This window comes from Salvia miltiorrhiza, unplaced genomic scaffold (assembly GCF_028751815.1).
Source record: "Salvia miltiorrhiza cultivar Shanhuang (shh) unplaced genomic scaffold, IMPLAD_Smil_shh original_scaffold_478, whole genome shotgun sequence".
In the NCBI taxonomy this organism is placed as follows: Eukaryota; Viridiplantae; Streptophyta; class Magnoliopsida; order Lamiales; family Lamiaceae; genus Salvia; species Salvia miltiorrhiza.
Window position 1 is genome coordinate 109492 of NW_026651559.1, and position 141416 is coordinate 250907.

Genomic DNA, 141416 nt, shown 5'->3' on the forward strand with positions numbered 1-141416 from the left:
CAGAATCCAAGTTGCCACTGAAGTTCTGGGCGGAAGCAATTAACACTGCATGCTCCACTCAAAACTGTTTCTTCCTGACGCAAAGATATGGAAAAACTCCATATGAAATATGAAATAACAGGAAGCCATCTATCTTTTACTTTCATGCATTTGGTTCGAGGTGTTACATCCACAACAATGACAAAGAGAAGCTAAGTACTTTTTCCGGTAGAATATCAGATGTGGAAGGGTCCGAACTACTTAGCTCGTTCACTAGCCTATAAAGTAAACCATTTCGGAATCAGAGGTTTCTTCTTAGAATGCCGTCGTTCAAGCACAGGCTGACCACTGATTCAATCTTCAAACCAAAAGCCAGATCTTGCTACTAGAAAACCGAAGGAGCACACAAAGCAAACGAAGGGACTCATCAATTTCTCATTGGTGTCCTCGAGGGGCGGTACACACGAGAACCAACCGAAAAAGGGGCAAACTCATTCCATACTCGCATCGACAACCCACAACGGGAATTCCAATTCCAGGATTAGAATCCAATCAGGGTCAGACAATCCAACCTTGAGGGAAGGCACCATAGCAACATTCAACTAACATTGGGCACATTTGAAACACAGAGAAGGGACATCTTTTCCCAACTTACATCATAGATCCAATAACACTTGCAACTTACGAGGCGGGGAAATTCTAAAGGATAGCAAGGCTGACTAAGGAATCTTTCTTAGATACTCTAGAATTGAGGAATCAAGCAAAGCCTATCGCGTACTTAATTCTCGGAAGTTGACTGTGAAAGTAACACCACATGTTGTTTTTGATGAGTCACTTGATGATCACAGACAACTAAAAATCGGTGAAGGTTCCAAAACTGATGGGACAATCATCGCTGAAATGAAAGAAGCGCTGGTGTGGAGTCCAACTGATGAAGAAAATACTGAAGAACTTTAGTATCAAAAGATTAATCCAACTACTGAAAGTCCATCTACAGTTCCGACTGAAGGCAACAGTCAAGGGAGAACTCCACCAACTGAAGAACCAAAACAAGTTGAACCTGAGATTCAAAGAAAGCCCAAAACGCCAACAGTTCAGTGTTCCCCTGTTTCAACTGAAATTGAAGTTCACACCGAACTTCAGTCCACGACTGTTAGACCACTTTCACCACTTGTTCTCGATGATCCAATGCCTTCACAAGAAGAAACCAGAAGAAACAAACGGTGGTTCGAAGATCACTCACTAGAAGATATTATTCGCGAACCAACCGATCATGTGAAGACTCGAAGCTCCAGATGCAACCTCGTTTTCGACATGAATTAGAATGCAATCAATGAAACCGCAGAGTTCAGTTGTTTTCTCTCACAAACTGAACCAATGAGTGTCGAAGAAGCATTGAGATGTACTCAATGGACCATTGCTATGCAAGAGGAACTCAATGAATTCAACAGGAATTCGGTATGGGAACTGGTTAATGGGCCAGATGATGCAAAAGTCATTGGACTGAAATGAATTTTCAAGAACAAGAAGGATGAGAAAGGAAATGTAGTCAGAAATAAAGCAAGGCTCATTGCTAAGGGATATAGCCAAGAAGAAGTAAACTGATTTCATGGTTTTCAAATAAACAGACTTCAGCCGCTACTTCAACAACTAAGGCTAAATATGTTGCTTCTGGAAGCTGTTGTTCTCAACTATTATGGCTCATGCAACAACTGAAGGATTACAGAATTGAAGAATCCGAAGTACCAATCTATTGTGATAGCTCCAGTGCTATTGCAATTGCTCAAAATCCGGTGCATCACACAAGATGCAAGCATGTTGCAGTTCGAGATCACTTCATTCGAGATCACGTTGAAAAGAAGGACGTTGTCATTGAAAACATACATACAACCATTCAATGAGCGGATATCTTAACAAATGCCCTTTCTGAAGACAGATTTAACGACCTTTGCGGAAGATTGGGCCTCCAAAATCCAAAAAAATAAAGCTGATGAATAATCGTGAATTTTACTGAAAATGAATAATAGAAACTGAAGTGTCGTGGTATTTCAACTGAAGTTCATATACTAAAGCGGTGTCAACTGAAAATAAGACTTTACTGAAGATCGTTGACAATGATCAAGGGGGAAACTGATCTCATCAGTTTGAGTGAACTAGTGGTATCGACTGACTACAATGATCAGTCGACCAGTAAATGTTTCTCACCTTAAGAATTTTATTTTAGTCTTCAGTATTTCACATTTCAGTATATTGTTCAAATGTTGACTTTTGTATGTCCTACTGATTTCTTAAGTCGTGTCTTGAAATTGCATTAAAATTGCCTTATGCGCATTTGTTTTCAAAAATAGCATACTTTTCGATTTCAACTGGTATTGTTGGGAAAAACTAAAGAAATATCCTTTTACGGAAAACATTTTTCTTGATTAAAAATACTCCCTCCGTCCCTGAAATGGCTTCCTCTTTGGGGACTGCACGGGTTTTAATAAAAAGTTGTAAAGTGTATTGATAATGGAGAAAAAGTGATATAATTATTATTGAAAGTTGTGAAAAGTGTTATAATTAGTATTGGGAGTGGTGAAAAGTGAAAAGTAAGAATAAATAAAGTATTATTAGTGGTGGGGTAGGTTTCCAAAAATGGAAAGAAAGAAAGAGGAAGTTATTTGGGGGACGTCCCAAAATGGAAAAAAAGGAAGTTATTTTAGGGACGGAGGGAGTAACATATCTTCAAATTCAAAAGGGTATTTATTGCTCCCGCCTTATTTAAAGTGCGTGACTTCAGTCCGAAAAAACTTCAGTTTTCTTCCCTTCTAAGCTTTACTTATGACGTAGGCATATCATTGCTCTTCACTACTTTTTAGGGACATGTCAACCGGACATTAAATGCGGACGCAAAAATTTTATCCATTCTGCTTCAGGCGCTAATATCAAACAGCCACTGTCAAATCAAATGCCACGATCACCTCTTCATTTTCATTTGATCGAAAGTTTTCTCACTTACTATATAAAACCTTCATCTTCCACACTCAACCATTTTCCCCCAAATCTTTACCTCTCTGTTATTTGTGTTTTCTGCATCTAACGTTTCATATTCCACAGCTCCTCCTGTGAGAAAAACCCTTCACTTTTCAGATCACCATCAATAATCCTCAGTGAAAATGAAGGATCTAACCCTATGCAGTTTGAAAAATGTGTGTTATGAATCCTCTGTGTCGCTAGAGGGTTTCCACACTCAAAATGATTACACCACGGCGAAAGAACTCCTGGTAAGGCATGGATGGATCAACTTTATGATTTCCTCGCCTCTTTTTCTTCCTTGATCACTTCACCGTCAAGGAGTTCTACGACTCATTGGCCCTCGATGAAGCTTCCGGTGACTACCTCGCTAGAGTCACCACGTACACCACCGCCGACTTCACCACTACTGAGACAGTCACCATCAATGTCTCTGCGGTTGTAAGATAACTGTTTGGCCTTCCTGCCGAAGGTTCTCTCCCCAACCTTGCCGATGACATCGCCAACGACATCCTCCTGGAAGCCATTAAGGACAAGACCAAGGTCAAAGGGCAAGAAATTTTTAGGGTGGAGAGAACTCTCAAGTTGAGCACGTTCCACCCCGCCTACAAAGTCCTGGCCAAAATCATCAAAGGATGCTGGATTGGGACAACAGGCTCGCCAGATCAACTGTCGCAACCTCAGAAGATTGTTCTGGCTACCCTCATGCAAGATAGCAATTTCAACTGGAAAAATACTTTCTCCAAGTTCTTGCTGAGGAGAAGAGTCAACCACGATCCCAACAACTTCTGAGGCAAGGGAACAGTGTATCCTCCATCATCATTGCAGGCACAAAGCCTAGGAACTGCTACTAGAGGGATACTCTTCCTGTCACCGACAAAAATCGCCCTTTCAAGAGGGTCGAAAGCTCCTCGCGTGCAACCAATGCACCACCTCCAACATCAGCGGCGACTGAAGTTCCATCGTCGTCCACTGGTGCCACCCGTCGAGCACGCACTTCTAGACCCAGACATGGCTCAGGAAAATCTATAGTGCCCGTCCTCACGACGGCCACTATTTCTTTAGCTCCTACTAATGCACCTCCCTCAATTCAAGTGCCTTCGGGACTTGAATCTGAGGATCTAACCAACCAATCTACTGAACCACCTTACTTATTAAATTTAATATTATACTTATTAAGTTAATATGATTATTACTATTATTAAATACTATTTACATCAAATAATAATGTTTAAATTAACATAATTTTTTTTGTCACCAATTAATCTAACTACTAAATAATGATATCGTTGCCCGTGCATTACACGGGAGGGCATACTAATTGTTCAATTATGTGTGAGATGATATCCAGAAAAGGAAATTATTCAATTATGTGTGAAATGACGTCCAAAAATAGATAATGCATATATTTAAAAACGCCCTAAATACGTCTCGAAGGTATTGAAGGAAAGTCGTCCATCAGTGAAGACTCCTTCATGCAGTTCTTGACCAACTGCTCCATTTTGTAGCTGAGTCTCTTGGCTTCGTGTGTGGCTTTCTCGCATTCCACCATTGATTTCTTGAGTTCAGTTTTAGTCTCATTTAGTTGATACTCGAGCTTGCTCTCTTCTAACTGAAGGGTGTTGACACTTGTCTTCAGTTGGTTGTTCTCCATGATCAGTTCGTCTAGACAAGTCTCATCTGGATAGTAGAGCTTGATTGTCTCCTTCTTGGACTGATCTTTACTGATTTCCTTCTCCAATTTATGATTCTGTTGCAGGATATTCTCGAACATTGACCTTAGGAGTCTATGATCAGTCATGAGTTGATCATACTCGTCGACTTCATCGATTGTTGAGCTTTTAGACTCCGAGTTTTCTCCTGTAAACAAGAAGGAGTTATCAGTATTAAAAGTTTTAGTACGAAAGTTTACCTCAGGCTCATTCATATTATTTATATTAACGCTCGGGAACCTATGAAGCATGGGGACGGCCCCCACTCCAGCATACTTGTTCTGGGGACATCCCCGGGGACAAAACGTCAAAATACGCCCTAAATACATCCCGGGGGATGTATTTTATACGCCTGAATTTTTAATTATTTTCAAATTAAAAATACGTTGAAAATTACTGTCAAATACGTGTTACCTCTATAAAATACATTTTTTAAAAAAATTGTACCCTGGAAACCCTAGCAAAAGCGGCGCCCCCCCAGCAAATTTTCGTCCCTCTTTCTTCTCGCCTCTAGTAACCTCTCACGCCGATGACCATGGGCCCCCGCCATCGCGCCGGCATCCTGCTTCACTGCCGATTGGGTCACTGCTGTGCACTAAGTTTGCGCCGCCATCAGCCCTCTGTTTCCAGTTTACAAAGCCTAATTCTCTATATGGGAAGAAAATTAAGTGACTGGGCAGCACAATTAGGTTCACAAGCCCTAGTTCTTTATATGGGAAGTAAATTAAGTGATTGGGTAGCACAATTTGGCGTTTTAATTATTAATTTCTTAGTTTTATTTGTACGGGTAGCGTGACAATTATTGGGTATTTCGCAAGCCCTAGTTCTCTATTTGGTATTTGCTTAATTCCTTTTTTCTTAATGAACTATAGATTTTAATATATATATATATATATATATATATATATATATATAATATTAAAAAAACTAAAAACTTACTATTATTTATGTATCGTATCCTCATTTTTTTAAAATCGGCGTATTTACATCCCTGTATTGTATCGTATATATATTTCGTATTTACGGCTGCAATTCAATTTCTCATGCTAGTTATAGGAATCCAAGCCTAAAAAAGCAATTCATAATGCGCTAGCAATAATAAAAAATGCAATAACCTATTATATTTGATAAATGTTTATCGAGAAGTTTTCAGTGAAAAAGAGAACAGCCATCACCACCACCAAAAAGGGCAAATGCAGTGTAGAGATATGGACTAAAATCTGAAGTCGAGCTCTATACAAATGTCAAGAAATCTACATCAAGAAAGTAGAACATTCCCTATATCTAAACGAATCAAGTTCTATATCATTCGGATCAGCACAGGCAAAAAAAATTGACATATGCACAATAGAATTGGATTTATACAAATGTCTACTTGTTAAAGAAAAGGCTTCTCTTCTTCCTCTTCTTCTCACCAGCCTGCATTATTTGTTGGAATAATAATAATAAAGTCTCCCAGAACAAATTTAAAACATATGCTGTCGAGTTAAGTAACAATGTTCAATAATACAAGTAAACTCGTAGAGATTAACACCACGATGTTACATCAGAACCAGATGATTCTCTATATGCCAAGTTATGATAAAATGATGTGTGGTTGCAGGAAAGTTGCAACAACCGTCACATCTACGTTACAGATAAGCTATTTTATCTTTTGATAATCCTAGCAAACAAGCCTACACAAAGTCAAACAAAACCTAGCTTACAGAAAAGAATAGAACAAAATCGATTCATAGCAAAGAAGTTGATACAGACAACTACTTAAGAAAAGCAATGTAAACAGATAGATTGTAAATATAAAGTGCGATTAATCAGTAAAAAGGCAGATACTCTTCTACGAAATAATTAAATAGATTGCACATGTGAGCACACAATTTGGTGATGGGAGTTCCAAGGATTGCTGGTTATCACACAGCGTCTGATGAAAATTTGATTATGTACTTTTTACATTCAATTATCCACCCACTTGCAACACACGCCATAAATTACAAATCCTGTGCAGAAATTAAAATATTCAACCACTTCCTATCAATTTCCTAAGGCTTTGTGAAAACAAGAGCTATAATCAAATTTTGCTTACATGCAGGACATGTACAAAATCTGAAAAATATCTCATGTATGATTTATCGCAGAATTAAAAGGAATACAAAATATACCTTTAAGATGAATAACCTGAAGGTGAGAACAATAGTGTCTCTTGAGCTGAAATTTTTAAAAAGAAAAAAGAAGGATCAGGCAATGAATTGGAAGAGAATATCCGCTACTAGAGATGTAGAAAATACACTTGAAACATCTCAACAGTTAGTGCTAACAAAAGCTTCATTTGATAAGATGTAGGTTCGGATGAAAAGAAATTAGAAAATCATAGTAAGTTCCAAGTCTAGGGGATATCCACATCCCTAATCAATGTACAGAACAAAAAGAAACAAAAGGCCTTACTAACAAAGTCTTGATATATCATCCAAATGCAATTGTTTGAACTGTAGGAAGAGATTTAAAGAAAGACAAGTATTGAGAAAATATATTTTTGTCCATTATAAAAGTAAAAAGGCACCCCTATACATATGGGGAGCATAGACTAGGTTACAAATTACAATCTTATAAGGATCTACATACCATATAAAGAAACACAAATATTTAAACTCTCCAACACAATCCGAATAGATTAGGAAGCAAACTATGATGCATATGTAGTTATGTACGGAACATGTCTAAGAAAAGGCACCTGTTCAAAATCAAAGCTGCAAAGATAAATATAAATATGGACTTATAATACTCATTGAGCCACTATCCTTCCCCTAAGATCTATAAAATCCAAGCATTGTTTATGTTCTTACATATTAACTTTCCTAAAACCTTTTCAGTGGCAGAAGCCTACATATGCCAGGAAGCATTTACCAACTGGTGTGATCATGGCAAATTTGAACATTCATAATGCTAAACTATAGCTGGCAGCATTATTTCAATTTTTTTTTTCACAAATGTTAGCTTTCAGTGAACCAAAACCTAAGCACGGGAACGGAAACGAAATACGCATACAACATGATACGGGGCCGAACATTCTTTTAATATTTTATTAATAAAAAAACAAACAAAAAGAGAAGGAAAAAAAAAAAGAAAGAACTGTGTGTGTGTGTTGGCCAAGCTGTAAGGGGTTAATTTCTAAACCCAAAGGTCTTGGGTTCGAGATAGCAGAGGCCTGGGATAGCATTCCACTTGCACAAGTAATAAGAGGTTGTATGTTACTAACTCAATCTATTTTTAGAAAAGGTATTCTATTATGTTTATTAATAATTACTATGATATTATGTAAATCATATAAGCACATTCATATTAAAATAAAGCAAATAACTAGTTAATTATATAAAACTTATAAATATATAACTACATAAAGCCTATATTAACTTTATGAAGGCCACAGCCCACAATAATCTGCCTAAAATAAGCCCACAATTTAATTAGTTTAGGGTTTAAACCCTAAAGTTTAATCAGTTTAGCAGCGGCAGTTAGAGGCGCAAAAGCGAGCAGCGGCGGCATGGAGGTAAAGTGCGACGCATACGTGAAGAGCCGCTGACCCAGAAAAATGATTCCCAAACAAAAATAAATAAATAAATAAAATACATATTTTTGGTATTCGTATTTAATACGTCCCAGTATGAGAACGGCACCAATATTGGCACCCCCATGCTTCATAGACCAGAAGTAATAGCTTTTTAAGGGTTAATTGCAAACAAAATCACCATCATGGGCCCAAATTTTATTCAGAACAGCACTTTCAAAGTGTAGCAAATTCAGGATAAATTTGGGAGTGATCTCAATTGCAAAAAACTGAAAGGTTGGGTACAAATTTGCTACTTATTGAAAGTAATGTTGTAAACCAAAGCTAGGCATATGGTGGTGATTTAAATATGCAATTAACTCTTTTTTTAAAAGCTTTTCATCAAAATTTGTTCTTTCTTATTTTCCAACCTTAAAGCTGCAAAACCAGCCAGAAAACTTCAGAAGATACTCTACCTAGTACCTATTGAACACAGCAAGTTACATAGCACCAATCATAGTTTCACCACGCCAAGTACATTTTATTAAAAAAAAAACCATCCACCGAAAACTTACCCACTTATATCTGCCAAGCTACTGTCAACTCTCAAGATGCGTTCAGCACCATGAGAATCACCTATAGAGAACTCTGTTGGACTTCCATATGGAATAGAGACCTAAATTTAAGAAGAAAAAAATAACGACAATCAAGATACATGTTCATAATACAAAGCAATATCAAACATATTAATTATTAGATACTTGCAAATTAAATTAGAGTAAAGAATATGATAAAATTTCCAGGATAGATATAATCGTTGGTAACAGATATTTACTCAGTATACGTAAGCATGTGGTATTTATTACAAAACTGAAACAGGTTATTGGTGTTATACACAAACTTCGGCCGATTTTTGGTTTTGCATACGAACTTAAAAAGTGATACAGAAATACATGAACTTAACAATTGTTCTAATTTCACGATTGATATTTTCACCCAAATTGAAACTGACGTGGCAGACAGATGTCATGATTGACGTGGCACTGTTCAAATCAAAATGAAAAAATAAATCAAAATTAAATTCCTTTTTGATCGAATTTATATTGTTCCTCTCTCTTCTCTGAGTTCTCTCCACCCACCACCATCTCTCTCTCTCTCTGATCTGAAATCCTTCGTTGACCATCACCATTTAAATTCAGTCGTCTTCCACAACATCAAGCTATGGATACTCCAGCAGCATTTCAACGTTTAATCAACCACCACTTATCGGCTTTGTGTGCGCGCTATCGCCGGCCACCTCTCCTCTTCGGCACACAACCACCACAGCAACTCCGCACCACCACTTCACAAATTAAGTTTAAACCCCACCCCTGCCCCTTCGTCTCCACCTGGCTACAACATGATAGTGATTGGTGATTTTTTTTTAATTACCATTCATCTTTAATTTTTAGTTGAGATGGGTTTGATAGAAGATGAGCTGGGGTGGAGGAGTAGAGACGGGATGCAGCGACAACTTTTAGAGGAATTTTTAAGGTGGCTGGATAATATCAAAGAAAACTGATGTGTGTTCATAACACAAATTTTGTAATTACAGAGAAAAATTACTGTTCAGATGGTTAGAAGAGAGCGTGTCTGGAGAGAGGAGAGAGGTTTAAGGTTAAGAAATTAGTTATCATTTTCTGTCATTCAAAATGACTTCGTTTTAATCCGGCCAAAGTTCGTGTATTTTAGCGCCAACAACCCAAATTGACATCCAAAAGTGTATGTAAATTTGTGTTTCTACTTTCGAGATAATAAAGAACAAAAAAAAAACATATGAAGTAGAACGATTTGGTGTACATTATTATGTACAACAGGAATTTGAAGTACAAACATTTAAAGATAGAATCACGAAAGTATGTGGATGATCCATTGATTGTTGATGATATGCCTACTAATGATGAGTGGATAACAACCCAAGCCCAACTAATGAAGATGTTGAAGCAATAATGCCAATACCTGAGGTGGAAGTTCTCGTGCATAAAGAAAGAGAAAAAGAAATGAACCAAAAGGTTACTTTTATTCTTTAACAAATAAGGTTTGATCATATTCTACAAAAAAATAATATTTAAATTATACGATCATATAAGAAAAGGGTAAAGTGTCCAATCAAACTTTGCATTCATTGATGAGGAGGATGTGGAATATGATTTTGAAAGTCAGGATGAAGATGAAGATAAAGGAATGGAGTTGGAGATGGAGATGATTCAAGCTTCTTGGACATTTGAATATCTGATTATGGCTAACAATTATGACTAATAGACTTGAGTTTAAGATTTTAAAGACTTAATGACTTATAATAAGTAGTTAAGAACTTTTTTTGTGTTTTCATACATTTTCTATGCTCATGTGTTTTATTATATTAGTAATAATAATAATAATTTTATGCATTTTTATCATTTACGGCTTGACGGGCCCTAAAAAACTACCTCTAGTTTAGGCTTAAATCGCACATTGAAACCTGCGTAATAATCATGAAATACAATAAAGCAAAGGACATAGAAAATACATACAATTGTAGATGATGAAAACTTCTCAGTGACTACACCGCTGGGACCACTACATTTTATGCTGTAACCGTCCCTTTTAATCGTCAATGTAGCTGGCTCCCATATATCAAGATATCCAGTCTTGACAATGAAAGGACAAACACAAAAAGAAAACAGATCAATTAAAAGAGCCCTTCAAGATTATGTCTAACAAAATAAAAATAACAATACAATCGCAGCCAAGATAAAGGTTAACTAACATCTGTGAGGTTAAAACATTGGGTTAATTTGAGCCACGCCTCAAAGGATTTGCCTCAATAAAAGATACAACTCCAAATTTTGATACTACAAGTACTTTTTAATTTACCATATATTGCTATCACACAAGATGCATCTGAAGATAGATTAATGAACCCCATTGAGCACTCACAAGGTCACAATAATGAAAATTGTGGAAAAACCCTTGGGTCCATTTGTTTGGTACGAATTCTATCATGGGAAAGTAATGCGATCCCAAAATTTAAAATTCTTGTGTTTGGTTGAATTTTTATAAAAGAAGGAAAGTAATAAAAATCCTGATAACAAGGAAAGTAGTGCAACTTTCCAAGATTTTAAATTCCTTTTCCCCATTCCTAGGATCTTACCTATTTGCATATTTAACAATCCCTCCGTCCACAATAAGTATGGTGTGGATGGGAGGGCACGAGTTGTAAGAAAATATTGGGAGATGTGTATAAAGTGGAGAAAGGGCCCCACCAAATTGATTTGTTAGGTAATTAATACTCCGGCCGTCCCTCAAAAGTTTGCCACAAGGGGAACGGCACAAGTTTTAATAAAAGTCGGTAAAAAGTTGTTTAATGGTGGGGTCATGTACAAAAGTAGTGTTTAAAGGGTTGTACTTATAAAGTTGATGGTGTGGTCATGTACAAAAATAGAAAGTAAGAAAATTGGGGGAAACTTTTTGGGGACAGAGGGAGTAAATGTTTTGTAAGATAGGGTTTTTTTGTAAATAGTGAGAATGGGGTAAAGTGTAATGGTATATGTCCTAAAATGGAAAGGCCGCACTTATTGTGGATGGACGAAAATGCCAAAAAGACCACACTTATTGTGGACGAAGGGAGTATTATTTTTATTATTATATTAAAAAATGTAAACTATAATAATAATAATAATAATTATTATTATTATTATTATTATTATTATTATTATCAACTAACAACTTATTGCAAGAAAATCTTAGTTAAATATTTAGAACTATGAATCATACTTTGTGATGTATCTTATTCTTCTTCTTCTTCTTCTTCTTCTTCTTCTTATTATTATTATTATTAGGGAATGGGGGATTGAGATTCGTGGAGAAAATACCACTAACCTACATGGCTTGCAGATAATTAACTCAAAGAGATCAGAAAAATGACATTGTGATTCATACCGCCAGGGATAGCTTGTAAGAAGCATGACCGGTATAAAGGTTCCTCTCAATGCACCTTTGCATTTCAGTATCTGCAAGAGAGAACTTAAATTACTATATAAAAATCACAATAGTAAATCTTTATCAACTAAACAATAAGAATGCAATTCCTTAAAGACAGTCATGCAGACATAACTCATTAACCAAGTACTGAAAAATGTGTACCACAAACAGGACCTGACCAATGTCAGACACAATTTCAATGTATTTAATAACATTTCCAGAACTGAGCACTAAAATACGTATCACAAGGAAACCAAGAATTAAAAGAGCTTCGGGAAATTCCATGACAAATAAGCTTAGTGTTTAAAGCAAACACATTCAATCACCATAAAATTGAGCACTACATCATTTCAGCATGCTTACATATTTAAATCCTATTCTAGAGGCCTGGTAACAATTCTCAAGCAAAACTGCTTTATTTCCAGCTTGTCAATCCTTAGGAGAAAGTCTATTGTGGATGAGACAAGCAGAAGCTTTTCCAATTGCTTTCTTACCATGCTGGCTCAATGTAAAGTTTAAGAAATACAAATTTGTTTATAGAGTTAAGAAAGTCTGATATGCTAAACCTTCAACTAAAGGCCAAACTAAAGTTATGACTTGGTAAGAATGCATTACCACAAGTAATTTTCCTGTGCTCATTCGCAAAGACCTTCACAAGTTCACCCTGAAATACCCAAAAAAGGAAAGGGACATCAGACATTATGTGCAAGAAAATCCGTCAATATTTGTTGCCAAGCACACTGATAACTGACATAGAACTAATATTAATTTTCCCAAGGATGACTAGGCTTAGAACTTCAGCTATTCATTTTTAAGAGCATATAACTCATGGAAACCTTTCTATGGATTCATCAAGTCCATCTCCACCATTACTTGAGGCATACATATCTTACTCATTAAAAGGCTAAAACGCTTTCAGAAAACATGGGCAAATAAATACTTACAAAAGTGCAGGCTTGGCAAATTAAAACAACTAACTCTTAAATAGATACCAAAGAAATAAATCTAGCATTAATTTGACATAAAATTTACCCAGTAGTTCAACCAAAATACAACAGGTTTTTGAATTAACTATATCTTTCCAAGTAACATCATCTTCAAAACTCCAAACCTTTTCCCCACAAGATAGTAATAGGGATAACTAAGCATAATTAATGATAGATTTGACTTCTTATGTATATCCATAAACTCCAAATTATCATAGTTCCTCTTGTTCTAATACTTTGAAAGGTGACATGTTTTTATCTCAAGATGATCTCTGCACAATGATTATGTGAAAAAAACACCTAATGAGCTTGCGTAGTCCAATGTTCCAAGTATTTTTGGGTACCAGTGATCAGACCTGATCAGTGTGGAAAACAGACAGAAATCGACCTTTCAAGAAGCCCAATGAAATAGTTGTCTCACAGTTCCAGGTCTCAACTTCTGCTTCCATATATGATGCTAAGTTGCTAACTAAACTTCCAAGAGTGGAAAATATAATCTATATCAAGGAAATAAGAAAATAGATCTTGCTAATGTTGATAAAATTGTTCACTTGTGATTGGACACTTGATAAGTACATATTATATATTCCCGAAATTAGCTTCCACAGAAATTTAATGCACGTGTATTTTAGTTTCTTAGCTTCCCCTTGTAAATACAAGGCAAGGGGACAAGATCTCCAGTAATGTAGGAAAGCAACTAGTACTTGCAGTTTGATGATTGAGTATTCAATAGTTTCCAGAACTGTGTTTGAAGGAAGTTTAAAAGGAAATAGTTTCTTTGTTTCCCCTTATAAATGCAAAAAACAAGTTAATGGAACTACGTCATATTTCTCATCAAAATATTTGAAATCCAGAAATCACAAGTTTCAACAGTACACTTTGATATGTTTCCAAATGCAATGATGCAGCTACTTTCAGGGGGATAAAAGGCTTATCCAAGTTACCCAATGTCCAATCAGGATAAATAATTTCAGTATTTATGGCCACAAGTTAGTTTGCCAAATCCAAACTATCTAAAACAAAAATAAAAGACTACAGTACCTTCCGTTTTCTATCATCTAATGGCTGTACTTCAATGGCCAGACAAGTATCAACATCATCTGCAGTAACAAGATAATTCGGTTGTTTTGCTCCTGTCATGAATAATTCGCAAATTAGATGAGGAAGAGCTAAATTGAACTAAAACCTGGATAATACTAAATGAATACCGTCAACATAACGAAAAGATCCATCTTCCAAATGCCGCACCCACTGCAAATTCAGGGGAAACTTATGTGATTAGATCAGAACAGGCACAAACTACTGCAATTCAGGAAGTGGCCTACTACTATTGCAAAAAAACAAGTTTCTACAGAAACGACAGCTGAAGCACCTCAAAATTACAACTGGTTGTTCCATTAATGGAGTATCCGCATGCTTGTAGTTGCTGACCAGGAAAAGCTTCACCTGAAATCTGCAGACCATCTATTGCCGGTAGTGGATCATCATCTGCAGCTGACCATCATTTGCAATTTTTAATTTGGTGACAACTATACCATGCTCAACGCAGTAAGGAAACTGAAATCAACATGTGCAGACCCTCAGAGAATGAGGATGAGGGTTCCTCAAGAACCGGTGGTAGAAAAGGAGAAAAGGACGAGTTGGGATCATCAGTCGTAGCTGCAGTGTTGGAATTCCAATTAGCTGAGTGCTCTCTATCACTCAGCATTCCTCTATTTTCAGGTTCCTCAAACTCACTACTTCTAACAAGGTCACCAAATGTGACTTTTTTACTGACTGTAGCATCATTATTTCGAACATTTTGCAGATCCACCTGGCTGTATGCAAGCTGGGGAGGTACTTCACGGAATGCTGTGTTCCTAAAGAACATAGATGCCCTTTTTAAAACTCAGCAAGAGAATCAAGAGAATATATCACAAACTTACAAAGTTCACCGGACAACAGTGATAACTAATCTTACTACATTTTCGATAAGATAGGAGCACATGTCAGTTCATTTTTGCATGATTTAAGGAGAATGCATTACGCTGATGGTGATGAGGAGCTCACTACATGTTGATAAACTGCTCTAAACTTCTTATGGAACCACAGAACAATTGAGTAAATTTTTTCTAATATAAGATAAATGTCTCTTTCTCAGGAGAGGTTGTAAGAGTTATCCTTAAATACACAAGAAGTTGCAGAAAAACTGCTTGATGATCTCTCTGTGGTCTCCCTAAACAGAAGTAATGGATTGTAGCTACGACATCTGAGGACTGAACTTTCTGCCAGAGGCAAGATATGCATCAGAAATCGTAATCAAGTCAAATTAGCACTTATTACTTAATTAAATTTAGTCAGAAGTTGACAAATTGTCGGTAATAAGTCAATTTGCCCAGTGGTTATACTTCATCCAGAACTGCCCCCATTAATAAGCATTTTAAGAGTGAGAGATGACCATGCATTCTAACTATAAGAGATATCAATTAACAATGCCCATTGGACCTGGTGCATATATAGAACATTTAAACTTTATAAACCACATCATCAAAGCAGAGGACTGGTATTGCACAAGCATTCCAAATTGCAGTAGTTGCTATCAGTTACCAAATATGACAAACAATGTCAAAAACCATTAATGCAACCAGACCTCCAAAGAAGATTGGAATGGCATATGCAGTTTATAGTTAGAATCCAGCAAACCTGCTTCCAAGAGATAGATGCCTCCCCAACTCGTGCTCTGAATTCTTCAAGTTCTCCAGCCCACTTTGAGGAAGACCCAAAATATCTCCAACCATTGCAGACTGAGAATCTGAAGATTGCATCTTTCCATCAGAATATGTTTGTTGAGGAACCAGTTCCAATCCCTTCTTTATCTGGCAGGGGATTCAAGAGTTTGAGATATCAAATATAATAGTTTGAAAAAGGTACTTATCGAAAGAGTAACATTAAGGACTATAGATGCTTAACATCATTGAAAAGGAATGTAGGTTTCTTAATGCCTGAATGGATTCACAATTACTTAAATTATTATCAGTTAGGCACAAAAATGAGGAACCCGATCCAGGTATCCAACTACCTTTCTGTTGAGACAATTGTACACTGAAGACAATCATAACAAGAATATGGGAAGATGAAACCCTGAGTTGTCAGAGTTTTTTCCACTGTTCCAAAGTTCAGACAAATTAAGCAGATCACTAGTCTGTACATGCTACAGAAAGTATAGTTATGTCCATACATGAGAGAATCAATAACTAGAAAATGTAAAAATATATGATAAATACATAGTAATTACTATACACATATCTCCTCTACCACTTGTCCCAAACCAGTTCTCGCATGTCCCACCACTTCAACCCAACTAAGGATATTACATCATGCACCGGTCCTACCATTTAATATCTCTCATATTCAGAGCCGTCTTCACCGTCATCCCCAACTCCGTGTGCAGCAGTTCCAGTCTGGTGACAGCTGGCATGCCAGCCCATACCTATCTCCCGGATCTCCAACACTCCTATGCACTAATCCTGTACTCCATGACCCAGGCCTCATTCTCATGAAGGATACAAGGACAATGCTATTTTACTGTAGTTATATTTCTTCTGTCGAGAGCACCCTTCACTTAAATGAGAACTGCATCCAATCAGTTCAAAGTAACTAAATTTACAACCATTAAAAACTCAGGCACCAACTCAAGCGTTCCAGAAGCTCTTCAATCCAATTGCCATTAATCTAAAATGGTGCACCAAGTAGGTTTTATTAATTAAGTAAGCATACTAATGGCAACTATACCTCATTAGGATAAACAGGTGACTGAGTGAAATTGGATGAATTTATTTCAGAACGCCAAGGTGCAAGCTGATACTCCGACTCTTTCAGCTTTCCCTACATACCAATTTACCAAAAGAAGTTACCCAAGAAACATGGAGATGATGAAGAAGAATGCAAAATCAATCATTGGCATCTCGATGTACATCCCTTCTATCTAATCATTCTGACCCTTGAAAGCATACCTCAGTCACAAGAAGCTGTTCTTGTAAATGTCTAAACAAAACCTGCAAAGACAAGATTTCAATATAGTTTAATAGTAGAGAGTGAACCTCAAATTTAATATTCAGCCAAACCACTTCCATTTCATAAACATCTCTAGAATACAACAAAGTCCAATAAAAGAGTATGAAGTACTATATCTATGCTCATAAAACCCAACTATGAGCAGGTAATAGTGAAGAACATAACGGTTTAAGTACGATTCACCAAATTTTTTGCTTCCATAGAAGAAAAAAGTTAGCATGTTTTAGTCAAAGTTTAGAGGTTGGGATTTCATAGTGCAGATGTTGGATATAAAATCTATAAATCAAATAAATCCCAATCATTCATACTAGTCAGAGAATTAAATTCATGATATTACGAATTTAAATTTGTCGTTATGTTCAATTGTATTTCTTTAATCTGTATATTAACTTGATCATATCAACTTTGCTAGGATTTTCAATTCAGAGTCGAAAAAATCCTGCTTAGAAGCAAGCAGTATGGGACAAAATTTCCAAATCCATCTGGGAAAGGATATAAGTATCTTGAATGCAATTTTTGCAAACAAGAAATTAAGGGTGAAGAATGAAGGATCATCTTGCTCGCACTCATAAGAATAATAGGGCTTGTCCAAAAGTCCTGGCCAATGTAAAGCAAGAAATGTTGGACTGCCGGATAAACAAAAATGACGGGAACAATTTGATGATATGGTACTTGATTCTAGCGCACACTTTAGAGGCAGTTCGCATCCTGCTCGTGAATCTGACGGTGACAGAAGAAGCATAAGGAGAACAATGAATGAGTTTTGTGTGCATGTGGATGACGATACTACTCAGGGTCAAGAGAAGCAAGCTGCAAATCCGCCACTAGCTATGTCTCAAATGCCAAAGAAGCAAGAAGACAAGTGGTAATGGACATAGGAAGATTTTTCTTTGAAAATGAGATTTTTTTCAATTGCATTGAATCCCCTTCATTTGTGAGCATGTGTAGGTCCATTGGTTTATATGGTAAAGGTTCGAGTCCTCCTTCCGGACACGAGTTGAGTACATGGGTTTTGAAGGAAGAAGTCAAGACAATTGACGTGCTTGTTGAAGAAAAAAAAAAACTGCAAAAAATAGTTGTTTGATGGTTGGAAAGACATGAGAAAGGGAAGTTTAATCAATTTCTTGGTCAATAACCCCCACGGTATAGTTTTTCTAAAGTTTATTGGTGGTTCAGATGTTGTCAAAGATGCCAATTTGCTATTTCATCTTCTTGATGGGATTGTGCAAGTTGTGATTAATAATACTAGCAACTACAAGACTCTTTATTGGACACCATGTAAAGATCATTGTAATGATTTGATGCTCGAGAAGCTTGAAGAGCTACCACAACACAAGAATGCATTAATGAAAGCAAGGAAAGTGGACAACTTTATCTAAAACAGATTTCGTTTATGGTGCCATCGATACAACTAAGGAGAAAATTGCCAAAAATTTGGGGGCATCAGCTTGGAGATTACAAAGAAATATGTGATATCATTGATGCAAAATGGGAAAATCAATTGCATTGTGATTTACATGCTGCAGCATACTATCTAAATCCCTGGTAGTAATACTCTCAAAATTTCTCCAAACATCCTGAAATTAAGAAGGGTTTGTTGTGTTGGATGGCTAAATTGATTCCACAACAAGATCATTTACAAGATGATCTTCAAATGGATACGTTTTGATTGTGTTTACTTGGGCAAAATACAGCATTGGCAAGTCTCAAAACAAGAACCCCTGGTAAGTACTAGCTAAATTTAATTATGATGTTAGTTATGGGTATAAAATTAACTACTTGATTTGTATATGATCCACAACTGGAAATTCATGGATTCAATATGGAGATAGAACCCCCAAAGCTTCAGAGCTTTGCTGTGAAAGTATTGAGAGTTTAACATGTTCAGCTTCATAGCGTGAGCGTAATTGGAGCCTGCTCAACCATGTATTAATTTTTTATTTTGTTAAAATTTTATCAAATTTAAGTTTTTCATACTTATTAATATAAAGATAAGAAACCATTTGACTACATCCAAGCTCAATTTCTTGGGGTATATCATGTATAATTGGAGGCTGAGAGAAAAACACGTCAAATTGATAAGTATTGGGGAAAATATAGACCCCTTGAAAGTTGATCATTTGGCCTCCGACGATGAATGGTATGTTGGTAAAGGGAATAAGGTAAATGAAAGTCTTCCAACTGATAGTGCTGCAGTTGCACATATGATTGAGGGAAGTGCATCTTCATCAAGGACAAGTAAAAAGAGAAAGAAGAGCACAAATTCAATACGTAAACTTTAATTATTAACTATAAATTGAAAAAAAAAAAAAAAAACTTATTCTTCTTTCTATATTGTTTACATTTACTTACATTGTATGAAATTTAGGACAAAGTAAGAGGCATGAATTTGATCTATGAGGAAGAGACCGAATGGAAGGATGAGGATGAGGATATTAAGGAGAACAATGATAAAGATGAAGATGAGTGAGATGTTTAAAATTTTAAATATTTTTGATCATTTTATAACTTATAAACCCTTAATTTATATTTTTTTTATTGTTATTATATGTCATTTTATAATTCTTTTTACTTATATGAATTTTTTTTTGTCTTCATTATGAGGCTTACTCAATGTTGTGAAAAGCTGAAGGCAGGATTGAGGCGTTTTGCCTCGTCGAGGCGAGGCGGTAAGCCTCGAGGCGTAAGCCTCACACCGAGCACAAAAAAAAACTCGTAATCATTTTAAACAACAAATAACATCATTTAGAAATAAAAAAATATAGTATAAATTATGGGTTTAAAAATCTTAAAATAATCAAACTAAAAGCTGAAAATATATCAAAAAAACTAAATCATCCGGTTTGTAAAATATTTAAAATTTTAATCATCTCTTCTTGTTGTCTTGCGTCTGCTTTGTTTTATTTCTTTGTTTTCTTGCGTCTGCTTTGTTGAGTATTATATTTATACTATAATATATTTATTTAGGTTATGAATCTTTGTGTAACATAAGTGGCGGCTGAAAGTGGTGGCTGATGGGCTCCTTTAAGAAAAAAGTTGCGGCTGAAAGTGGGTTCTATTAAATTTAAAAATACTAATATTATCGCCTCAACATAGCCTTAATACAGCTTGAGGCGCCGCCTCAAACAAGAAAGGCGTGAAGAAGACTAAATTACATATAAGCGTAATATCGGATCCTATTATCCACCGCCTCGCCTCAAGGCGGCCGATTTTAGCGCTTTTCACAACACTGGGCTTACTGCCTCGACTTGCCAAGGCAAAACGCCTCAAGTACACCTTATGCTTTTTACAACATTAGTGTGGAGGGATGAGGAACCCAACCAAAGAAAACAATACTAGAGGACATTACTCCAATTGTAAATATTCTCCAGTTCCCTTATAACCAAAAAGAACAGCACAACTACTACACATAACACTTGCTTTCACTTATGAAACCAACAAAGTAGGACGAAAATTTGGAAGGGTCTTGTTTATCATTCACTCTTTTGCCCTGGTGTTTGCAACTTAAGACACACAACCCCAGAAACTCCAATTCGCATAAACCACTGATAATGTGACCAGATAGACTGCACTAAATGAGAAAGCTCATCTAAAGTATTAAAAATTTCTACCCAGGCAATGGCATCAAGACAAATGCAAGAATAACCTGAAGGGAATGGCAAAATCACCTTGACATTACTGACAATGGACTGTGCATCTGCAACAGGAGGCTGAAGAGAATACTCCACAAGAAGAGGCATCAGCGAAGTCACAAATGTTGATCTTTCTTGTTGTGAGGCCTGAAAGAGAAAATTGAGCCTGAATACATGTTTAGCTAACATTTGTAGAGAGGGAAGAGCACACTGGAACTGTTATTTGAACTTAACTATCAGTTATTTCTTAGGGTGCATTCACTTTGGTTGTAACCACCTTGGAGTGGAAAGGAGGAAGAAGAAAGGGTGAAATTCTTTTTTACAGAAAATGAGGGAAAAGAAATGAGGAATTTAAAGGGAGAAAAATAAATTATCCCTTCTTTTCTTGTGACAAATTTACAACCGAAGTGAACACACCCTTAATGTTATGCAGTAGGGGAACAACCAAGCAGCAATTCATCAATATGCAGCAAGTGCAGTGTAACTTAGACAAGCAACTTGAAAGATCGTGCGGTAGTGGGAAAATCACAGGAAGAAAGAAGTGGATCAAAGAAACAAATGTAAATATCAAAACAACAATGTAATAGATAATCATTGAGAGGTCTACTACAAAATGAAACAGAATTAGAAGCTTCAAAATAAAAGTCAACTTTGATGTTAATAACATATACAGTTGTACAGGTGAAAGTATAGTTTCCATACAATTTTAAGAAATTTACTGAAGTTACACTTTCAACAAAGACTGATAATAAGCCAAAAGGAACAAAATCTGCCTACTTATACACACTAGCCAGGAGTATTTAAATGATACACATACCTGTAATGCATATGTAAGACGAACATTCTCCTCCATTATGTCTTGTCTGTACGAAATTGCTTTAGAGGCAGCAAGAATGAGATCCTGCTGTTGCTGATCAAAGGCCTATGAAGAAACACAATAAAAAGTTTTCAAAAATAATCAGATTTCGAGGTGTCATAAACAGAAGCAACAAATTCCTGCTTACCAGACGCATATAAGATATACGCTTCTCCAGGGCAAATTTCTCATTGCGAATTTGTGATTCCTATTTTAAAAAAATAGATTAATGAATAATATAAAGATACAGCCAAGGTTCAATCAAAATAACACATTGAGAACTGAGAACAATCATTCTTTCCTACCTTCATTGAAAAGTCTGCGAGATGCTTTCTTAATTGTGAAATCTCCTCTCCATGTTCCTGAATCTTTACTACTATATCCTACACACACAAAATGATACCAGAGAAATGTGTGTGTATATGAACAGTATATTCTAGCTTTTCTCTCTTCTTAATTATTTCAGTAATGTAGATCCGACCTCAAACTCATTGGCTCACTGTCACCATTTTGGATTGGCAAAAGCTAGGAATAATCTGAAATTATTTTGGTAAAAAGTTACCTGCTTTGAAGAACCAGTATTATTATTAACATCAGAAACAGAAACCAAATCCCTTCCAGAATATCTTAACTCTGAATCCAGATTGCCTTCTTGCTGGTTCCTACAAAAGAAAAATACAAATTACAACCATCGACATGCAAACACATCACACATGCGTTTGAAATACCTGTTAGGGGTAGATGTCATAGATGGTGACATAATCTGAGCTACACCAGAGTTTTCTGACGCAGCATGATCACCATGAATCATGTTCAATGGTCCATTCATATTGTTATCAAATTGGTTCTCAGCGTGCATTTGCATCACGTGATCCCTATTACTTCTGCTAAGATCTGATTGAAGAACGGAATTTGGCATAACATTTCCCGAATTGATGACCACATTTCGCCCTGCCAGTTGATTTTCTAATTGTAGAACTAGTTGATCAGCTCTACTTGGCACATTAAAATGGTCGGCCGATCCACCTGACTGATAATTTTGATATTTTGCATAACCCGATTTCTACAGTAAAAGACAATTAAACAAAGAGAGTTCAATAAAGAGCCTACATAAAAGTATGCAGCATAAACTTAATATAAACCCACGTAGTACAACCCATACATATTTAAAGGTTTGGGGCTCTCAATTTGATAAAAGCTCTTAGAAAAATGTTTAAAAGCCTTCCAGTTTGGGAACATGCATCCTCCATAAACCCTCGGATTCTTCACAAATTCTCTATGTTCAATTTCTACACGAAGACTTCTAAGGAAACAAAGAATCTCAAGTACCTTGAAAGAAAATATCAGAAGATAGCTTTTACTAGATTTCCAATAAACAACGCTAGGGGAAAATGCTGAAAGTGACTACCTTCTTAAATAGAGAAAATTAGGAGAAAATGCTTCCATGAAGTTCAATCAGCAATACAGGTAAAAAAATAGGGCATTATGCATATGAGATGATAGACGTTAACTGTGCTTGTTCATTCCACAGCACATTCATGAAATGACTAACAATCGCTAATGACTTATGTATCACACTTATTTAGTTTCTTCCATAAAGCAACTACATGTAAATCTTCAAATTCTTCAAGAATGTCAAAAAAACCATATAATATGGTTATACATTGATGACTTAAACCCATTATGTTGTCTCTATTTTTGGCAAGCAAATTAAGTACAACTAATTATTCTTCTTTGTTGGAGTTGAAGACTTCAAATTATATATTCTAAGGTAGAATTACCAGTAAAGTGAATAACAAAATCAAATATATCATGTTTCTGTATGACCAAAAATCGTCATCTCAAACCAATCTGCTTGAGTAGTTGTACAGTAGTTGGATGTAAAAGTAGTAGTCTTGGTATTATAAAGAACAAAATCCGTCCAATCAATGAATCTGGATATCCAATATAAGTCTCCAATGAAAAGATTTGGTTACAGCTAAACCATTTTTTGGAACATCGCACCAAGTAAAGAGACACAATTCAAATTTTTGATTTACTCTTCAATTGGAACCGGAGGCATCAGTCCCCAAGTTTATAAGTAACTTGCATGCAATGCTGCTCAAGTATTTATGTAATATTATACCACAATCCAAAAGTGAATGGTTTGCCATGGATCCATAATTGTGAGGTAAAGAGACAATAAACTCAAAGGACTAATGATACAAATTGAAAGACAAAGGTAAAACCTAATAAAATACTAATAATTTTAGACTAAACTGATCTTGTTTACCACACAATCTTGAAAGAGCTCTTACATAGTTCTCAAGTTCGTCATTTTTTTTCTGAAGCTCAGATCTCAAACGATTATTCTCTTCCACCTGTGAATAGGAAAACATGAAATGATAATGCTTGCTTTATACTGCCACAATTAACAGGCTCATAAAAGACATATAGCAAGTAGAATAGAGTGGAGTTGTACAGGAAAAACTAATGAAACCAAGTAAAGCATAGATTTTGGAAGCTTATGTTATGACATTTCTATAGATGCACATTGAATTAATATCAATTTCAAAATTTGTTCCAATGCCAACTTAATAGTTGATGCTTAGTATTGACTTGGAAACCATAGGCATGATACTGAAAATTATAGTGGTGAAGACTCATAGGGATTCATGAGTCATCTAGGAAACAAGAAGGTTGAAAATAGTATTTATGATATAGTACTAGTATCACCTTTGTAAGCATCCAATTACTAAATCATATTTTCAGAGTTTAAGTGCTTTAAATCAAAGTTCATTTTGGTTTTCCTTGATTTCCCCATAAGAACCTTGGTCCAACCATGTTTGAAGTATTATGTTCCAAGACTACCCAATCTTTTCATGCCTATTAATCTTAGTTAGCATCAAGTAGTATCAGAGTCAATCAGTCTTGTGAACTAATGGTTGAGGAAGGCGATACTGCCGCTGCAACAAGTGGAGTCACTAGGGAAGAGTTTTAGGATCAGCAACAAAAAACAATGTTGTAAAAATTTAAGGCAGACCTGAGGCGTTTTGCCTCGTCGACGAGGCAAGGCAGTTGAGGCATAAGCCTCAAAATGAAGCCAAAAAGAAATCCATATAAAATTTTAAAAAATATATAAAACATACAGCAAACAAAAAATATAAATTAAGGGCTTATAAGTCTAAAAATCATCAAAATAAAAGCAAAAAATATTTCATTAACACCAAATTCACTAACAAATATATAAAATTTCAAATATCACATCTCCCACTCATCAACATCCTCATCCTTGTCATCATTCCCATCCAAACTTGTTGGCAATATCTCATCAATATCCTCATTCCCATCCTCCAATTCGGCCTCTTCCTCATTAATCAAATGCGACGCAAAATTGTGTGTGTGAAGCTTGAACATGCAGTTTTTTTGGTTCTAAACTTTTACTACATTAGTTTTGCAGTTGAAACATAAAAATCAGAATGGACTTGTAATTTTGATATAAAATTTTATTGGGTTCCTTATTAATTAAATATTGGACCAAAAATCAAAACCATAAACCATAAATTTTCCTAAACCGCTTCTGCTAAGCCTCGCACCGCCTTGGCAATTCAAGGCGCTCGCCTCTCACCGATGTGGCGTACGCATCTAAAACCACCACTCAGGCAGACGCCTTGGGGCAGTTTTGGACCATCTCACCCTGAAGTTCAGATATTGGTGTGTTTGGTATATAAGTTCAGATAAGGGGTGATAAATAAAACCTACATAAATAATATGGATTAAGTGAGATTATTATTATTTATAGGTGTTTGGTAAGTGAGATATAATACTAATATAACTAATATTGTTGTTTGGTAGAAAAGATACAACTATAAATTACAATTTTAACCTTGTATAAATTTAAATAAATAATAAGAAAAAAGCAATTTTTATTTAATCCCCAACCCCCACCAAATGCCCCCACCCCCCCAAAAGTTCATCTTCTTCCAATTTTGTATCTAATCCCCAAATGACACCCGCACAAGACCCCCCCCCCCCCCCCGGACAAAGATTTGTGAAAAAAGTCCAAAGCTCAAAGATTTGCAGAGCACCCCAAAAGAAACCCCAGGTCTTGCAAACTCAGAAGTCAGAACCCAAAAATTCAGAACCGAAGGGTAACTTGAGAAAGAAAAAGTTATCTTGCCCTTGTATAAATGACGGTCTGTCTATACTATTAAGATGGGGTACCAAACACCCATATAAACCATTTACTAATTTATCTTACCTTATAACCCCTACCACACACTACCTAAACATGCAGATGGATTTTCTGATGAAGATAAAAGGTGTGACCATTCCACCAAGCCAGATTTAATCGCACACGTGATCAAGAATCGGGCATCAAGATATACTTTCCCGAGATTAATTAAGAGGAACAACTACAATAAGTATTAACTGGTTAAATGAAGTTGAGGAGTTTTAGTATCTTGATTCTCAAGGTGAAGCGGACGCCAGTCGCCCGCCTCAAGGCGAGGCAGCCGCCAATCATCCCAAGCCGTCCGCCTCTATTGCTAATCCAGGCATGTACACCTCCTAAGGTGAGGTAGCTGCTCCGAGACGGAGTGAGGCAGTTCAATAATAATGCCCATTCAGATTATCTTTTGACCTAATTAAATTTATAAGATATTTTTTGACCTAATATGTATATATATAGAGAGAGAGAAAATGGGTCCAGTGAAAATGGTCAAATGTACTGAGAAATGAGAATGAATCTAAAACGTTAGATATTCAAATCCTATGGCTGATATTAATTTATTCAAATTTATCGTGTAAAAAAAGAGATAATGAATAAGTCAGCATAAATCTACAAATAAGCCCATATATTTACGAATAAGTCAGTATAAATCTACAAATAAGCCAGTATATTTAAGCCACTTGTAAGTTGTAATGCATGAATAGACGTTCAAACTTGTGTTCAAATCCTTCAAGGGGCGAAAATTTCACCATATTAGCTGAATACGATATTCGTACATTACAACCAGTTTATTCATACATTTATATTGACTTATTCATTATTCTCATTTCTATACATGCATCGCACAGACGCTATCTGCTCATATGAAGAAATTCTTACTCTCATCCTCAAACTTCGCCCAACGCCACACCGGAAATTCTCAGATACTTTATACTTTTATTTTGATGATTTGAAAACTAATAAACCCTTAATTTATATTTTTTGTTTACTATATGTTGTTTTATATTTTTTATAAATTTTATGATATTTTTGTCTTCATTTTGAAGCTTACACCTCGACTGCCTCGCCTCAGGTCATTCTTAAGTTTTTTCAGTTTTCACAACATTAGTGCTATCAGGCAGCAAATACATGACAATTCAAAATAAAATAGAATCACTTTTGGACTACCATATTCCTATTTTCATATTGAATTCAGAACTTAAGTGAGTGGTAGTTACTAACAGGCCAAACCTAAATCGACATTCCAGAACAATACAATTAAGAAAGTAATTAATACTTCGGAACTCTGTTAGCAGGTCATCAGATTTCAACATAGGCATTTTGAAATTCTTGTATGGCGTATACAGGGCTATTAAATGTAACCTCAGAATGAAGTGAAGTGATCAATGCAGCAAAAAATGGTTATATCTGACACTAGGATATCAAACAGAAATTTAACAGAAGCCTATGACCTCATAAGAGCAGTATTACAACAGAATAATTTGGTATGACCGCTTGTGCAAACAGACTTCCAACCGAGAGACTATAGCTAAAATCTTAAAAGGATAAGCACAAGATAAAGTAGCCTATTAATAAATTGAATTAGTGATAACTTGATATTACATAATTTTCACTTGCATTAGAACAGCCTGGCACATATGGTAGATTAATTAAAATACATAGGAATACCTGCTGTTTAATGGTGGCTTCAGCAGCTTCGACTGCTTTCATAACCTGAAATAACCCATCATTGCCATTGATACTGTAGGGGTCGTTTACCGTCAACCCCGCAAATCTACTTTCTAAATTGCCTTCCCCATTCTCCATGACTCTTTTTCCTTCAAAATGGGTAACCTACATCAGTGAAGGAAATAAAAATGAAATGCAATTTCAATAGAGAGGTAGAAAGGGACACGTGAAGGAAGATACAGCATTAAAGTTACAGATAAATGCACCTGGTTCCTCCTTCATTCAAATGAAATCATCTCGTTGATCTCCTATTACAAAAAGCAAAAAACTAAAGGTTTCAGAAGCTTTTGATGTTAGACTACAACGTTTGACTGTATTGATCAAGCACCCAGCAGAATTGATCCCTCCAACCCTACACCTCCACGATTATACAATCATCTTATGGAATGTTGCGATTATTTATTAAAGAAATCGGAGTATTCTTCAGTTTGTGGAGAAGCAAAGGCAAGAGTGAATATAAAGTTTGGAGAACTCGGCAAGAACTATATTTAATTAAATTAACATGAAATGACTTTGAATTGCAAGGTATAGGAACGATGGTTCTCAGACTAGCAAAAGTAGATTGCCGGCAGTTGAAGGCGTCTGACGGCAGCATGCTTCATGCTTAGGTTACATTTAATAGCCCATATATACGCCGTACAAGAGTTTTAAAATCTCAACGGGTGTAACAATTATGAGATGCATGCCTATGTTGAAATTTGACGACCTGCTAAGCGAGTTGTGAACAATTTATTACTTTCTTAATTGTATCGTTCTGGAATGTCGATTTAGGTTTGGTCTGTTATAGCGTAAGTTTTGAACTCAATATGAAATTTGAATACAACAGTCCAAAAACAATTCCAATTTATCTTGAAGCGTCACAGTATTTGCTGCCTGATAGCACTACCACATGCAGTGAATACTGTGTTTCAAAAAGTATAATGCAACATATAGATTTGTCACTGATGGGTGCAATATGAATTAAAAGCTAGGAGGCACCGGTACGAGAACGAAAATACGTCAATATCCCAAAAATCACAATACGAATAAGTTTTGATTTTTATAATTTTTTTATAAACAATATTAGTATATATATCATATAAACTCATTCATAACCAAATAGAGCAAATAACTACTTAATTCTTAAAACTTAGAAGTCCACAAATCCAAATAAAACATACAAATATTACTAAATAAAGTCTAGTTCCAATTCAATACACACTAACAAACTACTAAGTCATGAAATCTTGTTCTTCCTCATCCTCCTCCCCATCTGGTATATCATCATTGCCCTCTTCAGTTAATCCACGCATACCCACCCACTCCCAATTCACCAAATTAAACAATCCATTAATCTTAAGCATACCCAGACCATAAATTACAAAATGGAATAGTGCGGGATTCGCGGTACTCCAGAATTCAGTCCTATCTCCAAATATCAATTAACCCACACTTTAATTAACCCACACATACCACGAATGCTCCAGAAGGCCGCAGCGGTCCAGAACGGCGGAGGCGGCGACCAGGACGGCGGCGGTTGCGACGGCGGTGAACGATGCTAGGATTCTTTGTCGCGGGAAGGATTAGGGTTTATCAAATGTGGGAGATTGGGAGAATGCGTCCGACACCCGTATGTAGCGTTTTCTGGTTCTCCTTTTTTTTTAAACTTTGTAATCCGAAGAAATTCGATGGGGAACACTTTAAATCGTAATTATATAAATTATTTTTTAATTAATTTTATTTTATCAAAATTAAATCAATGGTATACTTCAAACTATAATAATCTCAACAATTTTTATCAGTTATATATTTAATTTTTTGTTGAAAACTATATTATATTGCCTTATTATATAAGTTTTTATTTGATGAAATTTCATAAAAAATGATGTGGGGTTGGAAATTTTAGAAAAATAATAAGAAAAATATATATGTATGTTTGACATAAGATACAAAGGAGAATTGATACGTCGTATTTCTTGTCAATCATACATTGAAAAGATTTACGAATTTTATAGGAGTATAAATTTTTAAAATTGATGGGTAAAATTAAGACCACATCTATATATGAACATCATCTCATCCAAACATTCGAAGACTTTTAAGCATCATCTTGTTTGTAACATGAAATGTCACATTTGACTTTTGTACATCAAACTTCTTAGAGGATCTCCAATGGGAGGTGTTTAAGAGGTGCTTAAATGGTGATCATCATCTTAGCACATCCCCTCTCCAATGCAAAGGTGCTTAAGGGGGTTCTTAAATCCTCATTTCCATTTAATCTTATTTCTACACTTCTATTTTAAAATTATAGTATTTTTTAATATTACATTAAATAAAATATAGAAACTTTAAATAAAAAATGTTACAATAATTTAAAATTAGGAAAAAATTAAAAAATATATAGAATTTTAAAATTAAAAGAATCAAAAATTAAAATCAAAATAAAAAACAATGGGATAGAGCAACAGGAGACGGCAGTGATTACCGCCTAGTCAGAGAGCCCCCAGGCTAGGCACAAGAGTGCCTCTGCATCCGTGGAGCCCTCACTAGTGAAGAAGAGCAGAAGAGAACCCTCTGATGCCGGTTCCTCCCCTCATCTGAAAGAGAGAAAGCGGCGGTGGTGCTTTGCACTACCCAATCCCATGAAGAGCCACAGGACCAGATTGCTACAGGGGACGAAGCCGACGGCGAGGTGGTGATTACTAGGAGTGCGCAAGGAGTTCGCCGGCCGCTGACGAGAAACCTGAAAGGGAAAGCATGGGTGACCCATACCTCCGTGCGTGCAAAGGACGAAGTCCATGCGCGGTCTTTGGCTATGCCCAAGATCGTGGACTTTAGTGCTTTAAGCCCACTAGGTCTATTGGAGGAGGTGCGGGCTAAGTTCGCAGCCATAGGATGGGAGCCTTTTCTGGAATGGAGGGGAGTCATGTACGAGGATCTGGTGAAGGAGTTTTATTCGACCCTGTAGGTGGATGTCAGCAGCATCAACGGGCCGACGAACGTGGAGTTCAAAGTGCTCACGCAATTCGTCAATCTCACCATGAACGACCTCAACCTGTTGATTGGCATGGTGGATAGCGGGACGATGATCTCGCCCCAATACCGGGAGGCCTTGAAGTTGATTCCTGCGACATACACGGATCAAGCGGCCTGGGCAGAGGTAAGCACAAGAGGTAGGTTCCTTGCCCAGTACAACAAGGGTACCCAGCTTAAGTCGCATACCCTCCGCATTTGCCATAGGATCATCGCCTACAACATCTTCGGGAAGAGAGACAACAACAACGCTCTAGGGCAGCAGGAGCTCTTCATACTCTAGGCAATGGAGAACAAGAAGCGCCTCAACTGTTCTTCATTCATTTGTGCCCATATGAAGAACGTGATCAGCAAGACAGAACAACGCCTTTTCTTAGGCCATTTTCCCTCAAAGTTCGTGGATACCATGGCTAAGGCCGAAGGCGGTTGCCCAAGATGCCAGAGGAAGCCTTCAACACGCCTACCCTGCACAAGATGTTTAACATCTGCCCAGATACATCAGGGAGGCCACGCATGCAAGATCCCCCAGAGCAGAAACAGCCAGTACCACTTGCCAACCCGAGACCCATAGCCAGAGGATGATAGAGCTCATTAAAAAGTGTCACCTTAGAACCGCTCGAGACAGATAATGCGAGGGTTCTGGGCCAAATTCTGGAAATCGTGATGGAGATAAGAGATGCCCAGCGTGCCCACATGGAGCATACTGGATTCAGGTACCCTGGATCCCCCTAATTTTGTCCTCTTTTGTCGTTTTTTTAATTATTATTTGGTTTTGTTTTTTTGTTTTTTGTCACACCCCAATTCTTGAAGAAATAATTATAATCGAGGTGCAACTAATTCATAGAAATAAACAAGGACAAACCTTGTTAAAACCCGAATATTAAGATAACGAGTCGGGCTAGGCCCCTTTGGATCACAAATTTTGTTTCATGCTTCTGATAACCAACATTCATTAGCATAAAACTAAGAGTTAAGAATCTAAGTTCGATCAGATATATCATTCGAAATAGAATATGAAAGTCTTAAATTAGGGAAAACAAAAGGCAAGATATTATTTAGTGCTACAACGAAAGTCTTAATAGGAAGTTGAACCCTAGCCTCAGCTTAGTCCCGTCAGCACCGACCAGCCAACCTGAAAAATATTTGAAAGTATTTGGGCTAAGTACTAATATACTCAGTGGGCATGCATTTTCTGAAACATTTCATATTTTCATAAAGACAGTTTATCCAATTATACTTGACATAACTTAGAAGGTTTTAAATTGAAAGAACTTTAAATAAATTCTTTCATTTGTGCGCACATGTCACACTCCTTTTCTGTTACTCGTTGTGATCCCGGACCTTTTACCCACTGTTGGATCCATTACTCTTGCTTACTTGAACTGAGGGCGTAACCCAGACAAGTTTACTTTGACCTCGGGATGCTACCCAGGCAGGCCCTTATATTTCACATGCTCCGGAACACATCCAGCCGAGCACCCTTATAACGCCTATGGCCAGTGCTCGATGGAGATCAACCCACCAGGTCAACTAGCATGTGTACACGATTCTCAGACAACGTGTTAGATCATAAGAGAACCTCAATTGATTAACTTTGCGAGCCTTAAACAAAGCAGAGAGCACATAAACATTTTATTGGATAAATAGTTTGCATTTCATTAAACATTTTGAGCTTAATAACTCAATGATACTTTATACATTTGGAAAGTAAGCCCACCTGATTAAGCAAAGCCTGTCGTTTAATGATGCAGCCCAAGGTTCGTCGTTGAAGACGCAAGAGTTGAAGAAGAAGTCTTTTGGAAATGGTGAAGTTGGCGCCCCATGTTTATGTTTGCTTTTGATTTATTTGCATTTGAGCCGAAGTTGGAAGACCTTATTTATTTTATTTGCAGCCTTGTTATTTTAGAGCCCAATAGTTTAGTTTTTGGGTATTTTCGAAAATTAGGAGTAAAGGCCTTGTTTGGTTGATTAGGGTTTTATTTAAAGTTGTTTTCTTATTAGACTAGGTTTAGCTTTTACCCATAAATAGCGCTTTATGTGTTGGCCGGAAATTAGACAATATTTTTATCAAAAACTGTGAGTTTTATTTCTCTCGTGAGAGCTTTTGAATTCTTCTTGAAATTCCAAGTCGAATTCATTAATCGGCGTAACAGCGAGTAAACCAACCCTCGTCGGGTGTCATTCATCGTCCCCGAGTTGCTGCGTCAACATCACATTGGGATATAGGGAATTCATTCGCCTATATAATTTCGTGGGTTAGATTCAGAAGTTTTGGGATTCCATTATCTATCGTTCGTTATCAAGTCTTCCGCTTGCGTGTTCGTTTGAACGGTCTGGCAAGGATCGTATCATTTAACTCACAACTCTGAATCGGAATAGCAGTGCTAATCTTCCTGATCCACAAAAGCCTACAAGAAATCTATTCTTAATAGGTCTTCTGAATCTAATCTTAAGTCATAGGGAAAATGCTTAACATTATGATTTATCACGGCAGGTTTCAAAATTTAATAATAAAGATTGAAAACTAATTCTTGAATTAAGGACACCAACAATATCCTTGCTCTATTTTCTTTAATAATTGGATTTTGATAAGTTTACAATATTAAATAAAGAAATTAAAAGGCCGCGCCACAGGGGACTTTTAATAATTGGATTTATGAAAACCAATTTAAGTCATGATGCAAATGCATAGTTCATTTTATACTTTAATCATATAATAAGTATTTACTTAAAACATGCACATAATAATATATTATTATTATACAAATTATTCTTTAAAATAATTAATCAAACTAATAATAGTCTAATTAAATAAAATAGAATGCCAACTTAAATAAAAATATAACAGGGCCTTTTTAAAATAAATTTGCAACCCAAGATCCTCTAAAATTTGCCCAACTCATTAAGGATAGCCCAACTCAATAAAATAGCTTGGCCCAATACTTTAATAAAACTTAACCCATGTCTTTATTTATCCAAAATCGCAGCCCACATTTCTTTTAAAAATTGGCCCATAACTAAGCCCAAACTTAGCCCCTTATTGCTCCATCTCTCTCCTTCCTCTCACAGTTGCGCCTCTCCCACTCTCTCTCACGGAATCCGGCCGCTCCACCTTTTCCCTCACTGAACTCCGACCACCACGATCCTCCTCCGATGAATGGCCGTCGACCGCCCTCACCCAAGCAATACACTTAAACACACACCCAAGCAAACAGCGGTGGTGCCACTGCCCCCTTGAAGTCCCCGACGAATGACAACGAGAAGGCCGCCACCATTGCCCATCATCCTCATCTCTCAACGACTCTGACGGTAGCAAGCCACCGTCGCCTCCCTCTGTCCTCCGGCGGCTGCAATCTAACTGAAGAAAAGAGTACCGGACACGCTGCATTAAATGCTCAAGTACAACAGCATTAAATGCCGAAGATTTGTAGATCATCCTTACAAGTACCATAGTTTCTCTTTGCGTGTAAAGATGCAGAAGCACCATACTTCGTGGACAAGACAATTCAAAAATCTATCAAAAGGAGTATCCGAAGATTGCCACCTCAGCCTAAGAAGCGACATCCTCTCACAACGGTAGAAACCTTGAAGACCATCTCTCCAACGGATCTATTCAAGACTTCGCCTATAAATAGAGCTCGAGGAACAACTGCAATATTCACCGATTTGAAGACATACGATGAAGCTTTGCCGAATTAGAGAGCCAACATTTCCATAAATAGATTTCGAATTGAAGAAAAGAGTAATCAACGTTGTAAAATCAGTATAGCTGATTACCTAAACTCTCTTGGTAGTCTAGGCACTTCATGTTTTTATCTTAAGCCTATAATGGATTACTTGATAGCCTGTTCTCAGTAATCTTAGTTGGAAGAGTTCAAACTCATTTTCAACCGAGAGAAAAGTGAGTTTGAGTGATTGTGGTTTAGTACCGGTCTAAAACTAAACCGTTCGGTTTCCTTGGCACCCATAAAGCTAAGAGGGAGTTCAGATTAAAGGTTCTGGCTCCAATTACCTTAGCATTAGCTGATTGGACACGACAGTGTCAGGGCGTGCTAAGTGTTAAATCCAACCAAGAGTGGTGTTGGTAGGTTTGCTGTGCACCTCTAAGCATAGGCCTAGAGTGTTTGTCAGACAAATAATCTGGGTGTGGATGTAGGGGAGATGTCTCCGAACCACGTTAAAAATCCTTGTGTTTTTTATCTGCTTTCAGTTTTTCTTTACTTGTGCCAAACTGTTTTCAACTAAACTGGATTAACTGAAAAGTGTAACTAAATATTTTACAAGTGACAAACCTCTCCTAAAGGCTATTCGCACTAAGTTTAAATTCTGCTGCTGATTAATCCTACTGACGAATGTTAGTCAGAGAGATTAATAACTCTACTCTATTTTACAAACTAGACTAAAGCTTTACTTGGATATCAGTTAACCCCAGTGCTCGACTGATGTCACTTTACTGAAGTTTCTTCAATATCAGTCTACAACCTATTTCGAACTGAAATCTGGTTAAGTTTGTTTTGATTTGCGAAAAATAGCCCACAGGTGTATTCCCCCCCATACACCTGTCAGTCAACCCTCCGGGACCCCAACAATTGGTATCAGAGTTGGTTGTTTGCAAGAACAAACTGTTCTAACCTAGTTCTTATTGAACTAGATCCTACACGAGGGTTGTCCAAGTTTTTTTTTAAAAAAATTCTCTTCCAACGTGCTCTGTGTTGCCGCCCCTTTTTCTCTTGTCTTTCTCCTCTCTTTTCTCATGACCAGGAACATTGAAGACTCTGCAAGAGACTACATCAACATCTTATTCCGTGGAGTCAATGGCCTCTAAATTGGATCCTTGAATTCTGATTCCGATGATTCATTTATTTTCCCTGAACATAATGGGAGTCCAAGACACTCACCTCTGGGAGAAGTGAGTGTGTATGATCAAGTCTTACATAAATATCAAGACTTGAGAAAGGTTTTTGAAGACCTCATTAGGGAAAATCGGAGATTAGAGAAGGAGATCAGGAAAGTATAGTTTGATCAAGAAACGATCATTCTCTACTTTCCAGATAAAACAGACATGGATAAGAGAATTGTAGAAGATAGCAGACTGATTATGAGAATGGAACTTCTACAATCAGAAAAGAGAAAATTGCGGTCTCATCTTGAAGATGCTGAGAATGATTTGAGGCGTTCTTCAAATGAACTTGAAGAAATCATTCGTGAAGCAACTTGTCAGCTCAGACTGACGAATCAATAGAAGAAGAGCAATGAGGAGGACAAACAAGAGAAGGAAACTCTTGTTTCTGAAAAGCCAATTGAGAATGATTCCACCGTCGCCTTTCATTCAGCAGAGAGCTCTTGAAAACAAGAATAGCATGTGATCCGTGCAGTTCATCAGCATTCCAAGCCTTCTCTGAAGAAAATAAAGTTGAGCAGCTAGATAAAGGAAAATGGATTGTTGACTGGGACACAAAAGCTCACTATCCTTTGTCAGGCACATCCTCAAGTGAGTTTTCAAGCTCAGGTGCTGAGAATCAATTCTTCCTCGACGGAAATAGTGTAGAAGATTTTGGAGCTTCATCCTCTGAACAAGTGATCCATGAAGTGAGTGAGCTGGAACACAACGTGTGCGCCTACGAGGATCTTAGATTTAAATTCGAATATCTCCTTGTGGAAAAACAGAGGCTGGAAATGGCTATCGACATGACTGCATCCAGAACAAATGAGATCTCTTCAATCATCCATTGTGGAAACAATCAGGAAGAGATAATTCAAGAGTTTACCAGACTGGAGGATTTGGTGCAGACACTTCAGATTGAGAGAAATCAACTCATACAAGGAGTCTTTAGAGAAACTGAAAGTGAACTAATTCAATCAAGAAGACTTCTTGATGAGACTTTGGTTGAATTAGCTGAAGAAAAAATAAAGAAATAACAGTAGGTTGATTTCAGCATTGAGAACTTGACATCAGAAAGTCTCTTTTCAGTTCCTCTGCTCTGAAGAAAGAAATGGAGGATGTTCGACTGATGAAGATAAGGGAAAAGGAGTTATGGCTGAGGATACAACAGTTTCTCACAACAACGCTTCTCCGAAATCATCCCAACATGACTCTAAGTCAACAAGTGGTTGGTTATTTACTATTGGAGGTGACATCAAAAAAGTAAAATTGTGTTGCTTTATCTTCGATGGAATCCGAATACATAGCCATGCCTATGGCTAGAATAGATCTTATATGGTTTAGAATATTCCTACAAACTATTCTATTTATAGAATCTAAAAGAGGTCCTATAACTTTGTATTGTGACATCCAAGCTGCCATCTTCAATGCAAAGAATGAGAAAATATCCAAGTATTACAAACATATAGCTATGAGAGATATAACCATATCAGAAGTTTGGTTAAAAAAGGGAAGGTCGCACTTAAATATCTTTCAACAAGTCAAATACTAGCAGACCCATTAACAAAATCTCTATCGGGAGATAAGATAAAAAAAGGTCATGCGAGGTATATGGCTATTACCAATAGAATCAATGTTTTGATTGAAACCAACTCTATATTAAGGTACAAGTTATATACTTGGCACCTTATATATTGGAGCTAAAGGAAATTCAATATTAAATATTGGTGAAGTGGAAACTTAGATACATCTCAACGTGCATAACTAGGAAATAGTGGAGGTGATACTATTTCAAAAGTCTTATATCTGACCTATGCATGTATAATTACCATAAATAGTCGAGGTTGGATTCTAAATCCTTAATAGATTTATAGCCTTGTGAATGCTTTGTGGATATTTCTGATAAATTAATCTACCTATACAAGTAAAGAAATGAGAGACTGCTTCTCGTAGATTATTTCGGTAAGGTCCTAGAGTACTTGTGAACACCACGATCCAACATAAAGCCCATTTCAAAGATGCTGCCAAGATTAAAAGAATCAAGGACTCATGCGCAATGAAAATATGATTCCATAGAGCCTCATATTCAATCATAAGTTAAAAGGCTTAGTCCACTTCATGACTATTCGTTATGTGAAGCAAGTTGTATTTATGTGTGTTTTAGACTTTCTATTATATATATAAATTAGTGGGGGATGTTATATATATAAGTATTTATATAATATAATATTAAATAGTTAATTAATAAATAATTAAATAGGTAAGATTAAAAAGACATGTTGGTTGCTAAACAACTCTTCATAAAAGACACCTTTTTGTTTTATTAAGTTCCATTATTAAATCTAGAAAATCACGTCTTTTTGGAAGAATTACAACTCTTCGAAACAACTCTTGAGTATCTATAAATACCGATGGTTATGGAGAACCAAAAATATATTGAAATCGATTCTCTCTTCCTTTATTTCTCTATTTCCTTAGAAACTTGTGAGTTCTATCTTTGAGAAATTCATTGGAGTGTAACCTTCGAATTTATGAGATATAGGTTTTGTATCCTAGAAGGTTAATTCCTTGAGATCATTTACAGCAAAATGGGAGGAATTAAAACCTTTAAAGATAGCATCGTTTTTCGGTGTGCCTAACCTATCTTTAAATCCATTACCCACATATATACACAACACACGTATTTTGATCTTCCGTCGTATATATAGATAGGAGATTGAATAGAGTCGTTGGAGAGAGCTTTCTTCAATTTTGATCCATTGTCTATTGAAATCTTCCCGTTGTATCAAGGGATCGATGTGATAGTTGGATCTGCACATCCATACTTTCATGTTGATATTCGACAGTCATCTCTGTACTTTCTTCCTAAAAAGCGTGATTAACATTTAATGCGATATTTGTAGCATTAAATGTCCGGATTGGCTTGATACCTTTTAAAGGTTGACTTCTCTTTACTCTTTTGACTTTAGGGTTATCGTGGCATTAGTGAGTTTGAACACATGTCAGTTTCGGATCCTTCAGTCAGTCAGCTTGAGTAGACTGATGCTTCCATTAGTTTACATTCCACACTTAGAGAAATCTTCGTGCTAATGGCATGGCAGGAACCTGATCAGCTTGGCCATCTAATGATCCTTCAGATTGAGATAAATTCATCAGTCTGGTTCTAATCTTCAATTGGTATTTTAGCAACCTTAGACTTCTTCATATACTTTTCTCTAAGTCATTTCTTTTTAGACTTAGATTTCAACATATTGCATTTAAGTTGGAAACTTCTTGATCCTTCAGCTGGTTTTGGTTATCATCGGGGTTTGCATCGTAGGATTTTGGCAATAATCAAAACATATAGTTTTTCCTACCTAAGCGTGTATAGTTAGGTCCACCATGAATCAGATTTTATCACTTTAGATAAAGCGGGTGAAGAAGCCAAATGTCTACAAAATTTTCTAAAGATATTCCATGTTGGTCAAAACATGTGCAACTGGTAATGATAAATTGTGGTAGCCAATGAGCTATTGGTAGGGCAAAGAATGAGTTGTTCAATGGTTAGTCTCGACATATATGTCAACGACATAACACGGTGAGGCATTTTATTGCCGGTGAAGTTATATTTGTTGATTATGTGAAGTTAATGGATAATTTGGCTGATCCACTTACTAAAGCTTTAAGTCCATATCAAATGTATAAATTGCTAAGGGAATGAGTGTAAAATTCACAAACTAAGAACTACTATAGTGGTAACCCCACCATGGTGATTGGAGATACCAAGAACTTAGTTCAATGGAAAAATTATGCTGTAAAAGTCTGTGTAGAACACTCGAGTGTCAACATTCCCCAGAAAATCAAGTGAGTGTTGAAACCTCCTTAGTGGTAAGGTTAACTTTTAATGATTCCTAACTACCTCAAGGAGATTGAGTATAGCAGGATACTCAGGAAACGATTACATGTGGGACCCACATCATTTTAACACTTATAAATCGAAAGAGTTGTCCATGACTTGCAAATGATGAAAACATGATGATGTAATTGTGTTAATGATGTTGTCTCGGTATACACCAAGGATGAATATATCAAAGGCATCAAGTTCTACCAAATATATCCAATAGTATTGACTAAGGATGGTTCAAGATCGCAAACCATGTATCTTAATGTACTAATATCTCTCAAGAACAAAGCTATGTGTCTATATAATGCATTCGGCTATTTCCACTCATGTGGGGGATTGTTGGAAAATTGATTTTAAGATGACCAATATATGACCAATTTTTTTGTAAGTAACAAGACATTTAAATTTGTAGAATTAAATGGCATAGGATCTATCTACATTTCGAGTAGATGATTATGGTATATTTATCTTATTTTTGTTAGTTTGCCGAAGAATTTTACTCTCAATGAAGTTTGGAAAGAGTGGGCTAAGTTTGTATATCGTTTTGTTGATAAGAATGATGATGAAGGTAAATTTGATATATATTTCTTTTGGTTTATTTATATTTAGTGATTTAGATGATTTTATATTCTTAAAGTTAACCTATTTTATTTTGTTCATGTAGGTTCAAGCTAGTTGGATGATTGCTGGTGAATGAAGGCGTAATTAGTTGGAGACTTTATTAGAATTTTTTTAGTAGAATAAATAAAGGCGTAACTAGAGACAATACAATTGTGGATGTAGATATTTGATTATGAGTTTTAGTGGTTTATAAATATTGTTTGTTATTTATTAGTGGTTTATGAGTATTGTTTGATTATTTGATGTTTAAGTATTTTAATTTTGTTATATATATTAGTATTATAAAACATGGATGCAAATATATTGTCTATAACAACTAGGTCTGTTGTCTATATTATTGTAGACAACACATAATATCTGTTGTCTATCTTTAAATAGACAACATATAATATGTGTTGTCCATGAGCACCCCCGAATAGACAACACTAGCCTCTACAACAGACACTTTCCACATAGACAACACTAAATATCTATGTGCTAAATTCTTGTAGTGGTTGGACGTTTAAATGTCGAGTCGTGGATGATGTGGATAGAATTAGGAGCTTCACTTTCTTTAGAGAAAAACAAGGAACGCCCACGAGAATGACCAAATACAAAATCCCATAAAAGCTACTCTGTTAACACTTCAAGCTCTGAGCAAGATGGATAACGCTAAAGATTGACGCTCTGATTTGAGAAATATGTTCGTAACAACCAAATAAATTCTGAGTGTCTTGATCCACAACATAATAAGAAGGTTATTATCAATGTTTACACGTCAACGATTCTCATTTGATTTTAGTGTAATATTCCAACTAAATTATGTTATGCGAAATCTTTGAAGATACGATGTCAGGCCACGTCACCCCTTGGTGCATTACACGTGAAAATTGAAAATGGTGGAAATACCCTTCCACATAACGCAAGGCAAACCTGAAAAGATTATTTTTCCCGTGCAATTAGGATAGTCTATAAAAAGGTGTCGTTTCTTATAATTGTGCACATTCTTCATTGGTAACAAATCACTGCAAAAATTAATACAGGAAAGAGAGTTAATCGTGCCATTTTTTTTCGAGAAGCTCTCTTCACTTTCAAGCATCATCATCGTAATTCATCATGTATCTCCACTTTCCATTTCACTTCGTCGCCCTATTTGTAAGAGATCAAGTTGTTCATTACCGGAGAAAAAAGCTTGAACATCTTCAATTTGAGCCAAATTCTTATCATCAACTATCTCCCCAATTTACACAAGCTCTCATCATTTTCACCTTTAATACTAGATTAGTATTATGCTGAGAATTAAACCCAACTCAAGAGTGGATAAAATGATAAAGTGGTTTAATGTTGATCCCATATTGATTAATTAATATTAATTGATCATATATATAAGTTATTATATTGATAAATGTAATAATTATGTGCACAAGTGATGGGTTGTAAAGCTACATGCGCGCACCGTCGCTGCCTTCCTAGCTCCAACCCCAACCCTGTGCCCCAACCTCGACCCCGTGCCCTGTGCCCGGTCTCGACTTTGTGTCTGTGTCGCATGAAGATGGATTGGCTTCTTAGGACCAATTCAGATTCTCCTTAACAGAAATAGTAGTCAGTTCGAGGACGTCGAGATGTCAAAAGACTTGGATCTTTCTAGAATGTGCTATGAAATTCCAAGCTTCCAACATCTACTCAATTTGACACAAAACAAAATTAACTTAATTCTAAAGGAGAAAATGTCCAAATGCAATCCCATAATACATGATTTCTTTGATGGCAGCGTGTATATTCAAAACCTTTGCATTTCATTTCATTTTAACGTGATTGTAAGGAATAACACAGTTCGACTTGGATAGATGGATGTAGTAAATAAAATATTCCGTCTCAGCTACAGAGTACCTCAACAGCAAGCCTCTTGGCCACATTGGGACATAAGTTGATATCAAAATTATCTTGGCTTAATTCCAATTCGCACTCTTCCTTGTTTAAGCAAACCTGCAAAAACCACACATGCACTCATCACATATAATATAACAAATCCAGATGGAATAGGGTAGATGGATTTTACCTTTTGCACGACGGATACTGAATTAGGATCATGACACCCTCCCACAGCATATGTTCCACATCTTCCAACTGGATCTCCAAAACTTGCAAATTTCACAGCAGAGATTCTTTTGCTCGTCGGGCATTTCAAGCTAACACTTGCTTTCTTTTTGTACTCCTCAATTGACCTTATTTGCAAGTGTTCCACATCAAACGAAGGATGGTCTTCAGCAATATGCGCACATAGACTTGAGACTTTTCTTGTTGAGAAGCGAATCTTTGAAGGGTCTCCGCCTTTTTCCTCAAAGATCACCAACACATTACCTGATGGTTTGAACCAAGATCTTGGTACATGGTACCTAAACCACAAACATATATAAAATAACTTCCTTGTTTCATGTTAATACACATTTCCATCTTCTCAAGTCAATAGAGTAAAGAAATTTAAAACAAGCTTCCAACTGAAAGAAACAATCTTCTATGAAAATGATATATAGTTCCCAAGTCTCAAGACTGACTTCAGTTGACATATAAAAACCAGCAAAGAAAACATCATTCACAAAACTCGGCCAACCACACTCATGAACCAACCTAAACCATGATTTAAGGTGCAAAACCTTACCACCTTTGTGTTGCTTCTCCACAACCTGTATTACATTTGTTAGGCATAAATCTTCCTCTATAGTCGCATTGTTGGACACATTTTTCATGTGGGGAGGCCTTTCGTGGCCAATATCTTCCGATTTCATTTCCATTTAACCAAGCTAGCCCTTTACCCATGTGAATCATATCAAGTCCAACAGGCTCTTGGCCAGGTGGGGAATCCACCAAAGCCTGCATATACAAGCAATTTTAGTTGAATATAAAATTAATAATTTCTCAATACAAAAATCAAGTTGGAAACACAAAACCATTCAAAGCCTCTTACCTTGTACCATGTTAGGGGCTGATGTTTAGGTGGTCTTAAAGTAGATTCCCAATTTACAGAATTCAAATGATTTGTATCGTATATCCTTAAAAGTTCTCCTCGCAAACCTATCTGAAAATACAATAGAAAAGAAGTCTGCAAGAATCTTCTGAAAATTTGATCGAGTGGGCAACTTCAAAATTAATTATAATTCAATAGTGGGAGAAGGAGAACAAAAAATTTACAGATAATAAAAGAAGAAACAAAGGTGTACCTTATAGGCCCACTTACTGTTGGACAAGTTCACCGTCCCATTCTTTATCCCCACAATTTTGACACTGGTAGGACCAGCTCCAACCCACTCATAGAAGGCTCCTGCATTCTAGCATTTAAGAAGCAAATGGAAAATTTTAGTAACTGATATATAAAAGCGATCACTGCAATTGAAAAATCTTGAGAAGCATAAAAGAGGTAAAATAATTCAGAAAACATATGAAACCAAAATATGAGTAAAAATTAGAAAACCTGTAGGCCAACAGTCATGCTTAATAAAGCAATTTCGTTCTTGCCAGCTTTGAGAGTAATAGGACTTCTGATTTTGAAGCGTGGCACCGTGCCATTTCCTGACCCACTAGCTGAAGAGAAACATAAGCTGGATGCTTCAGTCCATTATGGTATACTAGTAACAAAAGTCTGGTTTAAAGTGGGGCATCTCCTGTGTGGAGTCAGACAAAATATGTTATTCCCATAGTAAAACAACAGAGAAAAATAACCTTCAAGTTTTTGATTGATGAAAACATGCATAGCATGGCCCTTCGATTCAACTAAAATCATTGGACTTCTACCATTTCTGAATGACTCGTCAGTCTCATCAACAAGAAAACTATCACCAAACAAAATCTGTAAGTTTACTTCAATAGACGTGAAGATTTACACCAGCAATTTAAGATAGAAAAAAAACTAGAAGAGGTAAAAAGTATATTGTTAACATACCTTGTTGTATACCATAGGTAGTCCGTAGTATCTTTTGTAGTGTTAATGTGGTCTACCAATCCATTCTTTGTAAAATCTGCACCATCCCAAATTCCAGCCTTCTCTTTAAATACATCCCATTGAGGACCTTTCAAGTTTTTATTAAGAGCTGTTGCTGATGGCTGCAAATCTGTTGGTATCATCTCAACGAAGGATGTTTGAGAACCAACCTGTAAATTAAAGGAAAGAAGAATATGCACTAAAGTTAGATAATTTCTCAAGAATTATTGTTAAAACTAAATAAATAAATTAGAAAGAGTAGCATTTAGCTCCAACTCGACTCTTAACGATCTAGTGTGTTACTTATATAACTGAAGTTCAATTCTTTGAGTCACTCTGATCACAAATTTCTAAGTTCAATCAATGAGGTTGGAGTAACAGTACTTTGAAGTTGTTGTAGTAAATGCCTCAGGTGTGTGGATTCACTTCAATTAGATATATGTGATTATGCAGTTCTAGAACAAAGTGAACAAAAAGAAACATTCCCTCAACTTGACAGATTAATAGTTACCTTTGCAGTGTTAAAAACTACATTTTTGCAGTCCGGTAAAATGCTAACCGACCATGCTGGCAGGTAATATGTAGTATTTTGGAACATTACTGTTGTGCCATTTTTATCATCCATATTAGAAATAATAGCAGCACAAGCTCCTGATGAATCTTCATATACATCAACCTACATAAAGGTCTTTTTGTCAATGATTAAAGGGCTTGGACAGAATACAATATATATTAGCCTTGAACTTGGAATTGCATAGGCCAGCAAGCAATAGTCTACATGTAAGCAGTTAAAATTTTCTAAGCAATACGACAGAAGGAGAACATATAGGTGCTTGTTCACAGGTCTACTTCAAATGAAGTCCCACAACAACCAATAAAATGAACTTCATGTGAGTACTTTATTAAAGAATTTTTTTTACAGGAGTGATAAGTATTAAGATTTATCCTCCCCTGATATATCAACTCCTCATATATATCAAACTTTCAGATGCATCTATTAGAGAAGAAGAGGCTTCACACAATAGAAGGCTCACAACTATTGCAAGTTTTTATCATCTATATTTATACCATCATAAACAACATGAAAGGCCTTCAAAACTCTTGGCAATAAATCATAAGAACAATTCAAATGTATATACATGGGCTCCAGGGTTCACCTCTTGTAAGGGTCCTAGTGATTGAGTCTTTGGCTCTCCATTTAGCAATGCATGCTCACATAACTTTATAGATCTATGAAGCTCTTTAAGATGCCCCCATTTCGGACATCTAGCCAATCCTGGAAGCCATATAATCACAGACAAAGCAATACAACTCGAAAGACATTAGATTAATCCATTTCCAACTACAATCATTGTCCGAAGTTCAAAAACCATGGAGAGTACATAAAAACGTGCCAAGACTTACCATATTCATCAATTGGTGCATCATAGTCATAACTTGTGGTAATGAATGGTCCACCTGCAGTGCGTCCAAAGTTTGTTCCACCATGATACTGAAAGGAAAAGACAAACCTCATTTACTGCTACTCACTTAAAGGGGTTGTAGGAGACTACTTTCAAGAAGAAAACTAAGCACCATGTAATAGTTTTGAAGGCTTCCTCCTTTCTGGAAAAAACGTGCGACCGAGAAAGCCACATCTTCAGGAGGTCTATGAGGATCACTTGCTCCAAATGTTTTAAACCTGAAAGTTTTAAAGCTCAAGGCATGATACAGTGGCATACTTACTGATTACAGTATTGTGATTCTTGACAGTTTCACCAGATGGGTCTTGCACTAAAGCATCAATAATGGTAGCATGCAACATGATTTAATTAGGTATCTTTGAATGCCATTTCATATTATCATTCTTATTTTATTTTTTATTTTTTTTGTTGTGCACCAAACCTCCCAAAAAGCTTTAAAAATAACAAGACTTCTCGTGTAATTTGTGACTGAAATTATTTTTACTGGAATGGTTCATGAGCATATTCACCTTTCCAAGAACTAAGAAATATTCAAGCCAAAGCTACATTAACTTCATTTGTAATTGGTTGGTAAGTGTTTAAATAAAGAACAGGATCATATAGTTTCTGAAAAAAAAAAATATTTTATATGCGAAGAGCTGATACATTTGCTGGTCACAGATAAACTTGCTTTTAATCTTCAATCCTTTTAGTAGGACCAACTCTTAATCTTCTTAATTGAGTTGGAAAGTGTGTAACGTGACTTGAATAAAGAAAATAAAACATATTGGCCTGCTTTACAAATTTTGTCTCGACTTCACTATGAGAATTATTGTCCCACAAATTCAACTGTTCTCCAGGAGTGCTCTACCTGCTTACCCATTGGTTATCTATAGATTAAGATCATGGCTGGTTTTCATCTCATTCTACCTAACCCTACGTATTACAAGCTTTCTCCAATTTTATATAATAATCATCAAGGCGTGGCACTCCAAACATTAGCTTGATATTTATATTATACTCTCTCCGTCCCATTAGTAATGTCCCAGTTACTATATTGGAACGGGCCATTAGTAATGTCACATACCTTTTTTAGTAAAAAAACTAACTATTTAAAATATTATTAATGGTGGGCACAACTACTTCATACACTAACTACACTTTTTCTTAATCTCGTTGCCCAAAAGTAATGGGACATTACTAATGGAACGGAGGGAGTAATATGATCTCAATAGCAAGGTGGTCATATACAAGGAAAATGAATGGAGCATCAGAGCAAAGGATCACACAGTTCAAGGGAAATAAACGAAGCATCTGGATGAATAAATATATAGTTTCAGACAACAGACATAACATGCTCGGAAACAAATACAATACTATCTTATGAGAACATATCAATATCAAGATAAACAATCAGTTGATATAAGTCAGAGCAACGTAACTTACCATCCAGGCCAATTTTCAGTCCAAAATTTAGGCTTATTAGGAGAGATTGGTTTGAATTGGTCGCAATAAAATGAATTGCATGTGTCAATCTGAAACGAAGAAAATAGTGTTAGAAAATTCTACACCTTACACAAAATCTGAACATATAAATAATTTAGCCACATTAAATTTCTATTCAAATGATTTTGAGAGAGAGAGAGAGAGAGCGACTATTTGATCCATTCAGTAAGTTCAAGCATTATGCAGGATAAGAGTTCTAGGAAAGAAGATTAAAGAAGCACAACTGTAACAGGAAGTTTAAGATGATTGAGGCATAACACGTGATGAAAATGTCATCTTAAAAGCAGGTTTATAGAATTCATGTTAATTAGCTTTCTAGAGATTGAATTGGTGGAATGATTGATAAAATTCATTAGCTTACCACAGTATCAGGAGGATCGAACTGCTGGCACATAATCCAAGGTACACCGGTGCTTTGAGAAACAGACATGTTAGCGGCCCATATGGTGTACCTTTTTCCTGCTTCTCCATAAGCAGACTCATAAAATCCATATTCATTTTCCACCTGCATTCCAATACAGCAACAAGATAGAATAATTAATTGACTGTCTACATAACAATTTGGAAACAGGTCCATGAAGAACGAGGAGAGCCTTAATCTCGTATATTATCTGACTAGAAACTACAGTTACAGTGGCATTTTAAGGCTTCCCTAATTTTCAGTTTGCATTTTAAAATCGATACAGAGAGGAGCATTTCAGTCTCAGAACATTGAATAACTGCACTGATATGATGCAAATCTCATTAGTGTTGAAGTGAAAGTTGTAATCACGGACAATTGCTTAAAGAAATATAACAGTGTCTTTATTCTAACTATATTGATGTCCACAACATGCATTTCATGCTCAGAATATGTTTATCGAGTGTTCAGCTCTAGTTCTTTTACTTGAAGGCCTAATTTTCCATGAAACAGCAACATCACGAATATATAATTGTGGCCAAGAAACCTATTTAATGGAAACATTTAACTATACGGTTTCTTCTAAAGGAGAAAATTTTCAAATGAGCCGTCCTCCATGACTAGCGAAATCACTTTCTCCAAGAAGAATAAACTTTAACTGATTGCCAACAATGATCATAGCATCAAAGAAGGATTAACAACGGAGATCAAAAGTGAGATTGAACATTAGAGTATCTGTGATTCTGGCAGCAAGCAAAATAGCCAAGATATCCAAGAGAGATGCATGGTGCCCAGTTTTGTTTAGGCAGTAATCATTAAAGGTCATAGTTTAACATGTGTACAAAAGAAACGCAACTCCACTTGCCTGTGCCAATATAATAGGCCCCCCTTGAGATGCAAAAAGTTTATTTTTCTTCATCTTTTCCACAATGAATGTCATGAACTTCTTCATGTAATACTGAAAATTCAAACATCAAACCCAAACAAGTTAAATGCCAGCCTAATTTATTGATTTTGTAGATAGAAAAAGCATGATAGATTAGTCTAAACCTTGAAAGGCTCGTTGTCAGTTCGAAAGACAGTTCCCGGCACATAGTGCAACCAAACAGGTACGCCGCTGAACAGATAATGCACAAAAGTTGCAAAAGATGATTATATAAATTTTGAAGATAGGATAGATATGATTATATATATTATTGCACAAATTAAAGACCTACCCAAAGAGAATGCGAGAAAAAGAAATGGTATATTATTGCAAAAAGACCTACCCAAAGTTCCATTCCGCTGCCACAAATGGACCAATCCGAAGAATCAAATACATGCCTGCCTCTTGAACAGTCTTGCAAAATCTGACCAGATCATACCTTCCCCCAAAATAGTACTGCAATAAAGTAAACATTGAGATATATTTATCTATTTTGCCAAAGGAAGTGGGAAACGGAGAAATATATAAGTAAAGCAGAAAGACCAACATTGTTCGGGGAGAGCTCATGGCCATTCCAGAAAACATACGTTTCGATGGTATTAATCCCTCCTTCCTTTGCCAACTCTACTAATCCCGGCCACATCTACAAACATTCAAGTCTTCTTGAGTAAGCTAGTGTAATGGCAGAGATCTAGAGATAGAGAAAGCTAGACTCACAGCGGGTACGCTGCGAGGATAGTGGATGGCGGCTGAAATGAGTAGCTGGCGGCGGCCGTCGATGATGAGGGAGCGGCTGTCGTAGCTGACATTGTAAGCACCAAAAGAGAGAGATGGAATGCAGAAGAAGAAGATGAAGAAGAAGAGTACAGGAGTATGTGGGCGCGCCATCAACATGAGATGAGAGAGCTAAACTCTGTCTCTTCATATTTATACCGTCTCACTCTCATCTCTCCAACTTAATTTATTACTAAAAATTACTATATTATCCAAACCTCTTTCCTTATATTTTAAGCAAATGATTCTGATTCAGTTAATACGCGGCGACCGTACCATGATGGCTGTTATTATCCATCAAATACATAATTTAATCAGAAAATCTATTACTAGTATATAACATACTAAGATCAAATTGAACTAAACAGAATGTAAAGAACTGAATCACAAAGTTAAAAACCTACAAAATTTATATTTGATAAATCCCTCCACCGTCAAAATTATTGTTTTTTTTTTAGGTTTCTTACCCTTTTGTCACTATTACAAGATAGATATAAAAAAGATACAGCTGTGGGTAGTCTGGAATCTAATTGAGGGACACTCGTCAATTAACGTTGTATAGCAAGGGCTCAGGGTACAGTCTCACTCTCTCACCAATTACTACATATTAGTAGTATATTACCAAATATCTCGAGACATCAACCACGGGAAGCCATGATTTGAGTTGCATCTTTGATAGATGTGGTTTGATAATCTCTCCGGTATTTTTTGTTTTTTTCAAAAAGAAATTCTCTATAATATTAATATCATCTTGTTTCTCACATCGATAAAACAGGTAGAAGCAATGCAATGCTTCGCTAGAAAAAGAAAGAAAAGAAAAGTGTGCGAGGCTAAATGTCTTGGGTTCGATTGTTCGAGTCCCTTGTGGTGCGATATTTTGATTTCTTTATTTAATATTGTAAATTTATCAAAAAAAAAAAGAGACAGAACATGTTAAAAGCAATGCAATGCTTCGCTAGAAGAAGAAAGAAAAGAAAAGAAAGACGAACCAATGCAGTGCAATGCTAAAGCTGAGGTGGGCTGAAAAGCACAACAACCCATAATGGCAACAAGGCCAGCACATGCGCACAAGGAGCCTACAACTACAACACGCGCATTAATAAATGCGTTCACGTTTTCCGGTTTTTCAGTTCTAACACTAACACAAATCACCATGCCATGCGTTTCATTCTATCTCAATCTGTTGCGCTACTTGTTCCTCTTCTTCTCCTTCCCTCTTACTAATTTCTTCCGTTGCAATCCCAGAGGCTTCAACCGTTCTTGCAACCCATTCTCTCAAAGGATCTTCATTTAGATCAAGCCTTAGCAGCCCTGCAAATATCCCTCCCACGAATGCAACTGGCTCCTACAACACAAATATACAATACAATTCAATACTTTACAAACAACTTCTAATCATATTCATGACACCCTCACATATTAGCCAATATCAAACTGGAATCACCACATTCTCCACATATGATATAACCAACTACTTGCATACTTCTTCAGACTTAACATAAGCAATGCAGCATACAGCTTTTTCTGCTATTACCTTCTCTCACAACAATTATACTTCTTTTCAATAATCTTCATCTCACAAACACCTCAAACATCTTTAGAAAGTTCCACAAACAGATAGCAATTGAAATGAATGATATACACCAGCAAGCAATTATTCTTGTACTACTGGTATATGTTTGGTTGGCAATGGGCGAGTTTTAGAGAGCACCAACATTTCTTACCTTCATATGAGGAAAATACATTTCCCAGAGAATGCATACCTATCTTTCTCTAAGAGGCTCTCCCTACGTTTCTTTTAATTCATCTTCTGCAAACATTGTTGTCGATTCTTATTTCAACATCCAAGATTGTGGAGCACATGGGTTCTATGTTACAGTAATTGAAAATATATCACAGTTGTTTTAATAATCACAAGTTGTGTAACACTCAAGTTTAATGCTCCAAAATAAGAATGATCATTATTAGAAGGGGAGAACAACTAATCCAGTGCCATAAGTTCAAGAGACTCTTTATTATTATTATTATTATTATTATTATTATTATTATTATTATTATTGAAATTCAATAAACTCATTAAAAACAAATCGGGTGCCCAATGAAAAGATCGAGACTGGCAGACTAGGCAACTAATGCCAAATTGAATGTCAGGCGCCAATTCTAGTAGAGTAGTAGAGATGGAATGTCTATTAGGCTTAAACTCTCTTTCATAAAGATGGAAAATCACCAGTGTCGTGTATAACTGATTACTACACAAAAACTTAAGGTTGAATACAACGACTTGAAAGGATGTTTAGGTATAAACATGAATAGCAACTATGGGAAACAAAACTATTATCTTTATCACTTGATAAAAAAATGTGAATTTAGCAAATGGCTAAAGTAAAAAAGATAAATAAGAGAGTCTCGCAATATTAGTTATCAAGAAACCATGCCAACTTCATAGTTTTAAACACAAAGTCTGAGACGATCGAGTAGCTCACTCGTTTGATCGGATAACTAAAACCGTAGCTATATTTTGTGTGTATAACATGTAGCAGTAAAATATAATTATAAGAAAAGGCTGAGAAATGGCTAAAATTAATACAGAAACTAGAACAGGGAGCTACATGAAGCGATTAAAGTGAAATAGAGAAACAGAAAGGAAATCATATTAGGTAGCTGGCAACAGCACGAGTATTAGAGAGTACAGTAGACAGTGAAAAAGGAAAAACTGAAAGCATAGAGAGATGAGCAAATGATAAGAGGTTGTATACCTTAACCAGGGGGCTTAGCCCACTGGCCACCGGGTCCTCACTTAAGTGAAGTGACCCGGGTTCGATCCCTCTTGGGAGCGAATTGGAGATTGGAGATATAAGGTGGATTTTGGTGAATGGAGAGATAAGGTGGTTCTTGGAGTGGATGGGGGAACTAACTACTAACATCTAATATGACTTTGCCCGATCAAAAAAAAAAAAAAAAAAAAAAAAAAGAGGTTGTATACCTTGAGCGCCTCCTTGAGAATGGGTTGTTGGGCGGGATTGGGGAAAAAAGCCCTAACCTCAAACCCACTCCTCCTAAAAGACGATTGACAATCGCCAGATGGGAATAGGAGCCGCTTCCCTCGCACACCAGCCTTCCAGCTGCACTGTAATACGAAGCAATATCAGCGCATCAATGAATTGGAGAATGATCGATTAAATAACAATTTCTTCGGATAAAATCACCGTCGCCGGCGCCTGTGCAGCTGTTACTGATGGAAGCACAAGTAAAGCCATCCCTTGGCTTCGTTGAATCAAAAATTGAAGTCTTCGGCCTTCACTCTTGTCACTCTGTTTCTTTTCCTAGAAGTAGAATGAATGGCTTGGCCCCTCCAAAGCCTCACTTGCCCTTGCTCATCATAGAAACCACCAGATGTACACGTGTTAATGCAGCTTATTATCATTACTCTCTTATTTATTTATTTATTTTCCCTACTTTTGGAACATGTTAAGCTTATAGGATTTGAATCTTTAACTTCCCTGTTTGTTTATAAAAGACTCCTTAACTGTAATTCGATGACCGTTAACGAGTCATAACCTCCTAGACTAACATATCAATTTTAATTTCCCTGAAAAAAAAAAAATTAAATGAGCTAGCAAAATTGCGATTAATTATAATTCTAATATGTCTTCGAGTTAAATTTTTATATTAAAACATGGAGTACATGAGTGATTATGACAGGGGCGGAGCTAGACTTTGAGTTCAGGGGGGACCAAATTTTTTTAAATAAAATAAATAAATAAATATCATTAACACAACTATAATGTCATTTAAATTACATAACAAGTCAAATAAACAAAATAAACAATTGTTTTCAGAAATCATAACATTTCTCTCCTGTTTTTCATGTTCTGAAACCTCTGCATAATAGCTTCATTAGTAACATTTACAAACACATCCTTTTCGATGTAAGGTACTAAGCAATCGTTCAAAAGATTGTCTCCCATACGATTGCGAAGAACACTCTTGATGATCTTCATTGCTGAAAAGGCTCTTTCAACTGTAGCAGTAGCAACTGGTAAAGTCAATGATAACTTAACTAACAAATACACCAATGGAAAAATGTCATGTTTCATTGTAGAAACCATCTTCTCAGCAAGATCTCCAATCCCTGATAGTTCTAAGAACTTTTCATCCATGCGCACATCGACAATAAAGTTCTCAAGCTGACTTTCAAGTTCATACAAAGCAACTTCAGAAAATTCAGACGGATAAAACTTTGCAAGTCGAACTAGCTTTTCAATATCAAATCCAGCAAATGAGTCTCTAGGATCCAAACATGACATGCATAAAATCAATTCTGTGTTGACTTCATCAAAACGTTGATTTAACTCTAAAGCCTGCATGTCAATCACAGTATAAAAAAGCTCAACTCGATAATGGTGGAGATTTGTCATTTTCTCAACTCTACGCCTTCCTCTTCCTCGAGGTGCATATTCATCTTCCATATCAATCATTTCTATCTCATTTTTACTACAAAAACTTAGAAATGTCAGTTAACATCATCTCCCATTCTTTATCTCTCATTGCTTGCAAGCGAGTTTTTGCTACATTAACAAGTCTCATTGCATTCACAATATCTTGTTCTTTCCTTTGTAGCACTTGAGATAGATCATGTGTAATTCCCAAAATTTTCTTCATCAGATGTAACACAAAGACAAACTCAAATCGACTAATAACATCTAACAAATCCATAGCTTCAGATTTTTGTGAATCATCGGTACCATTTGCCCCAACATACTCAAGAACATCAACAACTGAAGTAAATAAGTGAATCAAGTTGATGAGAGTACCGTAATGAGAACTCCAACGAGTGTCCCCGGGTCGTTTCATCCCCATTTCTTGATCCAACCCCCTTCCGATCTTAATTTCATCACTTGCAATGCCTTCCATAATCTTCTCTCTTTGGCTCTCTCGAAGCATATCCCTGCGCTTACATGAACCTCCAACCACATTGCATAAACGCGAGATAGTATTAAAGAAAGACCCAACAATGATATGCTTTTTGGCAACAACAACAATTGTTAGTTGAAGCTGATGAGCAAAATAATGAACATAATAGGCATTAGGATTCCTCTTAAGTATCAAAGTTTTCAATCCACTGAATTCACCTCTCATGTTGCTTGCACCATCATATCCTTGACCTCTCAAACTAGAAATGCTCAACCCATAAGTAGAAAATAAGGAATCAATTCCCTTCTCAAGTGAGGTAGCAATTGTGTCACTAACATGCACTAGACCAATAAATCGTTCAATGACACATCCTTTTTTATTCACATAGCGTAGAACAATACCCATTTGCTCTTTGACAGACACATCCCGACATTCATCAACTAATATGGCAAAAAAATCATTACCAATATCATCAATGATAGCTCTAGTAGTCTCAACTGCAATTGCATTTATGATATCTTTCTGAATGTCAGGTGATGTAAGTTTCAAATTTTCAGGAGCATTCTTCAATACAACATTAGATATCTCTTTGCTACAAGAAGCCAAAAGTTTCAAAAGCTCCATAAAATTGCCTTGGTTCAAAGATTCTTCTGACTCATCATGTCCTCGAAAAGCCATTCCTTGCATAAGGAGATAGCGGAGACACTTTATTGATGCATCTAATCTAGAGCGATAATCAATCTGTGACTGTTTAGATACTCTAGAAAGTGTCACCTCAATATGTTGGGCTTGATTCATCAAATCTTGACATGCCAATCTACATTTATTATGATCACTATTAACCTCTCCAACATGATCTCTCAATCTATCTTTCTTGCGCCAAGTACTAAACCCTCCAGATATAAAAGCATCATGTCCTTTTTCGCTATTACCCGATGAAAACAAATAACAATATAAGCAAAAAGCAACATCTTTTGCAATACTATATTCCAACCACATCTTGAATTCATCAAACCAAGCTGAAACAAATTTTCGCTTTCTATTGGCCTCTATCTTCTGTGGAAAATCATGATTACGCGGTTGACATGGACCTTTTAATAAGTAAGCTCTACGCACCTGCTCGATCATGTTTGGAGGATAGCTCATTATGTTAGGTCGTAGTCCCGGATCACTTGGCAGATTTAATAAATCAACCACTTTTGAAGATGGTTCAGGTTGAAGATCAACTTCAATATTCACTTGTGCTGATGTTGCTCCAGGCTCAACATGTGTAGTAGGACCATTAACCGTTGAAGATGAACCATCTACACTTGTTGAAGGTATGTGATGAAAATACCGTTTCATTTTTACTACGTCCTGTCAATATAAAACATATATTTCAATCAATTAAAAGAAATAATTGAAAATAGGAACTGAATTCTTAACATACTAAAAAACATTCAATCTGACATCTTAAGAAAAACAAGCATTTAATCCCAAGGTCCCCAACTACTGCTAGTCTGCTACATATGAAACTTAAACAAAATTCGCCATTCAAATCAAAGCACTAGCGCACTATCATTACTAAATTAGGAGGTTATTCAAATTAAAGCTTAATAATAAACACTACTGCACTACTACCCCCAAATCAAACTACCATTCAAATTCAGCCATTCTCATTCTATTCGGCGGCTTCGGCCCATTTAATTAATCAAACAACAAAAGTCACCAAGTTTCAAATATGATTCAAATTCAGGAGGAGGTCGAATATGATTAAACCAAATTAAAGATGCATTTGAGCTTTTCTTCAACCAAATTAATTAGTTACCGAACTTACCTTCGTGGAAGACAGTGAGCGACGCGGCGCGGCGATGTCGACGGCGGTAGAGAGACAGGTTGCCGGTGAAAATCGAAGCCAGCGGAACAGGGGCGGAGCCAAGGTGGGAGCAGCCGAGCTTTTCAGTAGGGTGCGCTAAAAAAAAAGAAGAAGAAACACGCTAGGGCTGGAATGAAACAGAGATTTTTTTTAAAAAATTAATATAACATATATATTTATTTTAATTTTTATTAATATATGTAAAATTACCAAAATACCCCTGCGAAATTTTCAAAATTCCAGGGGGGTCCAGTGACCCCACTGCCCCCCCTTGGCTCCGCCCCTGGATTATGATATGTACGAGGTGTATGCAGTTTGGACATAACACATGTACTTGTAAGAACGAGACCGTAGAGAAGCAATCACAAGTGCAAAAAAAAACGAGGCAGGCCACTTAAAGCAAAGAACACCCAAGAACAAAACAAGGAAAAATGATCCACATCTTCTGCCCAAAAGAAAAGGTTGCTACTAAAGAAAGAGCTATAGCAAGGAAAGGTGTCGGAACTATAGTATTTTCAAAAATTGGAAACATATACTACAAGGTAACAATTTAGTATCTGTTACTCCCTCTGTCCCCCAAACATCTTTCTAAGGGAGGATGACACGAATTTTAATAAAAGTTAGTTGTGTATTTGATAAGCGGAGAATGGGTCACAAAAAGTGAAATTGCAAGAGTAATAGTTAGTGAAAGTGGAGAATGAGTCCCACAAAAAGTGAAATTGTAAGAGTAAATAATTAGTGAAATTGTTTTCAAAAATAAGTTAGAAAGATGTTTTGAGAATGTACCAAAATAGAAAGAGAGAAAGACGATTGAGGGACAGAGGGAGTATCATTTTTTAGTGAGTAACATGTCAGATTATTTAATGAATAAAGCTAACATAACATTCATAATTTAATGACAAAAATTATCTACTCGAGGAATTCGTTTTGTCAACCCAAACACAACAAGATCGAATAGTTGATCAATGTCTATGATCTCATCTACAGAAGTTCCCACATAAGAAAGTAGACCATGACGAAGCTTTATGCTTATCAAGACTTTTGTCTATCTTTTGTAATAACCTATAATGTTTATCATACTCTGTTGTCATTTTTGTCTACCCTTTTGTATGGTGAATTCAAACAATGTGATATTTTGAAACAGTTCAATGCAATGGTTTCAATCTACATTACTCTTCTTTCATGCATAATATGACCATCACTATATTGGATCATTCATTACATAACAAAACATCAAAAAGTACAGGGAATAACATCCTTCATTACAAAATATGTAATCCTTCATTACATAACCTAGCATCTTAAAATTACAGGAGTTAACTTCCTGAGAATTACAAGAGTTAACTTCCTTAATTACAAAACAAAACACCAAAAGAAACCTGAAATGGAGATAACAACCTATTCCCTTGAAAAAACCTACACATTTTAACATACTACTTCCAAAATACTGCTCACAAAATGAAGAAACAAACCACCGTGAATTTGATTAGCTTAATCTGGAAGGTCTTCTTTCGCAAATCAGTCGTTAAATTATTGATTTATTCTTCAAAACTATCTCTTTCACGATGAACTTTATTGATATACCATTTCTGGAATTATGACATTTCCGGATCAATCCACTCAAAGAATTTGCAGTCAAGTATATGTAGAACTTAGGAAAAAAAGTTGTTATGAATCATAATTTTTTTGACTCCACCTTTATACAACGAAATTAACTTGAACCCTAAATAGACCTTGCGATCATATCCATAACAATAATAACGTCAGAACGGATTCGTCGGCATCTTCGACGACAAAATCACTGCAGGCAATGAACACTTACACATCTTCTACGAATTTGTGTCCCAGCCGATTATTTTGGTCAAGCTCTCCATTGATGAATTATGCTCCATCGGCACCTGCAGAATCTTCAATTTACCTAAATGCTCAATATGTTTTGTTCAATCTCATGCAAGAAATGACAAATTCAAGTAGAATTTGGTAAATTCGAGTAGAATTTGGTAATGGAGGATTTGAGGAGATGAACCCAAATTTTATTTTAGAAAACACGCACAAGAACGTCGTTTCTATTGGAAATACGACTATGTCATTTTATTAATTTCCGGCGTATTCACGTCGGCAAAATTTGGCTCCAGGTGTGTTCGATTTTTGCCAGAAATGCGCTTCATGAGAAAATTAGGAAAAAACTGATAATTGATGATTTTAAATCGAAAGTTCAAAGATTGTGGGAAGAAAAAAAATGAAAAATGACCAATTTTCTTGAATTTAGAGGTAATTAACCCTAAAATAAATCACATTTCACTCCTGAATCCATAACAAGCTTTAATATGCAAGTTAAATAAATCACCGCTGTACTGAGCCAAAAATGACAAATTATGATTTGTATATTTAATAATACGAATTTTAGTAAGATAATAAAAATAGCAGTATTATCAAAAACTTTAACTGAGATAGCATGTACGGATCATAATGATCCTTGATCAGATCAGTAGATCAGATGGCGACTCATTTTCAATTGGTAAAAGTCTATTATCATTTACAATATGATGTTTAAATCGCAAATAACTTGGTCTTTACAAATAAGATGCTTGACAGATAAGTTAGATGCGAAGAAACGCAGCTTGGATAAATTTAAAGTTTGAGTGGCTCAATGAGCAATTATATTAGTCTCCATTGAAACAAGTGTAGGAGAAAAAACATTGAGGATGGAAAAGGGGGCGACATAGGTGGGAGTTGAGACAAGAGGAAGGAGTAGCGCCGAATATTAATATAAGTAATAACTAAAAAATGATGGTCAAAGTGAATTGGCAGTTGTTAACAAGTGTATAAATAATTGGAAGTCAAAGTGGAAAGTAGTATTTTGGAAGCGTTAGCTGTTTGTTGAGAGGATAAACAAGACAAGAATGATGAATTAGATTAAACAATGGTTGAGTGGAGTTTAACTGTATGCAGCAATAGTGGAAACTTGGAAGTTGGGGCATTTAATAGAATAATATGGAATAACTTGCGGAGCTACACTACACATTCTAGACGTGGTATGACAGGCAAGGAGTCAACGAAGCTTGTTTGTCTTAATCAGATTATTATAGTGAATGACATACATGCCATCTTCATTCATTCTTGGGTTAGGTTAGGGTGTGGGAGTGAAAATGAGAGAAAATGATGGTGGTGGTGGCTACATGATGATGATGATCAGCAGCTTTGTCCCGGTGGTGGCGGCGGTGGTTGTGATTATTTGGTGGTTCGTTGCGACAAGAGTCGTTAAGTGTAAGAAGCTACCCCCCGGAGGAAGAGGGTGGCCGATCGTAGGCGATAGCATCAGCTGGTACAATGCAGTCGCAAGTTCTCATCCGGCCGCCTTCGTCCACCAACAAGTCCGACGCTACGGCCCAATATTCTCGTGTAGTCTCTTCGGAAAGTGGGCGGTTGCGTCTGCCGATCCGGCCTTCAATAGATTCGTTATGCAAAACGAAGGCAGGTTGTTCCAGTCTAACTACCCAAAATCCTTCAGAGATTTGGTGGGGAAGAACGGGGTCATTACTGCACAAGGAGAGCACCAAAGGAAGCTTCATTCCATTGCCTCCAACATCATGCGACTCGACAAGCTCAAGTTTCACTTCTTGCAGGATATCCAGATAGTTATCAAACAGATCCTCAGCAATCTACACCACAATCAAGTTGTCCCACTGCAAGATGTTTGCCGCAAGCTAGCAATCAACTTGATGGTCAATCAACTCCTTGGAGTCTCCTCTGAATACCAAGTCAATCACATAGCTCACTTGTTCTCACATTTTGTCGATGGATGCCTTTCTCTTCCAATCAATTTACCAGGCTTCGCTTATCACAAAGCAATGAAGGTACATATACTCTTCTTCTTCAACCCTTCTTCTTCACTTTTACATGTTTTCACTTCTCCTCATTCACCAGGCTAGGGAAGGTATAATACGCAAGATTAACACAACTATCGAGACTCATAAAAGGAAATCCTCCCCAGATATTGGCAATGGTGTTTTGGGAAGGCTACTTGAGGAAGAAAGCTTACCTGATGATGCTGTTGCTGACTTTATCATTAACCTTCTCTTTGCTGGAAATGAGACCACAGCTAAAACCATGCTCTTTGCTGTTTACTTCCTCACACAATGTCCCAGAGCCATGAAGCAAATGCTGGATGAGCACCAGAGCCTAAGGAGTGAAAGGGGTGAGGAGGAGATGCTTAGCTGGCAAGATTACAAAGCTATGCCTTTCACTCAATGTGTAAGTCCTCTTTAATCACCTATCACTATGACCATGTCTTTCAGTCACATATACCTAACTCCAGTTTGGCACAAAACTCTTGCTATAATATAAACTCTGGCTACTCAAATCATTAATTTCTCCAGGTGATTGATGAAACTCTACGTCTAGGAGGCATTGCCATTTGGCTCATGAGAGAAGCAAAAGAACAAGTAGAATATAAAGGTAATTAATTCATCATACCATTTCTCCAAAGAGTTCAAGCCGAAAGCTCAGTCAATCATCTAACTATTCCCATGTGTCATGGATTATCAAAACCAACCAACTCTTGACTAGCATCTGGTTGCCCTTCCTGCAGATTATGTCATTCCAAAAGGAAGCTTTGTGGTGCCATTTCTTTCAGCAGTCCATTTAGATGAAAATGTCTACGAGGATCCACGTACCTTCAATCCATGGAGATGGATGGAACCAGAAAATCAGGTTATCCATCTCAGAGGCTTTACTAATATTCTAGAGTTGAGAGAAATAAATATATGCCATTAATATATTATAGCATGCATAACATCAAGAAAATACAGGAGAAGAGAAACTGGAGGAGCAGTCCATATTTTGCACCTTTTGGTGGAGGAGCTAGGTTTTGTCCAGGGGCAGAGTTGGCTCGCCTTCAGATTGCCCTCTTCCTACATTACTTTGTTACCACGTTTAGGTATTTCGATCAAAACTCATACTCAAACTGGCGGAAAAAAAAAAAAAATCATATCTTTGATCTTCTTTAAAATCTTTGCTGTAAACAACAAAAACTGAAACTACAGGTGGAGGCAGGTGAAGGATGACAACATGTCTTTTTTTCCATCAGCTCGATTGGTAAACGGATTTCAGATACAGTTGAATAGAATATGCCATGATCACCCTATTTCCACCTCTATCAACTGAACAAACAAACTACATGTGTATGTTGTTCAGAATTCTTCTGGGGTCCGAGGAAGGCTCTTCATCTGTAAATTACCTTCAAATACATATGTAATGTTGCAGATCTGGATGTAAAAAATAAATACTACTCTTTATCAAATCAATACTGCAAAAATATCAATTTATTGGGCATGGATTTTTCCAAATACACGACGACCCAATAAACAAACTTTATTGGGACAAGCTGAAAGGTGGCAAAGGCATGATCATCAAACTTGTGTAACGGAATCCCAAATTCAAGTCCTAGACTGCTAGTAGTAAATCCTCACGGGGATATAGAAAAAGAACAGGTTGCCAACAGCAAAATGCACGAGTTAAAGTAATAAGAATAATATAGAGAAATAATTTCTAGCATATGTTCACACTAGAGAAGTACTCCCTGATGCATATTCCTTTTTGGGCCGTCCCACAAATCTTGATGCATTTCTAAATATAGTAACAATTAGCTAAAAAATAAGGGTTCTTAATTATACTTAATTATCACTTTTCTACTTTATTACCTACACACTTCTACTTTAACACTTTTCTACTTTATTACCTACACACTTAAAACACTAATCTACAACTCCTTAATTCCCGTGCCAAAAACAAATGCATCAAGATTCGTGGGACGGGGGGAGTAATAGTTTATTTATATTAAAAAGATTTAGTGGAACTTAAAAAATGAAGAACATAAGACAGGTCATGTATTCAATTTCAACTGAACAAAAGGATCCTGATTAGCCCATTCAAGAAAAAAAAAATGTTAAAATGGATAGATAAATTACATCAGAACCAATAGGATCAACACCATTGATCCCTCCTAATATATCTTCTGTTATGTTTTGCCCATTTGAAATCAAATGGCATTTAATTCACCCTTGAATTATACTGCCAAAAATCTTAATTAGCCCCTAATACTAACTGAAATGGATATATACAAACACGTCTAAAATCTTGAAACAGTTTAGTTCTTTTCAATGTAACAGTAGTTTAGCTGTAACCATCTTTTAAGACAAACTATACATGTAATGTGCATCATTAGTATTAACATGAAATTTAGTCCAAAAGGGATCATGTCTTTGATGCACCATCACTTAAGACTAAATCTGAATACAAGAAAAATGTCATGTCAAAAATATTAAAGGGATCACAGCAATATGCAAGAGCTTTCAAATTCAGTTGCAGAAAAATTATCATTACCTTAGAGAAGGTAAGAAAATGAAACAACTTTGTTGCTCCAAATGCTCCAGCCGATGATGTTCAACATGAACATACAGCTGACTGCAAACCAAATATATATTGACAAAATTACCAGCTCCACGTTTCAGTGAGATATTCTTTATCTATTATCTACATCGTAGAAGGTTAGATGCCAGTCAAAGCTCAATCTGGAAAGAAGATGAAAATTTTATCAAGAGTAACAGTAAAAAATCCAGTTTTAGATCACAGGAAAGAAGGCAATTCAAACCGCACCAACTTTGTATTATCTAAAAGAAGTTTCCATGATTGAATCCTGGTACCAAATACATCAAAGATCTCCAAACTAGAAAAATGATACAGAAACCTGACAAAACTAATTCCTCAAAGGGGCAAACAGAGATTTTAAAAAATGTGCGAAGATAAATCTTCAAATATACCAGCACAGTACTTTAACTCTAACTAGCGATGTGGTTGACATTCACTGAAGTAGCACAGTGCTTGGATTTACAGAATTAATGATGATTATTGCAGCCATTCAAGACGTCGTATGCCTGAGGCATCTCTCGCAGGACATCAAAGTTTAGTTGAAAGATAATTCTTCAAATAAGTATGCTCCATCCTAAACACATTATCTTTCATTAAATGAAGAAGGATTCCAACAAAATAATCAGTGGCACACAAGCTCTCTTTAATCAATTCGGCCAACAAATACAACTAATCAGCACAGTTCTCCATATGTAGCTAACACAATGTCTGAGTAGTCCAGTTGCCATCTTCTGTGACTGAACTGCCAAATAGTCAAAGGAGATCCAGAATACAAGGCTCACTTTTAACATTATGACCAATAACAGTTAAACATAGGTAAGGAATTTTTTATATAATAACATTCATGTAAAATATAGTTCTATTCTACTATTTTTCTTCTCATCTGGAAAGACATAGATTCCAAAGGAGTATTCAAATCTAAAAAATATACAAACTTTCACTATTAGTGTTCCCTGAACATTTGAGATGAGATGGCTTTAGCAAAGAAACAAAACGTCTAAAAAAATCTCAGCCATAATACTTACATCAGAAAGAATAGAGTCCAACTGGAGGAGGTCACAGAAAGACCATAGAGGAGTTTCATAAATCAACCAAGTCGTGCCAGGAGTATTCCATCCTTTGTACAATAGTAGACCATCTATCTTTTCAGTTTGAAATTCAAACACTTGTGAGTGACATGGACATTAAGGAAACTATACTAGAAACATGTCTTAGTATGTAACCTGATAAAGAGAAGGCAACGAACACAGACATAGGCCAGAAAATAAAAGTGCGAAACAATTTCCTTTATTGTCTACAATCTTACACGAATTGGGTATCTGAATCAAGCAAACAACAGCTACAAACAGCACTCTGAATTCTAAATACAAGCACTGGATATAGAACTTATCAATACCAGCTTCACGAACAAGAAAACCACAACGAAATTAACAGAAGCAGACACCGTAATTCTGTGTCGGCTAGTGCTAGGAGGTGATAAAAGGAGAGGAGGAGTTGTCTGTCATGTCCTTCAAAAACACAAGCAAGCAACCAACCAAAAGCAGCACAACTTATGAGGACTTAGGGTACAAATTCATATGCAATACTGACAGTGGGCGAATCATTCATTAGCAAGATCAAACAACAACAGCATCAGCGCTACAGACGGCAAGATTAGGTTGTGATGTTCAGTTGGCATCATCATCCCTTCGTTGTTCGGACGACTGAGGGGGAGGGCCGGAGAGGGATGCAAGCAAATTGAGGTGATGACCCTGTACTTGAGCAATGGGCAAGTAATTTCCGACCCTCGCTGCGGAGGCCTCCCCAATTCCCAACGGCTGATGTTGTTGTAGAAACCTCAAAGAAGCTGAATGTTGTTGTTGTTGGTGCTGCTGCTGGTGATGATGATGGGAATTATTTGAAGCTGCAACGACCATTTCAGGAGGAGCAGCAAAGCTCCAGACTTGGCCAAAATCGGTTCGGGCGGGTAGAGCCCAGAAGCCTCCAGCAGCGACGGTGGGGCCTACAGAAGCGGAAACAGAGGTGACGTCATCCTTGGAGAGGTGCTGGTGGTGTTCGTCATCGTCGGGGCGGAGTCGCTTGCCGAGAATGAAGGGAGTGGGGGTAAGGAGGGAATGGGCGAGGGGCTTATGGTCGAGCGCTGCGGAGATAGAGGAGGAGGAGGAGGAATTGCGGGCGGAGGGGGAAACGGTGGAGAAGCTGGCGGGAGTAGTGCCGGTGCCGGTGGCGGCGATAATGGAAGGCTCGGCCTGGCGGAGGAGCCACTCGATGGTCTGACCGTCGGACTTGTGCCCTAGCTCCCGGGTGAGCTGGAAGACCCTGGCGGCGCAGATGATAGGCATGCGGATGCGGCGGCCTCGGCCGTCGACCTTGCTGTGGCGGTCCTTGGCGGGGGGTTTCTTGACAGGGGCGGAGGCGGCGGGTACTGTCTGGAGCTGGAGGTGCCGCTGGGAAGGATCGACAATGGGTCCGTTGGTCCCGTCAGCTGCCGACGTAGACATGGTAAAGAACAACAGAAAGGGGGAATCAGTGGCAGCGGAAGCTAGGGTTTAGAGGAGTGGAAATTGGGAAGAAATTGAGAGTGGAGAAGAGAAGAGAAGAGTTGAGTTGAGTTGAGTTGAGGGGAGGAGAAGAGAGAGCGGTAATGATTGAGGGCAGGAGCTGGTGGAGACAGGCGGAGGGCACATGGGTGGTGGGCTCCACCTCCCTTACGTACTCGCACTCTCCCAGCTCACTCTCACTCACTCCTTTTCTCTGTCTCCCCCTCTCACCTTCCAAATTCCACGCGCTGCACTGCGCTCTTTTTTTTTTTTCGGTCTCCTATTTCATACGCATTGCTTCTCTACTCTACTAATAAAAGTCTTGCACCAGTCAACTCTGAAGAAGACGATCTTTCTTTTTTTATTACTATACATACATTGGAACAAACGAGACCTCCAAGGAAGCTTAAAAAAAAAAAAAAAGTTACGTGATGAATTTGCTACCTCTCATTTCCTTGACTAATTGGAAGTCATCGACAAGATCATATTTGCGAATTGATTGTTATACTAGTAATAATATTTTAGTTAATTAAATGAGAAAATGGCAGCATAATATTGGTAAGCTGGGGTGGGGGGCCGGGGCCATAAATAAGGAAAAAAAGAGTGGTCCTAAAACAAAAGCAGAAAAATTAAGGAAGGGTGGGCCAAATGAAAACGCAATCCCCGTGCTCGGGAAAAACTATTGCATCAGAATTTAGTTCTGGTCCGCTGCCTGCAATTTCCCCGCCATTATTTAGTTTTTAGTTTAACTTGCTACTATTATTTATTATTTCATTTACAGCATGTGATTGTGCCCTCTCCTCTGTTACTAACAAAATACAATCTTGCCCTGACTTGTAATCCAAGTCAACCTCAACACACACATTCCATATGTGATATGTCCCTGTCCCTTCTACTTCTTTATTCCTCTCTATTTCATTTTTATTAACTCATATCTCAGCAATTTCATTATTATTACTCTTAATTACCCTATGAAATTAGGGATTGAAAACAATAAAGTATACGTCAAACGTTAACTCTAATAAACGTGCTTATTGTAGAATAGATGAACCACCCCGATAAGCACCTAAAGTAAACTAAATTAAGCATAAATCATATGCAGACGCAATAAAATAAGTTTTATGTAGATATAAACATAACCATCACGAGTAGGTGGGAAAAGGCATGAGCCGTAATTTATTTGCTTACTTACTAAAAATGTGTGATAGAAGGATATAGCATTACTCTGTGTCTGACGAGAATCTCAATAATAGGCATCCCCAGCAACAAATTTGATGGCCCCCGCCCCTCGTAATAATAGTTTATTTGATATTAGCATGATTCTATAATAATATTTCAATATTAGATAATGATGGACATTGATATCTCTAATACTGTCTTTATACCTGTCTTATTATATACATTATCTAATATATCTGGTATTAGGTAAGCTTATTTGTATGTGGAAAGGGAAAATGATTGCTACAAAATCCCCAATATTGAGGCATTCATTAAATCAATCATCATAATTCACAAACCACAATCCAATCCATTCCTCAATGGGCTGCATTTCAGGACCCACACTCTTGGGCCTCCTTTCTTTTGTGGGCCTTCTCATTCTCTCTCCTTCACTTTTTTCAATTCCGATAATATCATACAAAAATCCCTCTTCCTTTCCAATTTGGATCAAAAATAAATTCAGCAGCCCTAGCACGCAGAGATAGCTCTAATTCTGCAAATCTCAAGCAATCAGGTCGATTGTTAATCGAGTTTCCACGGGCGATGGCCGGAAGAGAAGTTCGTGAGTACACAAATCTTACTGATCCTAAAGGTACTTCCAATCCTTTTCTGATATTTCTATTTTGTTGGAGGCATGCTGGAAATTAATCGGCCGGGTGGGGGTATGCAGATAAGAAGTTGGGGAAGGGGAAGGACAGAATAGATGACGAAGAAATTACATTCCAGCGCATGGTTGCCAAGGTTAGAGAATCCTCATTCTCCTTTCACATACAGCTGGCCCGAAAAAAAAATTGAATTCTTGAAGATAAGCTGCTTTTCTTATTGAGTTTCTTCAATCAAGAAATTGTATGCCTATATAAGAAGCCTTATTAGGATGAACTGTTTCGTGCTAGTGGATTTCTTAAATTAGTGCTGATTTGAATTCTAAATGTTGCGAGAGAAAAAAAAAAATGGTTGTGGCGAACGGCTTGACCTTAGAAGGAAAATCTCATCATCAGTTTTAGTCACATAAGCTAGCTTTATATTTAAACCTCCTCTATTGTTTGATTTTGTTTAATCGCACCGCATTTTGGAGCTTTGAGTTGTTTCCTGTAATTTTCAAATTCAAAAAGTTTTCTGATAACACGCCCCGGCAGGGATCTTGGCTTCCTCTGGTGGGCGCTTGATAAGTACAGATGCAAGAGGTTGCTGGAGAACGTGGAGGCTACCTTCATGGTCGAGGCGGTAGAGATTCTATGCCCTCTTTCCATTTATGGGTTGGCCTTTGAATGCACTTAATTTCATGAAGTAAGATAGTTTTCATTGCTTCTTGAGCATTGCTTAATGTAAATGTGCAGCTTTGGACAGCGACGATTTGCTTTATCTGAAGGAGCAGATGGAAGCTGAGGAAGATGCAGAACGTCTTCTACGCCGTACAGAGAAACGAGCATTTGCCGCATTTAAAATATCCTTGAAACTACTCTGGGGTTTACAAAGTGGACCGAAGGGCTCAATAAAATCTGCTACTGATTTTCATTATTGTTAATTTGTTATTTATTTATTTTATTATTATTTTTTTTTGGGGGGAAGGGGGGTGGGGTTGTTGGGGAGAGAGGTTGTTCTTTTGCCATTGCATTTATGTTTCTTCATTCTTCATTTACTGTGCTTATGAAGGTTTGTCTTTGTTTTGAGGTTTAAATGTAGGCATTTTTGTGGTAAAAGATAAATAATTATCATTAAAATGTTGGAAGTTCAACCGTGCTAACTGTATTCTTGTTCTCAGTAGTCTCATATATTGAGATGATGGCTGTAAGTCCAATTATGTTTTGAGTACATCCGACTCTATGGATGTTCTGGACCTGGCCTCCTTGATCACTAGAGAAATACCCAACTTTTTTTTTTTTTTTTTTTTTTTTTTTTTTTTTTCTGGTTATGAGTATTCATCTTGCTCCTCATACTTTTCCTTGACGGCTAATTACAAGGCTGTGGCCGAAACTTCCCCAGCTTCAGTTCCCTTGCCACTTAGAGTGGAACCCAAGCCAAAAAGTGGAATCAGGTAGCTTCAGATTCTCTTTCTCTCCCTCTCTATCTATATATATATATATATATATTAAAAAATACAAATGTTTGTTTGTGTTTCCATCTTAAATTAAGTTTTTTTGTGCTCAGGCAGCAAGACCTACTTAAGAGAGTGGTGTCAGTTAAGGCAAAGCAGCAGGGTGTTTCTACCCCGTGTGATTTAGATCCATCCAGGGAAACTTTGAATCAACAACCATCTAAAAAATATCGACCCTCGAACGATCAGAATCTGGAGAAAGATGAGTCTTCTACTAGTTTCAACAAAGTGGGAGTGGAAACAAAATCGGATAACCCAGTTAAAAGTCTATTGGCAGCATATGAAAATTCTGATGATGATGACTGATTCATGAAATAATGTCATTTTCCTTTTACAGTAATGCTATGTATCTCTTGTGCATTTGATACTCTGTACGAACTCAGTTATTGATGACACTAGTTAGAAGCTACATGTTCCCTTGCATATTTTTCTTTTATTTGCCTAAAGATCTGTTTTTCTCTCACATTTTTCATGTAGTCAGTTTTTTTCTTTTGGTTGTAAGAGGCCTTTTTTGCAAAGATGTAATTGGGGAGAATGTTGTTGTTAACGGAGAATATGCTATTGCCCACATTCTTGTGAGGAATCTAAATAGATAGGGCTATCAACAAAGAAGAGCATAACGTTCCTTGTAACAGCTCAGAGTTTTCTAGTTAAGCTGTCAACAGCAATGAATGTTTTTCTCTCTCCCACGTCGCAAAGACTTTGGTTTTTTTTTTATCCTGACATTGGAATCTCTTACCAACCCAGCTTGCCTATCTCGTCAAAGTCCGATGCTTTCTCAATTCCAATATCCCGATGAGGAAATCAATCAGCATCTTGATAGTTTCTTTGTTGATGCCATGTATTCTTCATCAATGAGCATCTTGATCATTTCTTTGTTGATGCCATGTATTCTTGGATTGGAGATGGAGGAATTTTATGGGGATGAACGGGAAGCTTTGATTCAACTGAGGGACATAGTAACGTCGTCTTCAAACCTGCACGCGAATTGGACAGGTCGAGCATGCATCAGCAAGAACCAGAGCAGGTGGGCTGGAGTTGGGTGCTCGGATTGGCATGTGACGCATTTGGTCCTTGAAGGAATCCAACTCGCCACTTCTCTCCCTCTCCCACCTATGCTGTTCCACAACCTTACATTCTTGACCAAACTCAGCTTCACAAACAATTCCTTGCACGGTCCTCTTCCCAATCTCACCAATCTAGTGCACCTCCAGTATGTTTTTCTCTCCAAAAATCACTTCTCAGGCTCCATCCCCTCTAACTACATTGATCTACCTGAGTTAACCAAACTTGAGCTACAAGAAAATGATCTGACAGGTCAAATTCCCGCTTTCAATCAGCGAAGCTTGATCTCGTTCGATGTCTCCAATAATCAACTCCAAGGGCCGGTACCTCCGACTAGTGTGCTCCAAAGATTTCCGGAAAGCTCTTATGCTAACAATTCAGCTTTATGTGGATCTATTCCAGGATTGAGCCCTTGTCCTATCGCCGTTGCTCCAGCTCCATTTCAACCATCAGCAAGGAACGATGGTGGCCTCCAACCGTGGAGCATTGCTCTGATTGCAGCCGCAGCTCTACTTGTTCCTCTGTTTGTACTCTGCTGTTACATGAGAAAAGCGAAAAAGAAAGAGGAGCTGGTAGTGGCAGTGGCAGGTAAATTGGATATATATACATATATATGATTTATCCAAGTGTAGCTAGCTTGTTTACGTATGTGTAGGAGGAGAAGTTTACAAAGGAAAGCGAGATGATACGGAAACAAGTATGGAATTGGAGTTCATGGAGAGGCCAATATTCGAGTTAGATGATTTGCTGCGGTCGGCTGCGGAGGTGATCGGAAGGGGGAAGTTGGGCACGACGTACAAGGCGATGCTGGAATGCGGCTCCGTAGTGGCGGTGAAGAGACTGGAACACGTCAAGGCGCGGAGCAAGAAGGAGTTTGCGCAGCAGATGCACCTGCTCGGAAGCATCAAGCACCACAACCTGGCAGAGATGATCTCGTTTTACCATTCCCAAGAGGAGAAGCTCATCGTGTACGACTACGTACCCGATGGGAGTTTGTTCAGCCTGCTACACGGTAGTATTACAATTACCATATATATATATATATATGATAATTAATTAATATAATGGACATTACATGGTAATTAATGCTCGCAGAGAAGAGAGTATTGGATTGGAAGAGCCGAGTAGGCATCATCAAGGAAATAGCGACGGGGTTGGAGCATCTCCACGAGAGCTCGACTTTGCACGGAAACCTCAAGTCTTCAAACGTGCTCATCCATCGCGACCAGAGCGGCATCCCGCGGGTTAAGCTGACGGATTACGGGTTAGTCGGGTTGGCGGCAGCGCATATGCTCTCGGTTGGGAGGACTCCGGAATTTGCGGCGGGGAAGAAGGTGACGAGCAAGGCGGACGTCTACTGCTTCGGCATTGTGGTGCTGGAGATAGTGACGGGCAGAGTGCCGGCCAAGGATCTGTCGGGATGGGTAAGAGAGGCGGTGAGCATCGACTGGTCCACCGATATCGTGGATCTGCAAATTGTGGGAGAGAAGGAAGGCTATGAACACATGTTGAGCCTCACTCAGATGGCGCTTCAATGCACGGATCACCTGCCCCACCGGAGACTTAAAATCGCCCAACTTCTCACTACAATACACAACACTACCTAACATGGACTACACATCTATGTTTTATTAGTTCCAGTTAGTTTTTTACAAAAATTGATGTAAATATATCATCATCAACCCATTCAGTTGTAATCAGTGTCATGTTGCTATTCTAATTGCTTCATTGCAAAGGAATGTAACTAATTCATTCAGATAAAAATCAAATGTTAGTCATAGTTATCGATCAGCTAGCTGCAGGTTTTTGGTTGTTGGATAAGCATGCCCACAATACCAGCTGACTAGCTTCACGGTACTAGTATATATCCGATTACTTGTATTTTTATGTCCACAAATTTCACCCTGCTCATGCACAAATTTCACCTTGCTTAATTGCTCTACGGGATTATTGGATAAACATGCTTGCTTTTATCCTGTGCTCATTCCATGAAAATTGTAATTTTATTATTATTTTCGTTTGTATTATCTCTTTTTGAAAATTTATTTTTTATTTTTAAAATATTATTCACATATAATATTTATAAAAAATTCACTCCTTATTTTTTCATTTTGACGGATCCAATACCATTAAATGATAAAAACAACTATTTATTGTGAGATCCTTTACACTCAACAAATCACCATACAATTTTTATGGACTGAAGAAATAGTATTTTAATTTTGATGGTTGTTGTTTTGTTATAGCTGCCGTAATATTTTTCTCCGAGCTTAGAATTGTGCCATATATAATATAAGCACTTATATATAGTATATTAATTGTATAGAGTGAAATAAATGATAAATGTATTAAAATATCAGGTGACGCTCGTACGTATATTATTTTGGATGATCAATTGTCGAGTTGGGTATTAGGGTACTCGATTAAGAAATTGGGGTCAGGATCGAGTATTGGTTTTCTGCTTTATCGGGATCGATAGGATACCCGATCCCGACGCAGCCCTAATCAATTGGATTAATAATATATTGGGGTAAGTAAGTAATTATATATGTAACAATAGTAGTAGTTGTGAACATGCAAAATGTTTTGAGAAATGAATGAATAGTAAGATGACGTAGAAGGGGGGATTGGTACGTAGATAAATCCAATATCCTGTGTAAGTGGAAAACAAGCATTGAAGAGCCACCGCATACAGTACGTGTCATGATTCCTGCATTTCATCTCCCAAGTGTCCTTTATTTCCCTTCATCTCAAATCAATTTCTGTAAATTTAAGCAGCCAGCAAAACACCATTTCCATCTCCGGCTGCACTCCTCTCTCATCCCTCACCCTATCCATCATATTCAACCTACCTAGCTCTGCTCCGTCGATATATTATCACCGTGAAGACGCACAAGAAGAAGTATTGATTGACCAAATATGCCTCGCAGGTACGCTTTTGGGAGGCCTGAAGATGCGACCCATCCCGACTCCGTCAAGGCCACCTTGTCGGAATTCCTCTCCACCTTCATCTTTGTTTTTGCTGGAGAAGGCTCTGTCCTCGCTCTTGGTGCGTACGTCTACTATCTATACTCTTAATTTTGATAGTTGCATGTGAATTAATGCATGCGTTGGTGCAGATAAGATGTACAGGGAAACGGATTTATCTGCGTCAGGGCTGATCCTTATCGCGCTGGCGCATGCGCTCTCTCTCTTTGCTGCGGTGGCCTCTAGCATGAACGTATCGGGCGGCCACATTAACCCCGCCGTCACCTTTGGGGCCCTCGTTGGCGGCAGGGTATCTCTGCTCCGTGCCATCTTCTACTGGATAGCGCAGCTGCTTGGGGCTGTCGTTGCTTCCCTGCTCTTGAGACTAGCCACAGACGGCTTCGTACGAATTTAATTAAATAACTAGTACCAAGTTGATTAATAATCAATGTAGGTATAAGATTTAATTCATTAATTTGGTGGATGCAGAGACCAGTGGGGTTCTCAGTGGCTGCGGGAGTGGGAGCATGGAATGCGCTGGTGATGGAGATCGTGATGACATTCGGGCTGGTGTACACGGTGTACGCGACAGCCATAGATCCTCGAAGGGGGAGTCTGGGCACGATAGCCCCTCTTGCGATTGCATTCATAGTGGGAGCGAATGTGCTGGTGGGAGGGCCTTTCGAAGGAGCAGCCATGAACCCGGCCAGGGCATTCGGGCCGGCCCTGGTGGGGTGGAGGTGGAGGTACCATTGGATCTACTGGTTGGGTCCCTTCATCGGGGCAGCGTTGGCGGGCATCATATACGAGTTCGGCCTCATACTGCCGGAGACGACTACTCCGCACCACACCCACCACCAGCCTTTGGCTGCCGATGATTACTAGACTAGCTTCCTTCCTACTTATTACATTTGTTGAGTTGAGTGAGTCGATAAATAAATCAATCCTTTTGTTGCGTTTGCGTGTGTACCCTACGTTGTGTACGTATTTACTTGGGGATTTGTAAGTTTAATTTCTAATAATCGATGGATGGATTGTAATGTTGTCCCTGTCCTATACATTACATGTATGATACATCATCACTCATTACTTGTTCATCCATCAAGATTCTAATTCTACTTCACATAGAAACTTCGAACCGCCTACATCACACGAGTTAACCCAGCATCTTACCTAGAGGGTGTTTAGTTAAATTTATTTTAAAGAGCTTATAAAATGTTTTAAGAGTTTATAAGATGTAATTTTTTAAAGTTTATAAGTTATCAAAGTGTTTGGATAATTGAGTTTATAAGCTAGAGAAAGAATTTTTATGCTAGAGAGAGAAAATATTCTTTTAGAGAGAGAAAATCGAAGAAAAAAAAATTTGAATGATATATGATGAAAATAATAAATTATAGTTCGAAAAATATTTGTAAAAAGATTATTGCATATGAGATTATAAAAAAATAAATTGGGGTAGAAGAATTTATTTTTTGGGAGCTTATAAGCTCTTAAAGCTTATTTTTGGAGCTTATAAGCTGTTTAGGACCTTATTTTGTCAAACATTTTGAAGAAGCTTATAAGCTCTTAAACTTTCAGATTTGAAATCCCGATGGAGGGAAGAAAATGAAAATTGGAATTAGGGAAGAAAATAAATACTCCCTCCGTCCATGAAAGAACTTCCTAGGAGGGAGTGGCACGGGTTTTAAGAAAAAATATTGTTGAGTGTATTGAGAGTGGATAAAATGTAGTTGAGTGTATTGGGAGTGGTGAAAAGGTGTTATAATTAATATTGAGAATTGTGAAAAGTGAAAAGTAAGAGGATTATAAGTGGTGGGGTATAGTCCAAAAATAGGTAGGAAGTTCTTTTGTGGACGTCCCAAAAAGGAAAGATATGAAGTTCTTTCATGGACGGAGGGAGTACAATATACAATAAGATACTTATAATTAAGATTATAATTAAGGACAGTGCGTTTCATATTATTTTTTACTAAATAAAATATTAGGGTGTTATAGGTATATTATACACCCTGATTAGTTATACCAAAGAAGCCTTTAAGATTTTTAAGATATCGAGATATATCGATTATGTATCGTAGAAATCAATGAATACCATATTAACGGGCATGTTTCGTAGCTTTATTAAGGCTGTAAGCTCAAATCAATGAATACCATATTAAGGGGGGTGTTTCGTAGCTTTATTAAGGCTATATACCGTAAAAATCAATGAATACCATATTAAGGGGGGTGTTTCGTAGCTTTATTAAGGTTATGTACCGTAAAAATCAATGAATAGGGAGGGTGTTTCGTAGCTTTATTAAGTCTATATAGCTTACGTAGCAAGGCATTTTTGGCTGTGTAGCTTTATTAAGGCTATATAGATTATGTAGCAAGGCATTTTTGGCTGTTTGGTAGCTCGTGAACGTTCGAGTCCAGGCCCGACCAAAGTCAAAATCCGCTTATAAATCACTGTTTCTCCGTGAAAACAGATCCCGCCAAGACCATCGGTTACAAAATTAATGCCTCTACAGTAACCCCATCTAACTTTTCTCATCATATTTTTTTTTCCCTCAAAAAATCGAATCAATAAAGAAAAATCTGGCGGTATAAGTATTTTTCAAAAAATAATCTCGGGTTTGTTGCTTGCAGCAAGCGAATGTGGAACTGGGTGTAAAATTCAAAGAAGGTAATCTATAGATTATTCTTCTTCCAGCTACATGTGTTTGATCTATTTACTCTTTTCAAGCAAAGCATAATTTCCGAATCAGTTATTATATGTCTAAGGTTTACGTTGGGTGGGTTGAATCTATGCAATTGCTCAATTTCATAAACACATTTCATACCAATTTGTTTGTCGTCGCAGTTGAATTAGAGTTGGTGGCTGCATCGTTGAGTCAAGGAGTGATTGTGAGCTGAGCCCAAATCAGAAGTAGGAAAGCATGGTAATTTATGTTCTTTGTGCATTCTGCGTGTATGCTCTATTCCAAAGCTTCTCATATTGTGTGCCAAAATTGATTCCCTATATAGATTCACCTGTTTATAAATTCTATGTCTTTGTTTGTGATCATTTATCAAGTGCTCACCTATTAGCAAAGCTCATATGTGTTGTGAACTGAATTTTGCAGTTGCATTGCATGATTTCACAAATACCAAAAGTAGTAGTCAAATAGGCTGACCCATTCATCATGATTATTCGGCTAATGGATTTTGGAATGTTATCGGTGTTAAAACATGGTATAAAGGATTTTGTATATAGAGAAGACATGTTATGAGGCTGTGAAGTTTGTATTATATTTCTTGATTTCATTGAGTGTTACAGACTCCCTTTTATAGGGTTACATTTGATCTAAACAAGGTAAGAAAGTAAAATAGGAAACATCTATCAAGGATCTTTGATTGATGATTGATTCTGAATCTCCTTAATTGATCTCTTTCCTTTCAACACTCCCCCTCAAGTTGAGTGACGGGATTTCCGATACTCAACTTGCCAAGAACTTCTGCAAAAAACTTGGAGTTCACGGCTTTGGTTAGGATATCTGCAAGTTGGTCTTCTGATCGTACAAACGGTAAAGTCACAATGCCGCCTTCAATCTTTTCTTTGATAAAGTGCCTATCAACCTCAACGTGTTTGGTTCTATCATGTTGAACAGGGTTCTCAGATATGCTGATGGCAGCTTTGTTGTCACAAAACATTTGGCATGTTTTTGTTGGATGAAGACCTAACTCCATTAATAGTTTCCTTAACCAAAGAACTTCAGTCAGCCCACTCTTGATTCCTCTGAACTCTGATTCTGCACTAGAGAGAGACACCACCTTCTGTTTCTTACTCCTCCATGATACAAGATTACCTCCGATAAATGCAAAGTATCCTGCTGTTGATTTCCTGTCCATCGGGTTTCCAGCCCAATCAGCATCCGTGTAGGCCTGTATCTCCAAATGTCCTGTCCTCTTGAACAACACTCCATAATCAAAGGTTCTTTTCAAGTATCTCACAATTCTGAGCGCAGCTTCCAAGTGGTCAGCTTGTGGTTGGTGCATGAATTGACTCACAACACTAACTGCATAGGCAATATCAGGTCGGGTATGAGAAAGGTAGATGAGTTTTCCCACCAGACGCTGATATTGTCCTCGATCAGTTAACTCAGGTCCTTTCACTATTTGTAGTCCATGATTTACAACAATAGGAGTTTCTGCTGGCTTGCAATCTAGCATCCCTGTTTCTGCTAGAAGATCTAGAGTATACTTCTTCTGGTTGATGAAGATCCCCTTCTTTGATCTGAGAACTTCAATTCCAAGGAAGTATTTGAGTTTTCCTAGGTCTTTCATCTCGAATTCTTTGAACAAACTTTCTTTCAACTTCTGGATCTCCTCTGTGTCATCCCCTGTTATGATCATATCATCAACATAAATAACCAAACAGGAAATAAGATCACCTCGTCTTTTTAAGAATAAGGTGTGGTCAGAGTTGCTTTGCTGGTATCCAAACTTCTTCATGGCTGTGGTGAATCTCCCAAACCAGGCTCAGGGAGACTGTTTGAGCCCATATAAGGTTTTCTTCAACTTGCATACCTCACCATCTTCAAAATCTTCTGAAAAACCTTGGGGTACCTCCATGTAGACTTCCCTATCTTCTTCAAGTTCTCCATGAAGGAAAGCATTTGTAACATCGAACTGATGGAGGTCCCAGTCTTTATTAGCAGCAATGGAGAGGAGGACTCTAACAGTGTTCATCTTTGCAACGGGTGAGAAGGTCTCTTCATAGTCGATCTCATACATCTGTGTGTATCCTTTTGCGACTAGTCGAGCTTTGTAACGCTCAACAGAACCATCCGGTCTCCTTTTGATTGTGAAAACCCATTTGCATCCTACAGTTTTCTTCCATTTCGGCAACCTGCACTTCTCCCATGTGTGATTCCGGTTCAGGGCACCTATCTCCTTCTTCATAGCATTTCTCCAATGCTCGATCTTGAGAGCCTGTTCTGCTGTTTGTGGGATCTCCTCATCATATAAGGCTGCTTCATAGGCTGTTGCACTTTTGGACAAGTTTCCTTTGGCAAAATTCCCAATAGAGTACCGAGAGTTTCTCCCAAACTTTTCTGGAGAATAACGTTTAGGAGAAATACCCCGAGTACTCCTTGGTGGTAACACATATCTCTCTCCATCCACCGTATGATCCTCCTGTACCTCCTGTTCTTCTTCAACCATTTGAGTAATAGGATTAGTAGAATCGGAAGCCACAGTACTAGTTTCAGGAGCCCTTACCTCAGATATCAGCAGCGGAGAAGATATAGGCGGCTCATGTAGTGGATTGGATTGTTCAGATGTGGATGAGGCATGCTCGGTGGTCAGGTTAACTTTTTCTGTTGTATCTGCTTCCGGTCCTGGCATTGGTAACCAACTTAACAAGTCAAACTCACTTTCTTTCCCACTCCCACTCTCCCCCTGACTGTTAAGGTGGTGATTGTAAAAATACTCAGTTTCAAGAAAGTCGCAGTTCATGGTGGTTGTGATTTGGCGGGTTTGAGGATTGTAACATCTATACCCTTTTTGATTAACCCCATATCCTACAAACACAAGGTCCCCAAACATCAGAGTGAACCAGAGAAAAAATAGAATCAACTTGTGTATCATTGAGTTTAAAAGTTTGTCTATGACTCTTAGCCAAAACACAAGTTTCACAAGACAAAGTTTCATTTTTAACTAATTTAGGAAACAAAATTTTAAGATAACCCGTGGAAGGATGCCCTAATCGACGATGCCAAAGCCAGGCTTCCCGGTCTGCAGTTCCGTGAGCCAGCATCACCTTGCCTTGTTGAGCTATCTCATCCACATAATACAATCCATTCCGCTCAGTGCCACGCCCAATAATCTCCCCCGTCCTGATATCCTGAAGAAAACAGAAGTGAGGATGCATTAGCATGGTACAATTGAGTTCTTTTGTAACATGACTGATAGACATTAGTTTATGAGAAAGAGACGGAACATATAGATAATTGGAGAGTCGAAGAGTTGGAGAGATTTCTATAGTTCCGGTTCCCTCAACACGGGTTAAACCACCATTTGCAGTTTGAACATGTGTTCGATATGATGGTGATGACTCAATTATATCAGTTTTATCAAAGGTCATTGTATCAGTAGCTCCACAATCAAAAATCCACCCTTTATCTCTATCCCTATTATCACAAGAGGTTTGATATGCAGCGGAAGTATATAGGGGGCGGTTTTTTAATTTGTGAGAAGCTAGGGGGCAGTTTGCATAACATGGGGTACTTTTTGCAATTCAGAACAATCAAGGGGTGGCTTTTGTAATATTTCAGAACTTGGGGGGTGGTTTTCATAAAATGGGGTCTTTTATGAGAATAAGGAAAAGATGGAGGGTTTGGTGTGAAAATACCAAACCCTATACCTGATTTTAGTTCTCCACCTATTCCTCCAGCCGCCTCCCCCTCAAGCTCGCCGCCCCCACTCTGCCCAGCCGGAGAAGACCGGTCCACGGCCACCGCCGCTGCTCTCGCGACACTCGCCGTTGCTCCGGTCTGCTCCTGACCGTCTCCGATGTTGCTCGCCATTTTGCCTTTTGCCATTTTGTGGTTGTCTTCCCACCATTCCGGGTAGCCAACGAGTTGGAAATACATTTTCTTGGTGTGTTTGTTCATGCCACAATGAGTGCAGTAGAGTTTTGATTTATCTTCTTTCTTGCGTGATGATGGATTTCCTGAGCGTGTTTGGGAGTTTCTGCCGGCGGTGGTTTGTGGCGGACGGATTTCACTCCGTTGAGTAGGGCGGTAGGTAGTGGCGAGCCCGGTCCCGATCTCTCCCGATGATGAAGTGTCGGCGTCGGAGCGGTTGGTTGCCGGCTGCAAGATTTGTAGCCGGGCGGCCTCCCTCCTTACTTTTGAGAACGCCATCTCTGCTGAGGGAGCAGGGGTCTCCTTGAGGATATCCCGCCGGACATTGTCGTATTTTGCGTTCAATCCGGAGAGAAATTGGTATAGCCTCCGGTTTCCGATCAATTTTCGGTATTTGGCTATGCCCTCTTCGCAACAGCCAAGCGGATTTGGCTCCCTTCTATCAATATTGAGCCATATTGCCTGTAACTCGTTCCAGTAGTCTTCAAGAGTAAGTTGCCCTTGGTTCACCTTGTTTGCTTTAACCTCCAGGTCGTAAATTTGGAGCGGATCGGCGGCTCCACTTCCGTAAGTTACTGCTAAGCTGTCCCAAACGGCTTTAGCCGTCTGATGTTGGGCGAAATTCATCACTAATTTCCCCTCCATGTTCTGTATTAACCAAGAAAAAACGGATAGATCCGTTTCTTCCCACTTGTAGTAATCGGGATCTGTGATTTTGGGTGGTGGTGGTTGTCCGGTAATGTGTTGGGATCTGCCTCTGCTGCCTATGGCCACCTTCATGAGGCGTGCCCATAGCGGATAATTGTTGCCGTCTAACTTGAACCCGAGTATGACGTTGTCGGAGTTTCGCATTAGATTGGCGATTTGTTGGGTTAACTCACTGTTTGTATTTGCAGAGTTGGTGGTTTGTTTCTCCTCTGACATCTTGAATTGATTTTGCAGGAAGAGAAAAAAAAAATTGGCTAAGGGTGTAGGAACGATGATGAAATTTCTGAGTTCCTAGGGTCACTAAACCTGCTCTGATACCATGTTAAAACATGGTATAAAGGATTTTGTATATAGAGAAGACATGTTATGAGGCTGTGAAGTTTGTATTGTATTTCTTGATTTCATTGAGTGTTACAGACTCCCTTTTATAGGGTTACATTTGATCTAAACAAGGTAAGAAAGTAAAATAGGAAACATCTATCAAGGATCTTTGATTGATGATTGATTCTGAATCTCCTTAATTGATCTCTTTCCTTTCAACAATCGGGTGCTCGCGTGTTAGCAAGGACCATATGTGCCATACACTGATTTTTCCAATTTGCAATATGATTTTACTCTTCTCTAGACTTGTAGTTAACTGGGCCGCTTCATTTTACCAGATTTTACTGTGTTAAATTTGTGGTCTAATTGATTGCAGTTTGGACCGTGAAATGAAGGGATGCCGATACTAGGTGAGAGAACGCATACATTTTATTGGGGATCTAGGGCTCGACGGACGGTAGCAGTGGCGCGGAGCCACTGTTATTGGAGAGAAACTTTAAGATGGGCTCGGCAGCGGCGGCTTTCCGACTGTGCAATCGCCGGGGAAGAGCAGAAGGTGTCGCATCCTCCGTGAGGGTGTTCTGAGTGTGTGCGCGTGACTAATTTTGAGAAAGAGAGAGGTTTGAGAGTATCAGCGTGAGGTTAAGGTGGAGATAGGGTGGGCTATTTGGGCTTCCTTTAGAGCACCCGCAGTGGTGCCCCGGTAAGGGGGTCTCGAGTCACCCACTGTACCGTCTTGTGACTTGAGTGAGTCCCGATAGAACGGGCTGTCAAGATAGGCAAAATTTGAGGCGTGTGCGGTGCACGCGCCTAATTTAAAAAAAAAATGAAATCAACTGCTCTCTCTCGATACTTCTCGTCAAGCCGTTTTTCTTCATTTTTTTTCTCTTCTATAAATACCTCTCATTCACTTCCTCAATCACACAAAAAAATTCTCTCTAAGTTTTATGTAATTTTTAGAATTTTAAAATTAATGCAATTTAAATTTGAAGTAAATTGTGTTATTTAAATTTGTGCAATTAAAATTAAATGAAAAGTACAAAAATCAAAATTAAAAAGATCACGTCAGCTATCATGTCATCCCATTGCAGTTTCCTTGACCCAATGTGGTCCCCTCTCTATCAGGTCATCCCCACTGCTGATGCTCTTATTTTATTTGTATGCGGTTGTTTCTTAATTTTAGTTTGGGTCCAAATTATTAATATATTTTGGGCTGGGATTTAAATTTTAGTTGGCCTACGTTTTTCTAAGCTTGGGCTCCCAATTTGTTTTTCAAAAACAAAAGGAGACTTTGGGCTTATGATTATTTAAGTTATTTAAGTTTGGGCGGTTATTTATTTAAAATGGGCTGCCTTCTAATTAATATATTAATTATACTTTATTTTTAAGTTTGATTAATTATTTTTAAAGATTAATTGTATAATAGTAATAATATTACTCACTCCGTCCCACTTATCTTATCACACTTTCTTTTTAGTTTGTCTCATTTATAATGACACTTTCCATAAATAGCATGTGGTCCCTACCATCTCTACACACATAAAATAAGTGGTATCTATCCACTTTACACTCTTAACACTTTATTTTTAATTTTCGTGCCCAAAGCAAATGTGTCAAGATAAGTGGGACGGATGAAGTATTATTATGTGCATATATTAAGTGTCATTACTTACTATATGTGATTTAAAGTATGAAATAAATTTGCATTATGCAATTTGCAAATAAAAGTGTTTATGATTAAATTGGCTTTATTTATTAATTCAATTATCGAAGAAAGTCGAGTAAGGATATTGTTCGCGTCCTTAACTCAAATTAGTTTTCAATATTTTTAATTAAATTTTAAAAATCCAACGTGATGAATCTTAGATTAGATAGTATTTCATAATGACATAGGATTAGCTTCAGGAGACCTATTAAGAATATAATTTCTTGTAGGCTTTGTGGATCATGAGGATTAGCGCTACTATTCCGATTCAGAGTTACGATTAAACGACATGCTTTACCTATACAGGTGGGCTTACTTTCCAAATGTATGATTGAATTATTAAGTTCTAAATGTTTCAATGAAATGCAAACTGTTTATCTAATAAAATATTTTGTGTGCTCTGTTATGTTTAAGGCTCGCAATTCATGAATCGATCGAGGTTTTCTTATGGCTTAACACATTGTTTGAGAATTGTGTACACTTGTTATAAGGCCTGCCTGGGCACTAATTCATGTAAAAGAGATGTTATAAGGGTGCTTGACTAGATGTGTTCCGGAGCATGTATCGTGTAAGGCCTACCTGGGCAGCGTCCCAAGGTCAATTTCAGTTCTCTGAGTTACGTCCTAAGGGCAAGTATCATGGAATTAAGTAAGAGATCTGTCGGTGGCTAAAAGGTTTGGGATCACAGCGAGCAATAGAACATAGTGTGACAATAGCTCACTTATAAACTGAAATGCTTTAACATGCTTAGAAATTTATTTACTTTAAAACATTCTAAGTTATGTGATGAATGCTTGGATAAACTGCTATTACGAAAATATGAAATATTTTAAAAGTTGCATGCCCACTAAGTACATTAGTACTTAGCCCAAATATTTTCAAACATTTTGGCTAGTTCTGACGGGGCAGAGCTGAGGTTAGGGTTCAACTCTGTATTTTTGTCTTCAGCTGTAGCACTAGCTCTTATCTGTCTTTCATTTTCTCTAACTTAAGACTTGCTTTTATGTTAAATTCTGAATGATAATTTCTATCAAGCCTAGACTCTCAACTTCTAGCACTATGTTATTTAACTTTGGTTATCAGAAGCATGAATCCAAACTTGTAATTCTATAGTTTAGAAATTCGTTTTAGCTACTTTAACACCGCTACTACTAGGGCGGATTCCTGAGCTCTTTCTCATCAAGATAATTCTAAGCTAAGAAAGAGGCGCTACTTTTTCTGACTTCATCCATACTTTTTTACTTTCTTTTAAATAAAATTGTGTTCAAAAACAAAAAACCCTCTACTTCTAACTAAATAACTAAAGGCGAACATTTGTTAATTGATTAGTATCACTTAATTTTTGTCTTATCTTCACTCAAAGGGCAACACCCGACTTTTTATCTTATTATTCGGATTCAACAAAGTTTTTCCCTTGTATATTTCTATGATTTAGTCGCACCTCAATTATAGTTATTTTTTCAAGAATTAGAGTGTGACAAGGATCGCTGAAGAAGGGGGGGACTCAAATATTAAAATATAAAAAAATGAAAATTTTGAATGGAATGTAACGTCCGTTGAGCCACCAGATGAATTTGTGTACTATGCGCCTAACCCGCGCACAAATTCGGATTTGACCCGAATTCGGTTCGCCCTAATTAAGGGCAAAACAGTCTTTACACATAATAAATGATCAGATTTTGTGTTTTTTCAATTAGTGGTCAAATATTATGTTTCCTTCTTCAAAATGACTATTTTTAAAGCGCTCTCTTTATTCAATGGGCAATTCACTATTATACTAAGGGTGTGTTCACTTTGATGGATGAGAAAATGGGGGATAACAAAAATTTATGCTTTTAAATGTCTCATTTTTTTTCCCACATTTTACACAAAAAGAAGTTCATCATTTTTCCCTCGTTAAAGTTCACTTTAAGGAGGGAAAAATGATGAACTTCTTTTTGTGTAAAATGTGGAAAATAAAAAAAAAACATTTAAAGACAAAATTTTTTGTTATCCCTCATTTTTTCATTCATAAAAGTGAACGCACCCTAAGATTATTATGAAATATTAATATTTGTAAAGGATAGAGTCCGTTTGACCTTTTGCATGGAGCGGATGAGGTAAGCATTGTTGTTGATGATGGAAAGGTTAGGTGGAAACGACAAAGTGAAGGCCATGGGTCTGAAGGCCTATGCCATATATGTAGAAAGAAGAGGGCTACTTTTGGCTGTAATCCAAGCAACAGCTATTGCGCCACTGTCTTTTAGCACTCATGATCAATGCATGCACCATTCAACCAATACCAAAAATCTAGGGCTGGGAATTTCGGGTTCGGGTAATCGGGTACCCGATACCCGACCCGAAAAAATCGGGTATTGGGTACCCGATACCCGATTTTTTCGGGGTCGGGTACGGGTTCGGGTAGTTAGGGGTTCAAAAAAACGGGTATCGGGTATACCCGTTCGGGTATCGGGTATACCCGAAATACCCGAATTAAATTCCCAAGTTCCCATTTAATTTTGAATTGATTTATGTAGCTACACGCCTACACGCTACACCAGAACGGGCCCTTCCCATTTTCCCAAATCCCAATCCCAGCCGGCCGTCCCCCACATTTCAGATTTCATTCCCGTCTCCGGCGACCCACCCAGCGGCGCCCCTCTCAATCCAGAAATCCGGCGGCCCTTCTCCAGCGCCTCGCCTCGCCTCGGGATCTGCTCGCCTCGCCTCGCATCGCCTCGCCCGCCCGCCATTCTCCAGCGCAGCAGCCGTTCCGCGACCCTCGCCGCCGTTCCCCAGTCCCCAGTCCGCGACCCTCGCCGCCGCAGCAGCAGCCGTTCGCCGCCGCAGGTGCAGCCTCCGAGCTCCGACGACAACGTTGACAGGTGAGCTTCTTCTTCTTCTTCTTCTTCTTCTTCTTTTTTTTTTGCTTTTTTAATGCAGATTTCTAATTTGCACAGTTGACTTGGAAGAGGATGTTTTGACCGGGTAATTTCGGGTACCCGATTACCCGACTCGGGTACCCGAAACGGGTATTAGGGTACCCGATTTTAAATTCGGGTTCGGGTTCGGGTAGTGCATTTAGGGTATTTTCGGGTTCGGGTACCCGATTTTTTCGGGTAGGGTACCCGACCCGTCCCGTTTAGACAGCCCTGCAAAAATCAACTCCACCCACCGCTTTCTATCGCCCTCAAATTTCACATCGATTTCATTATAATGAATTAGTAACAGATACTAATTAATATGGATTGAAAAGTCAAGGAAGATAGATACAACTGTCGAGTTTATTGAATTCACATCCCACTAATGACTGAAAGATGTATGCTACCAAGAGGAGAGAAGCTAGCTTTCTTGAGACGGATCATAAATGATTTTTGACGCAGACGACAATATCCAAACTCGTTATTCATTATAACGTAGTTGGTAGTTGCAATTCCAACGTAGACATATATATTAATTATTAAATTAGATAGACATTAGACAGTCACACATGGAGATGGAGGTTAATAATGGAAATAGTAGAATGAATTTGCATCCACGTCGCCACATGCTTTCATTCTCTCCTCGAGCATCCACTTTTAGCTACCTTCCATCCCACTTCAACACTCTCTGTCTCTCTCTTCCTCCTCCTCTATATATACTGAATCCATCACTCTCACAAATAGATTGTAGCAAGATGCTGAGTGTGGCATTACTATGGTTGGTCTTCTTCAATGGCATTTCTGCCCTCGAAAATGGGTTGGCTCGAACTCCTCAGATGGGGTAGTTTCACTGTCTCAACCTTGCTTCTTATTTAATTATTACTCGTTCTTCACTTTCTTGCAATTGCACAGCAGTAGGTGAAGAAAAACACACACTGATCATATTCCCTTTTCTTCTGCTTTTCATCTTCAGATGGAATAGCTGGAATCATTTTCAATGTAACATTGAAGAAAAGTTGATTAGGGAAACAGGTCTGCACATCACATGCAAATATGCAGATATGCTCACTTTTTTCAATCTCACGATTTTATTATTATTATTATTATTATTATTATTATTATTATTATTATTATTATTTTCTGCAACAGCTGATGCAATGGTATCAACTGGGCTTGCTGCGCTTGGCTACAAGTATATAAATCTGGGTACATGAACATGAACATGCAGCTCCCTATTCCATGAATCTTGGTTAATATTTCCCTCTAAACTCTGTTATTTTCAGATGATTGCTGGGCTGAACAAAACAGAGATGCTCAGGTTGCTTGTGCCCTTTTGACACTACTATCATCATATATGCAGATTACATTACAAACCAATATCTAAAAACTATAGCTACATGATGCAGGGGAATTTAGTTGCAAAAGCTTCAAAATTTCCTTCTGGAATTAAAGCGCTGGCAGATTATGTTCATGGGAAGGGATTAAAACTTGGGATTTACTCTGACGCTGGGTAATTGTGTTTCCATTTTAGACTCAGGCAAAAAGAAATCAAGTAATTGTGCACTAGATATTTGTGATGGTTTGTTTGATCACTATTGCAGAACTCAGACATGCAGCAAGCAAATGCCTGGATCATTAGGATATGAAGAACATGATGCAAAAACTTTTGCCTCATGGGTATGTTTATTGATTTTGGAGCTAGCAATTAGCATTATGAGCTCTCACTCATTATCTTTCTTATTCTTCCCCAAATAGGGAGTTGATTACTTGAAGTACGACAACTGTAACAACAACGGTATCAGCCCTAAGGAAAGGTATAATTTTGAGTGCTTGATTTCTGGAGTTGAGTAAGGATTAATGATTTTTGTTGGTTGGTGAGGAAGGTATCCTGTGATGGCAAAGGCTTTACTGAATTCTGGGAGGAAAATCTTTTACTCAATGTGTGAATGGTTAGTACTCATCCTTGAGTTGAGTTGAGTGGTTCTTTGTAAAGAGAGTCTAACCAAAACTTCAAAATTGAAAGGGGGCAAGAAGATCCTGCAACTTGGGCCAAGTCTATTGGGAACAGTTGGAGAACAACGGGGGACATTCAGGATAACTGGAACAGGTGAAATGAAACAACTTTGATTGAAGATAAGATATAACTAGTCATCACAAGTTGTAATTGTGTATTTGCTTTGCTAGTATGACTTCACTGGCAGACCAGAATGACCGGTGGGCAGCGTATGCAGGGCCGGGCGGATGGAATGGTAAGATGCTCGGCTCCCTAATTTAGTCTGTGTATTTATGATTGAAGATTGGGCATCACTGCTGATGTTGACAGACCCTGACATGCTGGAAGTTGGAAATGGTGGGATGAGTAACCAAGAATATCGGTCACATTTCAGCATATGGGCATTGATCAAAGTAAGTGAGGAGATTTGATAGACAAATTAAAGTTGTGGTGTAACTGAACATGGGGTGTGTGTGCTTGAGAATAGGCTCCTCTGTTGATTGGGTGTGACATCCGGTCGATGGACAAAGCGACACTGGAAATTCTAAGCAATAAGGAGGTGATTGCTGTGAACCAGGGTGAGCAACTACAACTAGTCAATAAAGGAAACAAAACAACACTTCTTCTTGTCTGACCTGTTGCTTTGGAAAATAGATAAACTTGGCATTCAAGGGAAAAAGTTGAAGAAAGATGGAGACTTGGAGGTAAATAGTAGAGCAAATTGCAGTAGCACAGCAATAGTATGTAGTAATAGTAATTTAAAAAAAAAAAAGCATGGCAGGTGTGGGGAGGAGCCCTGAGCAGAAACAGAGTAGCTGTTGCTTTGTGGAACAGAGGATCTTCAGAAGCCACTATCAGCGCTTACTGGTCTGATTTAGGCCTTAATTCTACTGCAGTCGTCAATGCAAGAGACTTGTGGGCAGTAAGAAGAATATGGATTGATTCCTTTTCTTCTCATATAGGAGTATTTATTCAACTCAAACTCATTCATTCTCTTTCTTTCTCTGCAGCATTCAACCCTACGATCCCTCAAAGGACAAATCTCGGCTTCTGTAGTTTCGCATGACTGTAAAATGTATATTCTGTCTCCCATTTGAGGAGGCTGTACTCATAGTCATCATCATTTATCAGACACACCAACATTCCATCACTACTCATTATCTCTATAACTTCATTCACAAACAACATCATTCAGCTCTCCCCTCACCTACAAACCTAGTTTGAACCTTTACTATCATAAAAAGTAATCACTGCAGATAAATCTCATATTAAGCTACCATCAACTCAACAACATGAAGCCATAAGCAGACATTTGTGTATATATCTTCTATTTATATTTATCGAATTTGTACAACTGCAAGGATACAAGATTAGATACGAAAGAATTCCTGAGAAAAGAATAACGCAACGCAAGTAGTAGACACACGACAAGGAACAATAGTATTTATCACGGTCCTCTCATCCTTTCAACAAAACTTCTTCCTTTCTCCTCGAAGTGACGCCTCTTCACCTCTAGCTTTTCTCCCATTTTCTTCCCTAATCCACGCATACGCTCTTTCGGTCCTATTCTCTTTTGATTCATATCATCATCATCTGCTTTCTGAATTTGTTCTTTTGTTTGGAAACGCGATGGAGAAAGCACACGACTATCCTGTCTGGGCTCTATGCTCCTAGTGGTAGATTCTGGCATCTTCTCATCCTTCAATAAAGGGGCCCTAAGGTCTTGGCAAGAACTGCTGTTCGATATTGACTCGTCCATGGAACTTGATGAAGATACACGGGGGCCTACCAATTCACCTGTTCCTTCTGGGATAGGACCCACAATTTTTGACATCTCATAGTCGAGCTCTGACCTAGTAGAATTTCCATGACTTGATTCAACATTATGAGCTGATTCCCCTGCAGGTTGGAAGGATGGTGCTTCTCGTTTTGAGTTATTACTGGCAGAATCTTGATTGTTTTTGTACCACATGAAAGGAGCAGCTTTCCTTGGGACCCAATCATCTTTCTCTGCCAACATCCAAGGAAGTCCAATACTCTCATTGTTTGGAAGCACCAAAGTTTCACGAATTGCTGCCTGAAAGAAAGATTGCGAATTCAGTCCAAATCAATAACAAGTTATTATTCCATAAAAGTGGATTGCAGCCACACCTATATGCTGATTCACAAAAGAAAGTTCAAGGTCAGATAAGATGCACGAACTTCCAAGAGGAAAAGGAAAGAGAATAGCCCAAACAATTGCAATCGAGAAACTCATGTATATATATACATTCCACAAGAAATTCATTTAAACTTTCCCACAACTAGAAAATCTCAAAAGTGGAGTCTAAAAAGATGCAAATTCAGCACTTTCTGTCAGTTAACCAAATTCATAAGAATATTCTCATACACCCAGATAATGCATATAAAATAAAATTGAAAGGGAACATTGAATTACTAGTCATATTCAAGGACCACAATTTTCAAAGTTTTGTCTAGATCATGAAAGAGTTACGAGTAAAAATATAGATATGGTAACTGGACAGACAGGTTTTAGCATATGCCATAACAATGACCAATTTAACAGTCTTGAGTATCATATTTTGTGTTTGGGTCACCACTCAACTGGATAGAGTCACTTCAAGGTCTAATTGTTAATGCATAATATAAACCAAAGACAATTTTTGCATTTCCAAGCCTGAAACTACTGTTGTTCCTTCTCATAAGCAAACTAACAAATCTAAGGGTTTGAAATTAGTAATTGATCCACCTCCCCACCTCTTTCCGACAGGAAAATAAAGAAGAAGAAACAAGCAGCAATGTGGGCTTGACCAATGTCCTTATGCATGGTCTTAACCAATGCTTTTAAAATAGTAGTAAAGCAAATGTACATATGACTTGTACATCATTTACATTTCCAAAAACCAAAAGAAAGATGAAGAAAAGAAAGGAAAATAAACAAGATGATAAAAGAAAGGAAAATGGGTTTCATGTTCCACTTGATGAATGAATGAAGTTGCTCAGAAATGCAGATTAAATTTGATGAGTGTGGTGAATAAAAGTAGAGAAATGGCATTTTCGTTTTATCACAATGGTCAAGGCTCAAGATGCCACACCAAGTATTAATTCTAAGTTAAGAAATGTTGACAGAGATAGACTCAATTTAAAATGATGGGACTGAGAATTTTGGAGTGTGTGCTAAGCTTATAAGATTACCAAAGTAAATTTGTCTAAGAATGACGATATGTGCAAATGATTCTGTAACATATGCCAATTTAGATAAAGGATCTGACCTTGACTCGACTAATCAGGAACAAAGCTAGGCGAGCATTTGTAATTTTGTGGTCCCCCACAAATGATTCCAAGTTGAATTGAATATCAGGCATCGAAGTGAACCCAAACCATATCTGATCAGAAGGTGGAGGCTTCATGCACACCCGTATTGTTCCACAAATAGAGGAAATCCTAATCCCCAATGAGAGAGGAACCTTCAACAGATGAAGAATAATCATGTGAGGAAACAGGGCAATCTTAATTTTAACTTTATGTGTGCAACTGTTGCAGAAACACATGCTTATAAGAAGATCCATAAGCCATGGATAGAACTGATATGACTGGAATATTGGCTGGACAAATCAATTAACCAATTGGCATATCAATAAATCTCATTCTTTTTACAAAATGCCCCCGGTTCTTTGGCTTTTCGCTGCTATCATTTTGGTTAGGACAAGTTCCCAAGAAAACAAGTCAAAAATAGAGGACTACTTAACCTGCCCGGAAGGAAATTTCAAGATCAGAAAGCAAGTGCGACATTCAAAGTACCACTTTATAGAAATGACATCAGCAGTAACTGAAGAGATGTCAGTGAAACATAGATAAGCTAGAGGACAGAATGTGCTTACTAACTTGTGACACCTGTTTCGTGATAGAATGTAATATAGACTTCCATCTAGACCCTTGAGATGGTGCACTCCCAGAGCTTCTGGGATTGTCAGTATCATCTGCAAAGTTATAAATCTAAAATAAGAGGAAAAGGAATATTGGTGGGTACAGTGTTGGTGAAAAGAAAATCCTAATATATGCGAATATGAGTGCAAAGGAACTGAGAATCATATTCCACAACTGATCTACCACCATCCTGTGTAACAACCTTCTATAGTCTTTCACTTACTCTCGTTCACCATCCAATAGTCTATTTAACAGAAATTGTAATCCAGGACAGACATAACAATATCCATCACTCGTGATACAAAATTCACAATACAAAACACCAAAAGTCCAACATATTCAGATACCTAAAAGTTTGTCTATCTAATGGCACGGACCAAGAGTCCACATATTCAACCAGGATGTTTCATCCAACAAAGGAGTGATCTTTCATAGTTTGAGAGTACAAAACAGGTTTTAGTAAGAAAAAAATTCATGTATTAAGGTTTTATTGACTAGAGCACAACAGCTGACACAGAATTAGTAAAATTGGATAAGGAATTAAGTAACAGTTATTTTCACACCTCTATCATGATATCCTTCATCCATTGTCTCTTCACGAAGCTTCAACTGTTCCCCAAGATACTCAAAACCTTCCAGAAGATCAGAGGCGACCTCACCATCACTGTTTCCATTGAGCCGTGTTTTCTCTTCTTCAAATTCTAATTCTTGAAGCTCGAGCCTTGTTTCAATGTCCAGAACCATGCCACCTAAATACTCAACATCGATTTCCAGGGACCATACCTCATTCATATCTGAGGGAAGGACCCTCATCGCAAGGATGCGTGGAGGCAGAGTGCCAGGATCCACAGCTGTACATGTGATTTCGCCAATGTAACTTGGGATACGCATATTCGATAGTGCTCTCTGTTGCATTACGAAGGTGAAAATTAGCAAGAAATTATGAAAACATAATCTCTACACCACAACAATCATTTTATCACCAAAGAGAACCAAAATGCATAGGTGATAAGGTGTTCAGAGAGGTAAAACATGTTCCAAGGAAAATCTAATAAAATGAGCTCCACCCCTAACAAATTTGCTCAAAAGAAAAAAAAAATCCTTTTAACTCTTTAATCATGGAAATCAACATGCCACTCTGATTTTTAATTTATCCCAAACATTGACGAAGACTCCTCAACAACTTTAAGAATCCTCTTGTTACCTTCCAACACAGAGACCAGTAATATGCTTGAATTAGCTACTCTTTCAGAGTATACCTTCTTGTGCTAAACCTCACTCTATATAACTGTATTGTACCATAATACAAATAGCCCCGAATGGGAACATTGAAAGGTGCTTGTTATGGGGGTTCGGGAAAGGTGGAATGAAAATGGAATGAGGTGGTTGCTTGGTTGGAAAATCATTTCCCCACAACTACTTTCAATCCCGAAACAGTGGGAAGTGAGACATATCCCCCATAAATAGGGAAAATGAAAGCCATTCACAAACCCATTCCCCTTAAACTACCAAGCAGAGTTTATCAAATCAGTTTGAATAGTCAGTCGACTGCTCCAACCAGAGGTAAACAAATTCTTTTTTGGTAGTCCAACAGTTTTGAACAACATCAAACCTGATTGAACAGAGAAAAACAGGTTTCACCATTTAGATACTTTTCTTTTATACTCTTAAATATTTTAAATTGAGTTAACTTTCTCATTTGGGCTCAAATTATTGCACTTTCCGTCCTCCATCTGTTTTATATCATGGTAACTATTGTGCGATAAATAGATTTGTGTAAGATGAAATTTTAATTTTAACAGAGTTACTAATCTTGTTTTTCAACTCAAAATTAAATGAAATGTTAATTATCATTATGTATATGTATATACAATTACTTCAAAAGGTAGTGAATAAAACAAAACTACCGAGCATCCCTGAATTTCTAAAAAATCAACGTTTTTCATAAATGACAAATCTGATAGGTCCCTCGGGCAGATTGAGTTTTGAGTTCACTAATAACTGAGGAGGCTTGTCTGCATCAAGACAGCAACAAACTTAGTGCATCACCACAAATTAAGATCAATAATAATAATCCAAGCCAAATAGTACAGAGAAGTTGGTACCATAAGGACCAATCACAGCCCCTGACATGGGGCTAAGACATCAATTCAATCAGGAAATCAAGTTTTGGAATAAGTCATTTGTTATCAGATATGACTTTCGTAAGAATTACTTGCTTAATTCATCCGATAACCACATTGGGAAATGGTCAAGAGTATATAACATCTTGATGTCTATGTAATGAGGAAGAAGAAGAATCATGATTAATGACACTGTAATCAACATGGTGGGGCATGACAACTAAACAGCAATTTACATGATGCGTAAGAAGAAGAATCATTATGAAGCACATTGTTAAGAACCGGATTGCGCATCATAATCTTACAGTTTTTCTTTAGGATTAAACAAGGGGGTCCCTTCACAGCAACTGTGATTAATTCTTTCACCAAACAATTTTCATACTCTCATCAATCCATTACAAGAACATTTGCAGCAACATATAGATAACTCACTCAGACATTAGGGTTAGCAAGGAAATATTTCGTGTCTACCAAAAATTGTGATGTTCAACAGATGAAACGAAGAACTATCTCTATCCCTCATCCGTCTAACTATGTTTTAGAAGTACGCCACATGTTTTCCCGATACTTCCCATCCCAACTGTGTGCTACTAATCAATCATTTGTAAAAAGAATTCGCGATGAATCTCAGTCTCAGGAAATATATGCAGCAATTTCACACTCTAAGAAAAAAGTTACCATTTGCAAGTAGAAGATAATATCTAATGGCATATCATAGTGAGACAACATCTCATCCATCAAAGAGCACATTGAATTGAGAAGAAATAATATTACAAACCTGAATCCGAGTGTGTAAAGAACTCTTAAGCTGAAAATTGTTCTTAGCGTCAAAGAACAGCCGTGAAATAACCATATTCAAGCACAGTGTGCCTTCATCAATATGCTTGTCTTTGGACTCTTTGGAGTCTGCCTCAGATAGTCCAGATGAATGAGAACCTGATCCCTGCTCAGTGGAGGCTGAAACTGATGGTGCCATGCTAGTATCCACAAAATAAACGCTAGGAAGTTTCCCTGATGTATCAGCTTTAGCTGAGCCATTAGGCATGACCATGTCTTGAGATGAATAAGACTTTGAACTAAATTTTCTTTCCTCATGTCCTGAAATTGATGGCCCACTTGGTTTATAATCATGTCCACTTTTAGATGCCCTTTTAGCTAGTTTTTTCAGGAACTGGCGAACCTTTGAAGAGGAACCATCAAATTTAACTGACCTTTCAGTTAATTCAGAATTTACACCTCCTGAAGGTTTCATAAAAGAAGGGTATCCAGCATTTAGTGATGCTAGGTAATACTGAAACTCCATACTCAGCTTGGAAAACCATGCATTTTTCTCTCCATCCTCACAGGAAGCAAGGCGAAGGACCTTACACCAGGACTCCTTCTCCCAAGACGTCTCCAGATATAAGTAAATAATTTTGGATCCTTTATATATAGCTAAATCCTTGCTCTCTACTTTGATTGGGTACCTTTTTGCCCTGGCAATCACAATTTTGAAAGTAAACTACTATAAATTCAATAATTTCCATTAGTAAAAGATAAGAAACTAGTAGGGTAGCAATCCCTTAAAAAAGATTATGCAAGCAAAATTGAAGAAAGTCGGATAAAACAAAATGAGAATGATTTTCTAATAAAACAAAATGACTTTCTACTAAAGTCAGATTGTTATCAAAGTCCATTCCAACTACCTGCAGGGTTGGCTATATGGATATCTGTTCTCCAAGTCATGTAAGCCCCCCCCCCCCCCCCCCCCTCTTTGTTCCAGTTTTTCCTTCAACAATTCCTTTATACGACTACAAGTGAAAAGGATTACAAGCTTAATGCCCTAGTTAAACTAAAAGTATTTCCTAGCAACCTGATATCAATAAAGAACCTAAATCATTAAACAAATTCAAATGGAATATGAATCTGGGATGAAATATATAATAAACCCACTGAATTGAAGATAAAGCAATCAATCCAAAAATCGGTTAAACAGATGATCAGAACAAATAAAATATAGTATAAGCAACACAGTTTCAACTCATTAACTTTAGAACGGATGCTTACTTCTGAGTTTTCTAAGATTTGAAAACAATGTCTAGGAAAACTTAATTACCATTTTCTTGACGGCAGATCAGTAGCAGAAACAGCAACAATTGTGCACCCCCTTAGTGAAATCTCTACACTGGGAACATCTGTTTCCATCAGGGTAAGATAATGATCTCTAACTCTTGCATTTTTCCTAACAGGGGTCACCTCCAAAATTTCTCTTTTCCTCCTTTGTTCTGTTTGGACTTTTTCTTCAAGCCTAGATTTTGGAATTTTATCTGGTTCTAAAACCCATAAAGTCCCCTGAAAGCATAAGTGTAATCTAAAAATAAGAACAGGAGAATAGATTAACAAGGAATATGAGGCATAAACATGATAAGCTGGTAAAATTAGAAAAATCTTTCATTTGCTCCAATGTTTCCCTCATCATTAAAAACACAAAAAACAAATGAGTAGTGAGCAGAAAAAGAGCAAACTAAGAAAAGAATGCTGAATGACAAACAGAAGTAAAAGCAAACAAACATACTTGGTAAGATAACTATGTGTCAGAACTGGAGAATGCGGAGGAGCAGAAGAATAAATTGATATGAATATGAGACACAGGAAAAAAGAATAGAAACAGAATGAAGAATGACTAGCAAATAGTGTCATACTTTGGAAGATAATCACATCAAAACATGAACAATGATAGATAATGAAAACCTGCATTTTTTTATTCTTCGACTTTTAACTAACTTTCGTAAATTTTCCAAAATTTCAAGGCAAATGATACGGAAATTTATAGCAATAATCAGGCATCTGGTACTCTAACAATCCTGAGTCAAAATGCTGAATTTCATATTGTAACAGTAAACAGACCCTAGGCAGGGATGCTCATCATAGGATACATGATACTACAATTTCATAGGATGACAAATATTCCAGATGACTAGAAACTAGAGGATCCATATTTATGAGAAAAATAAGATTCTCATACATCTTTGGCAAACAAAAGAAACAAAGAAAAGCTTAACAATAAATTTCTAATTTCAAAATTTAAGATAATACTAAAGGGCGTGCGAAAAAGAGAATAATAGCTAAAAAATGGATGGAGAGAAGTATTCTATAACAAACACACTGAAACTTGTTATAGCAATTCTCACACTATAAATAAAGTTACATTTCCCATGTGGATAAGAAAATAAAGCGAAGGTCCTGGTGCAGGAATCGAAAATTGGCACCGAAAAACAAATACATATAAACACAAGCACACAAGGCATTTTGCCATAATTAAGTTCCTCATAGTAATCAGTGGAAACCCTGCATTTCATATCTTAGTTCACTTATATTGTGCTTATTACTCATGAAGAGCCAATTTCAGACAAACATTAGGTGTAAAACGTACATAAGGTAATCGCATTTACATTGAGATGGGAATTTGATATTCCTGATAAAGATGGTCAGATTTTTGAAAAAAAAAATCCAAATTAGATTGAGGTAATCGTGAGCACACAATATTTACACCATCAGAATGGTTGCTAAATGCGTCGTTATCGCAAAGCACATAATTAAAATTAATTTTATTTCATGTCCCCTTTCAATTCTGAAACCCAATAGGAAGATTCCAACAAAGAGACAGAGAAGTCGATACAAACATAAGAATATGGTACAAGAAAACGGAGATTCCGATAACTGAATTATGACCTGCTTATCATATAAGGAGGGGGTGACGCTGAGATCAAAGGCGGAGGGCCCGGCAGTCTTGGACTTGTTGTCTTCTTGGACGACTTTGCTATTGAGGCGCTGAATCAAAACCCACAGTGCCACCGCCTCGATGGCGACAACGGTAATCGCCCCAATTATGAAGGCCAATACCAGTAGCACCGCCATACCCAACTCTTCCGATTAGAATCAACTGCCCGTAACCGCCATCGTATTATTCAATTGTCGTCGAGAGAGACAGATCCAGTAGTCGGTAGTAGTGAGGTAGAGAAGCAGGTCGGCAAACGCAAGTGCAAGCAAAGAGATTCGCAGAGTCAAATGCAGCAGCAACCAAATTAATTGTCTAATTCTATTCTACGATTTAGATTTTCCCCACCCTTCTCCTCTACACATACACATGCTTCCCCGATATATGTATATACACGCATTTCATTTCATTCTCATTAAATTTGACTTATTTTATTCAGGCCGTATTATTACGCATTTAAATTCTTTGCCTCCTCTATATGATTATATCATTTGATTATACCTTCTCCAAATTATTATAGCTAGTGGAGAGTCTAAAGACACCCATTTTGATGGAGTTTTGTAACTTTTGTTATTATATACTGTAGATGAAATGTGGGCATTCACTTAAAGAGAACACATAATTGGGCCGGTTTGAAATTGGTGGGCTCTTATATCAATTTTAGACGAATATATAAGTGAGTAAAAGAGTTAATTACGCCAAAAAACATGAACTTTGGGCCTATTTCTAAATTTTTCATGAACTTTTTTTTTATCAAATTTTCCATGAACTTAAGGGTGTGAACAATTTTGCCATGATTTTGAATTACCCCCAATTTGAGTGCTGACTTGGCACCATTTAAGTCATCTGAAAGCTGACATGGCACCGGCGACGATGTGAAGAAATGACGTCGTCCGATACTCGTAATACTACATCGTTTCTAGCCCTCGTCTTCTCCTCTTTGAACTCCGGCGAAGAGCCACCCACCGGACCGCCCCTGCCCTCAGTTTTGCAGAGCCCTAGTTTCCCAAATCTCTCATTCCTTAATCTCACCAGAGCGATGAAAGGCGGCGCGAGGTCGGGTGGTGGCGCCGCGCGAAAAGGGGCGCAAACCCTAGTGAGGTGTGAGGTCGGCGGCGCGAGATCTGGGGAAGAAGAAGATTTTTTGAGGGAGAAGAAGTCGACGGCGGCGATGGATGTTTGGGGAAGAAGAAGAACGGCGCGAGGTTTGTGGTGGACGGCGGCGGTGGAGGTATGGGGAGAAGAAGAATTTATGGAATGATGCGAGGTCTGCGGTGGACGACGGCGGTGGAGAATTCTGGATTGATGCGAGCCTAAAATTGAAGATGACGAAGAGTTCCAGAGCTGACTAAGCCTTGTCAGAGTGCAGAGTTGCCAGAGGCAGCTCTGCCGACTCTGTCCGACTCAGCTCTGCCCCGACTCTACGACTCAGCTCTGCCGACTCTGCTCTGCTCTGCTCTGACGACCCCCCACTACGTGCCACATCAGATCGGTATTACCACGTAGGCGACAGGTCAGCTTGGTATTACCACGTAAGCGACACGTCAGCTCGGAGCTTCACCGGAGCAAAAAAAGCATGGAAAAATTGTTCAACTCCTTAAGTTCATGGAAAATTTGATAAAAAGAAAAAAAGTTCATGGAAAATTTGAAAATGGGCCCAAAGTTCATGGTTTTTGGCGTAATTAACCCTTAAAAAAGAAAGATAAGCAATGATCAGATATTTATCAGAAGGGCTTTAAATGATGCAAATACAACCGTACAAGTATTACAGAAAACACTATCCCCATTAGAGAAGTTAGTATGTAATTCGTTGATTTATGATGGAATATCACTTTACATTATAATTTATAAATAAAAATTATAAAAATAATTTTATATTTAGATAGAACTTTGTTATTAAAATTGTTGGTTGTGACGGATCAAGACGATCAATTAAAACATTGAGGTTAATATAGTTCAGTCATACATACTTGTATAAAATTTATGTATTTGCACTCATTTCAAACACAATTAAAAAGTAATTTTATTACTCTTTCTAATCTCAAACTTGTATAATATTACTCACCAATTATCCTAACTCGTTTGAATGTGTAAATATAATTGTTATAATAATTAAATATTCGTCACAATAACAACTTGCATATTTTTAAGTGACCATTACAATATAAACATTAATAATACATTGTATAAATACTCGTTAATTATGCATTCTCATCTCAAGTCCCGCTTAATAATCTAGTTGACTCCTCAAACTCGTTTGGATTTATAAAAATAAGTTATACCCCCTCTGTCCTAATTCAATAGGCCACAAGGGTTGGGCACAGATGTTAAGAAATGAATAGTTTATAATAAAATAGGAAAGATGAAGTAATTTTTTTGAGGATATATTTGTCCAAAAAGTAGGAGAGAGAAATAAAGAAGGGATAATAATTTTTGAAGTACAATGACATTTGGTGTAAATAATTAGTTATGTGGGGATATTTGTTATGTGTTGACTTTCTATTTTAGGAAGTGACCTATTGAAATGAAACATCCAAATTATGAAATATGGCCTATTGAATTGGGACAGGGGGAGTAATAGTTTATTATTTGTCTCAATAAACTCTAATATTTTACTATTAATACACATTCCGGCTACCAAAAAATACTCATTTCGTCACTTTAGTCCGTTCACAAAAAATATACTTATTCATATTTTATTGGGTAAATATCAGTTTTTGGCCCATCGTTTGGGCATTTTCTCAAAACTATCTCACCCTAAGTATATTTACAAAATAATAGTTACAATACCCATCGTTTCAATTTTTTTCTTATTTATGGCCCCCAAAAATAATCCGGCAACCAGTATATGATGTGTTCCGACCAGGTGTGCCATGTAGATATTACACGTTAAAATTTAAAAAAAATAGAAAAAAAAAACACTAATTACACGTAAAATACAAAAGGTGTTATGCTTTAGCAAAATTGCGATTCAAACCCATTCCCCCCCCCTAATTGAAACCTAACCTACCGGTTATCTCTTCCACTGTTGATTCCTCCCACCCCAGTCATCTACTCCGGATGCTCCTCCCTCCCCCACAGGTAATGCTTCCTTATTGTCGATTTTCCGGTACATATTCACTATGAAGCATCTTCGAGAGGGAGAAGCTACAAAAACATCACTAGAATTTTGGTTTGTATCCACTATCCAGATAAGCTAGCATATATCCTTTATTTTGTACATTAAAATCGAAATAAAGGTGTTAATAATATGGAGAAACAAAAGGCATACGTTGCAGTGGTAATGTTAATAGGTCTCGTGAATCTAATCTTAACCTCATAGTGAAGCGCTTAACATCCTATGATTCACTTAGCCGGGTTTTCAAAATTTAATGAACAAATAATTGAAAATTAAAATTCTTGAGTTAAGGATACCAACAATATCCTTACTCGATTTTCTTTAGTAATTGATTTTATAGATAAAACCAATTAAATCTGTCACGACCGGCCTTAACTAAGGATAGCTAATCCGGGAAATCGTGACTAGGGAAGGGATTTAAGAAGCGGGGTTACAAAGGGGCACATTTGACTCATTTACAACTCGATTATAGACATTTATATCTAGCATTAATTCTTGAAATAAAATTTAAGACATTGAAAGATTGACGCATATAGTTAAAAAGGATACTCGATGAACCCGAGTAAGCGTTAAATATTTCTTGAAGAGTAATTGACATAATTATAGACTTGACTAAAACATAATCAGTGTTTGCAGCGGAAGGCAAGACTGAGATACATGTATGCAGACACATATCCTTTCTGAGCCTATTCTAAGTTCGACAAAAGCTCCACTCAGCAACACTTCATCGTTCATCACAGCTCAACCTGCACATTCATAAACATATGCAGGGCTAAGTACAAAAGTACTTAGTGGGCAGTTGCCAAAAACTAAATTATAAGCTTAACATTTTATCATCAAACCACAGCATCATATAAGCGACATGAATCTTCTTTCAAGTTCTTTGCATACTATCATTTTCAAATTCATAAATAGCGTAAGTGCATTCCTCATCATCAAAAGTCCTATTAAGAAGCATCGTGTCGTGAGGAAGATCCTCAACGAACACAGGCATCGCGCCGTGAGGGAGGCCTCCCTCAGCGGACACGGCATCGTACTGTTGAGGGAGGCCTCCCCCAACAGACGCTAGCATCGTACCGTTGAGGGAGGCCTCCCTCAACGGACGTTTGACCGGCCAACCCTCTCATTGACTCACGGTCGCGTTGCATATATAAATATATATCCTGACAAGATAGCTATCCGCTCAGGAATCGATTTCGTTAACATCATCACATAAGCATTAGATAATAAGCATAAAGCATTAAAGCGTAACTCACATAGGCGTTAAATAATAAGCGTAAAGCATTAAAGCGTAACAAAGCGTGAACCACATAGGCACGTAACAAAGCGTAACTCACTTAAGCGTAAATCACTTAAAAGCGTAACAAAGCATAAATAATAAATAATAAAAATTTAAGTCGTAATTAAGCGTAAATAGCATAGCGTATATTATTAAAGCGTGACAAGCGTAGATAATAAAGAGAAATAAAGTTTTAACTCATTTAAGCATAATAAAGTAAATAGCATAGTGTAAATTATTAAAGCGTAACAAAGCATAAATTACATAGGCGTAAATAGTATAAACAGCATAGCGTAAATCATTTAGCGTGAAGCATAATAAAGCTTAACTCATTTAGGCATAATAAAGCATAAAACTTGCATAGTTCTTTAATAGCATTTTATCTTACGCGTAAGAAATTGCCCACCTGATAGCAAAGCTTTTCTAAAGTACTGTGACTCCTTGAGTAGTCCTTACTCTCGCGCTTGACCTTAGTAATGAGAATATAAAATAAGACATTGCTCGAGAAAAATTCTCAATTTAATGAGAATGCGTAATTTTAACTATGCATAACTCTCTTATTCAGGAATTATATTTCTAAAATAATAATCCAAGAATTTCTATTAATAACCTGCACTATAGGATCAATTAATAACATAAACTCGGGTTATGAGATCATATTAATAATCTTAATTAATTCACTCATCTTTGGGTATGCTAACCCACTTACTAATTAATAATCATCATTCTAAATTAATCCGTAATTAGAACTAGCTAAATCCAATTAATAGATTAATCTAGACTAGTCTTTAATTGGGCTAAATAATAAGGCAGCCTAATGATTAATTGGGAGCAATATAAGGCAACCCAATAAAAGAAATTGGACCAAATAAAAAAAAAACCATCGCAATTCATTCTTCTTAAAATATGCCTGGGCTCTCATTCAGAAAAGGAATCAGCCTACTCCGATTAACTCTGGTCCAGCTGCTTAGCCTCGTAATAAAATCGGCCCAAGAAATAGCCCAAACTAATTTCCCTTTTTCCTCCAAATCGTGGCTGCGATATCTCTCTCTCTCCTCTCTCAATTATCGGTTTTCTCCCTTTTTTTTTATTAAAGCAGAATACTCTCTCTCTCTCTTAATTATCAACCGAGAGCTCCTTCTCCCAGAATCAGTCGAGCTCCTTCTCTGCTCTGACCGGCGTCGGCTGCCGCCGTGCCTAGGTCCGGCGTGGCCGCACCTGCCTCTTCCTCCTTATCCTCTTTCTCTCTCTAATCCCTCCTAAATCAGACTCTCCCTTCGGTTCTCTCTCTCTCGATCTGTATCCAGCCGAAGAATCCGCCGCCGCTGCAACTGGATTCCGGCGAGCACCGTCGACTAAGAGCCATCGCCGCCGTCTGGAGCGGCTGCTGCTTCTCCTGGAGTCGCCGCCGACTGCTGCTGTTCCCCGAAGTCGCGGCCTTCTGCTGTCAAAATTCTGCAGTCGTCGCAGCGAGACCGGTGAGCAGCACCATCATCCTCGCGTCCCTCTGACGCCGGCGTAGTTCTGCAATTCAGTAGGAGCTTAGCCGTCGTCCACTAGAGTTCTTCCTCGTTCTGAATTTGCTGAAGGAAACGAAGAGGAGCCCAAATTCTTCTCTCGATTTGGGTCTCGATCCGCCGCTGCCTCTACTCCGGTGGGTCACCGTTCATTCTCCTCCATCTCTAGTCGTCTCTCTCACTCTCGACTTAACAGATCGTGGAGCACCAAGGCAAGCTTCTCGCCTGAAACTGCTGCCGCCGTGGTTCTGTAAATCCGGCGACTTACAGTCGTTGTATGTCACCCCAGCCCCATTTCTGGAATCACCGCCGTCGCGGCCCTTCTCCGGCGCGATGGATCGCCGCCGTCATTTCCTCGGCTCGACTGAACAGGTACATCGGTACATCGATCTAGTCCCACTTCCTTTTCCTTCTACTCAAGTTCACTTCTCAAATTTACGTGAAGTCTTGGTTCTATATACTATATATGCAAGGGATTAATGGCGTTGTGGGGTTGCTACTGTGTTAGCATTTAATTTCTAGAGTCCAGTGGGAATCATAAACGCATACGACATTCTACATAACATGGATAAATCTGTATTACTGAAACTTGACTTTGCTAAGTCCATTATGCATATATATCTTAATTTTTTTATTCTGACTTTCTAAAACATAAGCATACTTGTTGGTGTGAATCATGTAGCATGAACTAGAGTAAAATGAGATTAGCAATCACCTTGTGTGTTTTGTGTTTGGTTGGCTGCTGTGCTAATGAATTCAGGAGTGAATAAACTGAAACATAATTGTGGATTTTGCTTAATCATTACAGGCTGAACTCAAGAAGAAAATGGAGAAGTTTAAGTTGAGCTTACCTCTTAGGGTCCAGATTGCAGCCGAAATAAACTCTCTATGATTTTTGGTGCATAAAGGAAGGAGGGGGAATCGTAGTTGGTGATTTTCAGGCTACTATGAAGCCCTCAATTTATAGGCAGAGATCAAGAGGTGTGAGCCCGCAAAACTTGAAAAACTATTTACAGCAAAAGTGGAAATTTTGCTGCAACTTTTGACAAAAATGAAAGTGGCTGCCATATTTTTTTGACTAATAGTGGAATTCCATGTGAGACTTTGAAAAGTGGAGTACTCATCATAGGGTGCGTCTGAAATATCTCCTAGTTGTATCTTAGCATGGCTTCAAATATTAAATTGTGACTTTTGCAGGGAAAAGAGTATGGCCTTAGCAGAGTTAAAGAAAAGGGGCTGCTATGCGTGTACTATCCATATTTTATTTCTTGATTTTGTATACTCTATTGATAGTGTAGGAGCGTAGGGAGTGTGAAAGTTAAAATGATGATTGTAAGTAAATAGAATTGAGGTGACTAATAAAAATCTCTTGCCTTGATTAAATAATCAAGTATTTGTAAAATTAATATTGGGTTCTACTAAATAACGACGCTTTGTTATAACTCTCTACAAATTAAATATCTAATTTAACTCGTTCTTAAATTCGGAATTAGATCACTGACTTCCAAGTAAATAATAGAAATAATATTTCTATCGCATATAAATTAATAACTTGACTTTGCTAAGTCAGTTATTAAACTGGATGATAAATTATTGAATGCTTCAATAATTCAATTGCGATCATATCACGTAATGGCATCAAATTCAGATTTCTGAGCTGAATTAGTTGATAACTAAACACTGGATTTACCATAACTGAAGATGCAATATAACAATTATTGCAATCACTGATCTTAATAAAAAAATAAATAAATAAAAGAGCGGGCTACTACATACTACCTCCCTTAACAAAAATTTCGTCCCGAAATTTGTATACTCCGAGATGTTTAAGGTAACTAATTTGTCCCTTATCTTCTACACTTCTTGATCGCAAATTATTTCAAGTATCTCGGTATAAAATATGATGTTTCCAATCACGAGCTTATAAAAATTCTATACATATCACTTGTCTTACTGCCATCACTTCAGTCACCAAAAGATATAGTTGAATTTCTTTTACGTTTTCTTCTATGTTCTGTCGTAGAGGTGATCACCTAACTTAATAGCTCTATGTTCATGGGAATTCATACCATAGTCATACTTAATCGTGCTTGCGTCGGTCATTTCACTCAATAACAATATAACTTAACTATTGACTGATACACACTTTGATGTCGCGTTAATTCCCACTTTTCGATCATGCCAAATGCTATAAAAGATTTCAAACATCAATTCAAAACTTGGAAGAGCTTACCATTATGCTTCGTTGAGTGTGATGCGATGAAGTGTTGAGCTTTGTCGATTGAACTCTAGACACTCTATTGATCCAGTCTAGGCTTGACTAAAATAAATTCTTAGGCTCAGAGCAAATGAACTGCTCTGATACCATTCTGTCACGACCGGCCTTAACTAAGGATAGCTAATCCGGGAAATCGTGACTAGGGAAGGGATTTAAGAAGCGGGGTTAGAAAGGGGCACATTTGACTCATTTACAACTCGATTATAGACATTTATATCTAGCATTAATTCTTGAAATAAAATTTAAGACATTGAAAGATTGACGCATATAGTTAAAAAGGATACTCGATGAACCCGAGTAAGCGTTAAATATTTCTTGAAGAGTAATTGACATAATTATAGACTTGACTAAAACATAATCAGTGTTTGCAGCGGAAGGCAAGACTGAGATACATGTATGCAGACACATATCCTTTCTGAGCCTATTCTAAGTTCGACAAAAGCTCCACTCAGCAACACTTCATCGTTCATCACAGCTCAACCTGCACATTCATAAACATATGCAGGGCTAAGTACAAAAGTACTTAGTGGGCAGTTGCCAAAAACTAAATTATAAGCTTAACATTTTATCATCAAACCACAACATCATATAAGCGACATGAATCTTCTTTCAAGTTCTTTGCATACTATCATTTTCAAATTCATAAATAGCGTAAGTGCATTCCTCATCATCAAAAGTCCTATTAAGAAGCATCGTGTCGTGAGGAAGATCCTCAACGAACACAGGCATCGCGCCGTGAGGGAGGCCTCCCTCAGCGGACACGGCATCGTACTGTTGAGGGTAGTGCTGCCAAGGGCCGCCCGGAACCGGCGGTTCGACCCTGAACCGGCCCGCCAGTCAACGGTTCCGGCCCGGACCGTTGACCGACGGGCCGGTTCAGGGCCGAACCGCCAGTTATCCGGGCCGGTTAAGGTTCCCATTTCCCCCAACCCTGAACCGCCGGTCCGGCCCGCCGGTTCGGCCCGGAACCACCGGTTCCGGCGCGGGGGCCGAGGAGAGCAGCTGGGGCGCAGGAGGGGCAGGCGCAACAGGCGGCAGGGCCCTCTCTCTTAATATACGTATCACTCTCTCCTTCCTCAATTAACACCACACCAGACACACACCCACCCACCTATAGCAGCACCCTCTCTCTTTCTCGGCCCTCCTGCCGCCGCCACTTTACGCCGTCGCCGGAGCCCTATCGCGGCCAACCACCAGCTTCTTCCTCCTCTCCCTTTTCTTTCTATCTCCTTCTCTCTTCTCACACCCAGCGCCACCGCGCGCCCCCTCTTCCGGCGAAACCTCCGCCAGCCACCGCCACAACCACGCTTCTCCCTTGTCACTCGTCCGGCTAGCAGCAGCACCGCCATCGCCGCCCCTGCGTCGACAACAGCACAGCCCAGCCGCCGCCTCCCCTTTTCCAGATCTAGCACCGCCCATCCGCCTCCTCTCTCTCTTCCCTCGCTTTCTCAGCCAGGTCAGCGCCGGCAGTAGCGCGGCCGTGACAGCAGCGACGCCGCCACTGCACCTCCCTTCGCCTCTCCGATTCGACAACAGCTGTTTCACCAACCTTCATCTCTAATACTCTTCTAATTTCATTCTGGGTTGCTAATTTGATTTTATTCTATTTTAGATTAAGTAAGTTCAATTTATCAGGGCATCTGATTTTGTGAATCACAGTGTTGGGTATTTGGGTTTTTGGCCCGGAACGAAAAAGCCCGGAACCGCCGGTTTTCGACCCTTGAACCGCCGGTTCTCGGCCCGGACCGGAACCGCCGGTTCAGGGTCAGAAAATCGGCCCTTTTAATTTCATCCGGGCCGGTTCAGGTTCGCCGGATTCCGGACCCTGAACCCCCGGTTCGGGCCCGGAACCGGCGGTTCCTGAACCGGCGGCACCACTAGTTGAGGGAGGCCTCCCCCAACAGACGCTAGCATCGTACCGTTGAGGGAGGCCTCCCTCAACGGACGTTTGACCGGCCAACCCTCTCATTGACTCACGGTCGCGTTGCATATATAAATATATATCCTGACAAGATAGCTATCCGCTCAGGAATCGATTTCGTTAACATCATCACATAAGCATTAGATAATAAGCATAAAGCATTAAAGCGTAACTCACATAGGCGTTAAATAATAAGCGTAAAGCATTAAAGCGTAACAAAGCGTGAACCACATAGGCGCGTAACAAAGCGTAACTCACTTAAGCGTAAATCACTTAAAAGCGTAACAAAGCATAAATAATAAATAATAAAAATTTAAGTCGTAATTAAGCGTAAATAGCATAGCGTGTATTATTAAAGCGTGACAAGCGTAGATAATAAAGAGAAATAAAGTTTTAACTCATTTAAGCATAATAAAGTAAATAGCATAGTGTAAATTATTAAAGCGTAACAAAGCATAAATTACATAGGCGTAAATAGTATAAACAACATAGCGTAAATCATTTAGCGTGAAGCATAATAAAGCTTAACTCATTTAGGCATAATAAAGCATAAAACTTGCATAGTTCTTTAATAGCATTTTATCTTACGCGTAAGAAATTGCCCACCTGATAGCAAAGCTTTTCTAAAGTACTGTGACTCCTTGAGTAGTCCTTACTCTCGCGCTTGACCTTAGTAATGAGAATATAAAATAAGACATTGCTCGAGAAAAATTCTCAATTTAATGAGAATGCGTAATTTTAACTATGCATAACTCTCTTATTCAGGAATTATATTTCTAAAATAATAATCCAAGAATTTCTATTAATAACCTGCACTATAGGATCAATTAATAACATAAACTCGGCTTATGAGATCATATTAATAATCTTAATTAATTCACTCATCTTTGGGTATGCTAACCCACTTACTAATTAATAATCATCATTCTAAATTAATCCGTAATTAGAACTAGCTAAATCCAATTAATAGATTAATCTAGACTAGTCTTTAATTGGGCTAAATAATAAGGCAGCCTAATGATTAATTGGGAGCAATATAAGGCAACCCAATAAAAGAAATTGGACCAAATAAAAAAAAAACCATCGCAATTCATTCTTCTTAAAATATGCCTGGGCTCTCATTCAGAAAAGGAATCAGCCTACTCCGATTAACTCTGGTCCAGCTGCTTAGCCTCGTAATAAAATCGGCCCAAGAAATAGCCCAAACTAATTTCCCTTTTTCCTCCAAATCGTGGCTGCGATATCTCTCTCTCTCCTCTCTCAATTATCGGTTTTCTCCCTTTTTTTTTATTAAAGCAGAATACTCTCTCTCTCTCTTAATTATCAACCGAGAGCTCCTTCTCCCAGAATCAGTCGAGCTCCTTCTCTGCTCTGACCGGCGTCGGCTGCCGCCGTGCCTAGGTCCGGCGTGGCCGCACCTGCCTCTTCCTCCTTATCCTCTTTCTCTCTCTAATCCCTCCTAAATCAGACTCTCCCTTCGGTTCTCTCTCTCTCGATCTGTATCCAGCCGAAGAATCCGCCGCCGCTGCAACTGGATTCCGGCGAGCACCGTCGACTGGGAGCCATCGCCGCCGTCTGGAGCGGCTGCTGCTTCTCCTGGAGTCGCCGCCGACTGCTGCTGTTCCCCGAAGTCGCGGCCTTCTGCTGTCAAAATTCTGCAGTCGTCGCAGCGAGACCGGTGAGCAGCACCATCATCCTCGCGTCCCTCTGACGCCGGCGTAGTTCTGCAATTCAGTAGGAGCTTAGCCGTCGTCCACTAGAGTTCTTCCTCGTTCTGAATTTGCTGAAGGAAACGAAGAGGAGCCCAAATTCTTCTCTCGATTTGGGTCTCGATCCGCCGCTGCCTCTACTCCGGTGGGTCACCGTTCGTTCTCCTCCATCTCTAGTCGTCTCTCTCACTCTCGACTTAACAGATCGTGGAGCACCAAGGCAAGCTTCTCGCCTGAAACTGCTGCCGCCGTGGTTCTGTAAATCCGGCGACTTACAGTCGTTGTATGTCACCCCAGCCCCATTTCTGGAATCACCGCCGTCGCAGCCCTTCTCCGGCGCGATGGATCGCCGTCGTCATTTCCTCGGCTCGACTGAACAGGTACATCGGTACATCGATCTAGTCCCACTTCCTTTTCCTTCTACTCAAGTTCACTTCTCAAATTTACGTGAAGTCTTGGTTCTATATACTATATATGCAAGGGATTAATGGCGTTGTGGGGTTGCTACTGTGTTAGCATTTAATTTCTAGAGTCCAGTGGGAATCATAAACGCATACGACATTCTACATAACATGGATAAATCTGTATTACTGAAACTTGACTTTGCTAAGTCCATTATGCATATATATCTTAATTTTTTTATTCTGACTTTCTAAAACATAAGCATACTTGTTGGTGTGAATCATGTAGCATGAACTAGAGTAAAATGAGATTAGCAATCACCTTGTGTGTTTTGTGCTTGGTTGGCTGCTGTGCTAATGAATTCAGGAGTGAATAAACTGAAACATAATTGTGGATTTTGCTTAATCATTACAGGCTGAACTCAAGAAGAAAATGGAGAAGTTTAAGTTGAGCTTACCTCTTAGGGTCCAGATTGCAGCCGAAATAAACTCTCTATGATTTTTGGTGCATAAAGGAAGGAGGGGGAATCGTAGTTGGTGATTTTCAGGCTACTATGAAGCCCTCAATTTATAGGCAGAGATCAAGAGGTGTGAGCCCGCAAAACTTGAAAAACTATTTACAGCAAAAGTGGAAATTTTGCTGCAACTTTTGACAAAAATGAAAGTGGCTGCCATATTTTTTTGACTAATAGTGGAATTCCATGTGAGACTTTGAAAAGTGGAGTACTCATCATAGGGTGCGTCTGAAAGATCTCCTAGTTGTATCTTAGCATGGCTTCAAATATTAAATTGTGACTTTTGCAGGGAAAAGAGTATGGCCTTAGCAGAGTTAAAGAAAAGGGGCTGCTATGCGTGTACTATCCATATTTTATTTCTTGATTTTGTATACTCTATTGATAGTGTAGGAGCGTAGGGAGTGTGAAAGTTAAAATGATGATTGTAAGTAAATAGAATTGAGGTGACTAATAAAAATCTCTTGCCTTGATTAAATAATCAAGTATTTGTAAAATTAATATTGGGTTCTACTAAATAACGACGCTTTGTTATAACTCTCTACGAATTAAATATCTAATTTAACTCGTTCTTAAATTCGGAATTAGATCACTGACTTCCAAGTAAATAATAGAAATAATATTTCTATCGCATATAAATTAATAACTTGACTTTGCTAAGTCAGTTATTAAACTGGATGATAAATTATTGAATGCTTCAATAATTCAATTGCGATCATATCACGTAATGGCATCAAATTCAGATTTCTGAGCTGAATTAGTTGATAACTAAACACTGGATTTACCATAACTGAAGATGCAATATAACAATTATTGCAATCACTGATCTTAATAAAAAAATAAATAAATAAAAGAGCGGGCTACTACAAAATCATAAACGCTTTTATGCAAATTCATTTCATACTCAACTCATATAATAAGTAATTATACTTAAAATATGCACATAATATTAATATGATAACATGAAATCGTTCTTTTAAATTAATTAATTAATCAAACACAAATATAAGGTAAATTAATTAGACTTAGATAAATAAATAAATTCATTAACTAAGTCCAATATCTTTAAAATAAAAGTCAAGCCCAATAATTAAATAAGGGCAACTCACTCTTTAAAATAAATGGGCCCATTAATTAAAATAGGGAAAATGTGCAGATTGACCCCGAAGTAGTAGCCCCTATATCGTATAACCCATCTTACTCACTGTGTGTGCAACTAAAGCCCTGAACTCCGAGAAAAGGGTGCAAATTCCCATCTCTGACCTAACGCCGTTAAGTGTCCGTTAACGTTTGGGTTTAATTGCGCCCTCTACTTCAGGGGTGGATCTGCACCTTATTATTATTTTTTTATATAATTTCAGCAACTCACCTCCGGCATCAACTTAACCACCCCCCGTACTCATCAGCTCCAACTTACACTTTGTCAGCTCGCACGCGCTCAATCTCTTGATCGTCGACTGCTTACTGCCGACATGCAGCAGCATCACCAACTCCAGATGTGGACCTGGATCGAATCATGCTTGGTCCAAATCCATATCCATATTTTTTTACTTAGGCCAGGATCCGGTCCAAAAAAATGAGATTCATGTCCAGATCCATTAGATTCACAAGGTCTCGAGTCCTGACCCGGATCTATTTTTTTTCTCTTTTAAAATAAATTTACAAATATTAAATTAACCAAAAATAAAATCATAATTATTATCTAGAGTTTTAATAATTATTCAAAAATAAATAAATAAAATTTAAATATATATTATATAGATAAATATATACACAATTAATATCATAAGATAAGCCTAAAAGGTTAAGGTGTTGGAGTAGATGCTGTTGTGCGAGAAGCTGGTGGCGTTGCTGCATGTAAGTGGTGGGCAGTCGACATGGGCGAGTGCGAGTTGACAAGGTGCAAGTCAGAATTGATGAGTACGAGGGCGGTTAAGTTGATGCCGGAGGTGGGTTGCTGAAATTATAAAAAAAATAAAAAAAAATAAAAATTAAGGTGCAGATCCACCCCTGAAGTAGAGGATGCAATTAAACCCAAACGTTAACGGACACTTAACGGCGTTAGGTCAGAGGGGGGAATTTGCACCCTTTTCTCAGAGTTCAGGGGTTTAGTTGCACACACAACGAGTAAGAGGGGTTATACGCTATAGGGGCTACTACTTCAGGGGCCAATCTGCACCTTTTCCCTTTTACAAATATGATTTTTTCACAAATCTGAAAAAAAGAAAAGAAAAAAAGAGCTTGGGGGGTGGGTCAGTGGTCAAAAAATCAATTTTGTGAAAAAATAACTTTTTTTTTACTTGGGGAAGGGGGGTTTGGGGTGACGAAAATACCAGAATTTGTAAAATTTAAAAAAAAAATCAAAAAAAGAATTGGCTTGGGGGATGGTGGGGGTGGAGTGGAGTGGGGTGGGGGGTGGTGTGGGGTGGGGTAGTAAAAATATATAATTTATAAAAATGTAATGCATTTTTCTGTTCAAAGTTATGCATTTTGGTGTGAAGCATTAAGCATTTTTGTGTGAAATTATATGCATGTAAAACATGTCAGTTTTTGGGGGGTGGGGGTGGTGGTGGGGTGTGGGGACTGGGGGTGTTGGTGTAGGGTGGGATGACGAAAATACTAGAATTTGTAAAATGAAATGCATTTTTGTGTGAAACTTTATGCATTTTTATGTGAAACTTTATGTATCTTTTGAAGGAATATTAAACTGAATTAATACTCGATTTGCCCCGAAGATCGTTTCTTGGAATATTATTAATTTATCATACAACGATTAATCCTAACATGCTCCTATGAATTTAACAGCTGCACGTTGGAGTTCAGAAATACCTGAAGAATTCCTAAGAATTCGTCAATCTGTCGCTGAACAGGTCAGCCAACTTCAACGCTCCGTTTGACCCCTCAAACGATCTCCAATCGTATTTTGTGCAGAAATACGACTTCTTCGTCTTTGAAAGAGCTTTCCGTGGCCGCCTGATTCGTCTGAATCGGAGTTCTGTGGAGGAAGTTATGGCCGTTTTACGGAGACTGCCAGAACTTGGTTTCCTGCGAAAATCTGACTCCAGCTCTGATCTTCTCGACTGTATCCCGCTCAGCTTTCACCGTTGGATGGACAACGATCTATGAAAGTCCCAAGAGAGAATGCTCCACACGTTTTTCCTGCGCCCCACAGCTCTCTCAAAACCCTAATATTTTATCAGTCTGTTTTCCTGAGAGCTGACAGCTGTATTTAAAATAAAATTAAATACGTGTGGGCACAGAATTAGTGTAGGAGGCGTCTTTCTCTCCTTCTAGGGCTAGGAGACATTGGGCCAGTCCAGGGACCAGATACAAGGAATAAAGATGGGCCTCAAATAAATTAATTTATCTATGGTCAGCCCAGACCATAATTAATTTATAAATATCAGTTCATTCCACTAGAGAACCGATACTGACTTACCCCTTTATTGCCGGTGATGAGTCGGGGGCTTGTATTTAGACTTATTAAATCTCCGTATTTAAAATATCCGACATCCATTAATTAATTAGAGCTCTGACAGCTTAAATTAATTAATCTCTTTATAAATCCTTAAGCAGTACCACTCAAACTTTATTATTGCGCCTGAACTTAATCAACCTGCAGGGTTTAGCGCAATAAACCTTATTGAGCTCCTTAAGGGGATGTCATTATCCTATACCGGATACGGGTACTAATACAGATAATCAAATATCATATATTAACCGCTATCACCCAAGATACAGAGTACTCGAGTTAGCATTTAACTCTCGCCCATAGTAAGTCAAAGTGATATACGAATTAACATATATATCTGAATACTTATTAGTATTAAGATTTATGAGTCACCGAGATCTTGATTCTTCACTTAAGTCAGATAGAAGAATACATCTCAACTGTTGGTCCTATCAATACGTAATGACGTACCAGTGTAGACAAGTAGCCAAGACAAACTACTTCCATCTATACTGCAGCCTAAACCAATAACTTGTCCTAGAGTTATTTCGGCTGTGATCATATTATATCTCTTAAGGTTATTCCAATTATATGGTCTTCTGTGATCTACAACACACCATATAATCTACTTATATAGAGATAAAGAACATACATATGCAATCATGAACACAATCAGATAGGAGATTAGATAGTGAACTTTAGGAAACATTGTATACAAGCATAAAACGTTCTTGCTTTCAGTATACAAATCCAACAATCTCCCACTTATACTAAAGCAAACTTTTAGTATACAATGCGTCTATTTACCAATCACCTAACACTTCTCCCACTTATACTTAAAGTTTCCTAAGTGGGTGGCATCAATCTGGCATCAATCGCATTCCCATCTTTCAATGACCATTTGCGATAAGCCTTTTGTGAAAGATTAGTAGGTTTCTCCAATATGTGAGAATTTATTCTTTGAGCACAAAAACCTCGATTTACGAATAATCGTATAACTTGGTACTTACTCTCCATGTGTTTAACCCCTTGTGGTTCTTGGATTCCTTAGAGTTCGCAACTGCACTTGAGGTATCACGAAGGTGATGCTCCCACGCAAACTAGGAATTACCCTTAGATCCTGGAGGTAGTGGTCAAACCAAAAAGGTTTTACCTCCCAAGAAAAAACACATAGCTCGAGGTAATTATTCTTTGTTCCGGTCAGCCTGGAAATCCGAAATCATATAATCCAAAAAGGAACTAAACTGTCTAACTGGTAGACTATCCTTATTCTCTAGTCAGGGACTTGAGAATATAATTTACCACAATTCAGTATCCTTAACTAGGAATATACAGATATCTTACAATCATGCTAACTGCATAGCAAATATAAGATCTCGTACATAGTAATCCATACATGAAGCTATCTACTGCGGAAACGTAGAATACTGCCTTCATTTCCTCAACCTCAACAGGCATCTTAAGACATAGTCTTTAGATCAAGGAACGCCATATCTAAAAGGTAGCAATCCTTTCTTGGCGGTATTCATACTACAACGAGTATTCTCAGTATCAATGTAAGACACTCGAGATAAGCCCAACATCCTTTTTCTAGTGATCCCTTATAACCTTGATCACAGAGACGTATACTGTACCTCCTTAGTCTTTCATCTGAGACTGTTCGGATAACCATTACTTTATGTCTTGACAATAGCTCCATATTGTCGCCAATTAGGAGGATATTATCTACATAAAATGCAAGATAAACCACATCACCGATGACACGAGAGCGATTGACACGAGATGTTTCTCTCCCTCCCTCACGTAACCTCGATGGTTTAAGTGAGCTGCTATGGGTAAAATGATTCGAATGTTCTGAGCATGGCATTGGCGAAAATATCATCATAACCTATACCTTCACACTGGGCATAACCTTTCGCCACCAGTCTAGCTTTAAAAGCTACGACCTTGCTCATTCGGACTTATCATTCTCTTGTATACTCACTTGCAACCTATGGCTTTACGGCATTCTGGTAGCAAGATTTTCTTAGTATACAACCATATTCTTAATGGATTGCTCCATTGAGGCGTGCCAGAAATCTACATTCTCGTCTTCCACTAATTCCAAGTAGACATCTGGGTCGATTCTCTTATATTCACTACCAGGGACTGAATCCAAAGATTCTCCCAAGAACATAAATCGATCGGGTTGTCCCACAACCCTCCCACTACAATGGATCTGTGGTGGCACATGTGTGTCAACAGTGCGTGCAGTGTCTTGTGGTACAAAACTCTTGCACACTTGGCTTGGGTGATGGAATCGCCTGTCTAATGTCTTCAATTTCTTGAAGTACACTATCTGACTTGGATTAGTGATTACTCCCATAGTCCACTTCTAAGAATCGTATGTCATTGCTAATAACCACCTTCTGATTCTTTAGGACTAATTGCAAAGATACATAACTCATCATCGAACATATTTTTCCAAGAGTGACCTATTTCTTCTCTCCACCACACCATTTTATATAGGGATTACATGGTGTAGTAAACTGGGTTGGAATCCCAAACACTGACAATGAATCAGAAAAGATCATTCCTAACACATTATTGGCCCTTTATCCCCTTTGTCATGAATGACCTGGTCTCCATCTTTTCCTCTATACAGGATTCGCAGGTTCGAAATAGTACAACCTGGATTGAATCCAATGTACTTATTTAGACACGAGCCTTTGGATCCTATTAAGATAGATGTGACCTATTTCTAGGGTATCAATATATGTGTAAGATCCTCATGAGAGATTAGCCTTAACTTTTTCTCTTTCTTTTGTTTGATGATGTAAATGCAATATAAAGGTATTTTGTAGACAAGTTATAGTATGAAGAGAGATGTTCAAAATACCAGAATAGACAACTTTGTCATTTCTTATGATAGAAACACCACTATCAAAAATGACATAAGATCCATCTATTCAAAATTTTGGAACATGATAAGGAACTCTCAAAAACTAAACTATGTCTTTAGAACTTAAAGACAAGGCTTCAATTGCAACAACTGCGACTCTAGTCACGTTGCCTATGAAGACAATCATCTCATCACTTCTCAGCTTCCTTGTCAGCCTAAAAGCCATGCAAGGTGCAACAATCATTATCAGTTTCTCTCGTTATCCACTACTCACAACTGAGTAGAAAACGAGCTGACATGTCTCAGTTACTATAGCAAGTGAAGTACCTTAACCCTTTGCCTTGAGTATCGAAAGAAGAAATTTCCAATACTCAATCTTATCACACCACTACTCCCACTATTTCCCTTATCTTTCTTGCCCCTTGGACCCTTCTTCTTCCCGTCATTCGACGAAGAAGATGGCTCACCTTTGGCAATAACAAGTGCTTGCACATCTCTTTCCCACAACTTCCTTAGCCGTAACTAGAGCATTCAACAACTCAAAAAGAGTATTATCTTTCTTGCTCATAACAGCGTTGAGGCGGAAGTTCTTAATTAAAAGACTTGGGAAGAAATTTCAGGATAATATCGACTTTTGCCTCACCGTCGATATTCCCACTGAGCAAGTCAAGTCCGTCAAAATTTGCATGACATGCTCGTGCACTGAGCTGTGCTCACTCATAAAAATAACGAGATTACTCTCATCAAATTTAAATGAGCAGCTCAGTCCAACTCTCCGAACACTTTCTTGAGATTCAGCATGATGCTAATAGCATCGTCCATGCCCTGATGTTGGAGCTACAAGGTTTGTGACATTATACTCATAATATAGCATATAGCCACATTATTCGTCTTATGCCACCTTTTATGTAATTCATTTTTCTCATCAGTTGACTCAATGTTCAGACCATAAGAACGTGGAGTAGTAGGCAACACAAAAATTGTGTTTAGTTTGTGATAAAGATAAAAATCCAAAACTGCGTTTCCATTTTATATATGTGGACCGGTTAAAAGACTTTGTGCAAGAATAAATAAAACAATAAGAGACATAGACATATCTGAAAGTAACGAACATAAAGCACATAATTCGTAACAATAATATTGTAACCTTTTGATAAAACAATATTAATGAAACCTCCAACCGCTCAAAGAATCCCATGTGCAAGCCACGTTGGGTGGACGTTTACACACGAACTCCTCAACCAGACTATTTACCTAGTCATTTAATTTCCATCCATGTCAACTTAACCTTTTGACAAAGGAAATTAATAGTTGGCACCTTAACTAGACCATATCATTATCAAGAAGGGACTCCTTTGGGAGTTGTACATTGTACTTGATATGATATCTAAGCAATGACCACATTTTAACCTTGAAAATTAAATTCTCGAAATTAGCATACTCACTCGGACCATGCCGCTTTCAATTTAATTTTCTTGGTTATCTTATTTAATTCCATTCTCCAAAGTACTTGTGAAAATTACACAAGTAAGCCACGTTGGGTGGACGTTTACTGCATAACTCCCACTACTTCAATGGATTAAATATTTTTATAGAAACCTCTTCTGACAAACTTATGAGAAACAAATATGAAGTAAGCCACGTTGGGTGGACGTTTACTCACATTGCTAATCACTTTGTCTAGAGACCGCATGTGGAGGTCTACATAATTTTAAGAATAAAAATTAATAAGAAATAACCACAATTTAACTTTGAAATTAAATTCTTGAATTTGACATACTCACTCGGACCATGTCGCATTCAATTTAATTTCTTAGTTATCTTATTTAATTCCATCCTCTAAAGTACTCGTGAAAAATTATACGAGTAAGCCACGTTGTGTGGACGTTTACTGCATAACTCCCACTACTTTAATGGATTTAAACATTTTTATAGAAACCTCATCTGACAAACTTATGAAAGAACAAACATGAAGTAAGCCACGTGGGGTGGACCGTTACTCATATTGCTAATCACTTTGTCTAGAGTACGCTTGTGGAAATCTAAATAATTTTAATCATCCATAAAATTATTAAGCTTAGTCTTTTTTCTTTCAAAAGGTTTGATCATGCTCAACACATAATCCTAAACATGCTCATCTAGAACGCAACATGTAAAACATGCTCACAGAATTCTAAAACATGCTTAAGAAAACGATAAAACTAGCATGCTTGTCTAAGCGCAGTTAATAAACACATATTAACAAGCAGAGACAAAAACAGCATGCAAAGAGCATAAAGGATTAACAACCACGACATGCAAAGAACATAATTAAAGAATTAAAATTCTTCGTGACCCATTCGTGGAATCCCATTTCTAATCTATTACAATAAAACAATAGAAAAGAAATTAAAAATGGGCAAAAACAGCCCAAAAACAGCCCAAAAACTCTCCAGTCCAGCAATTGGGCTCAAAAGCCGCGGCCCAGCCCTTGTTTGGGCCCAAATTCGCGGTCAAAGGCCCAGAACCCGGAGTCAACAGACCCTACCCGCGAACAGTACCCGGATCCGCGCCTCGGATCCGGTTCCTCACCCTTCTGACCCGCGACCTGCACCTTCCATCGCTAGGGTTTCGCGCCGCCAGAGCGGCGCCGCCACCTTCCAACGCAGCCGCCGCACAGCAACCCTCGGCGCCGCACAGCATCACGCCGGTGCTGCAGCAGCCATGGCGCGCGCAGCGTCGCGGCGCTGGCAGCAGCCCGGCGCTGCATCAGCACGGTCCGGCACCTCCAGCAGCGTCAATGGTCGGCAGCAGCTCTCGCCTGACTCGGCCTTGGCGTCCCCGGCAGCAGCAACGAATGGCGACAGCAGCGGCTCCAGCGTGCGGCAAACAGCAGCGGCAGCAGCGGCAGCGTGCCGCCCGCCGGGCGCGCAGCGCGCAGAGCGCGCAGGCGCAGCCCCGGGCGCACACCGCCCCTGCCCGCTGCTTCCAGCCCTCGCCCAGTCTCGCCACGCCTCGCGCGGCCGCCTGCAACCTGATTCCGGTGCCGGGCTCCCGCTGGTCGCCCGGAAAGTTTGAATCGGCAAACATCCTCACCCCCGTTCTTCGTGTTCTTCGTTTGTTCTCCAAAATTACAGATTACAACAGAAAAACGAATACAATTCGAAAATCTAATCTAACCACGGATTTTCTCGTGGTGGAAAAACAATTACAACGTCAAACCGACGTATCCCACGAATCAACAAGCCACGAAGAACAACAGCAGTTAAAAAACAACGCATATTATTAATCGTACACAAATTAATAATAGAGCCAAGAAATTAATCCTGGGCTCTGATACCAATTGAAGGAATATTAAACTGAATTAATACTCGATTTGCCCCGAAGATCGTTTCTTGGAATATTATTAATTTATCATACAACGATTAATCCTAACATGCTCCTATGAATTTAACAGCTGCACGTTGGAGTTCAGAAATACCTGAAGAATTCCTAAGAATTCGTCAATCTGTCGCTGAACAGGTCAGCCAACTTCAACGCTCCGTTTGACCCCTCAAACGATCTCCAATCGTATTTTGTGCAGAAATACGACTTCTTCGTCTTTGAAAGAGCTTTCCGTGGCCGCCTGATTCGTCTGAATCGGAGTTCTGTGGAGGAAGTTATGGCCGTTTTACGGAGACTGCCAGAACTTGGTTTCCTGCGAAAATCTGACTCCAGCTCTGATCTTCTCGACTGTATCCCGCTCAGCTTTCACCGTTGGATGGACAACGATCTATGAAAGTCCCAAGAGAGAATGCTCCACACGTTTTTCCTGCGCTCCACAGCTCTCTCAAAACCCTAATATTTTATCAGTCTGTTTTCCTGAGAGCTGACAGCTGTATTTAAAATAAAATTAAATACGTGTGGGCACAGAATTAGTGTAGGAGGCGTCTTTCTCTCCTTCTAGGGCTAGGAGACATTGGGCCAGTCCAGGGACCAGATACAAGGAATAAAGATGGGCCTCAAATAAATTAATTTATCTATGGTCAGCCCAGACCATAATTAATTTATAAATATCAGTTCATTCCACTAGAGAACCGATACTGACTTACCCCTTTATTGCCGGTGATGAGTCGGGGGCTTGTATTTAGACTTATTAAATCTCCGTATTTAAAATATCCGACATCCATTAATTAATTAGAGCTCTGACAGCTTAAATTAATTAATCTCTTTATAAATCCTTAAGCAGTACCACTCAAACTTTATTATTGCGCCTGAACTTAATCAACCTGCAGGGTTTAGCGCAATAAACCTTATTGAGCTCCTTAAGGGGATGTCATTATCCTATACCGGATACGGGTACTAATACAGATAATCAAATATCATATATTAACCGCTATCACCCAAGATACAGAGTACTCGAGTTAGCATTTAACTCTCGCCCATAGTAAGTCAAAGTGATATACGAATTAACATATATATCTGAATACTTATTAGTATTAAGATTTATGAGTCACCGAGATCTTGATTCTTCACTTAAGTCAGATAGAAGAATACATCTCAACTGTTGGTCCTATCAATACGTAATGACGTACCAGTGTAGACAAGTAGCCAAGACAAACTACTTCCATCTATACTGCAGCCTAAACCAATAACTTGTCCTAGAGTTATTTCGGCTGTGATCATATTATATCTCTTAAGGTTATTCCAATTATATGGTCTTCTGTGATCTACAACACACCATATAATCTACTTATATAGAGATAAAGAACATACATATGCAATCATGAACACAATCAGATAGGAGATTAGATAGTGAACTTTAGGAAACATTGTATACAAGCATAAAACGTTCTTGCTTTCAGTATACAAATCCAACATCTTTGTGTGAAACTTTATGCATATAAAATATGTTTGGTTTGTGAAAATCTAAAAAACATAAAAATTATTTTTAATTCCAAAAAATATATTCCGATTGTACCCCTCTGCAGATTTTGCCTTGGAAGCTCCTCGCCACGTGTTACAATCTTGATGCGCCACATGTCACAAATGTGTGGTCAAGATTGGGTACTACGTTAAGCAATGGTACTATAGGAACATAACTATATATATATATATATATATATATATGGGAGAGTTCAATGGAGACCACTCCCTTAGATAAAGAATAAAGACCAAATCCTGTGCGATCATTCTTAATCTAAGGGTGATAATTTAACCTTTAATTATGATTTTATTTCATTTATTTTATATAAATAAAGGTTAGGTTTGTCATTTTGTATTTTCTTCTCCCAACTCATTCTCTCTCTCTCTCTCCCAACTCACGTTCTCTCTCTCTCTCCCACACTGTTATTCTCCGGCAAAGCTGTCGGCATCTCCTCCTCCTCCTACTGCTGCTCCTCGCCTCCATCTCCTCCTCCGTCTCATCCGTCGTCCCCTCCGAGTCCGAGATCGCCGCTGTTCCCTCCATTCCCTCTTTCCTCGCCTCCCTCACTAATCTCCCCAATCTGTCGACGCCGGCGTCGCCAAGGAGCGGCCGACGAAGACGGCGACGGTGAAGAGGGAATTCACGTTCACTAGGCCGTCCAAGGCGGTCACGTGGACGCTCGTGGTGGCGACCGCCGTGGATCTGCAGATCTGCAGATTTGTAGTGTTCGTAGAAAATACTAATGTTCGTCGATATGTTCATAGAAAAATAAATGAACATACTAATGTTCGTCGATATGTTCGTAGGAAAACAAATGAAGATTCTAATGTTCACCTATTATGTTCATTGACGGATCAGGTCCCAAAATGGGAAGAGAGAAATTTTCGGGATTTGTTCAATGTGATCCCAGATTTCAGTGGATTTGAGTGGACATATTTTGTTGGGAACTTAATGGAATATCCTAATCCTTGTTTTGATGATACCAAAATCTATAGGATTTGATTGTAATAGACTAGAACTGTTCGAACTCAAGTGTTAGAGTTCTTTTCTAGTTTAGTTGCGGTTCAGAAGACTGAAGACTGAAGGACGAAGGACTGAAGACTGAAGGACGAAGGACTGAAGACTGAAGACTGAAGTTGCCAACTGAAGTATCAGTTGAAGAATCAGTCTTGAACTGATTACTTAATGCGTGCCACGCGGAATCAGCAGACTGATACTAAAGTCAAGTATCAGTTAAACATTCTTCCTCGGACTGAACCTCCAACGTTCAAAGGAAGCCACGTACTCCAGAAGTACAGCCGCATTAAATGCAGAGTTCTCAGGATCATCCTTTCTCTGCAGAGGTCATTCCTATTTGGTGGCTACTTTATCAGAGACATTGCATCTCCTACTCCTCAACATAGCCGTTCTCACCAAACAAGGAACCTCGAAGATTGAAGCCTCAGCCCAAATTCAAATTGCTCTCCAACGGAAGATGTAGTAACCCGCTCTTTTAATTTATTAAAACCAGTAATGCAATAATTAATTATTGCATCTTTCAGTGTTGATCTTGATTAATTTTGACTTATGACTTTGAGTTATGTAGTACTTGAAGGCAGAGTTATTATTTTATTTCACGTGAGAAATCGCGAGATGGATTATTGAGCCAGTCAATCGTTATTATTTTTACTATTTCAAGAATTATAACTGACTTAGCGAAGTCATGTTACTTATTAAGTGCAATAGAAGTATTATTTATATTATTAATTATTATTATTATTCTTGCTTAAGTCGTGAATTTATTCCGGCTTGTGAGGATGATTAAATCTTCGGATTTAATTTAGATATTAGATGAACAAACGAATTAAATCTACTGATTTAATTTAGAATTATTTTACAGTCCATCGATATTAATATCGAGCAGATACATCGTCACACACATTACAATATTCAGATTTAGAACTTCCAAAAACAAGGATTTTATTTCATATATCCACCACAATTTTTACAACCTATCTATTACAATTATCTCACAAGTTCCTAACCCACAATCTTTTTTTTTACACCATCTGCCATCAATGAGAAAAAAAAAAAGAAAGCAAAGAAGGAAAAAAAAATGGGGGATAAGAGGCGTGCTGTTACAGCTGCAGCCCCTACCCTCCTATCCCCTCCTCCCTACACCCTACCCCTACTCCTTAGCATGCTCCAGCAGCCGCCCAACTGTTCCAATTCCCCTGCCACTACACCCTACCACCTACTTAGCACAATCAAGTGCAAGCAACCCTTTGCCTTCTCTTTAGTCTCTAATACCAGCCAACAATTTCTTCACACTCTTCACTTAAGGATTCCAAGAATAGCAGAAATTTGCATTCCCTACTATGCTGCCAACATTCAAGTTTTTCCAGCCCAAAAATACTCCAACAATCGAAAAGTTTGAAAGGGGACATTCATTCATTCCCTGCCAGGAAACTTTAAGGTAAACATTGGCTTTAATTTCTCATCTTCTTCCATTTGCAACCTGCATTTATTGAAAGAAACGGATATGATTTATTTCAGTTCCTTCCATTGATTTCAATATCAAAACAACAGCAGCCAACCAACATTCATTCTCAAGGTATCTAATTCGATCCCAGTTATTCAACATTCATATTACATTCTCATAACCAACAACACACTTAAGTTCAGCTCCATTAGGAATACAGAAAATGCGGCGCATAACTTGATCAGTTTCACAGATGATAAGAGAACCATTATATGCATACTTCACTGCACTCTAGAACACAAACAAGAGAGAACCCCAAACTTCAAACCACATGGCATAATCACAGTAGAAAGTTCAGTGCTTGGTGTTATTTATTGCATAACCATTATGAAAAACGAGACTTTACAGTAGAGATATAGATTGACTTAGCGTTTAGAGGGGGCGGGGCTACTGCCCTGATCGGTCGGGCCGAGAGACGTCGAGTGGGCGGCGACTCGCGGGGACAGCAGCGTCGACGGCGTCGAGCGGTGAAAGGCAGACGACTCCCGACATCAGCGATGGACCTCGCCGACCCCGGAGATAGCAGCGGACCGTCCCCTGCTCGCCGGAAATCACACAGCAGCAGCGGCGCCGCTCGCCGGTTCCGCGGCGGTGGCGGATCGAAGCAGTGGCGGCGACCCCCAATTTGTGAGGTTAGGGCTTCCTTTGTTCCGACGATTTGGGGAGGGAGAAATAAATTACGAGAGGAGCAGGTAGAGACCGTGGCGACGAGCGGACGGATTCCGACATGCAGCGGCGCGGCGAATCTCCCGGCCTTCCAGTTGCAGCGGTGGCGGCGCTCTCTGATTTGGGGAGGAAATCAGGGCTCCCTTTTCGTTCTGCCTTCGTCCGTGAATCGAGAGGGGGAATAGAGGAGTGAGAAGGAGAAGGCGGCGGCTGGCTCGTCGAAGTACGGCGGCGGCAGCGGAGGCCTCGGCGGAAGGAGGAGCGAGTGGGAGGAAGAGAGGGAGAGGCGTCTGTTTGAGAAGTGAGAGAGAGTGAGAGAGAGAACCGATTGTTGAGGGGGAGGGGTTGGGCCTCCTCATTTATTTTCTTTGGGCCGAGTTTCTTTAATTATTTGGGCCTCTGCATCTTATGTAATTTAGCCCAGATTAATTTTCATTTTATAGTTTGGGCTTGTAATTATTTCAGTAATTGGACCATTTTCCTTGGGCCTGTTCAATTATTTTACTTGGGCCCAGAATTTTGTTATTTTACTTGGGCCCAGAATTTTGTTATTTTGGTTGGGCTGTTACTTTTTCATTTGGGGCCCAAATTTATTTAGTTATTCGAGCCCAGTAATCATATTTCAATTGGGCCTCTCATATTATTTATTCAAGCCCACTTATACTTAACTAATTATTAGGCTGCCTTATGATGGGCCTTCTAATTATTCGAACTTACAGTATTGCTATTGTTCCTACTTTAGCCCGGGTAAATTTTACAAGGTTATACAGCGAATAAACCGATTTATTTATTTATTTTTCTATTGACTACGAGGAGCGGGGTTTATTTAATTGGCGGATTAGAACACCCTGAAGAGAACGGATTAATTTTAGTTAATTATCCGGCTTCATGAGACGAGACTTAGCTTTTGTTTAAATCCGATAGCTTGGATTAACATTAGAAATTCCCTGATTATTACCTCAGAATAATAATTCATGCATAAGAGGATCATGCATCGTTAATTTCGTATTCTCATTATTTGAGGATTTTGCTCGAGCAGTATCTTATTTATATTCTCGTAATAAAGGTCAAGCACGAGATTAATAATCAATCAAGGAGCTACTGTACCACAGAAAGTTTCTATCAGGTGGGCATTACTTTTATATATATCAAATGAGTTTCACGTTACAGTTGAACAAGTTATTTCATGACAAAATCTTTGAATCGAAGTTATTTCAAGTATTGTCTTGCCATAAAATGTTTCAATTTCAGTATGATATCTATCTGATGTGGCTTTGCCAAGTTATGTAATCGAATTCGGGTCCTGAGCAGTTGATAGCTATCCTGCCAGGGCTAGTGTACACCCAGGGCCGTGAGTCATCGAGCGGGTTGGCCGGTCAAGTGTCCGTGAGAGGTGGCCACCTCTCCGGCACACAGCTTCAGATATGATAGATTATGAGAACTTAGTCTGATCAGACGAACTTTAAGAATCACAATGACTTTAGTAGGCTTGGGCTCTTTTAACGAAAACTCCCTTGCTGTACTGTTTATGATGGCATGACAATTTACAATTTATTTAGCATGTATTTTTATACTTAGGCATACGTGCCCACTGAGTATTTTTGTACTCAGCCCTGCATATATTTCTAAATGTGCAGGTTGAGCAGCTGGTGGTGGTGATGAAGTGACGAGCGGAGTCTTTTGTCTTATCCTTATGTAATAATGAACTCTGGGGATACATGTCTTCATACATGTAATCAGAACCTTATTCCGCTGCGTACTCAGAAGTATTATGTTGTTTTGGCTAAGTCGGAATTATCCGAACTTACTAGTTTATTGAGTCAATATGACTAAACCTCCGTTATATTATAATTATTCCTTTTGTTAACAATGATTAAATACTATTCTTCCTTGTTTAATTATTCCCCTTTCTACCCCGCTTCTAATCCCCCCTCCCTTAGTCACGGTTTCCCCGGCTTAATTATCCTTAATTAAGGGCCGGTCGTGACAGAGTGGTATCAGAGCAGGTTCATTTGCTCTGAACCCTAGAGTTAACCCATTTTTCTAGTATGATCACTAGTATATATAAGTCAGTCAACCAAAGCTCAACACTTCATCACATCGCCATGCTCAACCAGGAGGAAGAACAACAAAAGGTTTTCAAAAGTCAAAAGCTTTATATTTCGCGCAAATGCGCAAGTGTTTATTACCATGCTTATGTCTTTATTGAGAAGATGACTCAATGAACTTAGATGCGTTAAGTATGCATGATCACTATTATGAGAAAGACAGTAGAAGCAACTAGCAGAAACACAATTACTATTCACCACAAGTTAAGGTGAAGAGTGAGCCACAAGAGGTGGAAGTCAAACGTCACACAAGGGGACACAAGAAGCTGGCAACCAAGATACAATGAGGTGTAAAGAAGTGTGTCATGCTAGTTAATGACACGGGCATAGTTCTTCGTTCGGACTGTTCACGCAAGGCGGAACGACGAATCAACTATGGCCTTAATCAAACGAGTATCATGAGCATTTCTCATAATAATAAGTGTGATATATATATATATATATGGCTAGCTAGACGCGGCATAATAGGATACCTCAATCGAACCCTAGTCAGTACTATTTACAACATGATAGTGACTACACGATTGATACCCGAGTCTAGTGTTAAGATCTTACGATGTTGAGGTACGATAGTTCAAATTATGATCACCTGAACCGCAGGGCGTTCCGTGACAGAATACCTTGTAAAGGTTCCGCCAGATGGCCAGTACGTCAGGGGTAGCACTTAGATAGATCTTTAGATCCAGGCTCTCATATCGATGTGAAGTCCTCATTGAGGCAATTTTCTTATGAGGTGCATACAGTGACCTATTGGTCCTTCGCGGCAAGTCGTCCCGCTATGTTTTATTTGTATGTTCGCTTAGGTTTTAGCAGGAGCAGAACTCGATGAGTTAAGGAGTAACTATAGAAATGATAGTATGTCCTTATTGCGTTTTAATGCGCTGACAACTTGTGTTTTGACTCATTAGAATGCCACCAAGACGAGGACATCCGAGAGGAAGGGGAAGGGGTCCCCGAAATGAGGAAAGAGGTCCGGAAGCTGGGCCTGAACCGGAAATTATCCCACCACCTGTGCAGCCGGAACGAAGAATCGAGGAATTATTCCTGCGACAGAACCCACCTACCTTTAACGGAATAGGGGATCCGGCAGAGGCCGAAACCTGGATACGCGCTATAGAGCGCATTTTCAACTTTCTGCGCTGCACTGATCAAGAACGCCTGAATTGCCTGTCCTTTCAACTGGTTGGGTCAGCTGATTTCTGGTGGGAAGCAAGGATGAAAAAAATGACAGCCGAGCAATTGGAAAATCTGACTTGGGAACAATTCAAAGCGGGCTTATATGACAAGTATATACCCAAGAGCTATCGCAAGAAGAAGGAGGCCGAATTTTATAATCTGAAACAAGGGAAGATGTCGGTAACCCAATACGACAGGATGTTCTGTGATATGTCTAGGTATGCGCCAGGACAGGTTGACACGGATGAGAAAGTGGCTGAGAAGTTTTGTGCCGGTCTGAGGCACGAAATCAGGATGGCGTTGGCAAGCCATGGAGGACTGTCCTATACTGAGTCGCTCAGCCGAGCATTGGACATTGAGGCAGCAATGCCGGGAGAAAGACCAACATCTATACCTACGCCAGCACCTCCTCATAATCAGAATCATGATCAGAATTTCAAAGGAAAGATGAAATGGGACAACAGTAACTCGAGCCAAGCTGAGAAGAGGCCATGGCAGGGGCAGACTTTCCAGTCACAGGGCTATGGGGGCCAGAGCGCATCGAAACAGATAGGAACTAGCCAGCAAAGGACTCCACCTTGCCCCAGATGTAACAAAAGTCATGTGGGAATCTGTAAGGCTGGCAGTGATAGTTGCTATATCTGCAACCAGAAAGGGCACTATGCCAACTGGTGCCCGAATAAGCAACACGGGACGGGTCCAAGGCCGAACCCACCTATTCAGGCTCCGCATCTGCGAGCAATCCAAGCTCTGCCCCAACCACACCCAGGGCAGCAGCCACAGTATCAGCAGCCACAACAGCACCAACAGTTACCGTATCAACCACAACCTCAACGACCGTATCAGCAACAGGCTCGCCAGCAACAACAGCGACAACAGAAACAACATAAAGGGCCTCGTCAAGCTAGAGCATATGCTATGGGGCAGAAGCAGCCTGAGAGCAACCAGGGAAACCTGGCAGGTATGGGCATGCTACTCAATACCCCTGTCGTACTTCTGTTTGATACGGGCGCATCGCATACTTTCATTGCAAGTGCATGCGTTGATGCCTTAAGATTAAGAACTGAAAAAGCTGATCGGGAGTTGAGTATATCATCACCAATAGGAGGAATGACGACAGTAGATCATGTGTGCTTGAACTTAGAACTGAACATAGGGTCACTCCAGATCGTAGTGAACAACTCTTATGTTATACCGATGGGAGATGTGGATATAATCCTAGGAATGGATTGGCTAGCTGAGAACTACGCCACCATCTTGTGCAATGAAAGACGAATATCTTTTCGACCCCCAGGAAGAGAACCGACGCACTTCCATGGAATCAGCATGAGAAGAAGAAAGATGATCATCTCCGCCCTACGAGCAACGAAAATGATGAAGAAGGGATACCCCGCTTACCTCGTATACTTGCACGGAGAACCGGAAATTGAGAAGAGCATAGAAGATGTAGCAATTGTACGAGACTTTTTAGACGTATTTCCAGAGATTCTGCCAGGGCCACCACCGGACAGACAAATTGAGTTTACCATTGATTTGGAGCCCGGGGCAGCCCCCATTTCAAAGGCACCGTACCGGATGGCCCCTAAGGAGCTGGAGGAACTCAAGATACAACTTCAAGAACTTTTGGATCTTGGATTCATTAGGCCAAGTGTATCACCTTGGGGTGCACCCGTAATTTTCGTGAAGAAAAAGGATGGCACATTGCGAATGTGCATAGACTATAGGGAACTGAACAAAGTGACACTCAAGAACAAATATCCTTTACCAAGGATAGACGACCTCTTCGACCAGCTCAAGGGAGCAAGCGTGTTCTCAAAGATCGATCTGCGGTCTGGTTATCATCAGCTGAAGATTCGACCAGAAGACGTACCTAAGACGGCGTTTCGAACTAGGTATGGCCACTACGAATTTGTAGTTGTGCCATTCGGGCTAACCAACGCGCCAGCCGTGTTCATGGACCTCATGAATCGAGTGTTCCATCCGTACTTAGACAAATTTGTCTTGGTATTCATAGATGACATCTTGGTCTACTCGAAGAACGAGAAAGACCATGAGGAACATCTGAGAATTGTCCTAGAAACGTTGAGGACGGAGCGCCTTTATGCCAAATTCAGCAAGTGCGAGTTTTGGCTCAGCGAAGTCACGTTTTTAGGACATATTGTGTCGTCAGAAGGGATTAAAGTGGACCCTGAGAAAGTGCAAGCGGTGCGCGAATGGAGATCGCCTACTAACCCTAATGAGATAAGAAGTTTCTTAGGATTGGCAGGTTACTATCGGAGGTTCATAGAAGGATTTTCCAAAATTGCAAGGCCAATGACGCAACTACTCAGGAAGGGAATAAAATTTTCTTGGACAGAGGGATGCGAGAAGAGCTTCCAAGAACTCAAGGAAAAGTTAACTACGGCGCCAGTGTTAGCCGTCCCAACAGCTGACAAGGAATACGTGATCTACACAGACGCGTCCAAAAAAAATGGACTTGGTTGCGTGCTGATGCAAGAAGGAAGAGTGATAGCATATGTGTCGCGACAGCTTAGACCACATGAACTGAACTATCCGACCCATGATCTAGAATTGGCTGCAGTGGTACACGCACTGAAGATTTGGAGACATCACCTATATGGAGTTAGGTGCGAGATATTCACGGACCACAAAAGCCTGAAATACTTTTTCGAGCAAAAGGACCTTAATATGAGACAAAGGAGATGGCTCGAACTAGTGAAAGATTATGACTGTGGTATTAACTACCACCCAGGCAAGGCCAACATAGTGGCTGATGCATTGAGTCGTAAGACTCAATCTAAATTGGGATCCCTCATCACTCGAGAGATGGAGCTCATAAGAGAATTTGGTAGAATGAGCATAGAAGTGGTCAAACCACCAGGAACGATAGCAAGCGTTGTGGCAACGGTACCTAACTTGAGGAAGATGATCGTAGAAGCACAAAGAAAAGACGAGAAGATGGAAAAGCTACGGGGAGCGGTAAGGAAAGGAGGCGTCAAGAATTATCAAGAAGCATCAGATAATGCTATCCTCTTTGAGGGAAGGATATGCATCCCGCACGATGATGAACTTAAGGATAAAATCATGAGCGAAGCTCACGATACCCCTTATACTGCCCACCCGGGGAGCACTAAGATGTATCAAGATCTAAAGAAGCATTTTTGGTGGGAAGGCATGAAAAGAGACATAGCATCCTTTGTAGAGAGATGCCTAGCTTGCCAACAAGTGAAGGCCCTACACCAAAGGCCATATGGAAAGCTACAACCATTGGAAATCCCAGAATGGAAGTGGGATCACATAGCAATGAATTTTGTGACCAGTTTGCCCAAGACAAGGAAAGGAAACACTGCCATTTGGGTAATAGTGGATCGACTCACGAAGTGTGCTCATTTTATACCAATACCGATCACACACGGGTCAGACAAGCTAGCTCAGTTGTATGTTCGAGAGATTGTGCGCTTACACGGCGTGCCCGTGTCGATCACTTCAGACCGAGACTCAAAATTTACTTCTAGATTTTGGATGAGCTTACAGAAGGAGTTAGGCACGAGGCGAAATTTCAGCACCGCCTTCCATCCACAGACAGATGGACAATCTGAAAGGACAATTCAGACCCTTGAAGACATGTTAAGAACAGTGGTGTTGGACAGAGGCGGAAACTGGGAATCGGTGCTGCCATTGGTCGAGTTTGCTTACAATAATAGTTATCATGCGACCATTGATATGGTGCCTTACGAGGCGCTGTATGGAAAGAAGTGCAGATCCCCACTTTACTGGGATGAAGTGGGTGAAAGAAAAGTTTTAGGGCCAGACATGGTCGATGAGATGGTTGAGATTGTCCGCCAGATCAGAGGGCGAATAAAGGAGGCACAGGATAGACAGAAATCTTACGCTGATGCACGCCGAACTGAGTTACATTTTGAAATAGGAGACAAAGTCTTCCTAAAGGTATCTCCCACCAAGGGGATAACTAGGTTTGGTGTCAAGGGAAAACTTAGACCCCGATTTATAGGACCGTATGAAATTCTAGAGAGGATAGGTCCAGTGGCCTATAAGTTGGCGTTACCGCCAAGTTTTGGAAATGATCACAACGTCTTCCACGTGTCACAACTTAGGAAATACGTTTTCGATCCGAAGCATGTGATCCACCAAGAAGAGATGATCCTTAGCCCAGACTTGAGCTATGAAGAGAGACCAGAGACCATTCTAGATCGAAAAGTGCAACAACTTAGGAATAAGGCAATCACATCAGTGAAAGTCTTATGGAGACACCACGGACAAGAGGAAGCCACGTGGGAGCTTGAAGACAAGATGAAGGAGAAATACCCCGAGCTGTTTTAACAGAGATATGCAAATTTCGGGACGAAATTTTGTTAAGAGGGGTAGTATGTAGTAACCCGCTCTTTTAATTTATTAAAACCAGTAATGCAATAATTAATTATTGCATCTTTCAGTGTTGATCTTGATTAATTTTGACTTATGACTTTGAGTTATGTAGTACTTGAAGGCAGAGTTATTATTTTATTTCACGTGAGAAATCGCGAGATGGATTATTGAGCCAGTCAATCGTTATTATTTTTACTATTTCAAGAATTATAACTGACTTAGCGAAGTCATGTTACTTATTAAGTGCAATAGAAGTATTATTTATATTATTAATTATTATTATTATTCTTGCTTAAGTCGTGAATTTATTCCGGCTTGTGAGGATGATTAAATCTTCGGATTTAATTTAGATATTAGATGAACAAACGAATTAAATCTACTGATTTAATTTAGAATTATTTTACAGTCCATCGATATTAATATCGAGCAGATACATCGTCACACACATTACAATATTCAGATTTAGAACTTCCAAAAACAAGGATTTTATTTCATATATACACCACAATTTTTACAACCTATCTATTACAATTATCTCACAAGTTCCTAACCCACAATCTTTTTTTTTACACCATCTGCCATCAATGAGAAAAAAAAAAAAGAAAGCAAAGAAGGAAAAAAAAATGGGGGATAAGAGGCGTGCTGTTACAGCTGCAGCCCCTACCCTCCTATCCCCTCCTCCCTACACCCTACCCCTACTCCTTAGCATGCTCCAGCAGCCGCCCAACTGTTCCAATTCCCCTGCCACTACACCCTACCACCTACTTAGCACAATCAAGTGCAAGCAACCCTTTGCCTTCTCTTTAGTCTCTAATACCAGCCAACAATTTCTTCACACTCTTCACTTAAGGATTCCAAGAATAGCATAAATTTGCATTCCCTACTATGCTGCCAACATTCAAGTTTTTCCAGCCCAGAAATACTCCAACAATCGAAAAGTTTGAAAGGGGACATTCATTCATTCCCTGCCAGGAAACTTTAAGGTAAACATTGGCTTTAATTTCTCATCTTCTTCCATTTGCAACCTGCATTTATTGAAAGAAACGGATATGATTTATTTCAGTTCCTTTCATTGATTTCAATATCAAAACAACAGCAGCCAACCAACATTCATTCTCAAGGTATCTAATTCGATCCCAGTTATTCAACATTCATATTACATTCTCATAACCAACAACACACTTAAGTTCAGCTCCATTAGGAATACAGAAAATGCGGCGCATAACTTGATCAGTTTCACAGATGATAAGAGAACCATTATATGCATACTTCACTGCACTCTAGAACACAAACAAGAGAGAACCCCAAACTTCAAACCACATGGCATAATCACAGTAGAAATTTCAGTGCTTGGTGTTATTTATTGCATAACCTTTATGAAAAACGAGACTTTACAGTAGAGATATAGATTGACTTAGCGTTTAGAGGGGGCGGGGCTACTGCCCTGATCGGTCGGTGATAACACTCATATTTCCATGGTTTTTAATGTTCATATGATGTCATTTTTATAGGGAATTGAGTGTTGGATAGTTGTTTTGTGCTTAATTTGCTTTATCTTGTGAAACATGATTCTTACTCGAACTTTGAAGGAATTTTCAGATTTATTGAGTTCGAATTTGGAACAATGTTCTGAAATAGAAGTTGTAGATCGTCTCGATACGAGTTCGTGAGCGCAAACGGATCATAAATCGGAGTTCGGACGAGAAAGTTATGGTTGAAACAAAAACGTCGCGCGCAGCAGTCAAAATTCGGCGACCCAGACGGCGACCGCCGGCCAGGTCGCCGAATTCCCTGTTTCAATTTTGGCCTCCGGTGGAAAATTCGGCGATCGCCGAATCTTAGAGCAAAATGGCCATTTTTCGGCGACCCAGACGGCGATCGCCGAACGGGTCGCCGTTTTTAGGCGTGTTTCCGTTTCCTTCCGCGTTTTTACGTTTTTCCAAGTTATTTTCGAGCTCAAACACTGTATTTTACCCTGACACTTTAAATAGGTCTTCTTTTGACCTATTTTGGGTCCCCAGCTTTAGTTGTTCAGTTCCCAACTTTATTTTCTCAGTTTTATAGCTTTAGAACTTTTTAGCTTTCCAGTTTTCAAGGCTTGGATCAAGATTGAAGATTCAAGCCGCTACAATCGTTTCAATTCGGTTTTTATACAATTTGTTTTTAAAATTGCGTTCAATTTAATTATGTTTATGTTTTCTTTTATTATGTTTGGCTAGTTTTCTTTATCTGAACCTAGGGTTTGTATATAGCTGATTAATTATGTGTTTTTGATTTATTGATATCAATTTGCCCTCCAACTTGTGATTCATAATTCCTGGTGCTTAATCTCTTGTGAATTATCTGATCAATGATTTACATGTCTAGCTGTTCAGTTTGAGTCTTGAATGCGATAATTGTTCAGCCGATTCAGGAATGCATGATATAGTGTTAGCCTTGAGTCTTGAATGCGATAGGTGAAGCTATAGGAAGCTATTCTTTATGTGCTATTGGGAGTTAATTTATTCCTTGGAGTCTTGAATGCGAAAAGGGATTAATTAATCTACATTCATAGGTGGTCGTTAGAGACGCTTGTGATTAACATAGTGATCTTTCATCAGGGTTGGATTAAAAATTGGTAATTGAATCAATAGGTTGAATGCATATAGTTGATTAGTGAAAATACATCCCTAGGGTCAGAGCTTTCCTTTTATTTGAGTTAATCGTCATAGTTTTTATGCTCTTTAGTTTTAATTAGTTAATTTTAGTTTAATATTCACCTTCATATTTGTTTACTTGCATACTGTGAAAGTTTGTGTAGGAAATAGATAGAGTGATTTCGTGTTACAATCCCTGTGGATACGATATCCGATTGCTGTTTATACTACAATTACACCGTGTTAGTTGCGGTATTTTTGTGCTAATAAAATTAGTGATCAACTTTTTGGCGCCGTTGCCGGGGATTGTTTAGATTTTACTTTAATATTTCCAATAGGACTTAATAGTACTGCAAGATTTATTTGTTTTTATTTTTATTTTCTGGCTTTTATAAGTTGTGTTTCTGTAGGTTGCATATGAACACACGATCTCACGAGACTCCTCTCTTTGAGTTGAATCCTGAAATCAACAAGACCTTGCGCAATCTAAAGAAGCAGAACGACCAAGTTGAGACAGGAATGATGGCTACTCCAGAGCAAATCCAAATCCGAGCTCTGCAAGAACAGTTGAAGAAGCTGCTTGATGCACAGGAGACGAGAGAGGCTCAAAAGCAACCAGCCATCAATGAAGCGTTCATACCACAATATGTGTACCAGGAGCCCCCAAAAGTGAACGTTACCAACTTTGAGCTGAAAACGGGTCTGATCACGATGGTCCAACAGAGCCAATATGGTGGACAAGCGATCGAAGACCCTAATGCGCACCTGGCGCATTTCCTGGAGCTGTGTAGCACGGTGAAGATGAATGGTGTCCCTGATGACATTATCCGTCTTCGTCTTTTTCCCTTCTCACTGCGGGATAAGGCGAAGTCGTGGTATCATACGCTGCAGCTGGGAGAGAACATCACGTGGGAGGACTTAGCTCATGCGTTCCTACGCAAATTTCATCCGCCTGGCCTTACGTTGAAATTGAAGATGGACATCGTGCAGTTTCAACAGTACGAGGGAGAGAAGCTAGCGGAGACGTGGGAGCGATACCAGGAGAAGCTCAGAAAGTGCCCAGGCCATGGTTTTGATGAAGGCACGCTCGTGATAATGTTCTACAATGCCTGCGGGGAGCGTACGAAGATGCACATGGATACAGCTGCAGGCGGCTCTCTACTCCAGAAAAGCAGCTCTGATGCATGGAGCATTATTGATAGTATGGCTTCTACGAGCTACCAATGGCCATCTGAGCGTATGCAATTGAAGAAGGGTGCAGCTGCGTCCACTTCTGATCCTATGGCAGCTATAGTTACTCAACAGGCAGCGATGGCTACACAGCTGGCAGAGCTGACTGCAAAAATTGGTGAATTGAATGCTGGACGTCATGAGCAAGCTGTGATAGACCCATCAGGCTTGGGAAACGTCAATTATATCAATGACAGAAATTATGGGAATTTTCAGCAAGGACAGCCAGGGATGTATAACAGAGGTCAGCCATATCAGCAGGGTCAGCAGCAGTTCCAGCCAGGAGCACGCCCGCACCCGAATCTTTCTTACGGCAATCCGAACAATGCTTTGCAGCCTCCACCTGGATTTTCTGTTTCTAATGGGGGAGTAATTAATGAGCCAAAGAAGGATTCAATGGAGGAGATGATGAAGCAAGTGCTTACAAAGATGACTGGAATGGAGGTGAATGTTGGAAATAAAATCTCCAATATGGAGAATAATTTCTCAGCCCTCTCTAAGCAAGTGCAGATGTTGGAGAATCAAGTTGGTCAGATTGCCAACCAAGCAGCTGCGCAGCACAAGCCGGGCCAATTCCCAAGCAACACTACTGTCAATCCTAAGGGCCATTGCAATGCTATTTTCGAGGGCACTCACTCTACACAAGAGATGAGGATGAGCAAGGAGCATGAATCTCTGATTGAGGAACCACACAAGGCTCCTATTCCACTTAGGGAGTACATCCCAAAAGCTCCATTCCCCCGTAGGCTGATGAAGAGGGAGGTGCTCGAAGTGCAATGTGCTGTGAAGCCAAGCAAAAAGGTGGATGCCAAGGAAATCAAGCTGGAGATCTCCCATTGCAAGAATGAGAAAAAAATTGCCAATCCCGATGAGACAGAGCATAGACGTATAGTGGATGAGCTTGAGAGACTACTTGAAGAATCGGACCGACGTGCACAGCCTCAAAGTCTCTCAAAATTGCAGGATCCCGAGGATAAAGAAGAAAAGGCAGTTGTTCACACTAAGAACATGGGTGATGAGGATAGGAAAATCTCGCAGGCGAAAGCTGTGAGCACTGAGCTGCCAATGAAGCTACTTTCGAAGAAGAAAGATCCGGGTAGCTTCACCATTGAGTGCGAGATAGGAGGAGAGCTCTTTCCCGAGGCCCTTTGTGATTTAGGGGCTAGTGTCAATGTGATGCCCATCTCTGTATTCAAGCGGTTGGGAATTGGAGATCTCAAGCCGACCTCGATGGAGATTCAGATGGCGGATAGATCAAGAGTGAAGCCGAGAGGAAAGCTTGAAGACATCTTTGTGAAGGTCGACAAGCTCGTCTTCCCTACGGATTTCTTGGTCCTCGATATTCCTGAAGATGCAAATCCGCCGTTGATTCTTGGTCGATCATTCTTAGCTACGGGGCGAGCTATGATAGATGTGCCCAATGGAAGCGTCGTTTTTCACGCAGCTGATGCACATGAGCCTTCTACATCTGTTCGTGTTAGGCGGTCTGTCATGCCTGCTGCGTTTGATGTTCATTGAGGCTGTGAGGTATCGTCGAGCTCTAGACGTTAAATTAAGCACTTGTTGGGAGGTAACCCAACTGTTTTTCTTTGTTTTGTTTTCCTTTCTTTTAGTTTCGTTTTGTTTCTTTTTGTTTTGTCTTGTTCCTTTTTGTTTCGTTGTTTTGTTTGGGTTTTTGGTACAGCGTGAGCTTGGAAGATGCGGAAACTCGCGCCTTGTCCATATCACCACCATGGAGCATGTGTTTCTGTGAGTAGTGACACACATATCATCATCCCTCCAAACTTATTTTCGAACTTATGTTCTGTAATAAGTTTGGGGGAGGGGGGTGAGAGTAGATATGTGTATCACTTTTATTCTTTTTGTTAGTTTTATTGTTTTATCCTGCTTGGTTGGTGGTGTGTGATCGTTTTTGAGATGATTATTGCTCCATTAGATTTCTGGTGAGATGTCAATGATGATTTCTGTGAAAAAATCTGGAGTTTGATTTTCTTTGATGATTTAAGTATAATTGGAACTAATTTGCATAATTCTAGAGTGATTTTAACCTTGACTTTTGGACGTTGAATAAACCTGTGAGATTTTGAGCCATAACTGTTTATCATACACAGTTTATTCTTTGTTGTGAGTTTTGTCATGCATATGTGGTGATCTTCTAGAACTTGCCATGGTTTCTGTGTCGAGGTTGCTGTTGTGCCCAGGATTAGGAGATGATTTTAGGCCATCTTTTGTTAGCCACATTATTTTCCCAAACACTGTCCTTAACGAAAAATTATCCTTTGTTATCCACTTTGAGCCTATTTAGCTTTTATTCTTTAGCCGGATGATAGGGGTGATGTAGTATATGGGAATCTTTGTGTGGTGAATATTCATAGTGGGTTGTGAAAAAGAAGGGATGATTTTGTGTTACTATTTACTCTTATAAGCTCTAGAAAAGTTGTGGAAAGAAAAAAAAAAAAGTTGTTCAAGAAAAAAAAAAAAAAAAAAAGAAGAAAAAGAAAAGAAAAAGAAAAAAAAAAAGTGAAGTCGAGTGTATATTGAGAAATTTGTTAGAGAATCGACTTTGTGTGTTGGAAAGAAGTTGAGAGCATAAAAGAGTGTTTAGTTCTGTTTTGCGATGATTAAATCCCTTGAGTTGTGTTGATTATGGTGATATAGTTGGGTGGAAGATGGAATTTATTCCATGCTTGATTAGTGAAGTCATAAGGTTGGTGTTCTTGATATATTTGAGTCACTTAGCCTATATTTCCCTACCTTAACCAATGTCCCTACATTATAACCCGAAGAAAAAGACCTATTTGATCTTAGTCTTGGCACACTTTTAGCGATGGAGATTGTAGACGATTGGCAAGCTTATGGTAAGTGATCTATATTGCATTGAATTCGATGAGAGCATACACGTCCTATATATTCCATCAAATTGAGAGTTGAGTGATACACATACCTTGTGAGATTCAATTGTTTGGAATGTCAAGGTTGATTTTGCTATAGGTTGTGTTTATTGGTGAATTTGTGCTTGATTATTAAGGATTTGACAATTCTATCATTCTTTATTTTTCGGAGGCATTGATGAACTAGATTTCTTACCCATTCGTGTTATTGATTGTGTTCTTCCCATTATTCGAGGACGAACAATGGATTAAGTTTGGGGGAGTTGATAACACTCATATTTCCATGGTTTTTAATGTTCATATGATGTCATTTTTATAGGGAATTGAGTGTTGGATAGTTGTTTTGTGCTTAATTTGCTTTATCTTGTGAAACATGATTCTTACTCGAACTTTGAAGGAATTTTCAGATTTATTGAGTTCGAATTTGGAACAATGTTCTGAAATAGAAGTTGTAGATCGTCTCGATACGAGTTCGTGAGCGCAAACGGATCATAAATCGGAGTTCGGACGAGAAAGTTATGGTTGAAACAAAAACGTCGCGCGCAGCAGTCAAAATTCGGCGACCCAGACGGCGACCGCCGGCCAGGTCGCCGAATTCCCTGTTTCAATTTTGGCCTCCGGTGGAAAATTCGGCGATCGCCGAATCTTAGAGCAAAATGGCCATTTTTCGGCGACCCAGACGGCGATCGCCGAACGGGTCGCCGTTTTTAGGCGTGTTTCCGTTTCCTTCCGCGTTTTTACGTTTTTCCAAGTTATTTTCGAGCTCAAACACTGTATTTTACCCTGACACTTTAAATAGGTCTTCTTTTGACCTATTTTGGGTCCCCAGCTTTAGTTGTTCAGTTCCCAACTTTATTTTCTCAGTTTTATAGCTTTAGAACTTTTTAGCTTTCCAGTTTTCAAGGCTTGGATCAAGATTGAAGATTCAAGCCGCTACAATCGTTTCAATTCGGTTTTTATACAATTTGTTTTTAAAATTGCGTTCAATTTAATTATGTTTATGTTTTCTTTTATTATGTTTGGCTAGTTTTCTTTATCTGAACCTAGGTTTGTATATAGCTGATTAATTATGTGTTTTTGATTTATTGATATCAATTTGCCCTCCAACTTGTGATTCATAATTCCTGGTGCTTAATCTCTTGTGAATTATCTGATCAATGATTTACATGTCTAGCTGTTCAGTTTGAGTCTTGAATGCGATAATTGTTCAGCCGATTCAGGAATGCATGATATAGTGTTAGCCTTGAGTCTTGAATGCGATAGGTGAAGCTATAGGAAGCTATTCTTTATGTGCTATTGGGAGTTAATTTATTCCTTGGAGTCTTGAATGCGAAAAGGGATTAATTAATCTACATTCATAGGTGGTCGTTAGAGACGCTTGTGATTAACATAGTGATCTTTCATCAGGGTTGGATTAAAAATTGGTAATTGAATCAATAGGTTGAATGCATATAGTTGATTAGTGAAAATACATCCCTAGGGTCAGAGCTTTCCTTTTATTTGAGTTAATCGTCATAGTTTTTATGCTCTTTAGTTTTAATTAGTTAATTTTAGTTTAATATTCACCTTCATATTTGTTTACTTGCATACTGTGAAAGTTTGTGTAGGAAATAGATAGAGTGATTTCGTGTTACAATCCCTGTGGATACGATATCCGATTGCTGTTTATACTACAATTACACCGTGTTAGTTGCGGTATTTTTGTGCTAATAAAATTAGTGATCAGTCGGGCCGAGAGACGTCGAGTGGGCGGCGACTCGCGGGGACAGCAGCGTCGACGGCGTCGAGCGGTGAAAGGCAGACGACTCCCGACCTCAGCGATGGACCTCGCCGACCCCGGAGATAGCAGCGGACCGTCCCCTGCTCGCCGGAAATCACACAGCAGCAGCGGCGCCGCTCGCCGGTTCCGCGGCGGTGGCGGATCGAAGCAGTGGCGGCGACCCCCAATTTGTGAGGTTAGGGCTTCCTTTGTTCCGACGATTTGGGGAGGGAGAAAGAAATTACGAGAGGAGCAGGTAGAGACCGTGGCGACGAGCGGACGGATTCCGACATGCAGCGGCGCGGCGAATCTCCCGGCCTTCCAGTTGCAGCGGTGGCGGCGCTCTCTGATTTGGGGAGGAAATCAGGGCTCCCTTTTCGTTCTGCCTTCGTCCGTGAATCGAGAGGGGGAATAGAGGAGTGAGAAGGAGAAGGCGGCGGCTGGCTCGTCGAAGTACGGCGGCGGCAGCGGAGGCCTCGGCGGAAGGAGGAGCGAGTGGGAGGAAGAGAGGGAGAGGCGTCTGTTTGAGAAGTGAGAGAGAGTGAGAGAGAGAAACCGATTGTTGAGGGGGAGGGGTTGGGCCTCCTCATTTATTTTCTTTGGGCCGAGTTTCTTTAATTATTTGGGCCTCTGCATCTTATGTAATTTAGCCCAGATTAATTTTCATTTTTTAGTTTGGGCTTGTAATTATTTCAGTAATTGGACCATTTTCCTTGGGCCTGTTCAATTATTTTACTTGGGCCCAGAATTTTGTTATTTTACTTGGGCCCAGAATTTTGTTATTTTGGTTGGGCTGTTACTTTTTCATTTGGGGCCCAAATTTATTTAGTTATTCGAGCCCAGTAATCATATTTCAATTGGGCCTCTCATATTATTTATTCAAGCCCACTTATACTTAACTAATTATTAGGCTGCCTTATGTTGGGCCTTCTAATTATTCGAACTTACAGTATTGCTATTGTTCCTACTTTAGCCCGGGTAAATTTTACAAGGTTATACAGCGAATAAACCGATTTATTTATTTATTTTTCTATTGACTACGAGGAGCGGGGTTTATTTAATTGGCGGATTAGAACACCCTGAAGAGAACGGATTAATTTTAGTTAATTATCCGGCTTCATGAGATGAGACTTAGCTTTTGTTTAAATCCGATAGCTTGGATTAACATTAGAAATTCCCTGATTATTACCTCAGAATAATAATTCATGCATAAGAGGATCATGCATCGTTAATTTCGTATTCTCATTATTTGAGGATTTTGCTCGAGCAGTATCTTATTTATATTCTCGTAATAAAGGTCAAGCACGAGATTAATAATCAATCAAGGAGCTACTGTACCACAGAAAGTTTCTATCAGGTGGGCATTACTTTTATATATATCAAATGAGTTTCACGTTACAGTTGAACAAGTTATTTCATGACAAAATCTTTGAATCGAAGTTTTTTCAAGTATTGTCTTGCCATAAAATGTTTCAATTTCAGTATGATATCTATCTGATGTGGCTTTGCCAAGTTATGTAATCGAATTCGGGTCTTGAGCAGTTGATAGCTATCCTGCCAGGGCTAGTGTACACCCAGAGCCGTGAGTCATCGAGCGGGTTGGCCGGTCAAGTGTCCGTGAGAGGTGGCCACCTCTCCGGCACACAGCTTCAGATATGATAGATTATGAGAACTTAGTCTGATCAGACGAACTTTAAGAATCACAATGACTTTAGTAGGCTTGGGCTCTTTTAACGAAAACTCCCTTGCTGTACTGTTTATGATGGCATGACAATTTACAATTTATTAGCATGTATTTTTATACTTAGGCATACGTGCCCACTGAGTATTTTTGTACTCAGCCCTGCATATATTTCTA

General features: G+C 38.5%; 12 protein-coding genes across 21 annotated transcripts; 5 read left to right on the top strand and 7 right to left on the bottom strand.

Moving 5' to 3' along the window:
- Positions 1-5917: 5917 nt before the first annotated feature.
- LOC131004975 (uncharacterized) lies at positions 5918-29369 on the bottom strand. Of its 7 annotated transcripts, none has more exons than XM_057931747.1 (23): positions 29161-29365; positions 27915-27953; positions 27649-27797; positions 24068-24130; positions 22499-22833; positions 22333-22432; positions 22076-22153; positions 21919-21978; positions 21732-21836; positions 20951-21061; positions 17222-17263; positions 17001-17093; positions 15912-16084; positions 14808-15088; positions 14602-14723; positions 14438-14480; positions 14271-14362; positions 12859-12907; positions 12202-12272; positions 10794-10910; positions 8817-8917; positions 6860-6905; positions 5918-6122 (listed from the first exon to the last, which is right to left on the bottom strand). In XM_057931747.1, the coding sequence occupies exons 2-23, from the start codon at positions 27928-27930 to the stop codon at positions 6075-6077; spliced, it is 2295 nt and encodes a 764-aa protein (XP_057787730.1). In that variant the 5' UTR covers positions 27931-27953; positions 29161-29365; the 3' UTR covers positions 5918-6074. The 7 variants fall into 7 exon arrangements, with proteins under 7 accessions (XP_057787730.1, XP_057787734.1, XP_057787731.1 ...); XM_057931751.1 differs by having other exon boundaries at positions 27649-27813; XM_057931748.1 differs by having other exon boundaries at positions 14602-14717; positions 27915-27956.
- Positions 29370-41862: 12493 nt separating this feature from the next.
- Positions 41863-49572, bottom strand: LOC131004966 (beta-galactosidase 10). Its single transcript, XM_057931735.1, has 19 exons — positions 49052-49572; positions 48882-48977; positions 48678-48790; positions 48460-48526; positions 48275-48367; positions 47371-47514; positions 46950-47038; positions 45637-45742; positions 45466-45553; positions 45219-45337; positions 44573-44737; positions 44023-44231; positions 43803-43912; positions 43555-43664; positions 43304-43411; positions 43051-43161; positions 42745-42956; positions 42145-42481; positions 41863-42071 (listed from the first exon to the last, which is right to left on the bottom strand). Exons 1-19 carry the CDS (start codon positions 49226-49228, stop codon positions 41961-41963), a joined length of 2565 nt encoding a protein of 854 aa, XP_057787718.1. The 5' UTR covers positions 49229-49572; the 3' UTR covers positions 41863-41960.
- Positions 49573-50039: 467 nt separating this feature from the next.
- On the bottom strand, positions 50040-52520 carry LOC131004967 (UPF0426 protein At1g28150, chloroplastic). Its single transcript, XM_057931736.1, has 3 exons — positions 52315-52520; positions 52092-52235; positions 50040-50453 (listed from the first exon to the last, which is right to left on the bottom strand). The coding sequence occupies exons 1-3, from the start codon at positions 52363-52365 to the stop codon at positions 50274-50276; spliced, it is 375 nt and encodes a 124-aa protein (XP_057787719.1). The 5' UTR covers positions 52366-52520; the 3' UTR covers positions 50040-50273.
- A 430-nt stretch (positions 52521-52950) lies between these two features.
- Positions 52951-53586, bottom strand: LOC131004970 (uncharacterized). Its single transcript, XM_057931740.1, has one exon. The coding sequence runs from the start codon at positions 53584-53586 to the stop codon at positions 52951-52953; it is 636 nt and encodes a 211-aa protein (XP_057787723.1).
- A 16-nt stretch (positions 53587-53602) lies between these two features.
- On the bottom strand, positions 53603-55366 carry LOC131004971 (uncharacterized). The gene has a single exon (XM_057931741.1). It carries the CDS (start codon positions 55364-55366, stop codon positions 53603-53605), a length of 1764 nt encoding a protein of 587 aa, XP_057787724.1.
- A 3462-nt stretch (positions 55367-58828) lies between these two features.
- On the top strand, positions 58829-61211 carry LOC131004987 (abietadienol/abietadienal oxidase). Its single transcript, XM_057931767.1, has 6 exons — positions 58829-59734; positions 59805-60131; positions 60257-60335; positions 60469-60590; positions 60689-60816; positions 60923-61211. The coding sequence occupies exons 1-6, from the start codon at positions 59027-59029 to the stop codon at positions 61041-61043; spliced, it is 1485 nt and encodes a 494-aa protein (XP_057787750.1). The 5' UTR covers positions 58829-59026; the 3' UTR covers positions 61044-61211.
- A 2360-nt stretch (positions 61212-63571) lies between these two features.
- Positions 63572-65344, bottom strand: LOC131004976 (transcription factor TCP7-like). The gene has a single exon (XM_057931754.1). It carries the CDS (start codon positions 64805-64807, stop codon positions 63974-63976), a length of 834 nt encoding a protein of 277 aa, XP_057787737.1. The 5' UTR covers positions 64808-65344; the 3' UTR covers positions 63572-63973.
- Positions 65345-66273: 929 nt separating this feature from the next.
- LOC131004985 (uncharacterized) lies at positions 66274-68582 on the top strand. Of its 2 annotated transcripts, none has more exons than XM_057931763.1 (6): positions 66274-66656; positions 66735-66805; positions 67240-67288; positions 67402-67508; positions 68023-68099; positions 68213-68582. In XM_057931763.1, exons 1-6 carry the CDS (start codon positions 66608-66610, stop codon positions 68463-68465), a joined length of 606 nt encoding a protein of 201 aa, XP_057787746.1. In that variant the 5' UTR covers positions 66274-66607; the 3' UTR covers positions 68466-68582. The 2 variants fall into 2 exon arrangements, with proteins under 2 accessions (XP_057787746.1, XP_057787747.1); XM_057931764.1 differs by having other exon boundaries at positions 66588-66656; positions 67201-67288.
- A 372-nt stretch (positions 68583-68954) lies between these two features.
- LOC131004984 (probable leucine-rich repeat receptor-like protein kinase At1g68400) lies at positions 68955-71155 on the top strand. The gene is made up of 3 exons (XM_057931762.1): positions 68955-69812; positions 69880-70236; positions 70320-71155. Exons 1-3 carry the CDS (start codon positions 68999-69001, stop codon positions 70829-70831), a joined length of 1683 nt encoding a protein of 560 aa, XP_057787745.1. The 5' UTR covers positions 68955-68998; the 3' UTR covers positions 70832-71155.
- A 731-nt stretch (positions 71156-71886) lies between these two features.
- Positions 71887-73290, top strand: LOC131004990 (probable aquaporin TIP3-2). Its single transcript, XM_057931768.1, has 3 exons — positions 71887-72273; positions 72344-72594; positions 72681-73290. Exons 1-3 carry the CDS (start codon positions 72144-72146, stop codon positions 73074-73076), a joined length of 777 nt encoding a protein of 258 aa, XP_057787751.1. The 5' UTR covers positions 71887-72143; the 3' UTR covers positions 73077-73290.
- Positions 73291-84989: 11699 nt separating this feature from the next.
- On the top strand, positions 84990-87579 carry LOC131004973 (alpha-galactosidase-like). 3 transcript variants are annotated; one of them, XM_057931745.1, is made up of 15 exons: positions 84990-85274; positions 85407-85465; positions 85583-85639; positions 85717-85751; positions 85840-85943; positions 86035-86110; positions 86189-86247; positions 86317-86382; positions 86457-86540; positions 86618-86682; positions 86757-86839; positions 86914-87004; positions 87081-87130; positions 87208-87348; positions 87437-87579. In XM_057931745.1, exons 1-15 carry the CDS (start codon positions 85003-85005, stop codon positions 87521-87523), a joined length of 1329 nt encoding a protein of 442 aa, XP_057787728.1. In that variant the 5' UTR covers positions 84990-85002; the 3' UTR covers positions 87524-87579. The 3 variants fall into 3 exon arrangements, with proteins under 3 accessions (XP_057787728.1, XP_057787727.1, XP_057787726.1); XM_057931743.1 differs by having other exon boundaries at positions 85029-85274; positions 85407-85639; XM_057931744.1 differs by lacking the exon at positions 87437-87579 and having other exon boundaries at positions 85020-85274; positions 85407-85639; positions 87200-87348.
- Positions 87580-87719: 140 nt separating this feature from the next.
- On the bottom strand, positions 87720-96778 carry LOC131004972 (uncharacterized). The gene is made up of 7 exons (XM_057931742.1): positions 96188-96778; positions 94572-94807; positions 93255-93951; positions 90917-91259; positions 90312-90406; positions 89699-89893; positions 87720-88503 (listed from the first exon to the last, which is right to left on the bottom strand). Exons 1-7 carry the CDS (start codon positions 96371-96373, stop codon positions 87874-87876), a joined length of 2382 nt encoding a protein of 793 aa, XP_057787725.1. The 5' UTR covers positions 96374-96778; the 3' UTR covers positions 87720-87873.
- Between the last annotated feature and the right edge of the window lie 44638 nt (positions 96779-141416).

Coding starts and splice junctions, on each gene's coding strand:
- LOC131004975 (XM_057931747.1), bottom strand. Junction 17,264..20,950: donor CCATTGTCAGTAATGTCAAG/GTGATTTTGCCA, acceptor TTGTCTTTGCAG/GTTTTGTTTAGACATTTACA. Junction 14,363..14,437: donor ATCTTTTCGTTATGTTGACG/GTATTCATTTAG, acceptor TATTCATGACAG/GAGCAAAACAACCGAATTAT.
- LOC131004966 (XM_057931735.1), bottom strand. CDS start 49,228: ATGTTGATGGCGCGCCCACATACTCCTGTACTCTTCTTCTTCATCTTC. Junction 44,738..45,218: donor CACTAGGACCCTTACAAGAG/GTGAACCCTGGA, acceptor ACCTTTATGTAG/GTTGATGTATATGAAGATTC. Junction 43,162..43,303: donor ACAGTAAGTGGGCCTATAAG/GTACACCTTTGT, acceptor TTGTATTTTCAG/ATAGGTTTGCGAGGAGAACT.
- LOC131004967 (XM_057931736.1), bottom strand. CDS start 52,365: ATGGCTTTACTTGTGCTTCCATCAGTAACAGCTGCACAGGCGCCGGCG. Junction 52,236..52,314: donor CTGCACAGGCGCCGGCGACG/GTGATTTTATCC, acceptor TTCGTATTACAG/TGCAGCTGGAAGGCTGGTGT. Junction 50,454..52,091: donor TTCTCAAGGAGGCGCTCAAG/GTATACAACCTC, acceptor TTTGTGTTGTAG/GAGCCAGTTGCATTCGTGGG.
- LOC131004970 (XM_057931740.1), bottom strand. CDS start 53,586: ATGATTGATATGGAAGATGAATATGCACCTCGAGGAAGAGGAAGGCGT.
- LOC131004971 (XM_057931741.1), bottom strand. CDS start 55,366: ATGAAACGGTATTTTCATCACATACCTTCAACAAGTGTAGATGGTTCA.
- LOC131004987 (XM_057931767.1), top strand. CDS start 59,027: ATGAGAGAAAATGATGGTGGTGGTGGCTACATGATGATGATGATCAGC. Junction 59,735..59,804: donor CTTATCACAAAGCAATGAAG/GTACATATACTC, acceptor CTCATTCACCAG/GCTAGGGAAGGTATAATACG. Junction 60,817..60,922: donor TACTTTGTTACCACGTTTAG/GTATTTCGATCA, acceptor CTGAAACTACAG/GTGGAGGCAGGTGAAGGATG.
- LOC131004976 (XM_057931754.1), bottom strand. CDS start 64,807: ATGTCTACGTCGGCAGCTGACGGGACCAACGGACCCATTGTCGATCCT.
- LOC131004985 (XM_057931763.1), top strand. CDS start 66,608: ATGGCCGGAAGAGAAGTTCGTGAGTACACAAATCTTACTGATCCTAAA. Junction 66,657..66,734: donor AAATCTTACTGATCCTAAAG/GTACTTCCAATC, acceptor GGGGGTATGCAG/ATAAGAAGTTGGGGAAGGGG. Junction 67,289..67,401: donor CTACCTTCATGGTCGAGGCG/GTAGAGATTCTA, acceptor GTAAATGTGCAG/CTTTGGACAGCGACGATTTG.
- LOC131004984 (XM_057931762.1), top strand. CDS start 68,999: ATGTATTCTTCATCAATGAGCATCTTGATCATTTCTTTGTTGATGCCA. Junction 69,813..69,879: donor GCTGGTAGTGGCAGTGGCAG/GTAAATTGGATA, acceptor ACGTATGTGTAG/GAGGAGAAGTTTACAAAGGA. Junction 70,237..70,319: donor TTTGTTCAGCCTGCTACACG/GTAGTATTACAA, acceptor TAATGCTCGCAG/AGAAGAGAGTATTGGATTGG.
- LOC131004990 (XM_057931768.1), top strand. CDS start 72,144: ATGCCTCGCAGGTACGCTTTTGGGAGGCCTGAAGATGCGACCCATCCC. Junction 72,274..72,343: donor AGGCTCTGTCCTCGCTCTTG/GTGCGTACGTCT, acceptor GCGTTGGTGCAG/ATAAGATGTACAGGGAAACG. Junction 72,595..72,680: donor GACTAGCCACAGACGGCTTC/GTACGAATTTAA, acceptor TGGTGGATGCAG/AGACCAGTGGGGTTCTCAGT.
- LOC131004973 (XM_057931743.1), top strand. CDS start 85,036: ATGAATTTGCATCCACGTCGCCACATGCTTTCATTCTCTCCTCGAGCA. Junction 85,944..86,034: donor GGGATTTACTCTGACGCTGG/GTAATTGTGTTT, acceptor TCACTATTGCAG/AACTCAGACATGCAGCAAGC. Junction 86,248..86,316: donor GGTATCAGCCCTAAGGAAAG/GTATAATTTTGA, acceptor TTGGTGAGGAAG/GTATCCTGTGATGGCAAAGG.
- LOC131004972 (XM_057931742.1), bottom strand. CDS start 96,373: ATGGCGGTGCTACTGGTATTGGCCTTCATAATTGGGGCGATTACCGTT. Junction 93,952..94,571: donor GATCTGCCGTCAAGAAAATG/GTAATTAAGTTT, acceptor TGTGATTGCCAG/GGCAAAAAGGTACCCAATCA. Junction 89,894..90,311: donor TCACGAAACAGGTGTCACAA/GTTAGTAAGCAC, acceptor CATCTGTTGAAG/GTTCCTCTCTCATTGGGGAT.